The sequence below is a fragment of the Peromyscus leucopus genome, chromosome 9 (genome assembly GCF_004664715.2).
Source record: "Peromyscus leucopus breed LL Stock chromosome 9, UCI_PerLeu_2.1, whole genome shotgun sequence".
In the NCBI taxonomy this organism is placed as follows: domain Eukaryota; kingdom Metazoa; phylum Chordata; class Mammalia; order Rodentia; family Cricetidae; genus Peromyscus; species Peromyscus leucopus.
In genome coordinates, this window is record NC_051070.1 from 59,981,540 (window position 1) to 60,124,912 (window position 143,373).

Here is a 143,373-nt window from a genome sequence, read left to right on the forward strand (position 1 = left end):
ACCAGCCTGGAGAGCACCCAGCTTCGACCCTCCTCTCTGTACCTGGCTTTGCGACTCTTGCCCAGCTTTAAATTTTGGAACTGGAGGATCTGGGCTGAGGGGTTAGGTAGGTGGGAGGAAGAGGGGAGCTTCTCACACCTTTAGAGTGAGCTTGGGCTCACTTCAAAGACGCAGGCCCAGCTATTACAACCCCATCACCATGCAATAGTAGAAAATGAAGCTCAGAGAGGTGAGTGGCCCCAGCCAGAGGGAGCCAGATCCAGGCCTCCCGATCTCCAGTCCAGTCCCTTTGTCTTGAAGACCAACATAAACCAGAAGTTGTCTTATTTTCAGTTGATCCCCTAGAAAGACCCGGAGTCCAAGAAGGCAGAGCAGTGGGTGTGGGTCCTGGCTGGGGAGGCCTGGAACTGGGACCAGACATTTGCTGTCTGTGCCTCTTTTTTTTTTTTTTTTTCCACCTGACTCTGACCGATACCGACCCACTTTGGTGTATGACAGGGAAGGGGACTAGAGAGATAAATCTTGAAGCTTCCTTTTTGAGGCCCATCAAGTTCCTCACTCTACACACAGACACTGGCATCAATGAGATCCACCTTGGGGAAGAGATGCTCTGTTGACAGTGTCCAGGTCATTCATGCTGTACCCTGGGGTCCCTCTCTGTTTGGCTCCCATCTGTTCCTGTGAGCGGTCTGGATACCCAGAGACAGTGCCAAGACTGGCCTGAGGGATCACATGAGACCATTCTGGCATAGCCCTGCTAGACACAAAACACTTCCTTTCTGTCTATGTTGTAGTCCGCTTCCCGCCGAGTAGGCCTCTCCTGTGCCAACTGCCAGACTACCACCACCACACTGTGGCGCCGCAATGCCGAGGGTGAACCTGTGTGCAATGCCTGCGGCCTCTACATGAAGCTCCACGGGGTGAGTGGATGCCCTGCTCTGCCCTGCCTATGCCCTCTCATGCCCTCTCATGCCCTCAGCTCTGCCTGATGGGAGTCTCCTCCATTTCCATTCTGCAGGTCTCGTTGGTTATTTTTGCTCTTTTGGGAGGCCCGCCACCCAGCTCCCAAATAAATCATACATAGAGGCTTATTCTTAATTATAAATGCCTGGCCTTAGCTTGGCTTGTTTCTAGCTAGCTTTCCTTAATTGTAAACAATCCTGTCTATTTTTGGCCTTGGAGCTTTTATCTTTCCCTATTCCTGTATATCTTTTTACTTCTTACTCCATGTCTGGCTGTGTAGCTGGATGGCTGGATGGCTGGATAGCTGGATGGATGGCTGCTGAAGTCCTCCTCCTTTCTCTCTGGTTCTTTGGTCTTCCTTCTCCCGCCCCCAGATGTCTCCTTCTATTTATCCTCTCTGCACACCAGCCCCACCTATCCTTTCTCCTGCCTTGCTATTGGCCATTCAGCTCTTTATTAGACTATCAGGTAGTTTAGACAGGCAAAGTAACACAGCTTCACAGAGTTAAATGCAACATAAAAGAATACAACACATCTTTACATCATTAAACAAATGTTTCATAGCATAAATGAATGCAACACATCTTAAAATAATAATCAACAACAAGGTCTCATTTGTCTTCCCTCAAGAATAGAATCTACATGCTGCTTCTTTTACAGACCTTCATTTAGTGTGTGTGTGTGTGTGAGCGTGTGCGTGTGCATGTATGTGTGTGTATGTGTGTGTGTGTGTGTGTGTGTGTGTGTGTGTGTGTGTAAGAGAGAGAGAAGAGGGAGGGAGGGAGGGAGGGAGGAAAGGAAGGAAGGAGGGAGGGAGGGAACGAAGGAGAGAGTTTCAATACCATAGCAGACATCTGCAAATGGAAATTCATATATTAACTTCCACCCTTTCAGGTACCCAGGCCTCTTGCAATGCGGAAGGAGGGAATTCAAACCAGAAAACGAAAGCCCAAGAACCTGAATAAATCTAAGACAACAGCAGGTGAGGAATAGGTCTGTGTGTGAGTACGTGAATAAGTCAAGCGTTCCCAGAGCATTTGAGAACCATGTCTGCTCTGGTAGGCTGCCAGGGTAGGGTGGTAACCTCCTCCTCCAACCTCTTCTCTCAGAACAGAAAGATAACCCAGCAAAGAAGGCAGTACCTTACAATAGGCTGGTTGGACCAGTGTGGAGCCTGAGAGAGTAATGTTGCTCATTGGCCCCCATCTTTGATGCTGTGATCAAATCAGACAAGTTCCCATTAACCACGCTCCTGACAGATTGATCTGCAATCGGGGAACATTAATGTCACATAGTGCTCTGAACCTGCACACATTCCTTCAGGGATCTCCTCAAGACCCCACAGAAGCAGTCTGTTAGTCTGACTTCCTAATAAACAAACTGGGGCTCAAGTGTAATGACTTAAAATCACATCGCTATTAACTGGGATCTTGAATGTTCACTCCGGGTTCAATAGTCTGTTCAATATGCTGTTCTGTCTTCTTAGTTTCTATGTGACTCAGAGTAACCTTGAACTCATGACCTTCCTGCTTCAGCCTCCTAAGTGCCAGGATTATAGATAGGCATGAGCCAACACACCTGGCAATGCCTTCTTAACTTCTAGATTAATGAGAGTGTTGCAAGGCTGGAGAGGTGGCTCAGTGGGAAAGAGTACCACTCACTGGCTGCTCTTCCAGAGGACCCGGGTTCAATTCCCAGCACCCACATGGTGGCTCACACCTGTCTGTAACTCCAGTTCCAGGGCTTCTGATACCCTCACACAGACATACATGCAGGCAAAACACCAATGCACATAAAATGAAAATAAATTAACATATATATGTATGTATATATATGCATATATATATATACATATATGAGAGAGAGAGAGTCACTAATGTCCCCCTACCCAGAGCCTTCTGTGTTCCGCACTACCAAACTAGGATGTGACTGGCTTCAGCAGAGGAAATGAATTGGCTCATGTGATATGGACAGTTCACCTTCTCCCCGGTGCCAAGCAGGCAGCTTCACAAAGTTGCCCATTTTCACCACCAAAGGCATGGCCAGCATTCTAGGTTCCTACATTAAACAGGGGCTTCTGGAAGAAGTAGTTCCTACCTGGACCTTCTGCCACTCCCCAGGGGTCCTGTCCTACCCTCTTCTGCCTCCGGGACTGTGGCTGCAGCAGAGCCCCTGGGTTCAGGGGTGTAGACCTCTACCTCTAAGTCGGAATCCAGGAAAGATAAACTCTGTAGCAGGACCTGTTCTGGAGTGGCCCAGGCCACTTGTAATCTCCACTTATCCCAAGCAGTGTGGCTGTTCACATTTTTGCTACAGAGAAATTAATATAGTTCATTATAGGTTGTTGTCCGAGAACCCTCTGGCAGTATCCTGAAATAGACAGTATTTACATTTAAAAACAACACTGAGAGTGTGGAACCCCCAAACAGAATGTGGTCTCTGGAGCTTATGGATCTAGAGCCATGAGTCTTCTGAAAAAGTTCCCTTAGGGCTGGGGATGTGGCTCAGTGAGTACTTAGCACACACGAAGCCCCTGGCTTCAATCTCCGGCACTCCATAAACTGGCCTGTAATCCCAGCACTCAGGAGGTGGAGGCAGGAAAAACAGTGCAATGGCACCCTTGGCTACATAGTGAGTTTGAGACCAGCCTGGACTACATCAGACACTGTTTCAAGTAGGTAAAATAGTCTCCTCGGAATGTGGATGCTTCTGTGCCATTCTGAGAACCGCTGTTCTTCACCGTAAGGCTCCTTGCTTTTGTCCCCAGCAAACGTAAATAGGGGCTCTGTCCCTGCAGCTAGCTGGACTGGGTCTCCTGACTCTGCCTCCTTGCAGGTCCTCCTGGTGAGAGCCTCCCTCCCACCAGCAGCGCCTCCAGCAACTCCAACAACGCCGCCACCAGCAGCAGCAGTAGCAGCAGCGAAGAGATGCGCCCCATCAAGACAGAACCTGGGCTGTCATCTCCCTATGGGCACAACAGTACCTCCATATCCCAGGTGGGTGTGTGACCCGGCTAATGGAGAACAGACTCTAGATGCCTAGTGGCCAGGTCAGCCTTGGGAGGTGAGCTGTCGCCTGACCCTGAGCTGCTGAGCCCCAAAGAGCCCAGCCTCGGAGTCCTTGGTATCTCTTGTCCCTCAGCGGTGATGATTTGGACACAGAGAATACCACGTGGTTAGCATCGTCCCTGTGCTGTGGCCCTTGGGAAGAAGAAGGACACAGGGACTGCACCCAGGATGCATGTGTACAACTACTCCCTAACTCAGACTTGGGTGTTGGGGTTGGAAGCCAACTTGGACCCTAGAGCTCGAAGTGTGTTGACCTCGGCCTTGAAGGCTTTTCAGAGGAGAAGCCAGGAGGACCCTGTTAGCAGGGCACAGGCTTGGGAACCACAGAGGGCAGGGTGGGTGAGTGGTGGGCAGGAAGCTATTTTCATGAGCTCCAGCTTCCTGAGAGCCTTCTGGAATGGCACAGCAGGGGACCATGCCCTCTTGAAGGGATGATGGTGCCGTTCCTCTGCCTCTCTGGGGATAAGGAAGTCACAGTTTCTTTTTTTCCAGCCCCACTACCTCTAATTGTGAGAGGCTGTTTGGGCATTCTACCATCAGAGCGAACCAGAGAGAGCCTGGTTCCACAGAAGCAAAAGTGCCAGGACCCTTTCAGGATGGAGAGGATGACCTCAATCTGACCAGGAAGACCTCTGTTTGACCTGGAAGTGGTGATGAGAGTGTCTCCTTCGGCTGTCAGAGCCTTTAAAAAAAAAAAAAAAAAAAAAAGACACAGCAGCACACAACTCCTGGGTGATGACTGTGCTTACACTGTGCTCAGGAGCCACTGTGGAAGCACACGAACCCCTGTAGCTGGGTCCTAGGGCCTAGGGGAGCCGCTGAGTGCTTACTCCCTCATCCTCTCCCAAGCCCTGGTCCTTGGTCCCCCAGGAGCATCCTACTAACTCACTGTGCTTTCTGCCTTCCAGGCATTCTCTGTCAGTACTGTGTCCGGCCACGGGCCCTCCATCCATCCAGTGCTGTCGGCTCTGAAGCTCTCCCCACAAGGCTATGCATCTCCTGTCACTCAGACATCACAGGCCAGCTCCAAGCAGGACTCTTGGAACAGCCTGGTCCTGGCTGACAGTCATGGGGACATAATTACCGCGTAATCATCCCCTCTCCCTCTTCAAATTCCTGCTCGGACTTGGGACCTGGGGGCCAGCAAAGTCTGCGGCTGGGGCGCGTTGGCCAGCCCCTTTGTCTGGGAACAACTCCCGAAGAACAACTGGGTAGAACTTGAAGTTGTTGGCAATCGCTTAGGGATGTGGGTGCTGGGTTTCTTCAGACACCCTTTCCAGGTGGAGCGCTGGAGAGAGCCTGCATTCTTAGAGACGGAGCCCACCTTCATTGTGAGCGCAGCACAATGAGGCTCTTCCATGTAGCAGGAGACTTCTTTCTCATTCTCCACCTGCCTGTCCAGGACAGAGACATAATCTCCTTCACCCAACCCTTCACCCCAGGGGTTCTAGGTAGTGGGTTTTTCCTTGTGCTCCTAGGGTGGCTGTAGGGGCCCCGGGGCTTCCAGACACCGTCTACAGCCTGAGCAGGGTGTCTACCTGATGTGGACTGGATGCGGCAGCCCTGCCCTTGTCCAACACTCCCCTTGAGGCATGGCGTGTCCCTGCATGCCCCATACCAGATCTGACTCCAAAAGTGCTGGCTGCGATGCAGATGTTACCGAGTGCTCCCTGGGGAGATGGTGGAGAAGGCCCATCACACAGGATGTTCATCCAATCACAGCCCAGCAGTGGTGCCTTCCCTTCTTCCTCCCAGGACCTCCAACATTAAACCCCTTGCTTTCCAGCCTGAACATCTCCCACCCCCTGCAAAGCTAGAGCTCAGTTGTGTAGCAGGCTACTGCCACCTGGTGCTGCTCCCACGCGCAGGGGTTCCACGGAGGGACAAAGCCGGCCACCAAAGCAGGCTGGTGACTGCACTCATCTGCACCTTGGGTCCCTCTGGAGGTTGTGTCTACCGCACAATCCTGTTCCCAGGACTCCAGCTTGCTTGCTCTGAGCCTGCCAAGCCATCCATGGCCTCTCAAGTCAGTTACCTGGATCTGGGCCTTTCTCCAGCACAGATCCTTTGTCTAGGAAATACAGAGTGTTTGCAACATAAATTCAAAGCAGAAAACAACAAAGCGAAATTTGTGAAAGGACAAAGGTGACGGATGGAAGATGTCTCGGAGCCTGATGGGATTGCCATGCTTATAGCTGTCCTAGAATTGGCCTTCTCCCTCTCCCATTACTGGGGCCCCCAAAGATTCTTCCTTGTCCTCCTCACCCACAGAGCTGTAGCCAACTATGGCATTACCCCCTTGTTCCCCCAAACTCCCAGCCCCCACCCCTAAACCCTGCCGGCCGTAGCAGAGAATAGCTTTGAACCCAGATTCTGTTGTAATCATCATTTACACTGTGTTCTTCCTCAAGGCTGCCCTCCATGCCTCCCCGCCTCCACAACCTGTTAACATTGTCTTAAGGTGAAATGGCTGTAAAATCAGTATTTAACTAATAAATTTATCTGTATTCCTCTTCCCCTCAGAATTCTTTTCTAGAGGGACTGATGCTCATTCTCTTTTGAGTGGACCAAAGGCTGCCTCTACCCATGAGGTTTCCCCTTCATGGTTTTGGTAGGCGGCACCTTGGAGTTGGTGGTGGAGGCTGGTGAGAGAATGGTAGTGGAAAATCTCAGGACAGGTTTAGCTTCCTGGAGAGGACCGGAGCAGCCTTAGCTGAAGTTCCTGTCCCCATCTTCTCACATAGATGTCACCCTGTGAGCGGGGACATTTTTAGAGCATTTACCTGAGTGCTTGTGGCTCCATTTAACTGGATGGTTCCTGATCTCTCCTGTCTCCTGGTGTAGGACACATCCTGAATGGCCCCCAGGGGACAAATACTTACCCCAGTGAGAGGAAGACAAAACTGTCTCCTTGCTCTCTTTTGGCTTCACCTTCTCAGGCCATACCTGCCTATCTGCTTCACCTCAGAAGTATGAGGAGTGCGGAGCAATCACTGGTCCTAAAGCCATGTCTCATTTGGTCCCCCTGGCATTGGCTGGGTTTGCATATCACCCACCTTCAGGACCAGCTTACGCCAAATCTACCAGGCATCTAGGGCCTCAGATCTCATGACATCCTGGTTATTTTCTAGTAGTAATAACACACAGAGAGACTCATCTTCTATGTAAAACCAGAAAACCCTTTAAAAATGTTTTCAAAGTTATTTAGTTAATTGTGTGAAGGGGCACACATGCCATAGCACACTGGTGGAGATCGTCTGGGAGTCGGGTCTCTCTTTTCCACCTCCACATGGGTTCCAGGGATCAAATTCAGGTTGTCAGGCTTGTGGGGCAAGTGCTGTGCTCAAGCAGCCCATCTTACTGGCCCAAGAAAGACTTCTCAACTCTTAAAAGAATAGCCAAACCCATTAAACCGAGAGCTACCGTCGGTCACGGAAGGTGAGTCCTTGTGAGACGAGAGATTCCAAACTGTTAGCCAGAGGAGGTTCAGGGTTTTTGGCTAGGGCGTTTTTGTTTAAAACATTTACATCACTTCTCTTTAGAAATGGATTTTAGAACAAAATGCTACATGGTCTCGGTAGATGCCTCTTTCTGCATCCGATCACAACTGGTACCCTCTCCAGTTAAGATAACTTGGCCTCCTTGATCATCAGACTTGTTGCTTCCCCCAATCAAGCAATCCTTAAGGAATCCCGAGTCACTGTTTCCAAAAGACAATAAAAGATGCGGCCAAGCCTGGTGGTGAACACTGTCTCAGTCATCAGCAGCAACCACAATGATGCATTTCCAAATTGTTAGGACATCGCTGGGAGGAGGGAGAAGTGAGGGAGGGTACAAAATGATGTCACTGGGATAAATCACTTTCTCTAGGGACAAGTCTACGTGAGAAATCACATTTCTGACTGAAGAAACCGTTTGGAGCCCAGGTTAAGTCCATATGCAGTCGGCTATGTGTGGGCCCCAGCTTCTGAGCGGGAGGCAGCTTAGCTGTGACTGTGTTGGGGTGGGCTGATGGTAATGGCCGCAAGTTTCTCGTCACTGAATATGCACCAAATGGGGCTGGAGGATTTAGGAGGAAACCCTGACCCCAAAGCTTGGTATGCTGACCATGTTTGTCACCTTTCTCTTGCCATAACAAGACACCTTGAGATAATTAACTTAAACGAGAAAGGTTTAGGCTGGGGATTTCCCTTCATTAGTAAAGTGCATGCGTAGCATGCATGAAGCCCTGGGTTCGATCCTCAGCACTGCATAACCCAGGTGTGGTGTACACCTGTTACCCCAGCACTCACGAGGTGGAGGCAGGAGGATCACAAGTTCAAGACCAGCCTGAGTTCTGAGCCTCTGGTATAGTCTGGGCTTGGAAGGCTGTCAGATTAACCATTTCAAGTCTGTCTAGGGTGCCCTAGCACTTGGTGGGACAAATGGAGCCCGAGGAAAGCCTTATTTAGCTTAATAGGGTTGGATAATTTCTGCTAGTCCCTCCATCCCTTCCTGGAGGTACAAGCCTATGAGAGTTTAGTGGAGTTACAGGGGTTCAGTTGTTTAGAATGTGGAAACTTAGTGTCTCAATGGTCTCCAACAGCTGGCCTGGAAGACCGGAGAATGAAGACAATCTAGCTATGAAAAAGGAAACTCAGACCATAGAGGTCGCAGAGATCATCCGAAGATCCAAATCCTTTAGTGCTGCCATCCAGAGAACTTCCTTACCATAGCTGGTGGAAGACCACAAGTACTTAACCTCCCTCCCTAGGATTGAATACCCAGGAAGCACTGTGCTTGCAGTTCACACATTCACCACGTGGGGGCGCAGGCATTCTCTTTTTCCATATCCATTATTGTTGGTTCTCCAGCTATAATCAGTTTATAATTATTTATAGTTTATAATCAGTTTATAATCCAGATTATAATCAGTTAATTTGAGATTATCCTCAACCAAATTGTGCTACTCAAAAGCATTATTGCTTATTGAGCCTTACTACCTGCTAGACTCTGATAGTTTTAGCTTCAGGAAAACATTGGTACATCTTTGCAATCATGATTTGTACACAAAGATACAGATTTCAAGTCACTCATTAAAAGCCACAGAACTACTATAGAACCAACATATAAAACTTGACTTCTGGATTCCAGAATCCCACTCCCATAGAACAAGAAACTTACAGGCTGGGGTGCCCCTGCGCAGCCTGAGCTAAGCAATCTTTAGCTTGTGAGCATAACCAGTATCTCAAGCATTCCCTCAATGAACGGGACCTCCTAGCACCACTCTGCAAGCCAGAAGTGTGTGTGCTCCCTGGGCAAGCAGCGTCAGTGGGGGGCTTGTCAGAAAGGCACATTTCTAGCCCGGCTACAGATTCCTCATAATCTACCCTTAAACGTTTCCAAGTGACTCAGATACATATCAGGGTTTATGAAATATAGCTTTATGTCTATAACGCAGATGTCCCATATTGTGGGAGCCCATTTTCAGGTTCCTCATGGCTTCACCCAGCAGGTCTGCATAGAAAGGATGATTGGACCACGGGCCTGAGTGCAGGTGTCTGAGATGGTCTGCACTTGGCTGTGCTGGGGGGAGGTCTTTTGCTCCCTAGGGCAGAGACAGTCAGGGCCCAATTGGAAGAGGTTCCAGGCCCTCTCGAGGCTATCCTGTATTTTCTATCTGTTTATCTCCAATCTCTAAATAGTATTTCCTGCTGTTCTCACTCAAGAAAACTGTGGGGAACTGTGGGGTTGGTGGGTGGCCGTCCCGCACCATATAAAGACTAGATTTGGGTGTTGTGGCTGGCTTCTTTTCCCACAGCTAACAACGAGGCAGTCTAGGTAAAGATTTTCCAGAGTGTCTTACACATAGCATGTGCTCAGCAAACTAAACTCGTGATGTGAAGTGACGGCAGCAAGCTGGGAACCATTCATTTTCTCAGCGCCAGCGTTCCTTGATGCGATTCTCGGAGGAGGCCAGATGCAGAGTGGGAAAGCATACTCCAGCACTTATCCATAAAGGAGGGACCCCCTCCTGCAAATCCAAGTCCTCAAGCTCACCCTCTGCCTCTAGGGGACCTTCGCCCCTCAGACTTCAGAGGCCTCTTCTTCTGCTCTCACCCTGTAACAGGCGCTATGGTGGAAGGTTAGCTGAAGTGCTACCCAAGGTAGGGCTGTTTCCCTGTGCTGGCCAAGTCCTCCTGTAGGCCTGCTCAGAATTGGCCAAAGGTCTCTTAACTTCCTGGAAAGTGCTGGCTCCCATGCTCCTTGGAGTCCTAGCTATCTTTGAACAACCTGCTACCGTCTTTATTCTTCCAAGTAAAAATTTCAGTACGCAATAAAAACATTTTTTAAAGCGTATAGTAAAAATTCAAACACTATTAAAAACAAATCTCACTCTTCAAAAGCTTTTCAGGCCGGGCATGTTAGTTGTGTTTAAAATTCCGGCACTTTAAAGACTAAAACTGGAGGATCATCCAGGTGTTCAAGGGTAGCCAAGGTTGCACAGTGAGCTCCAAGCCAGCCCGCATTATACTGTGAGACTTTGTCTCAAAGAACCAAAAGCTTCGCGAAGAGTGCGGAACACCTGAAACGTCTGTCTTGGCCTGAATGACGCAAGGCCACTGGATTGTGAGCGGTACCACTGGATAGGTACCAGTCCACTCTCCTAGACCCTAAGGAGTTGGCAAGCTTGCGGGGAGTCGGAGGTACGGAGGGGCTGGGGAGGGGGTAGGTATGGGGCGGGGAAGCTGGGGGGTCGGGCGAATATGCTCCCAGGGCTCCTCGAGCGAGGGCAAGAGCTTGCACCTTGGCCCAGGGAAGGGAGCCTCCTGTGGTCACCGCAGGGAGGAGGTCGCAGCATCCCTCCCACCTGTGGGAGGAGCCTGAGTAGAAGACCCTGCCGTCCCCCTCCCGCGGCGAACCGCATCTCAACACCTCCAGAAGAGAAACCCGCAGCTCTCCATCTCCGGATGCACCCCACCTCCAGGGGAAAAGCTTGTAGCTCCTCCATCGCGGAGGGTCCCCATCTCCAGAGCTCCAGGAGAGAAGCCCGCAGCTCCGCATCCACCTCTAGGACGAGCTCGGTCCCTGGGAGGAGCCCTGGAGTCCCGGAAGCAGCTTCCCGCCTACCCCCGCAGGAGCTCTTCGGCTCCCGCCACCCCGCCTCCCGTGCTCACGCAGGCTGAACCTGTCGCGCCCACACCACCACCACGCGCCCTCCCCCCAGGTCTGGAACTGGAAGGCGCGGGCGGATTGCGGTCCTGCTGCGGCCGCGGGGACCGGATCCTGGAGTGTACGGTTCTGTGGGACCCGCCAGGGCGCCTCGGCCTCCTCCCCACCCTCCCGGGGCCACACACAAGTGCACGTTGTCAACACTTTTTTTTTTTTCTTTTTAATCTTTGGTGAAAAGTCAATTACAGAAAAACTAAAGCAGCGTTTCTTCCGGACACGCGCAGCTGGATCGTGCGTTTGTTTTTGTTGATCACGTTGCCTTCCACCTTCCCGAGCCCTCGTGACCTGTTCACTCCCCCTTCAAACGCACTGAAGAGTTGAGAAACCGCAGCCTCCTAAGACTGCCTGGCCGCTGGAGAACAGGGACCGCGTCCTGCATAGCCTGGCCATCTCGCTCTAGCAACGAAGCCCAAGGTTCTCATTTTCTCATCTCATTCCTTTCCTGACCATCAAAGCATGCCCACGAGTTTTGTTTGTTTGGAGACAAGATCTCAGATGTAGCCAGGGTTCAAAATGTAGATCAGGCTGGCCTGCAGTTCCCGGAAATCCTCCTGCCTCTGCCTCTGGGGGGTGCTGGGATTAAAGGCTTATGCCACCACATGGGGGCTGTAGAGATTTAAGATGATGGTGCATTGGACAGGCGGGCTTTTCCAGAACTTTCTCTGACGGAGGCCGGGGGACTCTGAACTGAGAGGTGGTCACGGTGCCAGTGACTGGCAAGCCGCCTTCCGGCCCAGCAGTTAACCCTGAAGGTCTGAGTAGATGAACTGTTTACCCATTTCCAAGAATGTGGGTGGGCATCCAAGTGTGGAGGAATTTAATTTACGTAAGCATTATTGAAGCCTGGGATTTAGCACAGTTGAAAGGGGGGTAGCCTAGCTTGCAAGGTGCCCTGGGTTTGTGCATAAACCAGGAGTGGTAACTCAGCCCTGTAATAACAGTGATACTATGAGAGTGGAGGCCATCCATACAAGGGCTACAGGCCAGCTTGGCATCTGGAATATAGGCAAACCTGTCTTAAGACGAAAAACAGCATTATTGAATGTGTTGCTTACGAAGCTATGAAAATTCATGGGGTGGCTAGGTATCCCAAGTCTTCCATTAAAATGTAAGTTTTAAGTGTCTTAGTAGAGAGGGAGTTGTATGTGGCTCACACTTATAATTCCAGTACTCACACTTGGGGGACTCAGGCAGGAGGACTCTGTTGTTCAGAGTTCAAGACCAGCCTGGGTTACAGAGTGAGACTTAAAAAACACTACCACCACCAAAAACAAAACAAAACCAACACCAACCAACCCTGCTTTTAGAAACACTGAAATACTCACTACCAGCCATGTGCCTTTGTTAGTTTTCACCTTAGTTCATGGAGCCTGGTGCTGGTGAGTGGTCGATAAAGTTAGGTGGCCCCTTGCCGGGTGGGGCACTCAGGCTCTCTCACTCATCCTGGTGGCTCTCAGTGACCTTGGATGATTGAGAACAGGGAGGGGAGGGGTGACAGACAGTCCTGCCTTGCTTTTACTGCGGCCTCTCATCCATCAGGCATGTTATCAGGAGTTAAGCGGCTTGGTGGCCTCCTTGCCTGGCTGGTGTCTACTTGTCACAGTTCTGAGCTCTGCCAGCCAGCACTGTGGTCAGAGCTGGAGAACCACTTTTGGAGATCTCATAACTAGTGCATGTCCCCCTTCCCTGAGGTGGCCCTGAGAGAGCCAGATCCAAGTATAGATAAGTGAGCAGAGGATAATCGGAATGATTGCTTTGGGGGTGGCATTGGGAAGGAGGACAGAGAAAGAAAGCATGGAGATGAGTTAGAGGTCTAATATACCCAGCAAAAAGTAAGAAGGAGGTGTTGCAACGCCTGTCGTCCCAGCCTGAAGGAGCCTGAGGGAGCCTGAGGCACGGGGAGAGCTGTTGAGTCTTGAGGACAGCTAGAAATACATAGTACTGGCTCCCCGATAGCGACACACCAGAACTCTGTCTCAAGAAACCAAGCAAATGAGTGGCTGACCACTGAGGCGGCAGTTCCATTGAAGTAGACAGTAGGCCAGCACACTATGTTGATTACATCTGCTGCGTGGATAAGAGTGAGAGACCCGCAAGAGAAACCATTGCTGAGAGCTGGCCCTTACCCTGCCCCAGCTCTGTCTTTCCTGAGATCTGATTCCCCCACCTCAGTCAGGCTCCGTTTGGGGCACATATACTCTTAAAGTGGGTGATCCGGACTGGCTCCCTGGGGTACCACTCCATCAGACGTGCTAGGGAGGACCGAGCTAAGTCAGTGTGGTCTCCTTTGCCACTTTCTACCTGCAGAGATGCCGGAAGGGCCATCTGTGAGGAAGTTTCACCACCTTGTCTCCCCTTTCGTGGGCCAGAAGGTAGTCAAGACAGGGGGCAGCAGTAAGAAGCTCCACCCTGCCTCCTTCCAGGCTCTGTGGCTCCAGGATGCCCAGGTGAGTTTTGCTTTCCCCAGGGCTTAAGTGTGCTGGCCCCGCCCACCTCCCCTGAAGACATCTAGCCAGGATGTCTTGTGACATCTTTTCTTTTTCTTTCTTTCTTTCTTTTCTTGTTTTTGTTTTTTGTTTTTGTTTTTTTGAGACAGGGTCTCTCTGTAGCTTTTTGGAGCCTGTCCTGGACTAGCTCTGTAGACCAGGCTGGCCTTGAACTCAAAGAGATCCACCTGCCTCTGCCTCCCGAGTGCTGGGATTACAGGCGTGTGCCACTACCGACTGACGACGATGGCATCTTTTCTTTAAGCTTTGGACAGCCATGCTAGGAGTGCATGTGGCCCTGTTCTTTCAGTGTGGCGTTTCCTGTCCCAGTGGTCTGGGAACTATGAAGAACCCATACAAAAAAGACCTGAAGACCTCCATGCATCATCTAGAGAACTTTTCCTTGTCTTCCTTGCATCTTTGGTTTAGTGGCACCGGCCCTCATAGGCCAGCTGCAAAGTAAGGAATGAGCACTTTTGAAGCTCTGGATTCAGACCTTCTCATCCTGAGTGGGAGTCAGAATTCCTTCAGTGGGCTCAGGGACTCCCCGTGGACTGACCCCTCCATGTCTGTCTCTCTGGCCTTTGCACCTAGCCCCAAGTCATTCTTTGCTCATATTAGCTACCTGCAGCTCAGTTAGTTTGTGCCCACAGTGTAGACATGTTTCCCCCTGCTTGAGCACATCTTCCTTCTTTTTTTTTTTTCTCGACTGTTTCCACGCCCATGTTTACCTTCAGTTTACCATTGTAGTTTTAGTCTCTCTTCATATTCCACTTGGCTATGCTATCCTGTCTGCTTTGCCAAGCTGAGAAATCATCCCTCCATCCCTCTGGGATACCCTCTACTTCCTCCTGTTACACTCTTACGCCTCATGTGTTCTTCATGGTGTGTAGTGAGACCGAAACAGGGCAAGGGCTGTATTCTCATCAGTCTTAGATTCTTCTCGCTTAGTTATGAGCATCTGAACATAGGACATGGGGGTGGATTTTGTACAGTAACACTTGGGCTCTACTGCTGCTTAGCTATGTGAGCTGAAACAAGTTCTCGGTTTCTTTGCTCTAATTTCTTCAACTGGATATGGGCATAAAACACTTTGTGGTGGTTAAATGAGAAGAATCCCCATAGGCTCAGATATTTAAATATTTCATCGTCAGAGAATAGAACTCTTGGGAAAGATTAGGAATTGTGGCCTTGTTGGAGATGAGGGCTTTGAGGTTTCAAAAGCCCATGCCAGGCCCAGTCTTTCTCTCTCTCTCTGCCTACTGCCTGTCAATCAGGATCTAAAGCTCTCCAATACTGCTCCAGTACCATGCCTGCCTGCTTCCTGCCATGATGATTATAGATTAACTATAAGCAGGCGCCCAGTTAAATGCATTCTTTTCTAAAAGTTGCCTTGGTCAGTATGTCTCTTCACAGCACTAGAACATGGACAAAGACACACTTACTTGTTAAAACTCTTGAAGGAATAGACCTTATACCCAACACAAGAAGGTCTCTGTGCTGGGGCAAACTTTGGGTGAGGAAAAGGAGCCAGACTGTTGGCAGCCAGCTGTTTATGAAGCTTTGGCCCTGTATAGGGCTCTAAGGATCAATACATGTTCATTGTTGTTATCATTTTGTTTTGCTAGGTACATGGGAAAAAATTATTCCTTCAGTTTGATCCCGATGAGGAGATGGAGCTACTTGGCAGCGGCCCACAGCCTGGACAAGGAGTGCAGCAGAAGGAGGCCATGGACCCAGAGCTGGCCCTGGGGCCCAATGCTCAGGAAACGTCTGCAGGCCCCTCTGGATCTGAGGAGCCTGTTCCTAGTGGATCTGATGTCCCTATGGTCTTAGGGACACAGCCTTTTAGCAGTTGCCCAGAGGTGGCTAGAGGTCAGGTTTGGTTTATTTGGCAGTATCTGGGTGAATGACTTCTCCAGAGCAAAGAAAGCTAACAAGAGAGGTGACTGGAAAGACCCTGTGCCCAGGTAATGTGTGACATGTACGGGGGTCCTGGTAGGGTCTGCAGTGTTCATGTGGTTCTCTCTGTGGCAAGGCATGGCTGAACAGTCACACTTGGGAATGACCAGACCTTGCTATCCTGGAGGCAGAAAGTGTAGGTGGAGTTTTCCTGTCCTGACTGCCAGCTCCCATATAACCACTCAGCATCTTTTTTTTTTTTTTTTGGTTTTTTCGAGACAGGGCTTCTCTGTGTAGCTTTGCGCCTTTCCTGGAACTCACTTGGCAGCCCAGGCTGGCCTGGAACTCACAGAGATCCACCTGGCTCTGCCTCCTAAGTGCTGGGATTAAAGGCATGCGCCACCACTGCCTGGCTACCACTCAGCATCTTATTTACAATTGTCTGGCCGATAGCTCATGCTTATGACTAACCAGCTCTTACCACTAAAATTAACCCATTTCTATTAATCTATATCTTGCTTACTCTCTGTCTGGCTGGTGACTCCTCTCTTTCTGCCTTTCTTCATCCCAGCATCCTTAGTTTTGGGTGTCCTACCTGTACTTCCTGCCTGACTACTGGCCAGTCAGCTTTTTATTAAACCAATTCGAGTGACAAATCTTTAGAGGGTCCAAAGGGTTATTCCACAGCAAGAAAGAGGTGCATGTTTACCCATAAGAACTGGACTTTGGTCTGCACTCCAGAAGATTGTAACTGCCTGGGTCACTGAGAAAACAGAGTGAGGTTTCCAGCCAACATGACACTTGAGAGTGAACTGTCTCAGAAGAAAAGCGTATGTCTAGACTCTTGTGCTCTGAATTTAGGGACATGGTTTTCCTTCTTACTCAGTTTGTGAGCACTAAGAACAATCTAGGATTATTTCCTCAGTCAGTTCCCAGTTGCTTCTGGAAGGGAATGAAAGTACTTATGGCTGGATTTGGTCAATTCTTACCTGCACTGGGTTATTAGTATACACGCTAGCAATGAAAAGTATGTATTTCATTATTATTGCATGAGTTTGTGCATGCATGCAACCCTGTGTGGAGGTCAGAGGACAATTTCCGGGAGTTGATTCTCTCCATTCACTGTGGATCCTGGAGGTCAAACTCAGGTCAGGGGTTCTTCTCTCTCTCTCTCTCTCTCTCTCTCTCTCTCTCTCTCTCTCTCTCTCTCTCTCTCTCTCTCTCTCTTCCCCTCCCTCCTTCTTTCCCCAGAGCTGAGGACTGAACCCAGGACCTTGTGCTTGCTAGGCAAGCACTCTACCACTGAGCTAAATCCCCAACCCTTCAGGTCAGGGTTTCATAGCAAGCCTGCTAGGTCAACTCAGCAGCCTCATGCTGATGTATTTTAGGATTTGGTAACCTGTGTTGTCAGGATTGTTTCCAGGCTAGTGTGCATCCTTTGAGTGTGTTTATAAAGCATTTTGGCCATTTTGGGTTTTTAAGGTTTTTTTGTTGTGGTCAATGGTCATGTGTGACTTTCCCTTTTAGCAAAGGAGTCTCCTTCTAGCGAAATGACACAGGTACTCTGTAAGTTTGATAGATTGTTTTGTGGTGCTATGCATTGTTGCTAAGCAAATCCTCTGAGCCTCACCTACAGTTCTTGAGAAAATATTTTTTACTATATTTATTCAGTGTGTGTGTGTGTGTGTGTGTGTGTGTGTGTGTGTATGGGTATACACCATGGCACATATGTTGAGATCAGGGGACAACTCGCAGCAGGTTGGTTCTGTGAGTTCTGGAGCATGTGGTCCTGGAGATCAAAGTCATCAGGGTTGATGGAAAGCACCTTTACCCTCTGAGCCATCTGTAGGCTCTGACAATTAAAAACAAGAAATATTGCTGGGTTATCTTATGACAAGAGTCTTCCTGTATAGCCTAGGCTAGTCTCAAATTCATAATCCTCCTGTCTCAGTCTGACTGCTGGGATTACAGGCATGCACCACAGTACCCAGCTCTTAGCTTTCTGAAGTTGCCTCTGCCCTTCCCAAGAACACTAACTAGGTCAGACATGGACTCGGGTTCTCCTACTTCTGATGTGGAGGCTGCTTTGATTGGATTAGCTATCCCTACAAAGTTTTATCCCTACGTTATTTCCTCACCAAAGTGTGTCCTAACACTTTCTGTCCTAACATCCAAAAGGCTCAGGGACCTATATGTGTAGGAACAAACACACACATATATATAGGTGAATCCAGCCTGGCACTGGAAGTGGTGCCATCTTTGCCACCATTTCCCAGTGAGCCTGCCCACTTCTGTTCAGTTGCCGCTAACCTGGATTGAGACTTACAGCTTTTCATGTTTCTGTCTGTCACATGTATTGCTACAATGTAATTAGAAAACAATGTATATGTACAGCTTTTCATGTTTTTAACTGTCAACATGTATTGCTACAATGTAATTAGAAAACAATGTATACATATGTTTTGTAGCTGGAGAATTTCTCTCCAGCCCCAACCAAGTCTGGCCAGTCCCGGTCCTGGAGCCCACTTATAAAATAAACACACAGACACTTATATTATTTACAAAATGTATGGCCGTAGCAGCTTGTGCTAACTGTTTTTATATCTTAAATTAACCCATTTCTATAAATCTATACCTTGCCACATTGCTCGGGGCTCACCGGCATCTTCACATGCTGCTTGTCATGGTGGGCAGTTGGCAGTGTCTCTCTGACTCAGCCTTCCACTTCCAGAATTCTCCTCTCTCCTTGTCCCGCCTATACTTCCTGCCTGGCACTAGCCAATCAGTGTTTTATTTATAAAGTACAATATCCACAGCAATGTTTTATTTTATTCCACCTAGCCTGAGATGTTTATGATTTGTCCCAGTTTATCCAGACTAGTATAGAAGCTTAATGCACAGTCTACCTGTAGAGTAGAAACTGTGTGTATGTGTTATCTTTCCAATGGTAACTGTGTACAAATGTGAGCTACATAGTAGTCATTGTATGCTCATGTGCATAATTATTCAGTGGTAACTATATTGTGATGTACATTGATAGTTGTATGTGTGAGCTAATTATGTTGTGGTAACTATATGTACATGTAAACTTACTCTACAGGGGTCTGTTTATGTATTATGAATTGACTGTACATTGGTGGATGGAATGTATGACCTCATTGTATTTGAAAATGCTGTATGTGTGATCTCTTCTGTCTTCTCAGCTTGTACTCCATTTTGATGGTGGTGGCTTCCTGGCATTTTATAATTGCCAGATGTCATGGAGTCCTCCCCCAGTGGTTGAGCCCGCCTGCGACATCTTGTCTGAAAAGTTCCATCGAGGACAAGCATTGGAAGCTCTAAGCAGGCTCAGCCTGTGTGCTATACGCTATTGGACCAGAGATACTTTTCAGGATTAGGTATGCCTCATGTGATAGGGTGGAATCCCACAGAGTTGATTAATGGAAAGTCACACATCTGTAGGGCAGTTAGAACTTGAGGACTCCTAACCCAGTTGTGCCAACATTCCTGGTTTGGAGGTTGGCTTAGCATCCCTGATTTTAGACTCAGAGGTTAGGTTAGGCAGGTCCTCACTTCTCTGTCTGGTGCGGCACTCACGTCATGATAGTGTTTATCACTCTAGAGGCCGTGTGGGACCTGGGAAAATGGAGCCCATAAATGAGCAGACTAAAGTCTCATGCCGTAGCCAACTTTATTCAGAGCATCAAGACAATTTATACACCGGGGGTTGAGAGAGGTCACCCAAGTAAAGTTCTCATGAGTTCAAGCTGTATCCAGCCACAAGACAAGCCATAGATGCCAAAACCATGTTTTTTCCACAGAGGCATAAACAAGGAACAACAGCCAGTTGTAATGAACAATGAAGTAACCACACTCCTATTCACTGCACCTGGGGAAGCACAAGAACACATTCCAAGAACCATTCTGTTTTGAAGAAACAGAGGCCGCAAGACCCTTGTCTTTCTTCTTTTCCTTTTTTTTTTCCTCAAGCACTCAGAATTCTCCCATATTCTTCTTCAGCTGTGTCCTGACATGATAGGACTGTCAGTTGTGAGCCTCCTGATGGTGTATTAGTGTGACCACCTAACAGAGGGATAGATAATGTCTTGCGCCTGGCACCCTCTAAAGCCTGGTGACCTACGGAGCATATAGAAGGTTCTGGGTCATGACATGCTGTGAATGGTTGTCCTGAAGGCTATTAGAAGAGAGGAAGGTGTGTTCCTACACTAGGTCGTGCTCTTGGCAGTGGAGATGCCTGCTGCCAAAACAGAGGCAGGCATCAGATCAGCTCCAGGCTCCCAGAAGCCATGAGAAAGAAGGAGGTTTCTGCTCTGGAGAACTTGTACCTGAAGTCCCCAAAGACCATCAAGAGACCAAATCCTATGCAAAAGCAGAGTCTTTTTATTGCGAGTTAACTTGGGCCTCTCCGTCTGTCTGATGCAGCAGCAGAGCAGGCAAGACCCTGAGTAGCAAGGGCAGGGTAAATAAAGTAAGGGAGTCTTGGAGTTTTCAGACTACATAGGAACAGAATGAGGATTGTTTATGTGAGTGGCAATCATGTTAGTAACTTTGAATTGGCTAGGGTTAGTTAGGGGTTACAGTTACCCATTTTGGGGCAGGCCTGGGCAAGTCCCAGGCTTTGTCCTTGAGCTGCTGTGAAGGCTGGCTGGCCTAGCACGTACTGACTGTGGGGGCTGGCTCAGTGGCCCCGGCTTGGTGTGTCCTATCTCCCTGTCCCTGCTCCCAGGGGCACCAGTGATTAATTGTCTTTTGTTCATGCCTCCCAGAAACTGTTTGCTCAAGTCAGGAAACTGAAATTGAGGCCTGATCTCTGAGAGAAGACTGAGCAACCTATTATAGCATCTGCTTGTCCTTTCAAACTGAGTGGTGAAACTGTGAGCATTTCTAGATGAGACAAGGAGTGTGTGTAGTTCTTAGTACCAGAGAGGGCAACTTTCTTTTTCTTTCTTTCTTTCTTTTTTTTTTTCATTTTTTATTTATCTATTTTTCTATTATCAGCTTGATACAGTACAAATTCTTATCCTAATAGTGAAATTAATTCACTCAATTACTTGCCAGTAATTGAGTAAAACCAAAACTTATAAGTCAGAGTCATCCTAGGGTCCCCCTGCTATATAGCCTCCCTGGTTCTGTGGGTTGCAGTCTGATTGTTCTTTGCTTTATATCTAGTATTCACTAATAAGTGAGTACATACCATGTTTGTCCTTCTGGGTTTGGGTTACCTCACTCAGGATGATATTTTCTAGTTCATCCATTTGCCTGCAAATTTCATGCTGTCATTGTTTTTCCTGCTGGGTAGTACTCCATTGTGTATATGTACCACATTTTCTTAACCCATTCTTCCGTTGATGGGCATCTAGGTTGTTTCCAGGTTCTGGCTATTACGAATAGTGCTGCTATGAACATAGTTGAGCATGTATCTTTGTGTATGATTGAGCATTCCTTGGGTATATGCCCAAGAGTGTATGGCTGGGTCTTGAGTAGATCGATTCCCAATTTTCTGAGAAACCGCCATACTGATTTCCACAGTGGCAGCTTTCTTGCTACCCACAGGAGAGTGGTAAGTGCACCACAGCTGGCCATTATAGCCGTTGTATTAGCAAAGCTGAGTCCTTATAGAAAGTGTGACTTTGCCTATAGCATGGCTCACTCTAGGAAGTGGGAAAGCCTTGTACTTTCATAAGAGAACCAATGGAGTCTGCTTCTGTGCACAAGGCTTCCAGAAGCAGCTTTTGAATGTATACAGAGATCTGACTGCACATTGATACCGTGACAGCCAGAGTGACTTACATGACTTCAGTGACCCAGGCACACGGTCCTGTCCTCTACTGCTCCAGGATAATCACTTGTTAGCTTTCCCTTCTATTCAGGTGAGGAAACTAAAGTGTAGATGAAATTCTAAACAGTCTTATTAAATAAGAAACACAGAGCCAAATAAAGAATTAAAAGCCCAAGAGTCAGAGCATTAGCGAATAGCCTTTAGCTTACCAGCTGCGCCATCCTTCCCCTGAGAAAAGAGACCTACTCCTGTGTGTCTGTTTTTTGTTGCCTTTCTGTTCTGCTTTCTCATTGGCTCTAAACCCAACCACATGACTACCTCATCACTGCCTGTCTATACAGACCTCCAGGCGTGTGTCACCATGCTGGCTACGTCCTTGAAACACACAGACACTGTCTGCCATGTGATCAGATTAAGGGCATGTGCTAACACTGCCAGACTTCTGCTAAATGGCTTGCTATTAGCTCTGACCCTCAGGCAATTTTATTAACATACAAATAAAATCACATTTCAGCACAAATAAAAATATCACCATACTAAAGCAAAGGCACCTTGCTGGTGAGGGTGCAGCTGAGTCCAGGTAGCCTGCCCTCAAGTTTGCAGAGAACCTGTAACTGGAAGTGCAATTATGAAACTCTTGGGGAAAAAAAAACACAATTATTTCATCTATCGCTACCATGTGTCATCTAGCTTACTCTCCTCTCCTTAGCAAGGTCATGGCTCAGTGGCCCAGCAAGCCGACCCCACTCATCCTAACTTAAGATGGATTGCCAGCCAGCGTGGTGCACATACGTAACTCAACACTTGGAAGATCGAGGCAGGAAGACCAGGAGGCTAGCCTGGCCCCATAGCGAGGGTGAGGTTATGTAGACAGTGTTTCCTACCCTCATGTCTGTCTCTGTTTTCAGGAACATTATAAAGAATGAAGCCTTGTACAGAGCAGGATCCATCCCCTCTCTCTCGGCTCGCTCCTGAGTTCTTCCTCTCTGGAGGCCTCGTGGATCATGTGGTGGAGTTCAGTTCAGACTGGCTTCGGGACAAATTCCAAGGCAAGAAACAGCACACACAGATCTACCAGAAGCAGCAGTGCCCTTCCGGTCACCAGGTCATGAAGGAGACCTTTGGCCCCCCGGAGGATTCCAGAGGCTCACCTGGTGTGCCCTCAGTGCCAGCCACAGCTGTCATCTGAGGGCCATAGAAGCTGCTGTCCTCCTAAAACACTTGGTCTTCTTCACGGAACTTGTAGCCTTGAAGATTCAGATACCATGTCTCCCGAGAGAAGGGTGTAGCAGGAATTGTATGACAGATCGGGAAATGGTCCAGAGGGTCACTATTGTTGTTGTTTCATTGGATTATGCCTCAGCCGTGGCTTTCATAGGATAGTGTTTTCCTTTTCTGGTTAATTCTATGTAATCCCACCACACTGTCAAAATCCTGACAGGGTTGGAGAAGCTGCCTGGAATAGCATTGAGTCTGACAAATGGGGGTACAGCTGGGGGGGGGGGCAGCTGTTGGGACAGCTGAGGATACTATACTCCCAGACTACTTTGCTAATGGTGGTTGTACTGTGTTTTGGGAACTGGTTGATTTTGAGTCCCTCCATTTTTCTTTCTTCTTCCCTTGGAGGGTCAGGATGAGGCAAAGCCACAGCAGGTACTGCTGGTCAGTCTGCCTGGTGCCTTCCCGTGCCTGGAGACTCCAGGTAGCAGGGAGGTGTGCCCCAAGGACTGTGAGAAAAATGCTGGTTTATTATGGCATTTGTGACGGTGGATGTTTGAACATCCCGTGTCCAGGATGTAGAGAAACAACCCATCAGGTTGTTAGCAACAGCTTCATGAACTGGGTAGCAACTGAAAATAAAAGTGTGATGTTTTCTATGTTGTCTTCATTAGGCAGAAATTGTTTGTGTGTGGGGTTTTTATTTTGCTTTGTTTTGTGGTGCTGAGTTGAAACCTGGGGTTTCACTTATACTAAGCACGGACTGTACCACTGAGCTCTGTTCAGCTCTCACCCTGTGTGAAGGTGGCTTCCTCCCAGGCTTGCGGGTTGCCTAATGAATCCACTTAGGGCAGGATGGAAGGAAAAGTACATATCTGCCCTTCTGCCTCGGAGAACTAGAAGGACCTTGTGTAGCACGAATCTTAACAGGTCTTATTAATAAAATCAAACCTGGAGCTGGTATTGAGTGAATGCTGGAAGATCAGAGAAGCAGAACAAACCACAGCCACCTCACCTTGCCATTTCCTCAGCCAATCCTGTTTATTCAGACTGGAAGCCTCTGATTCCTCATCCAAATGGATCTCAGCTGAACTGCTGCTCAAAAGCCTAAAAGCTTAACCAGCTCTAGTTCCTGGTCCTCATGCCTTAAACACCTTTCTGCTTCCTGCCATCACTTCCTGGGATTAAAGCGTGTGTCACTATGCCTGTTTCCAGTGTGGCTTTGAACTCAGAGATCCAGACAGATCTCTGCCTTTGGAATGCTAGGATTAAAGGTGTGTGTGCACCATTTCTGGCCTCTATATCTAGTGGCTGTTCTGTTATCTGACCCCAGATAAGTTTATTAGGGTGCATAATATTTTGGGAAACACAATATCACCACACCTTGACTTCTGTTGATCTCTGGAGGGAGGGAGGAGGGTGTGTGTGTGTGTGTGTGTGTGTGTGGTGTGTGTGTGTGTGTGTGTGTGTGTGTTATGTGGACAGGAGTCCATTGTCCTTAGAAGCCAGAAAAGGATGTGGGAATTTCCTGGATTTAGATTCACAGGCAGTTTTGACCTGCTCTTGTGAGTGCTGGGAATTGTATTAAAAGCCTCTGGAAGAACAGCTCTTAACCACTAAGCTGCATTTCCAGCTCTGGCATACCTTGTACGCCTATACCAGGCACTCACCACTTAGGTCTTGTTCAGAATCTACAGGATAATCCATGGAGATGGTTAAACCATGAAAATGTTTTACCATTTAAAAAATGCTCTATTTTCACCAGGCAGTGGTGACTCACACCTTTAATTCCAGCACTCAGGAGGCAGAGCAGGCAGATCTCTGTGAGTTCGAGGCCAGCCTGGTCTACAAAGTGATTCTTTTTTAAAGATTTTATGTTTAATAATGTGTGTGTCTTATGTGGGGGTTATATGCCCAATAGTGCAGTGCCAAGGAGGTCAGTCCCCTGAAGCTGGAGTTACAGGCTTATAAGCCACCTGATTGGGTGCTGGTGGGTGCTGGGAACTAAACTTGGGCCCTCTGGAACAGTGTGCACTCTTGATCAATGAGCCATTTCCTCAGTACTGAGCCCTTATTCTTGCTGTCCTCCCTTTATGTGTGAAGTAAAGAGAAGTCTGGGTGGTTATGGAACTTAAGACCGCCCAGTTCAACCGAGTGAGTGTGGTGCACACGCCTGTCATCGGAGCTCCTTAGGAGGCTGAGGCAGCAGGACCCAGTGTTGAGGCCAACCTGGACTTGCAGACTCTGCCTCAAAGAGAAAACAAACAGTAAACAAGGCTCACAGCCACGTTCAGACTTAAGGACACCTTAGGAAAAGGTGCCAGCGATGCCCTAGCTGTGCCCCTAGGGTGACCGAGTGGAGGCAGTCACAAGGGCGGTAACAGAGGCCTCTGACGTCAAGCTCTCAGAGACTTGGAGCACTGAGAATGTGCAAATCGGTGACAGTTCCCTGCAGGATTGCATCCCAGCTGAGAAACCCAGCAGGCACCCAGGCTGCTGTGCCTGGTGTTGCCCACCAAGTGCTTCTACAAAGCTCACACCACACCTTACTGTGGAGCACCTCGCCTTACTGTGGAGCACCTCCCTATAGCCCAACAGTGTGCATGTTCATCAAGCATGCCTTTGAGATCATCCACCTGCTCACTGGTGAGAACTCTCTACAGGCTTGGTTGTCATGATCAACAGTGGCCTCCCAGAGACTTAGCATGCACTGGGAGAGTGCCACAGTAGGCAAGCTGTGGGTATGGCCCCACTGCACCCAGTGAATAAGCCCTCTGGCTGCTGCCGGACATAGGTACCTGTAAGGAACACATGTAAGGCCTAGGTGAACAACCCTGGTCAGGAGTGATAAGCAACAGAATGATGTAAGTAAACCACAAATGGAATAGTGATAAGCTATGTGTGGAAGTAGGGATAAGACTAGAAACTCAGCCGGGCGGTGGTGGCGCACGCCTTTAATCCCAGCACTCGGGAGGCAGAGCCAGGCGGATCTCTGTGAGTTCGAGGCCAGCCTGGGCTACCAAGTGAGTTCCAGGAAAGGCGCAAAGCTACACAGAGAAACCCTGTCTCGAAAAAACCAAAAAAAAAAAAAAAAAAAAAAAAAAGACTAGAAACTCACCGGGCAGCGGTGGCGCACGCCTTTAATCCCAGCACTCAGAGGCAGAGCAGGTGGATCTCTGTGAGTTCGAGGCCAGCCTGGTCTACAAAAAAAAAAAAAAAAAAAAAAAAAAAAAAAAAAAAAAAAAAAAAAGACTAGAAACCCAGCCAGGAAAGAATATAAAAGATGAAGCCTCAGACCCGATCAACAGAGCTTTTCAGGCCCTCTCCTCCACCAGAGATGTGAGATCCTGTCCCCAGTGCAGATGTGGCTGACCTGAGGAAGGCTGACCCAAGATCCAGAGGAACAGACGTGGCGAGTCTGGACCTGAACACCCAGAGAGGTACTCCTGCTTCCATTTGGAAGACAGGATGAATATTGCTTGTAATCTTACTGTGTGAATAAATGAGTGTTATACCAAGTCTGAATCAAGAGTGATTATTCCTGCCCCATAACCAGGGTATGTGCTTGCTACAATTATGTTTTGAATGGAAATTAAAAAAAAAAAAATCAAGCCGGGTGGTAGTGGCACATGCCTTTAATCCCAGCACTTGGGAGGCAGAGGCAGGCGGATCTCTGTGAGTTCAAGGCCAGCCTGGTCTACAGAGCGAGATCCAGGGAAGGCACAAAGCTACACAGAAACCCTGTCTCAAAAAACCAAAGTAAATAAATAAATAAATAAATAAAATCAAAGACTGAGTGACTGGGTAATCTCACTTCTCTTAGTTCTGCAAGATGGAAATCTAAAACCAAGACAGCATTCAGTTATCTGATGAAAATCCCTCTTCTGGATTACGGATGGCACGTTCTAGAACACTGTTACCTCACAGTGTGTATGTGTGTGGTGTGGGGCTCTTCTAATATTTTTCTCTTGCAGTAAGGACACCAACACCATGGGAATCATATTAAGATCTACCCTTATGACCTTGTTTATATACCATCCCTCCCAAGCTTCCATTTCTGAAGTTCCCCACTTTAGACTAAAGCCTCAACATGGGAGTTTTGGAGAGGCACAAGCATTCAGAACCAAACAGGCACATACTTTAGAACAAGTGTCTTTCTTAATATATTCACCATATATAATAATGGGTTTCATTATGACATTTTCATAATGTATATAATGCATTTTAGTCATCTTCACCCCTATTTTCTCTTGTCCCCCTCCATGTTCTTCCTCTTTGAGACTGTCATTTTTCCTCTTGACCAATCAATGGATTTAATTAGGGATACTAACAGAAGCATGGGCAACTTACTAGTGGTCAGACCACTGAAGAAAATCTGTCTCTCATTAGTTCACACAGGGCACCACCAAACCTGATGGCCGAGTTCTATTCCCAGGACTCACACGGAGGAAGGCGAGAAACTGACATGGCGTGTGTGTGATCATACTTATGCCCACATCAAAATATAATAAAAAGGATTGTCATGAGTGGGAGCTACATGAGGATTAAAGGGGAATATTATAGATGAAATTCTAAACGGTCTTATTAAATAAGAAACAGAGCCAAATAAAGAGTTAAAAGTCCAGAAATGGAGCAGTAGCCAAGAGCTAAGACCACCTTATCTTACCATTCACACTCACTGCCGTCCTTCCCCTGAGAGACCTTCGTCCTGTGTCCTGTCATTTTATTGCCTTTGTGTTCTGCCTTCTCATTGGCTCTAAACCCAACCACAGGACTTCCTCATCACTGCCTGTCTATACAGACCTCCAGGCCTCTATGGTTGGTACCGAGATTAAAGGCATGTGTCACACAGAGATTCTGCCTGCCCTGTGATCGGATTAAGGGCATGTGCTACCACTACCAGACTTCTGCTTAATGGCTTGCTCTTAGCTCTGATCCCCAGGCAACTTTATTAACATACAGATAAAACCACATTACAGCACAAATAAAATATCACCAGAATATAAGCAAAATACACTATATACATACATGTATGAAGAGTCCATAATAAAACTCGTGTATCGTTTATGCTAATAACTTTTATATTTTTGGTTGTGAGCCTAGCCTCCAACGGCTGAGCCATCCCTCCAGCTAATAACTATTTTAAAAAAGTTATTCCACTAGCAACCATTAACCACATACAGATCTTAAGGGAAGGAGCCCTTCCCGACCCTTGCAACCCTTAACTGGAGGGTGGTTGGCTGTCCCTCTCACCCCAAACGGGGTCCAATCTTGTGCAGATTTTGAAAGCACCACATAAATCCTGGTTCACATTAACCAGACCATGAGAGGTATGTCCATCAACAGCCCAGTTCCCTTTGTTTTAGCAGCTTTGAAAATACGACCCAAGAACCATCACCATGATGTCTCACAAATGAGGGACGGGGGAAGCCTGAGAAATACTGTACGCTGTCCCACTAGGAGCTCAGGAAAGCCGCAGGAAAGCAAGACGCGATCCGCCACGGCTTACCTGCAAGCCGCCAGCCGCGTTTCCAGTCCCCGCCCCCTCCCAGTGTGACAACCGCCCGGCTAGCCCATCCCTTAGGCGTCTCCAGAGGTAAATGCTAACTGGGGGCGGTGGCACGCAGGAGCCAGCGAACCTCTCCTCCCAGCACCCGGGAACGCGCGGATCCGGACTGTCCCGAACGCCCACCCACCCACCCACGGCGCTCGCTCCTCACCTCCGACACGCTGCCCGCAAACAAAGGCCCTCTTCGGTGCACCAATCGCGTTCGCTGGCCTCTTTCTAGCCCTCCAATCAGACTCTAGGGTGTGGTCATCGCGCCAGACTCCGCCGGCCTCCGATTGGCCGGCGTCTTCCTGGTGCGAGAGGCTCTGCCCAATCAGCGCCCGTCAGTCCACAGCGCTCGCCCTAGGCCGGCTTCGCGAGCGGCGCAGCCGGTTGAGGAGGGCGGGAGGTGGGCGGAGCGTCCAGCGCTGGCCCCGCCTCCTCGCCCTCGCTGGTCCCCAGTATCTTAGACACCGCTGGGAGCTGGAGATCCAGACAGGTGAGCCCCGCGTCCGGCAGCCGCCAGGATGGAGTTCGTCAAGTGCCTAGGCCACCCGGAGGAGTTCTACAACCTGCTGCGATTCCGCATGGGAGGCCAGCGGAAGTTCATACCCAAGATGGACCAGGTAGGCCGAGCATCCCTGTACCCTCGCGGTTCTGGGGCCCATACGGGAGGACGGCCCCGGACGCCCCGGGTCCGTGGAAGGAGGGGTCCCGGCCTGGGTCGCGCATCCCGGCTGGACCCCGTCCTCTTGACAGGCCCCGCCCTACCCCCCACCTGATTTCAAAGGTTTCTGCCTGTTCCAGCCATTGCTTTACCTGTGCGCACTTTGGCTGCGCACTTTATTTTCCCGAACTTGGGGTTTATTTTCACTCCAACGGCCGCGTTCCAGAATTGAGATTAGATAGAACAGGGTTGGGGAAAATTTTGTGAACATAAGGAACCCTGTAGGAATGATTATATGCCTATCTCTTCTGGAATGAAAACTTAATTCCACATCCACCCACTCCTTTCAGTTTTCAGACACATCACCTCCCTCATATCCTCACCTTCCTGCAGCCACTGTTTTCTTTCTATTTTTTTTTTTGTTGTGCGCACATAATCCCCAAAACTTGCTTGTATTTCATCGCACTGTACCCTTTGTTAAATGCGTGCTTTTATGATGCCTAATAAATGTATGTAACTGTTGCTTGAATTAATGGGTTACATCAAAAATTTAAAAAATTTCCCCTCCATTGGAAACATCACAGACTCTGTATTTTATTTAAAGAGATTCTTGATTGGTGTCTTTTGTTAAAACGCTTTGATATTCTCGTAACGCAGAATCCTCAGTTTTTAAGATTAGCTCTGGCTGGGCAGGTGGCCCACGCCTTTAATCCCAGCACTGGGAGGCAGAGCCATGGGGAACCCTGTGAGTTCGAGGCCAGCCTGGGCTACATAGTGAGTTCCAGGAGAGGTGCAAAGCTACCTGTCTTGAACCTCTCCCCCCCTCCCAAAAAGATTTAGCTCAGACAAGTGCCACCTTGCTGCCATTCTGCAGACACTTACTTAGGGGACACCTGCACTGTGATAAGTAGGTGCTGTGTTGGGTAAAGCATGGATGGCAGTGTAGTAAAGAGCATAGACAGAAGACCATTGAAGAAATAAATACAAAGAGAGGATGCACAGTTGTTAGATTCTTGCAATGATAAGTGACCAAAAGCAAAGCTTCTCTGCTTTGTCACACACACATTTGGTCTGTGACAGCTCCAGTGACAGGCTGTTCACTTCTGCCTTCTCCAGTCACTGCCAGTTCCATCTTGTCAGGACCCTTATAAAGTGTCACACATTGTTTTGTATTGTAGAAATCTGAAGAAGGAGTTCTGACATGTGAGGTTCGCTTCCCTGCTGTCTCTAGTACTGTTTAACTCTTCAACTCCTGTAGTCTAGCAGTCAGCTCTCAAACTCACTTTCAGATGTAAGAGTCTATATTTTAGCCTCGTTCGGATGTAAGATTCTCTCTTTGATCTACAGGGTGTCACTGTGTAGCTGTTGCTGCCTTGGAACTTACTGTGTAGACCAGGCTGGCCTTGTAGTCACAGGGATCTGGAACCTAAGATAAAGACTGTCTGCTTACAGTCCAGGTTGTTTGGTCTGCTGACACCTCTGGTGATGGTAATTCACCCTCTGGGGAGGTGTATTCACTGTCTCCTCCCATTCCAGGAAGTTCAAGTGTTAGAAAGTCTTGGGCTGAACTTCTACCCTTTGCTCTGCTTTTAGAGCCAAAGGGAGATTCATATTTGATTTTGCATACAGACCTTAAAGTATTAAACTCTCATGGTCTCTAAGAATACTGATTCATAGGCAGGGGTGGTGGTGCACACGCCTTTAATCCAACCATAAAGGAAGAAGATGAAGGTGGATCTCTAGGAGTTCACGGTCAGCCTGATCTACATATCGAGTTCTGAGGCTAGCCGTGGATACATAGTGAGAGCGTTTGGAACAACAGACCAAAAAATATTGTTACAAAGCTATGTGCATTTAGTTACTTGTATGATGGTACTCTTCCCAGGCCATGTCCCGGATCTTCCTTTTCCCTTAAAGTTCAGTTTCCATGATTACAAGGTACTTGGGCAGTTTTGGTCTGGCTGCTTCAGAACTTTACATTTCTTTCTTATTGATACCATTATTTCTAGTTCCCATACCTTAAGATGGCATTAACTGATAACACTCTGGGCGTTTTGTTTTTTGAGACAGGGTGTAAGCTGATCTGGAACTCAATCAGGCTGGCTTTGAACTCTGAGCCTCCTGAGTGCTGGGATTGCAGGTGTTAGCCTCCAAGCCCAATTAAAAATTTGTTTTCATTACAAGATAGTTCATGCAAAAAAAAAATCAAAAGATATAATATAACAAACTGTACCTGAGGTTCAGTATGTATTCTTTTTGTCATATTTACTTCGTTCTCTTCATTTATTTTTATTAAGAAATTAAATATTCAGAAACAACTACAGCAGTAGCCTGTCCAGATCTAGTTCAGAGCTGAACACACTTGTTGATGTCAGGAAGTGGACCATACCTGCAGACAAGGCGCTTCTGCGCCTGATCTTGACCTGCTCGGCCCTCGCCAGTGTTCACCTGCTTTTTCAGGCAGTCTCCTCACGCTGTGGGCTTACAACTGTGGGCACCCCAGATCTGTAATGACACATGTCTGGCACTTTTTCCTCCATCCTGTACCTTGCTGAAAGACTTTTGAAACTGAAATGTGTTCCTTTTAGTTAGTTTATTTAGCTCTTGGTATGTGCCAAACACTATTTTACATACCTCCCATCTGTTGTTACATAAACATCCAGCCTCCCTTTGCGGATCTACTGTTTTCCTGTTCTGTAGATGGGGCTCAGAGAGCTTAGTAAGTTAGCTGAGGTCCTGTAGCTATGGCGTGGAAGCTGGGTTTTGACTCTCAGTCTGAGCACAGAGCTTGTTCACTCTCTTAAAAAAGATTCACTTTTATTTTTTTTTTAATTGTGTGTGTGTGACAGTGTCTGTGTGACTTTGTGGAGGTGAGTACAGTACCTGTGGAGTCCAGAAGAGAGCATCAGATTCCCCTGGAGCTAGAGTCAGGGGTGGTTGTGAACTGTCTGATACCAATTCTGGGAACCGAATTCCAGTCCTCTGCAAGAGCAGTACTTGCTCTTAACCACCGAGTCGTCTCTCCATCCCCTCCAGAGCTCTCTTTATCCAGATATGCTTAGGGTAATGAAGCCCAGAGGTACACTAAGCAGCTAAGAGGTGGACACACCAGCTTGTTGCACACAAATGCCTGTCCTCAGTGGTTCAGAGGCTTTGAACAGCAAAGGAACTTAGGAACTAAGTAGCCTGACTGGCAGGCAAAGTAGCACGGCCATCAAACCTAACAACCGGAGTTCAACTCCCCAGACCCACACTGTAGAAGCGGACAGAGCACAGCTCTGACCCCCACATACCTGCTGTGGCACACACTGCCCTCTGTCTACAAAAATAAGTAAGTAAATAAATAGTAAAAGGTTTTTTTGTTTTTTTTCTTTCTGACAAGACTTCAATCCCACTGGGCGGTGGTGGCACACACCTTTAATCCAACACTGGGAGGCAGAGGCAGGCAGATTTCTATGAGTTCAAGGCTAGCATGGTCTACAAAGTAAGTTTCAGGACAGGCTCCAAAGCTAAGAGAAACCCTGTCTCCAAAAAAAAAAAAAAAAAAAAAGACTTTAATCCCAGCACTTGGGAGGTAGAGGCAGGTGGATTTCTGTGAGTTCTAGCACATGCCACTGCACACACACACGGCAGTCCTAGGACAACTTTGTGGAGTTGGTTCTCTCCACCGTCTTTCTTTACGTGGGTTCCAGGAATTGAACTCAGGTGGCCAGTCTTGTTCAGCAAGCATACTGATCCTCTGAGACATCTTGCCAGCTTCTCATTTAACTTTTGCTTAGGGCTGGGATTGTAGAAACATGTGCTGCTTCCTAATGCTAGTGAACGACTAAAAGATGGCTTAGTGTAAAATATGCTATGTGTATATTTGTCCTAATTTTAGGAAACCAACCTTAGTGGTTTAAAGGAACAACTGTTACTTAGTTCTTCACAGTTGTCTGGGACAGCTGGGTTCATTTCTCCATGGCCTGCTCAGCTGACAGGCAGCTTGTGGCTGGATGAAGGGGTGGATAGCAGGGTACAGCCAGGATAGGGGAGACACCCATCTCACCAGGCTGCAGGCTTGTCCTGGGACTCCTGGACACTGGAAGGGAGCAGACCACAATGCCCACACACTTTTCAGACTTCTGCATGTGTCACATCTGTTACTGTCCAGTTGGACCCCAAATGTCACCAGAGGAGCCAGGTATGAGGGAGGAGAAAAAGAATCCCTCATGATGGGAAGAGTCACAGACTTTTGTGGCCATGTTTACAATTTAGTGCACTTTGTCACTCTTAATAATCTGAAAGGGACAAATACTGTTGTTGCTGCCATTTTGCAGATTACAGGTGTCTCTGGGAAGCTCACCAGGCCTGGTCACACATGCACACTGTGCTTCTTTCTAGCTTGGAGGCTAGTCAGCTTAAAAAGCTCAGGTGTTGCATGAACCCAGTTAGCAGGCCAGAGTGGTATATGTAATTTAAAAACAAAACAAAAAAACCTAGGCAGAGACTTGGCTTTTGTCAAACGTGTTCTATTGGGAGAGGGAGGTAAGACAAATAACCAGAGTTTCAAGCAGAAATTACCAAAAAGCAAGTCACAAGAGGTCGGAGGGGTGAGGTCAGGGGATGGCAGATTTTAGGGTTGTGATCTGGAGCAGGGGACTGTTTCTCTCTCTCCTCTATAAAAGGAGAATTTTACTTAAATATGCTGATTAGTAAGTATTGTTTTTCACTAATATATGTTATTGGAAATGGCAATAAAATGAAAGTCAGGATTATATATCTTTTTTTTTTCTTTAAAAGAAAGCCTTACTCTTTGGACAAAATAATGTGTATCCATGTTAGGAAATGTAGGAAATACAAATAAAGGACATAGCTCACAGGACCCACCAGGGTCCAAGGTCCTCTAACATTCCAGTGCAACTGTGGATTGCCTTCTAGCAGATATGCTGTATTTCAGAAAGGACTCCCTCGTTAGGTAACTGTGTTTCCCATTTCTTAGAATGAGTGGAGAGATTGTGTGCAAGGGGCACGGGGGAATTCTGTACCTTCAGCTCGGTTTTCCTGCTCATAAAACGTTCATATAAAACACACACACAGGGCATGGGGAAATTCTGTACCTTCTTCAGCTCGGTTTTCCTGCTCATAAAACGTTCATATAGAACACACACAGTACAAAACGGCAGTTTTGTGTTGGCGTTTGTAAGACATCTTCCAAACCTCTAGTTCTTTGCAAAGTGTTTTTCGTCCTTCCATGTTTTTCTTTGCGAAGACCAGCTCACTGCACATCGCTGCGCTTCTAAGAGCAGCGATTGTAGGGTTTCTGGCGGTCTTAACTGGGCTAGGGACAGGAAAGCAGTGCCGCAGTCGCGGAAAGCCAGATTCTCTTCAGAAGAAAACGATTGCAGTGGGGGTAAAGAAGCCTCGGGGTAGAAATGGGCTCACTCCTGATTATAAGAGAAACTTCGGAGGGTATGGGGTTATTGTTTAGGTGGGCCAGTGTGGTCACTTGTTTAGGTTGGGCATTTTCAGCTGAAATTGGGCTGTGCAAAGACAGACACATTGCTGGGTGTGGTGGTCCACACGTGTAATCCCAGCACTCATTCGGGGGGGGGGTAGAATGGTTGTACAGTCAAGTTCGAGGCCAGCCTGGTCTACATAGTGATTTCTGAGCCAACCAGAGCTGGGTCGTAAGAGACTGGCCTCAAACACAAAACAAACATAGAGCACTTCAGTTTACCAAGGGCCAGCCTAGTTAAGAAGATTCAGAGCAGCCTGTCTTGATAGTTTTGTCTAGGAAAAACCCCATCACAGGGAGGGAGAGCAAGGGGTTCCTGCCGGTGGGGGCGTGGCCAGGGGCGGTAGTGGGCGTGGCCAGGACCTGCACGTGTCGTGTGGTGTTGTTCAGTGAGGCTCCTCCACTCTGGCCAGAGCCAGCCCTGAGGTGGGCCTATGGAGGAAGGGCTCCACGCCACACTCCTCATGGCAGTCACCGGCAGCACCAAGGCCATGGCCCTGGTCAAGCGCACCTTGGTACTTAGCCCGGTCGCCGCGCCCAGGACTCCCGGCTCGCCCCCACGGGGCTGCTCCTGGCCCCCGACCTCCTGGCCTTGCAAGGATTGGTCCCGGGCACGGAGCCCAGCTGCCAGCTGCCTGCCCCAGCCCACTCCTGCTCCACGTCTGCCACCACGGTGTGTCTTCTCTGCCCACAGGACTCCCTCAGCAGCAGCTTGAAGACCTGCTACAAGTATCTGAATCAAACCAGTCGCAGCTTCGCCGCCGTCATCCAGGCGCTGGATGGGGAAATGCGGTTAGTGGAGAACCCTGACTGGGGGAGGTCCGCTTTTCCAGGGGACTTTGAGTCACTGCAGCCACGTTGACTTGCCACCTAGAATTATGGGCTCCTTGTTGTGGCTTAGGCAGGACTAACCCCCTCCGCTACGCCCACGTGTTTACTTGCAAATGCCCTTCCAGGCACCTGGCCATCTACCAGCGTCCTTTCAGGCCAGCCCTTCCCGAGAAGGGGGTGGGGCAGCCATGTTTATTACTTTCGCTTAGTCCTGGCACCTGCATCTGTCAGTGAGCAGGCCCGGCGTTTTTCTTGGCCTGCTTGTCACCTGACATTTTAAGCATACTGAGCCTTCAGAAGCCTCCTCATGTGCACATTACACACAAGTTTACACACGTTACTGTGACAGCATTCATGCTGAAAAGTTAAATACTCATTCCCTCTAAACAGTTGCCTGTTGGTCTCAGACATGCATTGGTTAAACATTAAGCATTCTAGGAGTGGTATGGCATCCACTTGCTCAGCATTTCATTTTACTTTTTTATAAATAGACTGTAGAGTTCATTACTCCCATTGAGACGGCAACGGATCTAAGTGCTAAATATGCTAGGCTTTGGATAGCACTTTCTAGCCCTGCAGAGCTACTGGTGAGACACCTTAGAAATGGCCTGGAACAAGTTAAATGACAGTTATTGAAGTAGGGTCTCACTTTGTAGCCCTGGTTGTCCTGAACTCAAGAGCCTCCTGTCTCAGGCTCCCCAGAGCTGAGATTACAGGCATGAAGCGCTATTCTGCTTTAAATGTTATTTAAAAATAAATGTTTTCAAAAAGAGGCTGATGAAATAGTTTAGCAGGTAAAGGCACCTGCTGCCAAGCCTGGTGACCTGAGTTGAGTCCCCAGAACTCACATGGTGCTAAGGAAAGACTGATTCCCAGAAGCTGTGTCCCACATGTGCTGGGGTACATTTATGCTCACACACACACACACATCAGACACATCCACACACACACAATAGATAAATAAATGTTGAAAAGCACATGCTTGTTGCCATGCTAACAGCCTTCCCTTTTTTACAGCCACGCAGTATGTGTGTTTTACCTGGTTCTCCGAGCTCTGGACACTGTGGAGGATGACATGACCATCAGTGTGGAGAAGAAGATCCCAATGCTGCGCAACTTTCACACTTTCCTCTACGAACCAGAGTGGCGCTTCACAGAGAGCAAGGAGAAGGACCGCCAAGTGCTGGAGGACTTCCCCACGGTAGTGGACTCTCCTCTGGGTACCTATGGTGATAATTAGTAGGACAGTTGGAGGGCAGCCAGATGTGATGGCTAAGAACTCTGGCAGCTGAGAGTCCAGAGCCAGACCTTTCTGGTTAGAATCCCAGCTTACTAAGTGGTAATGAGATATATACCTCCTCCCTACCTTGGTTTCTCTCTATATGGTAGAGACGATAACAGCTCCCCAGTTCTATACTATAAGTCCCTAGTCTGTTCTTACAGAAAGATACATTCACATTTCAGGCTTCTAAAAGATAGACTCTCAAAATATAAAAAAAAAAAAAAAAAATGGATTTCCAGACTGGCTCACACAGACTTGTTGCCTGTAGTGAGGCTGGCAGTCTGAGATTGTTGTTCAGCATGGATCACACCTGTGGGTGGGGTATGGGCTCCTGCAGCAGTCAGGTGAGATCCTTGGAACTTTCCCTTAGTTGTGACTCAGTATTTCAATCTGCATGGGTAGAGCTGCAAGAGTTGGGTAGTTTCTTAGGTATAAAGTTCTTAGGCGTGCCTGATGCATACTAAGTGTTCTGTAGGTGTTAGCTCTTGAGGTGGATTAGAGTTAAAGCCCTAAGCTTTAGGAGTCCTCCTCAAGTTCATGTTGTCCATGGACCTCACTTCTTTTTCTAGAATTTGCGTGTTTAGCAAAGTCATGTGGTTCCTGATACTCCACAGAGTGCATTTGTTTTGTGCATATTTGCTAGAGTTTTGGAGAACGTCCTTATATGACTTTGACAGTGAAGGAATCTAGTCTGTACCTTTGAGTGGGAGAGAGTCAGGTGAATAGAGAGGAGTCCAGCCAGGTTTGAGAAAGACTTCTTTTGGGAAAGGTCTGTTTCCACTTGCTGAGATCATGTTCTTAGGGCCAAAGCCCAAAATACGGTGTGCTGTACTCTGACTCTGAGAAAGTCTGGAGAAATGAGTGAGCTGTTAGAGCTCTGACGTAGGGAAGGACCTGGGGCATTGGTGTCCTTCAGGTACCCGACAGCCAGTGAATGTGTTTGCTCTGAAACTCACTGTGAGCCTTTGAGCCCTGCTAACGGAGATGAAATGCTGTGAGCCACCTGGTTGCACCTTTTTAGTAATAGAAATGGATTTTGTTTGTCTCTTCCATACTAGGTATGGAACCCAGGACCCTACGATCACTAGCTACTCTTATTTAATACTACTCTAGATTCTCAGCCTACCCTCCCCCCTTTTTTTCTCTCAGATAGTTTCTCAGTAATTTGCCCAGGCTGACTATGAACTCACTTTGTGTTTTAAGCTGCCCTTGAACTTGTAACCCTCCTACCCCAGCCTCATGAGGAACACCAGACTTGCCTCCCAAAATACATTTCGCTTTGTTTTTTACTGTGTTGCCTTGGCTGGCCTAGAGCTGGCTGTAGACTAGGCTGGTTTGGAACTCACAGAGACCTACCTGCCAATGTTTCCCTGGTGCTGGGATTAAGGGCTACCACACCCGTCCAAAACTACTTTTCATGCTGGGACATTATAACCTTTAAATGCTTTCTGGTTGTGGGATAATTTTCTTATATGGATCATACAAATTTAATATAGCCTCATCTGCCCAGCAGAAAGAATACAAAAATGTGAGAATGTTAGTTAAAATAATTTGGGGGAGATAGATAATTTTCAGATCCTCATCTAGTACATTTGGAAAGTCCAGTGTCTTCTTTGATGTTTGTGGCAGTCCTATGGGAAGGGAATGTTTGGCTTTGGAAGGCTTCAAAGGTGAGCAGCAAATTGATCTTTTCCTGTTTGAACAGGAAGGTTAGGAAATAGCGAATTGTCCCAGGTAGAGAAAAAGGGAGCTGAAAGTATAGGCCAGAAAGAAAGAAGAAAAGCCACTTGTGATTGTGAGCCGTTGATAATCCTGATAGAGGGGAAGCATCGAGAAGCCGTGTTTTTATCTGAATGAGAGATCCTCTCATCTCTGGGAATCAGCTTAAGATAGGAAGATGTGGCAAAGATGTGTTCAGAAGGGCTGTAGAGGAAGTCTGGCCCTGGGACACCTTTCTTTAGGAGTAAAGGTGCTGTCCTAGTGCTGGACAGAGCTGTGGCAGGAAGGGAAAGGAGCGGAGTGGGGTGTTGGGTTTGAAAAACCTGTAAGGTATCAGGCATTTTAAATTCAAATCTAAAAGATTCTAGTCCTTATAAAATATGCTTATCAAGGCAGGGTAGATAGAATGTACTTTAAAGGTCAATTTCTTAGCTCAGTTGATAAATTTAAAAGTTTTGCCACATATGATGTGCAGACCTCCACTTGCATGCATTCTTGTTCTGCGAATAAGCCAAGCAAACGCTCTTTACTTGATACACATTCTGTGTATGAGCATGCTGCCTCATGTTTGTCTGCCTCAGCCTTTAGGGTTTTTTGTTTGGTTGGTTGGTTTTGTTTTTTCAAGACAGGGTTTTTCTGTGTAGTCTTGGCTGTTCTGGAACTCGCTGTATAGACCAGGCTGACCTCGAACTTAGAGAGATCTGCCTGCCTCTGTATCTCCAGTGTCATGGGAGTGTACTACCACCACCATATTTGCCTTGGCCTTTGGAATGTGCCACCACCCCTGGCTTATACTTATACCATCTGTGGTGTATCTGTCCTTTCTACATTTTTGCATATGAGGAAACTGAGGTATGGAGAAATTAAAGTCCCTTGCCTAACAGGGGAGTCAAGATTGGAACCCAGGGTGCCCGGCCCCAGAAACCCTGTGCTGACTCTGCATCTTTTCTGCTGCCTCTTCATAGCTGGGTGAGGTAAGGCAGTGGAGGCAGAAGGATTTAGGAGCTCAAGGCTAGCCTCGGCTACATAGTGAGTTTGAGGCCAGAATATATGTAAACTTGTCTGAAAAAGAACAAAAAACCCACATGACAAGAAGAGGTTAAAACAGCCAGGCACGTCTGCACACATCAGTAATTCCAGAGAAGCCAAGGTAGGGGGACCAAGAGTTTAAGTCAGTTCTGAATATCATCATGAGAACCTGTCTCAGAAGGAGGGTGGGGCTTAGGACAACAAATCGGCCAGTGTTTTAATGTAATCTGTCCAAGGCCTGTCCAGTCTATAAGGGGAGGAGTTTCTCTTTGAAAGTTAATGAAATCTGCCTCTGGCCCTGTTTGGGATTTGCCTTTATTGTCCCAAGAGACTTATCACCATAATGTGCCTTCATGTCCTTGGAATGGCCAGCAAGTGATACTGGGACCTGGGAGTGTGCCATAGCTGTGACTCGGTTCCCTAAGGGTGGGAGAAGCCCTCCTGGCTTGTGTCCCACAGTAGAGCCTGAAGAAAAATGCAGACCTTCCCTCAGGGTTCCAGAAAGACAGAATTCTTCCTTGTTTCACTGGATACTTTTTGTTTTCATTTGCTTGAATTAAAGACACTAGCTTCAAGAAAAAGTACTTGGGGAACCTGACTGATGAGGGAAGTGGCTGTCTGGTCTGGCTTGTCAGCTCTACGGGGTTGTGCCTTTCTGTTTGGTAGCACGAAGTGTGTAATCTTGTGTTTTGTTTTTTTATGGCCTCCATTTCAGATCTCCCTGGAGTTTAGAAATTTGGCTGAGAAATATCAAACAGTGATTGCTGACATCTGCCAGAAAATGGGATGTGGGATGGCAGAATTTGTGGACAAGCGTGTGACCTCCAAACAGGACTGGGACAAGGTCAGTGTCTCTGTAAGCAGGGTCCACCTCTGCTGAGTTAGACAGCCAGCTGTCACCATGGTGAAGCTCAGAGCAAGGACAGCAGAGCCTCCAGATCTGGGTTTTCTGGGTTAACCAACATCTGTTGCAGTTGACCGTGTCCTCATACCCACTTAGCCTAAAGTTGAATCCTCTTGTCAGTGACAGTGCATACCCCAGAGGGCTTACTGTTGCCAGAGTGAATTGTGACGTTATCCCTGAGGTGCTGTGAAAGACTAGGTAAATGGCCAAATCATTTTCGATAATGCAGAAATAACAGTGCTTTTCAGATTTTAAAAACAATGCTTGTTGTTATTTTCTCTTCCATTATGGAATACTGTGCATGTACATACTTTAGTGTGTGAGTCACCAGACGAGTTATTTCTTCTTTTGCTTTTAGAGTAACTCAGTGGTAGAGTGCTTGTCCAGCAAGCCTCAGGCCCTGGGTTTTTGATCCCCAGTGATGCCAAAAAAAGACAAAGAATAATTAGTAGATGTATACAAGTTTTTCATGCCTTCTTTCTCAATGCCTGGGAAGTTAAGCCGTATCTAGAGAGGACTTTCTTGCAGTTCTCACTGTAACATGTCCAGAGAGATGGAGAGCGCAGCAGAGCATTAGATGAAGTCCCAGCCTGAAGCCCATTTGTAACTTGCACTAATCCACTTATGAGGATGGAGCCTTCAAGGCCTTCATCTCCACGAGGGAGGCATCTCCGCCTCTGCACTGTTGCACTGGAGACTTCCCAGCATGTGCTTTTAGAGAAACTGAATCCATAGCAACTGCTGACGAGAGAAGAGCTGTCCCTGTGGGCGTGTGCATCTTCTTCCTGTGGGCATGTGCATCTTCCTGGGGAGATGAAGGATGAAGCAAACACAGTAGTAGCTGGTCTGGCCAGAGTTTCTTCCCTACCAGCAGTGTGGGATATAGGCCAGGCTAGGACTTGGTAGGCTACGATTGACTTAGGAGTGCTTGCTTGCTCACTTATGTGTTGACCTCACATAAAGAGTTTATGTGATTGTATTTGTCACAGTGCTTAGGTTCAGATCTTGAAATAGACTGACATATTCATTGATTCAGTGTGGGTTCAGGGGATGTAATCAGACCCTGGGCTCTGAGCAAAACAAAAACAAAATGCCAAACTTGGCTAGGCATGGTGGCCTGTGCCTTTTATCCCTGCACTCAGGAAACAGAGTGCCTGTGAGTTTGAGGTTAGCCTGGTCTCCATGAGTTCCAGGACAGTGAGGGGCTACACAGCGAGACCTTGACTAACAAAACAAAACAAAGCCCTTAGACTTAGTGGAAATATCTTCAGAACTGCTGCTTATACCCTCCAAGTTAGGACATGTGTGATTGGTGTTAGACCAGTTTCTAATTCCAATGCAGAGTTCAAAGTCCTGGCCAACTCTTGGCATGGCTCATTCAGGACTAACCCCTTTTCATCTGTGTTGAATGGGAGTTCTGATCAGATATAACTGAATGCTTTATGAATTATTTTCCCTTCAGCTTTGAAGGCAGATAAATTATAGGTCTCTGTTCTAGAGGTATTTCTACCCAAGAGCTATTATCTTGAAACGCAGTTTTCTTAGCACTGTAGATGCAGGAATATTTTTCAATATCTAGTCTGGATTTTGTGTTACTGTGAACAGTACATATATCCCTTTTTGAGTTGATGGGGGGGGGCAGAGCAAGCACTTTCAGGGGGAAGAAATTCTTTGGCAGTTAAACATTACATTTGCCAAAAATCTTGCTAAGACCTTTTGAGAAATGTTGGTTAGGCCGGATTCATAGTTCTAACCCTAAAAGCCAGCAACTCTGGATGCTGAAGTGGGAGGGTCACAAGATTGAGGCCTTCCTGGTCTACAGAATAGGGCAAAAATAAAGGGAGTAAGATCCTGCCTAGTGTACGCCTTTAATCCCAGCACTCGGGAGGCAGAGGCAGGCGGATCTCTGAGTTTGAAGCCAGCCTGGTCTACAGAGTGAGTTCCAGGACAGCTAGAGCTACATAGAGAAACCCTGTCTCAGAAAAACAAAACAAAAAGCAAAGCTCTGCAGTTCAAACCCTAATATAAAAAGAGAAGAAATAAAATAAAAATAAACACCTCTGGGTTGTGGCCCTAGGCTTTGCAGATGAGTGACCACGGCAAGGTAACTGACCTGTTTGTCAGTTTTGTCATCTGTGCAGTGGGGGGCTGACAGTAGGCCTTGTGTGTTTGTGGATTGAAGGCATGCAGTGCTCACAGGGAGTCAGGAACACGGTGTAGTTACATCTTGATTGTATTTTCATGTGCTTGGGTTTTACTCAAAAGGACAGCTCAGATATTGTGTTCTGGACTCCCTCTGTTGTGGCTAGTGATGCCTGGTAAGACCTTTCTGTGTCATTATTAAAGGTGTTACACTGGAATCTTTTGCAGTATTGCCACTACGTTGCTGGACTGGTAGGAATTGGCCTTTCTCGTCTGTTCTCGGCCTCGGAGTTTGAAGACCCCTTAGTTGGTGAGGACACAGAGTGTGCCAACTCAATGGGTCTATTCCTGCAGAAAACAAATATCATTCGTGATTATCTGGAAGACCAACTTGAAGGAAGAGAGTTTTGGCCTCAAGAGGTAACTGATATGGGATGCTTAGGGGAAAACAGTTTTAGACTCTGAAAAATGAATCATTGAACCCAATGATTGCAAGTGACTAAGTCAAAATAACCCTGGCAGCATCAGAATGGATAAAGTCCATTAATTAAGTCATTTGCTTTGGCTAGACTGGCTGCATCCAGGGAACTCAGGCTTTGTGAATGAATACCTTTTCTGTCTCTGGCAGACTTCCTCCAAATCATAGGTAAATCCTGGGCAAACCAACTTGAGCTCTCAGGGCTGGGACTTTTCCCTGAATGTACTCCTGTAGCCACAGCCTGAGCTCTCTGACTGCAACCCTCAGTAGGTTTGCCAACACAAGTGGGATGGGTTGGATCCCGCGGGTGCTTGGGCGAAAACTGCAGAATGTCCACTATACGCGACCTGATTTAATTAAACCTTGAACAAAAGCTTGAAAATTCAGTGACTATTTATTGAGATCCCTCCAGGATTTTCTTCTTACTTTTCATAAAATGTTCTAAAGCCAAGTGCTTTTAGAATAAGAATAAAAGGATAAGTCACAAAGTGAGGAAAATAGATTTGCAATGCATATAACAGATGCAAAAATTTATATTCTAATATAAAAGGAACTATTTTATTAAAAATCTCAAAGTCTAAAGTTTGGGTATTTGCCTTGGCTAGCCTTGAACTCAGGATTTTCCAGCCCAGCCTTGAGGGTGCTGGGACTGCAACAAAGAGACCAGCCATCTTGTGGAAAAATGAGCATGTAGGGTCACTTACTTCCAGGTGACTTAGGCAGACAGACTTGAGGAAGGTTCCTGCCTAGCTCTACCCTTTGGTTATAGATGAAATTCTAAACTGTCTTATTAAATAAGAAACACAGAGCCAAATGCAGAGTTAAAAGCCCAGAGATCAGAGCAGTAGCCAAGAGCTAAGACCACTTTATCTTATCACTTGCTGCCCTGAGAGACCTTCTTCCTGTGTCCTGTCTTTTTATTGCCTTTCTGTTCTATATATATTGTATATAGTTTTTCTTATTAGTTATAACTTTTTTCCTTTTTATTATAATAGAAAGGGGAAATATGGTAATATTTTATTTGTGCTGAAATGTGATTTTATTTGTATGTTAATAAATAAAGTTGCCTGGGGGGTCAGAGCTAAAAGCAAGCCATTTAGTGGAAGTCCAGCGGTGATGGCACACGCCATTAATCCGATCACATGGCAGGCAGAGTCTCTGTGTGTTCAAGGATACAGCCAAGCAGTGACCCGAACCTTTAATCCCAGTACCAACCATAGAGACCTGGAGGTCTATATAGACAGGCAGTGACAAGGAAATCATGTGGTCGAGTTTAAAGCCAATGAGAAGGTAGAACAGAAAGGCAATAAAAAGACGGGTCACACAGGAGAAGGTCTCTCTGAGGGGAAGGACATCAGGAGTGTTAAGATAAGGTGGTCTCAGCTCTTGGCTACTGCTCTGATCTCTGGGCTTTTAACTCTGCATTTGCCTCTTGTTTCTTATTTAATAAGACTGTTTAGAATTACATCTACATTTGTTTTGTTATATGTAATTTTACTATTTTACTATGTAAAAGTTAAAACCTTCCCTTTTGAAAAAAGATAAGGGGAAGTGCTGTGGGATGTTCTCTATGCTGTGAATGTGTTGCTCTGATTGGTTAATAAATAAAATGCTGATTGGCCAGTAGCCAGGAAGGAAGTATAGGCAGGACAAAGAGAAGGGAGAATTCTGGGAAGTGGAAAGCTGAGGCAGAGGAGACACTGCCAGCCACCACCACGGGAAACATGATGTAAGATACCGATAAGCCACAAGCCATGTGGCAAGATACAGATTTATAGAAATGGGTTCATTTAAGATATAAGAACAGATATCAAGAAGCCTGCCCTGGGCCCCCACCCATTGCATGCTAAATGGTCTATGCTGATCCCCCTCCAACCCCTGAGGAAACCTCATAATACATGTAAATTCTCCACCTGTGCCCCTGTTGACTTGTCTGTATTTCTTGACTGATCAGGTGTGGGGCAGATACGTTAAGAAGCTGGAAGACTTTGCTAAGCCAGAAAACATAGATGTGGCCGTGCAGTGCTTGAATGAACTCATAACCAACTCCCTGTACCATATCCCCCACGTCATCACCTACCTGTCAAGGCTCCGGAACCAAAGTGTGTTTAACTTCTGTGCCATTCCACAGGTATGGAGTGTCGTGCTTGGGCTGGGTAGAAGACAGTTTCTGTCTTGCTCTGCTGTATTCAGGGTCATGGTTTCTTAAAAAAGTGACTCTGGTGGATTTTCTTTTGCTCAGGAGCAGTGAGTTACAGCATTCAAGAACTAAGTCAACTTTTCCAGAACCTACCTTCTATCTAGATTTACCCTTTTTCCATCATCTATTCTAAACTAGCTAGATCATTATGTTAATAAGTAAAGCTTGGCCTCGGCCTGCATGGCCAGCATGCTGTTAAAACCAGGTAAGGCTATTACATGAGGCATCTTAGCAAGTCATGGCTCGTGCCACTGAGTAACCACCTGAGTTAGATTCCTAGCATTCCACATTGCCTACATACATGAAATGAATAAATAAATGGATTAACTTCTTCACTAAATACCTAAGTATTTTTATCCTTTTCTGTACTCAAGATAGCAATATAGATCTAGCCTCTGTATATATTTTTAAACTTATTTTTATTTATGTGCATTGGTGTTTTGCTGAATGTATGTCTGTGTGAGGGTACCAGAACCCCTGGAACTGGAGTTACAGACAGTTGTGAGCTGCCATGTGGGTGCTGGGAATTGAACCCAGGTCCTCTGGAAGAGCAGCTAGTGCTCTTAACTATTGAGCCATCTGTCCAGCCCTGCTTCTATATTCTTACACTTATTAACTTCTTTTACCAGTTATTTCTGTAATTAACTCCCTCAGAAGTTTGGTTTTATGTGGTACTGACAGCTCTGAATGGTGCTCAGCTAAATCTGTATACCCAGCTTAGGTTTCCATCAGGATAAGAATCATTCACTTTTGATCACAGACCACTCCCCTTGTTTTCATCTCACAATTTTTACTGGATAATGGTTATATTCATAATAGGATAAACTAGAAAATTCTTTCCAGATATTATTTTGAAATATATTTCTGTTATAGTAACTCTCTGAGTGCATACAGCACCTTTTGTTACATCTTCATGAACTGAGATTCCTCCCTCTCCTGTTACCTGTAGGTAATGGCCATCGCTACACTGGCTGCCTGTTACAACAATCAGCAGGTTTTCAAAGGGGTCGTGAAGATTCGGAAGGGGCAAGCGGTTACCCTCATGATGGATGCCACCAACATGCCAGCTGTCAAAGCTATCATACACCAGTATATAGAAGAGGTGGGTTTTTAGTTAGTTTTCTGGGCAATTTGTAGCTGTTTTTATGCATTAAATCATGTCACCGATGAACCAGATCATGTTTAGATAGTAGATGGTCCTCACTACTTAGTGTTATAGCCTAAAGAGAGTAGTTGGTATCCCTTACTAGAAAACACACGCACAGAGCCCTGCAGGCCCTATGATGACATGGAAGAAGCAAGGCTGTACTCTGAAGTCTCCTGAGCTGTGAGACGATGTTAGAGACCAGCCAAGCTTGTTTGATGGGTGAAGGATATGAGGCGGAAGCTAATGCAGAGCATGGCTGAGTGAATTTATGTTTGAAATGCTCAGTGTAGTATGTTCTATCATATCATGGATCTTACTTGAAAACCTCCAGTAGGAGATGTAGACAAAGTAAGGCTGTTACTTGCAATCAGTTCTTAAGTGTGTTTGTTTGTTTGTTTGTGCAACTCTCATTTCAAATGCCAAACCCACTTTATTCAGCAGATCATACCTCCCCAGGCTGTGCCAGCATGCATAGCAGGTAATATGTGACTGGAGCATAGTGTCTGCTCAGGCTGGCCTTGAACTCACTCTGACCCCTCCCTCCTCAACTCCCCAAGTGCTGGGACTACAGGCCTGATTTGGGAATTACCTGGTTCACTGATGACTAATTTTAGAAAATCATTTTTGAAAACTTTCATGGACACTAAAATTCATTTTTTTATTTTATTTGTGCTTTTCTTGACTATTAGGATTCAGTACTGCTGGTGGGTTGAGTCTGTGGCCGAAGGGGGCACGGTTGCCTTTGTGAAAGCCACAGCTGTAACTCAGCCACTGCGTTCCCTCCTCTGTAACTCAGCCACTGCGTTCCCTCCTGGTTGGCTGCTTTTGCAACTTCAGGGCAGAGTTGAGTAGTTACAACAGAGGAGTCCAGATAGCTAAAAATAGCTCTGGGCCTTTAACAGAAAGCTTGCTGACCTCTAATCTAGGTTTTCTAATTTTCTTTAAAGTTACTCCAATGATGCAAAGTAAAGTTTGTATTAGTATTTAAGTTGATTTGATGCAGAAAAAAATTTAAATTGTAAAGTTCAGACATTAAAATCTGAGCTTTTATGTCAGCCTTATGGAAAATTTCCCAATGATGTTTTTATAATGAAGATGTGCAGCCTGGAAATATAACACAGCAGGTAGTGTTGGCCAAGCATGCACAAAGCCCTAGGTTTGATCCTCAGCACCCACCATATCAAGTGGCCATGGTGGAACATGGCTATAATCTCAGAACTGGGGAGGTGGAGGCAGGAGGATCAGGTGTTCAAGGTCATCCTCACCTGCATCACAGGTTTGAGGCCAGCCTGAGCTACAAGAGACTGTCTCAAAATCAGTCAGTCAGACCTGCTGGTGTCTAGATGCCAGCTGCAGCCGATCCTGTTTCTCCTCAGATCGCTTCTGCCCTTGTAGGAAGGAAGGCGTGTCTCTTCTGCTGTCTGTCTCCTCAGTTGTACTGAGAATGTACCAGGAAAAGGCTTCCCAGAGGCCACTAATGCCTACAGAGAGGTGCAGTGATGGCCCATGTCCTCTGGAGCAGGTGGACAGATAGATCAGAAGTAGCCAGAACAGCCTGGCTCAGAGCAGCCTGCGAACCTGTCAGCCAGGGAACTCTTCCTGCTGTTTTGGGATAGAAGTAATGTGTAGGCAAACACCTGGAAACTTCCATCTCCTACTCTGACAACTGAATTCCTTGGCAAGGGCCATTGTTTTCAAGTTTCTGTGCCTCCATGTGGCTGCTCTGGGGGCCTTCTTAACTGTACAGATTAGCACTTGGGTGTGTATAACCTAGAAGAGGAAGAAATGATTTGATGGCCTTTGATAAACTGGAAAACCAGTGTGTTTTAAATCCTGCTCTCCCCCCCACCCCCCAGAGTCACACAATGACTCTTTTCTCTTTGGAACTGGTTGCTTTCCTGTCTTCAGAGATGCTTGTCTCCTGTTTGACCCCTCCTCTTCCTGCTCCTGAGCCTTTCTGCCTTTTCTGCTTATCCTTTAGATGTTGAATTGCTTTGCAGTCTGTCTTGATTTTGTTTATTTTCCTATCATGTAGATGTTTCATGGCTATTACCCAGCTAATGCCTTGGACATGAACTCTAGTTGTTAATGACATTGCCATCTACCTTAATCATGGAATCCCTGGGACATCATAGAGCCCTCACATGCCGAGATCGACCACCTTCTCGGGTCTCCATGGGCACTGCACACACACGGTACACAGACATACATGTAAGCAAAACACCCATGCATATAAAATAAAAATAAATAGGACTGGGGCTGCAGAGATGACTAAGTGGTTAAAAGCACTTGTTGCTATTAAGGGGACCCAGATTTGATTCCCAGCACCTAAGTGGTGGCTCACAACCATCTGTAACACCAATTCCAGGGGATCCAACAGGCACATACATGGTGCATATACATGCACGTAGGCAAAGCATTAATATACATAAAGCAAAATAAATCCTTAAAATTTAATAATAATTGTAATAATAATTATAATAAATAAGTAGATAGGACGAGAGAAATAGGTTGGTGGATATAAAGCACCTCTCACCGAGCCTGATGACCTGAGTCTGGTCCCCAGAACCCACTTGATGGAACGAGATAATCAACACTTGTGCAATGGCATGTATGTGTTCACACACATAAATATGTAATCAATAAAACAGCAATAGTAATAATAATTTTATCTCCAAGTTTTCATTATACAGTGGATTTTTTTTCACAAAAGTATCTGATATTCTTACCCCGCACCCAAAAGAAACCCAAATAGAATTAATATAGGGAAATAACAGAAAATCGGAAAGAGGCGATACTAAATTTTTTAGTATCTTTAGTTCTTTTTTTTCTTTAAAGCCAAGGCTTTGTTTTGCTGCCCAGGCTGGCCTTGAACGCCTGATCTTTTTACCTGAGCCTCCCACATGCTGGGATTACATGTATACAATACTGCACTTTTTTTTTTTAAAGATTTATTTTTTATGTCTATGAACGTTTTGCCTGTATGTATGTGCACCATGTGTGTACCTGATGTCTGTGGAGGTCAGAGGGGGCATTTTGAATCCCCGAGTCCTGGAATTAGAGATGGTTGTGAGCTGCTATGTGAGTGCTGGGAACTAAACCCAGGTCCTCTGGAAGAGCAAATGTACTTAACTGCTCAGCCATCTCCCCAGGCCCTATCTATTATTTTTAAAGTTAAGTGTAGGGGCTTAGTGGTTAAGAATGTTTGCGGCTTATGAAGAGAGCTGGGGGTTCAGTCCCCTGCATCTCACACCAAGAGGCTCACAGCCACCTGTGATTCCAGCTCCAGGGGGATCAAACACTCACTTCTGTCCTTTGCAGGCACCTGCATTCACATGTCATACACTCACACAGATAAACACACATTTGCAAAAAATAATTTAAAACTTATTTTAGATTAAAAAAAATTCTGCTTATAACAGCACTAGAAAACATGAGTGAAAACCCCACATGCTCTACTTCTCACCCACAGGCTGGGGCCGGTCCTTCTAGGTCTCTCCCCCTGCCCATAAAGGCCAGGACATGGAGTGTATGGCAAGGATATGCTTTGAAGAAGACAGGGCCGGTCTCTTCATTTTACTCCCTAGTTCTGGATATACAGGGTTTACATCACTATGGACTTGCATGGTGTGTTGCCCTGCCACAGGCTCCAAATAGTGGTGTGGTCAGTCATGGGCTAGAACCTCCAACACTCAGCCAAAGTAACCCATTCTCTTTGAAAGTTAATTTGGATAGTCCATTATAGTGATGGAAAGCTGCTATGTCCGTCAATGACATGTCAAAACAAAATGGTACAACCGGCCTTCACCCTTCATGTATTCTGGCTTCTTCTGTAGAATGAAGTCCTGCATTACTGGGTTAGAGGTAATCCTGCATTACCAGGAACTCTGGAACTGGGGTTGCAGGTGGCTGTGAGCCTCCATGTGAATGATGTGAACGGATCTCTTAACTGCTGAGCCATCGCTCCAGCCCTGGGTCCTGTTTATTTTTAAATGATCTCACTCTATAGCCCAGGCTGTGCTCAACTCACATCCTCCTGGGTGCTTAAATGATGAAATGGACACCATGCGCCTGGCTAAACATCTGTACAATGCCTGTTCCATCATCTCTACCTCATGCCCCAGTTCTGGCTCAGTTTGTCATCCCTCCTGCCAGTAAGCTGGCAGTCTGATTCAGTTGAGACTTGGGGGATAGGCAAGAGACTGGTGACGGTACCTGGAGGTGCACTGTGGAGGGTGTAGTGGGGAAGGAGAAGAAGTGGCAGTGGCCTTGCTTGTGTGAAGAGAGGCACCCAGGGGCCTGTGCAGTTGGAGAAGGTATGGCCCAAGTCACTTCACGTCCACAGCAAGGAGCTGCAGGTAATGGGGAGGGCACGGGAGTTACTGAAAACAGGTTGTCCATCTCTGTTGACCTTTGAACAGATGAGTGGATCTGGGGCTCAGATGTGAGTCACTAAGGGCATGACTCAGGGCAGTGGCGGCATGGCTGTGGAAGGAGAACAGGACTCTGCAGATGTGCAGGAGGTTCCTGTAAGGAGCAGCCCTGAGGAGGTCCCGGAAGGACTGCATGGCGTTCCCTGCAGTTCCTGCTACGTTAGGCCCATTCACCTGAGCTACTTTTGCCCAGCTGCTGGGATTGGAGTCTCCCCATCCAGCCCATGCCTTTGGTCAGCTTAACTGCATCATGCCAACATGCCCCGGGCACCGTGAGGTATGCGGATCTGGAGTGGTGCACTTAGTGCTCCTTGTTGGGGTGTGCACTGACTGGCTTCCTCGTCAACAGGACACACCTAGGTGGCACTTCTGCTTTCTCAGAGTAGCAAGTCACTGCTGTTCTCCAAACTCAGCTTTCTCCTTGGTGACATGAGAACAGGTAGAACCAACCAGGGAAAATGTCTGCAAGTGGCGTACTCGAGACCGTGCTAAGTAGCTTTTCTTCTTTCCCTAACAGATTTATCACCGGATCCCCAACACAGACCCGTCTTCTAGCGAAACCAAGCAGATCATCTCCACCATCCGGACACAGAACCTTCCCAACTGTCAGCTCATCTCCCGAAGCCACTACTCCCCCATCTACCTGTCGTTTGTCATGCTCTTGGCTGCCCTGAGCTGGCAGTGCCTGAGCACCCTGTCCCAGGTCACAGAAGACTATGTGCAGACAGGAGAACACTGATTGGATCTGGCCGGAAGCCGAAGTTCACATGAATGGGTTTATTTACCTTTCCTCCGGGTGGATTTTGACTTCCCTTTCGTTTTCCCTACTTTTCTCTCGGAGAACTGTGTGTGGGACCTTTAGAAACTGCAGAGGAAAGGACACCTTGCCGTCAGCAGCCTGGTGCTTGTTGGGTCGTGCGGGATTCCTCTGCCTCTTGTAGCCATTGGCAGCCTGCTCACTGACTGCTGCGCTTTAGAAGGGGTGGCCATATGGGATGGCCACGAGATCCTAGTGAACCTGGCTAGAGCGATAACTGAACTTATTTAATTTGAAACAGCCTTTGAATACCTATCATAATAGAAAATGAGGTGACTTTTCCTTCTGTCTGCTTCCTGCTTTTCTCATCGGTTTGACAGTGGAATGCGTTAATCGTCATCATTTCTAGGTGATACTGCCAAGCCTCCCAAGAGTGCAGGTGTGTCTGTCTCACTCAAAGGGAGCTGAAGTATTCATTGGTACCTTTGGTCCCTTGTCAGGAGCGTGGCCTCCAGTAAAAGCTTTTGACCTTGAGGTTTTATAATAGCTTGTAAGGGCTGGAATGTAACTCCGGTGGTCGAACATGTGCCTAATACGCACAAGGCTTGTTTTAGTTGGGGCTTCTGTTGCTATGAAGAGGCACCATGACCACAGCAACTCTTATAAAGGGAAACATTCAATTGAGGCAGCTGCGTACAGTTCAGAGGTTCAGTTCATTATCATGACAGGGAGCATGGCGGCAGACAGGCAGACATGGTGCTGGCTACATCTTGATCAGAAGGCAACAGAAAGTGGACTGTGTCACACTGAGTGAAGCTAGAGCAGGAGAGACCTCAAAACCCACCCCACCCCAGGGACACGCTTCCTCCACCAAGGCCACACCTCCTAGTGCCACTCCCTTTGGGATGAGGGGGCCAGTTACATTCAAACTACATAAAGGCCCTAGATTTGACCCCCAGCACCACAAGGCAACAAACTTAAAAATCCCTTGTAATGACTGAATTTGTCAAGAGCAGTTCACCTGAAAGCCAGGCAGATGGTATAGTGATCCCAAGACTCGGTCATCTGTCACCGCAACAAAGCCAGTTAGTAAGGACTGGGAAAGGCTCGATGGCTGCCTGGTGCTGCTGCTGGTGGAGAGCAGCAGGCAGCGGCACCACCGTGGCGTTCGCCCTACCAGCCACCTCGATAGTCATTTGTTCTGGTTTCCCCTCCCCCATTTTTATACTGGTATCTCAAGACAAAGGACGAAGGGCAGGAAGATGGGTTCTCCTCTGTTGGTAATTCTAGCATGGCTAGTCTGCTACACTGTCACGATGGCCCCTGGCTACCGGGTATCTGAAAGCCAGCGTTTGGGCACGACAGTGGCGAGGCTCTAGGCAACACACTGATGTTCCCATTATAACACGATACCTGAGGCCAACTGCTTTACCAAGAAAGGTTTATTTCTTTCACAGCCTAGGCGGATGAAGACCTGAGATGGTGGCCCCCGTCTTTAGCCTCCGCAGGGCCTCATGGGTAATGACAGCACACTGGTAGAACATGCAGGAGTGAGCACATGTGACAGGAAGCAAGAGAGTTAAAACTCAAGCATGCTGACAGTCTTAAACTAGCCCAGGCTGGCCTGGGCGTCTGTGTAGCCTGGCGATCCCCCTGCCTCAGCCTTCTGAGTGCAAGAGTTGAACTAACTCTGGAAGACAAGCATTGACCTCCTTTGAGGACAGTGCCTCCAAAACCTAATCACCTTGCACTGGGCCTCAGCCACCTCACTGCCAACTGTGGCCCAAGCTTCCAGCGTATGATCCTTTGAGGGCCACTCAAAACCACACTGAGACATGCATGTATAGTGCAGTCTGCTCCCCTGTTTAGCCTGCTGGGTATGAACTGAGGAACTTCAGCCAGCATTGTATGTAAGCAGAGATTGCCTTACTGTGACTACCAGGGACCACTTGGGGCATGGAGCCTTCATTTAATTGATCATTTGCAGCTCAACCATGGATAAATATCACCCTGTTGAAACCAGTCAAAAGTAACGTGTTACATGGTTAACTTCTGTTCTCACGGAAGCACAAAGATGTTAATGCTCATCCTTTCCAGAAGCTATGATTCTTACGTTAATCCCAGCAACTGTGAGGATGCCCCCAGGTCCTTCTCTTAATTTAGCCATCTCCACTGGCTCTAGGGGGTAGGAATGGAGTTTGCAGGTGGGCATGTGGAGGAGGGGAACTATTTGATATAGTTTAGGGACAAGAGATGCCTTGCAGTACTGAAGCCCCAGTACCCAAGCCAGGTTGACTTAGCCTCTGAGTTATATCTCCAGCACTCACCAGGCTTTAAAAGAGCTTGATAGAGTTCTGATTCCATCTTACGGGAAGGCAAGCTTCCTCAGCTTCTAGAAGGAACCAGCCCCTCCCATTTGGCAGGAAGGAAAGTAATAGATCAATAGGATACTTTTTTATAAATGAATCTCTTGACCAGCCATGTAATTCAGTGACCAAGAAAACTTAAGACACAGTACACAAGCTTTGGCTCCACCCAAGGGAGATGTGGCCCTCTAGGAAGGTAACAGCCTCCTCTCATATGAAATACACACAGGCATACGGGACTGGTTAATGTGCAGCTCCCTTATCTCTGAGCAGGAAGAGTCTCCCCGAGCCTGAGCACAGTCGTGGAAACGGCTTAGAGAAGGGTTTCAGGACACTGAGGAGAGAGGCACTACAGAGGGCTTGAAAATGCAGCATGGGATTGATTGTTCACCCTGCCTCCAGGAGGCCATGAGAGCAGACATCGAGCAGAGGGAGAATCGGTTTATTGGCACAGTCATTCCTTGATAAACTAACAGGGTGAAGTGGTGTCTACAACGTAAAAGAGGCTTTTCCCAGACTAGCTTCACTGTGGTGTCTGAGGTCAGTAAGTCACCCAGCAAACCAGGACCACTTGGCTTGTTTTAAGCCATACACTTAGGAGACAATCTGTAAAACCAGTACAGATCTTCAACTAATTAGACCTGTTCATTTCACATATTCAGCTGAGGTGCACAAAAAAGAAAAAAAAAACCAAAAACATTGAAAAAGCATCGGCTGAGGACAAGACCAGGCAGGGCTTGCCACATTACCAAGGGCGATGGATGTAGGTACCTTGGAAAAAGGTAGCTTTCTCCAGAGAACTGCATTGGGCCATCAATGCCTGCCACAGACTTAGGGAGTGGCTGGCTTCAAGGTGCAGCTGACAGGTGGCTTATGTCCTCATCATGAAGTTGGTGTTCCATTCTTTTGGAAAACCTGCAGCCAAAGCCCTTGGGTCTCTCCTGCTCTGGAGATGTGGGGGTGGCAGGCAGAGCCGCAGCAGCAGACACTACAGACCACTAGTCTAGGGGAGGCGAGGATGCAGGCTGTGATCACTGCTGGAACAGGCTAGGAGGGAGCCAGGTAAGGAGAAAATGGAGGACAGCTCTGACGGCAGGCAGCTCTGGTCCGGTCACTCAAGCCTTGCTGAATGCTTCGTGTATCTTAGGTGAATTCAGAGAATCAAACTTTCCTGTCTGCCTGATTCCCAGCCTGGGTAGCTAAATTTAGGGAAAAACTCCCTAAGGACTGGCCAACCAGGCCACAGCACATTAGAACTTCCCCCAGTACTGGTCAGTGCGAGGGATGCCAGCCACAATTTCTGATTCGATTCCACAGTGGTCCTCTCCTCTGACGATTTTAAAGAGGCCTGAGAAGAAAAAGAAAAAGTAAGGTTCTTTCAAAGTATGCTCTGGGTTTGGTTCCACTCTGTAACCAAGGCTGGCCACCAACTTCAGCCTCCACCCTTCAGCCTCAGCATCCTGAGTGCTACAGCTCCAGGAGTGCAGGGATTAGAGCCGCCATGTCCAGAGGCCTTCAGCCTTGAACCTTGATGGTATACCCAGATTCATCCAAACCTAATGTAAGTCATGGGACCCCCAGCATCATCTGAGACAGTTCCCTTCACATGCTGCCCATGCAATGGGAACTGTATACACAACCATGTGGAGTTCTAGGGCTCAGATGGCTCTAGACCAAAGTATCTATACACTGAGGCAGCCAGGACCACGCCTCAGGCCACAGTGGAACAAAGGGGCCATGATGCTCTGGCTCATCGCTCCTTATGCAATCTGAGGAAGGGGACGGCTACTCACCATTGTCACCCCAGTCAACGTTCCAAGAGTTGGCTACCAGCCAGTAGGGGACTTCGTTCTCTACTCCCCAGCCCAGGATGCGGATGGCGTGACCACCCATCATGTCACCGGCCTCATGCTTGTATACGCCTGAGGAAAAAAAAAAAGGCAGTTCGGACTGGACACAGGCCACTGCCTGCCCACAGAGTCCCCTAAGACAGCCAGCCACCCAGTCAGAAGCAACAGGCTGACAGGAACCAACTACTCTCCTACACAAAAATCTCTAGAAGGCTAGAGAGGGGCTCAGGATGAGCACTCGTCAGCACGGCAAGGCCATGGAATACCAGGGAATGGCACTATCTGAAGGGATGAGAAGGATGGGCGTGTGGCCTTGTGTGTCAGTAGGGATGGGGGCTGAGGTGTCAAAAGCCAGGCCTAGTGTCTGTCTGTCTCCAGCCTGTCCCACACTCTCACTCCACCCTGTCTGCCTGTGGACCAAGATGTAGCTCTCAGCTCTCAGCTCCCGCTCCAGCGTGTGCGCCCCCATGCTCCCTGCCTGCCATAACAATGGACAAAGCCTCCAAAGCTGTAAGCAAGCTCCCGTTCAATGCTTTCTTTCCTAAGGAAAGGAGAGTCTTCACAGTAGTAGAACAGTGCCTATGACGAGGGGGAGCCACAGTGTTAGGAGATTATCTAACTATACACATGTGTATGTATGTGGATATATGTATGGAAGTGTGAGTACGTGCGTGCGCATGTGTGTTTGAGAAAGGGTCTTAATAAATAGCCCTAGCTGGCTTGAAACCCACTATGTAGACCAAGCTAGTCTCAAACTCAGAGGTCTGCCTGTCTCTGCCTTCTGAGTGCTGGAATTAATAACATGCCTGGCACTGTAAAAATACTTTTGGAAGCCCACCACACTTAAGTATTTAATACTTAAGTGATTAAATATTAAAGTGGGGTCCTACAAAAATATTGTTTAGTTGACTTTAAAATAAAGGTTCTGATAAACTCTAAGTTAGGAAGCAAACTTAAAGTCTGAGGGACAGTTATCTGTTTTACACCCTGAGACTCCATGTCAGGGTTCATCTGTCAAGCTTTACAAGGCTTGCAAAGTTCTCAGGCTGCTGCTCTGGAGTCCACTGGGGGACGTGAGGGAGAGAAGGATGGCCGCCACTGTTGCCTGGCGACCGAGACACTGCGCAGGTGTTCAGAGAGCTGGTCACCCAGGCCTTCCACTTGAGGGTGACTCCTTTCTCAAACTGAAATGTATCCTCAAGTGATGTGGGTACAAGTGCTGTGGTGGCTACTCTTGGTTGTCAACTTGACTACATCTGGAATCAAACCCAAAGGCTAGGCACACCTGTGAAGGCTATTTTCTTAATTAAATCATGGAAGTGGGAAGATCCACCTCTACTCTGGATCTTTGAAGTGGGAAGACAGACCTTTAATTCTGATCTTCTGAAGTGGGAAGATCCACCTTTAATCTGGGCCACACCATCTGCTAGCAGCCTTTATAAAGGACATGGAAAAAGAAAGCGCACTTGCTCTCTGTCTCTCTCTTCTCTTCTCTTCTCTTCTCTTCTCTTCTCTCTGTCTGTCTGTCTGTCTGTCTGTCTCTGTCTCTCTCTGCCAGCTTGCTCTCAATAACAAGTCCATTCCTTCATGCATTACAACCTACTTCTTCGGGAGTTGGTGAATACTAAGACCAACTGAGACATCCAGCCTTGTGGACTAAACAACTACTGGATTCTTGGACCTTCCATTGACAGGTAGCCATTGTTGGACTATGTAGACCACAGCCTATAAGCCATTCTAATAAATCCTAGATAGATAGATAGATAGATAGATAGATAGATAGATAGATAGATAGATAGATAGATAGATAGATAGATAGATAGATGGATGATGGATGGATGATAGGTAGGTAGGTAGATAGATAGACAGATTTATTCATTCTTTTAAGTTCTGTTCCTCTGGAGCAGTGGTCCTCAACCTTCCTAATGCTGCAATCCTTTAATACAGTTCCTCATGTTGTGGAGACCCCCAACCATAAAATTATTATTTGTTTCTACTTCATAAGTGTAATTTTGCTGATAAATATCTGATATGTAGGATGCATTTCCATTGTTACAAACTGACCCAAAGGGGTCATGACCCACATTGAGAACCACTGCTCTACCAGACGCCTGACTACACAGATACTATGAGCTGCTAACCACAAGTCACATCTGTGATCCCAGCTAAGTGGAAGGCTGAGGTGATCCAGGCCTTTGTAAAGATAAAGAAGAACTACCATTGTCAAATGTGGATGAGAGACAAAGACAGGGAGGGTGATTGCTAAGGAAGAAAAATCAGTAGAGTAGGGAGCTGAGCTGGGTTGGCAGGGATGAAAAGGGACCCCTAGAGAGGCTCTGTGGAGACCACGCTGAGAGCGAGCCAGTGAGCAGAGCAGGTGGGAAGCTGTGACCACCGGACCAGCACCACAGGCTGACTATCTGCCCAGAGGAGAGAGTAGGGAAGGAGGCCGAGTCCCAGTGCTCTGCTCTCCAAAGCCTCTGCCTTCCTCCCAGTGAGACCTGCTGCTGGCTTATGCGGACCCTGGCCCTTGAGCTCTGACTTTCCAACCCTGGCTGCCATTGGAGTCAATAGGTACCTGATTTGTAAGTCAAGAAGTCTGAAAACACAGTGAAGGCACCCTCCACTGGGCCATTTTTGTAGATTTCCGCCATGATCTCCTTCTCGTTGTTAGACACGCTGTAGGAAGTGTACCCTGCAGAAAGAACAAAGCCGGGCAGGGTGAGAAGGTGCCTCCAGAAGAGGCCAAGGAAGGCTTCCCTAAGTAAGAAGTGAGCAGAGCTACAGTCCTAGAAGAGGCCAAGACGACCCTAAGGTTTAAAACCAGGTTCTAACCCCTTGCAAAACAATGGTCTGTCTGGTCCCCTGGAGCCCAAATGGGCTGAGGCAGGACAGAGTGTGGACCAGACAGAGCATGGAGTGTGCAGCTCCGTCCAGTGAGACAGGTAGGAATTACTCAGCTTCCCCCCTCTTCTTCCTGGGGCTCCTGGGTTTCTCTGTGTAGTTCTGGCCGTCCTGGAACTCTGTCTATACACCAGGCTGGCCTTGGACTCATAAAATCCACCTGCCTCTGTCTCCCAAGTGTTGGGATTGAAAGGTACACTACCACCACCCGGCGCTGGACTCTCAACACTCAAGGGCATTGGCTTCTTCCTCCCTCAGCAGGCCCCAGCTTACCGTAGTGCTTATCTTTTTGGTAGGATGGGGAATAGCCAGGCTCGCAGCTCTTGGTACACTTGGGAGTGTCTCCCTCTCCACTGCACTGGGGTCGGGAGCCATTGACATGGTGTTCGCAGGGAGGTATGGTGTACGGTAAGCAGCCTGACAGATGGAGGGGACAAGATGGCATCAGCCTACGACCCTCCATGCAAGACATCCCACCCCCCGCCCAGACAGGTAGAGCTGGAATGCAGCCAGACTCTGTCTACTTCCTGTGGGGGCTGCCCCTGTACCGAAGGTGGACAGCTGGCTCTACCGTTGACCTTTCCCTTTACAATAGAAAAGGAAGCCACCAATACTTGCCATGAAACCCACCTGAGAGACAGGGCTTGTAGGCACACACTCACCTACGTGGGAATTGGTAGAGCCCACCAGACACCAGGCCTTTCTTAACCCAGAAGTTCCAGGCTCCGGAGGGATAGCCACCGTTACAGCTGGAAAAACACTTCTATCAATGTGGAGCTAACCCCATCTGTTCCCACACATCACTGCAAATACCAAGGTCGCCCCCGGGGATACACCGTCCTCACAAGAATCCTCCCATAATCCAATATCCCAGTTCATCCTCTCCCCACTGTCACCCCACAGGGGCTCAACCCAGCTCCATCTCTGTCCACAAGGACCCTCCAAGCCACAAGGACTCTTTTTCATGTCCACATCAAACTGACCTTGAAAGCCCCCCTCTTTCTGGAACAGTGGTCCTCAACTGCACAGTATGTTATAAACCCTGAGTAGAGTAGCCCCCCTCCCTTAACTGTAGGGGGGCTTTCTTCTCTTTTTTTTTTTGAGATAGTGTCTCTCTATGTAGTCCTGGCACTCATTCTGTAGATCAGGCTAAGATTCCTCTTCCTGAGTGCTGAGACTAAAGACATGCACCACCACACCTGGGTAGTTTGATTTCTGAGGTTTTAGTTACACCATTAACTAAGGTCCAAACACGTTAAATAGAAAATTCCAGAATGAATTCCTCAACTTTAAATTGTATACTGTTCTGAGTAGCAAGATGAACTCTCACACTCTCTGCTCCATTCAGCATAGAACATAATCATCTCTGTCCAGAGTACCCATGCTGTATACGCTACTATCTCTAGTCAACTGAGAGTCATCTTGGTCATCAAATCCACAGCTATGTGTTGTGGAATATTAGTTGAAGATATGTTACATGTTTATGCTGTGGAATACTTGTTTAATGATGCAAAGATGTGCTGCATTCTCTTACGCTGCATTTGTTTAACTCTGTGAAACTGTGCCTGCCTAACACACCCGACTGGTCTAATAAAGAGCTGAACGGCCAATAAGTAGGCAGGAGAGAAAGGATAGACAGGGCTGCCAGGCAGAGAATGAATAGCAAGAGCAAGAAAAAGAGAAGACGCCAGGACCAGCTACCCAGCAACACAGCCAGCCACGGAGTAAGAAGGAAAGAAAGACAGAATAAAGAAAGGTAAAAGCCCAGAGGCAAAAGGTAGATGGGGTAATTTAAGTTAGCAAAGCTGATTAGAAACAAGCCAAGCTAAGGCCAGGCATTCATAAGGATGAATAAGTCTCTGTGTATTTATTTGGGAGCTAGGTGGCGGGCCCCGAAAGAGTGAAGAGTAAAAAGTCAACAACAGCTGTGATGCTGCAGTGTGGGTTCCACTAATCCTTGATGGCTAACTCTAAGAGCGGTAATGCTGGCAGCTCAGACGTGCCAAACGGAAGCTGTAAGTGCCTTCTTCATGTGAAAAGGCACAAAGTTCTGGACTTAATGAGAAGAAAAAAAGTCATAAACTGAGGTTGCTAAGATCTACGGTAAGAATGACTCTTCTACACCTTAAATTATGAAGAAAGGGGATTCAGGTTGGCTTCGCTGCCACCCACTGGACTCTATACAGTTATGGCCACAGTGAATATGGAACGCTGTGAGTGGAACGAATGCAGGTTATGCCCCTGGTTTAAGGCATCCCCTGGGGGAGGGGAGCTGTACTTAGCAGAACCCCTTGTAATTGTAAAATGAGGTGCGGTGCAGCTCCAATTCACTAGGCAGAATATGGCAGTGTGGGGCTCTACCTGGGGCAAGGTGGGAAGTACCTTTCTCCTCCCTTCCTGCCGCTCCTACGCTCCTGGTGTGAGACCACAACATTTCTTCTGTAACTCTCAGGCATGTCTAACCTGCACCACTGTAATAGACCAAGGGCCAGGTGACCCTGGTGAGCACCTGAGTTACAGACTGAGTTTAGTGTGACCCCTCCCCCACCCAAGTTGGGATCTGTCATCCTTATAGAGCAGACAGTGTATTTTCCCTGAGTTGGGGGTGGGGGTGAGAAGTGACAGGGGACAAGTGGGGTAAAAGCCAGGCAGAGAACAGAAAGTAAGCAAAACTTTTGGAGACCATGTTCTACCAAGACTCTATCCCCACTGAGCTGAGGCCATCCTGGTCCCGAGCAGTTCAACAGCAGCAGCTACAACAGAGTCAGTTTCCTACAGACTCCCATGCCGCTCTGTCTCAACCATGAAAACAGCTTTCCCCTCCCTGGGGAGCCTGAGTTACTAAGTACAAAGGAGGAAGGGCCAGGGTCTCCAGGAAGAGGTGTCCAACACTCACCCATCCCCACACTGGAAACCACAGCAGGTAAGCAGGTCCTCAGCAGACACCTCCACATTGACGTGGCATGGGTGTGGATGCAGAGCCGGTCAGACATGGCTTCTGCTGCTCCAAATGCCTGTAGGAATAGTAAGTCCCACTGGGGTGAGGAGCCTACCTTATCTGAAGCAGGGAGGGCCCTGAACCTTCTAAATGGGTAGACCCTTTCAATGGCAGGTGAAGCTTCTGGGCTCATACTTAGCATTAAAGAGACCAATCCAAGCTTCTACCTAGGGCCTTAGCTCACAAGGAGCAAATTCCAAGGCAGAGAGCAGATGGGAGCCACCATGGGCAGAGGAGAGCCACAAGGAGTCAGTGTGACTGAAGTGGTTCATCTGGGGGAGAGGAAAGGACTGTGTGGACGGGCTGTAGGACTGGCCGCCCAGGAACATACTTAATGCCACTGGACTATACACTTAGTTTAAGATCCTCTGCAAGAGCAACAAATTCTCTCATTAGACCTGCATTCTCCGTCATTCGTATTTTGCCACAATTCAAAAACCACAGAACAGCTCACTAACAGACACAGAACGCTCCTGAAGCTGTGTCGTATTAGAGTCGCTGTGTTTACTGAGGAATATGGCTCCACAGCCTATACATGGACCTTGATCTGTATGTCCGTCATCCACGTCATCCTTGCAGCAATTCCCAACCACGAGGATCACACACTGTCATGACGGAAAGAAACGACTCCAAACATTCCCTCATTTGCCTTGTCCCTCCGGTCAATCCCTAGACACTCCGATCACATCCCAACCAGACTTCTTCAGGAAGCCCTCCCCACCAGCAAGGTCTTACCCAACAAGAGCCGCAGGACCCCTGGTCTCTAATCTGTTTGATGGTTGGGCAGTTGGCCACTGTTCCCGTGCATCAAAAGTTTCAGGTAGATCCATGTCCTCAGCGAACCCAACCCTGAGCGAAAGGACTCTGTTACAAACTACAGTTCACTCCCCCAGCCCGAAGAGGGTTGGTAAAGAGCAGCTGGCTCTGGACTGGGTTGTACTTCCTAGAGAGGTGGTGAGACCCAGGCAGGAGGTGTCCTTTACCGCTTTACACTGTTCAGTGAGATTGATTCAGCACTGCATACACCCCCCCACCCATGCTTATTTAATGGGTATATTTTTCAAACATTCTTCACATGGCATACAGGTTGTTTTGTTTTGTTTGTTGTTGTTGTTGCCCCCACCACAGATACCTGCCCTAGCACCTCAAAAGAAAAGTCAGACAGTCTTTTTTCTTTTTTGTTTTAGACAGGGTCTGACTATGTAGCCCTGGAACTCTTCATCCTATCTTGACCAAGTCCTTAGTGAATGCTGGAGTTACCAGCATACCCCATCATGTCTCATTCAAACTACTTAAACAACAATAATCCTTCGGGTTTATTTTTAGGTTGGTGTAGTGGATATGCAGGAGAGCATCTGTGATTCAGTCTTTTCTTTTAGATTTATTTAGTGTACGACTGGTTTGCCTGCATGTATGTCTGTGCATTCCAGGTGCCCATGCATGCCTGGTGCTCTCAGAGGTCAGAAGCATCAGATCCCCTAGAACTGGAGTTACGGATGCATTTGAGCCACCATATGGATGCTAGGAACTGAACCAGATCCTCTGCAAGACCAACAAGTATTCTTAACTGCCAAGCCATCGACAGCCCTGAGATTCAGCCCTGGGACTTCATTTCATTTTCCTTGAAGAGACATTTAACAATGCACTACAGCCATCTACAGAAAACATTCAAATTCTCTCACTAAATCTGCAGATGTAGCTCAGCAGCTGAGCACCTGTCAAGCACGTGTAAGTCCTCAGCTTGATGCCCAGGACTGGTGTGGGGGCTGGATATAGAGGTGCTCATCTGCAGAAAGATCATGAGTTCAAGGCCACAGCAAGACCTCAGGGCACAGTGTTATCGAGGATCACACTGTGGGGCTGTCTGTCGTCAGAAGAGAGCAAGCACAGTCCTGCAGTGTGGGCTTCGATCCTGTATGTATCTTGCCCTGATTCTAAACCAATGCTTTTCATGCTTTCCCGCCTTTCTGACTTGGAATTTTAACAATATTAAACTGTGCCTTGCCTACAGCCTGACTTGAGTCAGATGACATCATCCCATCATGTATCAACACTGATTACCTCATCCTTGGACAGACATCCCTAATCCTTGCTAAGAACAATTTCCGCATGAGTATGTCCACGGCAGTTTTACAGAAAAATAAAACATTAATGGCAGCTCCTGTGGACTTGCCCTGAATTGTTCAGAGCTGAGTGTAGCCAGACCTCAACTTCCAAGCCTGGGACCTCACCTGAGGATGAGGCACCTTGGAGACAAAATAGTAAATTCAGTATCTGAGGCAGTCTCTGCAGCCTGGAAGAGCACAGGTGGGGAAATCCAGAGGGCTTCCTCTACCTCTACCTACACCCCAACACTAGCACTACTGCTCACAAGCAATATTTGGGGGCAGTCTACTCTGGGTCTGTCACTCACCTTTCAGGCAGCTTGGGTCCACCCAGGATGGTACCACACAGCCTCTTCAGATAGCTTACGTCAACATTGTAGAAGTTTCGTCCAGCCTGGAAGAGAGTCACAGCAGGACAGTCACCCACTGACCAAGAGGTTTCCCAGGATAGGGATGGGTAGGCCAAGGGTCCTGCCCAATTCTAGGTAGGAGCTAGGGGAACAGGCAGAGGGATTCAGGTCAGAGCACAGTTCTCAGACCATCGTGCATCCTCTGGTCTGCTGCCAGTTGTTAGCAGGAGACCTGCCCGGACATGGAGGAAATGATGGCGGCAAGAAGCACTAAGGACCCACCTCACCTTCCATGGCAGTTTTCCTAGGGTCCACCTGGTGTTGGAGCTCACTTACCCTCCACACAGCTCCATGTTCAAGTGTTCACACATATGTGCACTCCCATGCACACAATGTGGAGATCAGAGGGAAAGCTGGTGTGGTTCATAAGCTTCAACTTCCAGAAAGGAATGTCCTATGGCTAGTCAGTCACCTCAAAAGCAGTGTGCCCAAGGTGACTCAAAGCAGGGACCCACAAAGACAGACAGACGGACGGACGGACGACAGGAAACAGCAGCACGGCCCACCTGCCATGTCGTATTCTGCTTGTTGATATAGTTGATCAGGTCATCTGACAGTGGATGGAAGGAAGGTTTGCTGTGGGCACTCGCCAGTGCCAGCAGGCAAGACAGAGGGACCAAGGACCACCACATTCTGGAAGCTGGATCCTGCACCCACCTAGAAAGCACAGAGGTGGCATCAAAACAATTTGCACACAAGGACACTGCTCGGGCTCCTGGCTGCCTTTATGGCCCCAATATGAAGGCTGGTTTGATGGGACCCTGTAACACACGCATGACAGTAGGCATGTCTCCTCCCGGCTATTTTTAAAACCTTATGTACCTGATGGACTAGGTTTAAGAGATTCAATCAGGGTTCTAGAAGGACAGCTAGCCTGAAGCTGGATGTGTGTAAACCCTGCACTGGGGAAGTCAGGAGTGTCAGGAGTTCAGTCTGACCATGTAGCTCCAACCTGCCTCAAAAAACAAAAAACAAAACCCAGTCAATCTGTGTATGTCCTGATGGACGAGGAAACTAAAAGAAGTAACGTTCATAAGCCTCACTTAAAACATTTTCAGCTGGGTGGTGGTGCACGCCTTTAATCCCAGCTCTAGGGAGGGAGGCAGAGGAAGGTGGATCTCTGTGAGTTCGAGGCCAGCCTGGTCTACAGAGTGAGTTCCAGGAAAGGTACCAAAGCGACACAGAGAAACCCTGTCTCAAAAAAACAAAAACAAAAAAAACCCAAAAACAAACAAACAAACAAAACTTTTCAATTGTTTTGTTTGTACATATGTGCGACCATGTGCAGGTCCGAGGACAACTTCCGGGAGCCAGTCCTTTCCTCCTACTTTAGGCCTGAGTCATCTCCCCAGTCCTGCCAGCTCCATCCCCGGCACATTTCAAGCCAACAGAAGCTGGGCTGGTGTCACTTGCTGAGAACTAAGGAACCACACTGAAGGCGCCTGGGGCACCAGGCTCCCAGGAGCCCCTCTGGTTTTTCCTGTCAACCAAGGGCTTTGCTTCCGCCTTCTGAGAAGGAAAACTATTACATCAATACCTTGGCCTCCAGACCTTGTGAAACTGGCTCCAGAGTCAGGAGACCAGTCATTTCCAGCTCAACCCATGAGTCACCCTCCTGGCCAAGTAACTAATAAAGGCCAGGTCTGTCCTTAGGTGCTGACAATTGGGACTGGGCCTAGTAGGAACAGCAGTATGTGTGCATAGAGCTGGGACCCTGTCTTGACTGTAGGACTTAGGAAGCAAGTGTACTACATCAGGGTCAAAGGGACACTAGAACCCAGACTTACATTCCTAGAGAACTTTTTGGTGGAGTGGGAAGTTGAGACGGGATCTCATCTAGCCAGGCTGGCCTCAAACTCCTGCCTCTGCTTCCTGAGTGCTAGATCACAGGCATAAAAGCATACTGAAGGAAAACTAAAAATTCTCATTTAAGTTCAAGCAACAGAGTTGTGTTCTCAAAGAGTTAGAATGATGGTAAGTCTGGTGTGTGTGTGTGTGTGTGTGTGTGTGTGTGTGTGTGTGTGATGGGCATGCGGGAGGGGGTTTGAGCAGCAACTCAACTATGACCTCCTCGTCACTGCCTGTCTATACAGACCTCCAGGTCTTCTATGGTTGGTATTGAGAGTAAAGGCGTGTGTCTCCATGCTGGCTGTATCCTTGAACACACAGAGATCCGCCTGTCATGTGATCGGGATTAAAGGTGTGGGCCACCACCACCCGACAGGCTTCTGCTATGGCTTCCTCTTAGCTCTGACCCCCAGGCAACTTTATTTATTAACATACAAATAAAATCACATTTTAGCACAAATAAAATATCACCATACAGAAAGACTATTCTGGAAAAGCTCCAGGGAGACCTTCTGGAACATCATAATGTATTATAAAATGCGTGATGATACTGGCTCAGAAAGTTCCATTTAAAAAAAAAAGTCAGACCACGCAAAACCCATCTTGGGTATGGGAAAAGTGGGGGGCGGGACAGGGAAAGAGGAAGTGACACACTCCTGCAGATGTGCTTGCACAGCTGGCTGCCCGCCCTGGGAAGACAGAGGGCCAACTCTGCACACCTGGCTCCCCCACGCAAAAGTGCTTCATGGAGGCAGACCTCAAAACCACACAAGTCTGAGCAGGTTGTGAGGCACGGCTGTCACCCTAGGGCTCAAGGCTAGCCTGGGCTACACTACGATACACAAAACAAGTGAAAAGCTCCAAACAAAACTCCCTCCCTGGAAAGCCTAAAACTGGCATAAAACAAAAACCTGTTAGGCATCACATTAAAATCAGTCTTACATTGGTGGGATGGCTCTGTAAATAAAGGGGCTTGCTGCCAACCCAGGAACCTAAGTTCAATCCCCTCCTGATGTTGTCCTCTGACCTCCACATGCGCACACACAATAAACAAGTCTTCATACTAAAAACAGCAACCAAGATGGAAAAATGCTCCATTAAGAGCTGTGTGTCCTCGATCAAACAAGACTCGAAAGTCAGAGGACTTGGGCTGAAATGCAGCTCAGTAGAACACAGGCTTAGCATACATGAGACCCTGGATTTGAACCCCAGCACCACACACACGCTCGGAAACATGGGGAGAGCAGGGTGGGAAGGTGGGTACAGTGACTACAGAAAAGGGCAAATGGCCAGTGCAGATCGGAATGTGTTCAGCCTCAGAGAGGCGCAGGTAACATGGAGAAGCTTCAGTCCCGGAGGCCAAAGCAGTGTGCTTCTTCTCAGAGCGATAAGAGAAGGGAGAGGGGCCTTGGAACCACAGAGGCCAGCCTAGACCTGTCAACTGAAACCTACCCACATGGGGTCTGCATCTGGACACTAGACATGTACCCCCATAGAGAATGACCCCGAAACACAATGACACAAGCACACAATGTCCACCGAACATTCTGCATGAACACAAGCCCCTAAGTGAGACAACTGTCCAGTGGCACAGTAACTGATAAATCAATGCAAGGGCTCAACAGAGTTCAAAACAGCCAGCAAAGATGAACGAGCTGAAGGACCTGGCCCTGCAGAAATGAAGTAAAACACCCCCGTGCCACAGGTAAGTGGAAAAGCAGCAGACAGCCGAGGAACACAGGGGCTGTGTCTACCAAGCAGGCAAGCCAGGCACACAGACGCAGTCTTGTCGTAGGGAGAACACACAAAGGCGGTGACCGCACCTTGAAGACGCCTTCTCGGTCTTCTATGGCTATGATGCATCAGAGTGTCCTGCAAAGGTTATGTGCAGCGAGCACTCGGTTCTCAGTTGAAACAGGTGGGCTTTCGAGGCTGGGCTTGGTGGGAGGTCTCGGTGTGCCTCCACCTCATTTTTGTTTTCCCTTCTAGCTACGCAGGGGCTCCCCCATCACAGGCATCTCCGCCGTGGCACCGGCATGATGGTGTGCTCCAAGGTGAGGGGCCCTGGACAGAAGCCAAATCTGTGGACTGCCTGGTCTTGCGCTTTCAGCCTCCCAGACACTGAGCTATATAATCAACCCCTTCTTTACAGTGCCCAGCTTTGAGAATCTCACTACAATAGTGAAAAATGGACTGCCACGCATATATATGTATAACTTATCCAACACTTACTGCCCCCATTTCCAGTGACTCATGGGAAGCCTGTTTCACATGACCATGCGTCAGCCGTCACATGGCCTCCAAACCACCCTGACTTGTACTTGGCATCTTAACCTTTCTGTGCGTTTCTGTGTGCATGCATGTTCAAGTGTACGCAAGTACAATATATGCCCACGACTCTGGACACCAGGGCAACCCCAGGTGTTGTGGCTCAGGTGGCATCCAGCTTATTTCCAAACAAGGTCTCTCAATGCTTGGACCTTACCAAAAGGCAGGGCTGGCTGCCCAAACCTCTGCCTTCCCAGTGCTGGGTTACAAGTGCACACCGACAAGCCTGGCTTCTTTTACGTGGTTCTGGAGATGACTCAGGTCCTGGGAATCAAACTCAGACCCTCGTGCAAACCCTTTACCAACTAAGTCATCTCCAAAGCCCGGCATCTGAACCTTTCTTCCAAGACAGGAGACCCCAATACAGAAACACTGGCGTGCCCACTCCCTAGGGTCGGAGTCTGGACTAAGGAAGGGGCTGTAAGTATCTTAGGATCTCCTATGTTAAAGGTCTGACCCCTTGGGATCTCACCATACTGTATGTGGAGAATAGGAGTGTCCCCAGATACCCTCAGGGACTTGGCGTCTGTTGAATATAAGCTGAGTAGAGAGGCGCATTTCCATGGCAACTTGAAATTTTAAACAAGAGGTCTTTGATTTCTGTTGTGGCAGGTCCTCTCACGCCCCCCCAAGGGCTCCCAGGTCCCTCGGCCCACAGCCCCTGGCCACTGCAGGTACAGGACACTTTCCAGGAAACTCAGTTTCCACCCCTGACCATCTGACTTGACTCTCCCACCATCAGGGCTCTGCCCAGCTGCAAACAAACCAGGAACTGGGGTACAGTGGCCCCGCTGTACCCGCCCAGTGTCTAACCCCACTTATACCAAGATGAACCCCCAAATCCCTAGATTCCCCATTCCTCACCTGGCCACTAACTGCTGAGGAGGCCAGGTTCTGCAGGAGACTGACACCAATGTCTAGACCCTGGTCCCGCCACTGTTACCCGTGGACACTGCCCCGCACTGAGGCTCAGATCCTGTACCTCTGCGGTGGTGATAAGCACCATGTTTCCAGGGGATGTGAGGAGCAGCGGAGGTTAGGGACACCCCGCATCAGTGCACACACCCCACCCTCTCCCCCGGCAAGTCTCCCTTCCAGCTTGTGCTGGCTAGTTCCAGTTGTTCCAAACACAACTCTCAAAGCCTGCCCGTGGTAAGAGTCTGAAGTAAAAACAAGCTTCCACCCTCAGGAAACCCACAAGCCTCGTCAAGAGGAATTCCACAATGAGGGTCCAAAGACCGTCACCACCTAGTGCACTGACTCCTCGAGGATGTCACTCTTCCCAGAGATCACACACGCAGGCCCGTGGGTGACACAGCCAAGAGTGACACGATAAGCTAAGCTAAGCTGTCTGGAACCCTGTCACGGGTTCCATGTCTCTCTGCCTGAAAGAGCCCCTGGTTTTCACTTCCCCTACTTGGGCAAGCACTTCCCTTTATTTCCCAATTCTGTCGTTTTTATTTTTAGTTAACAGAAAGTCTTTATTTCACAAAAGAAGGGGGCTGGAACAGACAAGTACATTCACCGCTAACCAGACTTCTCTTCCAGGTGGAGAAGTACAGCGCAGTTGTGGGCAGAATTTATTTCTAGCTCAGGTCGGCTGGTCCTGGGTTCCATCCTCTTCCTTTTCAAACCTACATAGCCGTTGATGTCTCAACATCCTGCGATTGCTGTCTCTCTACACAACACTGTCGCGTGCACAGAATTGGGTGGGGAACTGGTGATCCCATCAACAGCAAAACCACCTCCCAAACTAGCTGGATGCCCTTCCTTGGACAAATATAGTCCCTGGGACTCTAGGAGAAAATGGAAAATCCAAGAAGTCGTTGATGCCAGGGTGAAGGAAGCATCATGTAATGACACCCTTAAAAATGGGGGAGCCAGGTGGTGGTGGTGCATGCCTATAATCCCAGCACTCAGGAGGCAGGGCCAGGCAGATCTCTGTGAGTTCGAGGCAGGCCTGGTCTACAGAGCAAGATCCAAGACAGGCACCAAAACTACAGAGAAACCCTGTCTCGAAAAACCAAAAAAGAAGGGATGTGGGGGGACGATAAGCTTGACAAAGAATGCTTTCCTGGGTAGGCAATGCCTCAGGTAGACTAGAGTCTACGTCATATTCTAAAGGCTGTACGGAGACAGAATAGGTAGACCCGAAAGTCCTTCAGGCCACCTGCCACGTCCTGGCACAGGCTAAGTGCACACACATCCAAACAGTCTGTATCTCCTGCTCTCCTGACAGTGGTCCAGGAACACGGGGCTGACCTCTCACACATCAGCTCTAAACTCTCAGAAGCATGAAATGTCTTCATTTGCCAATAGCCACAAACTGTGACCGTCCATCACAGATGTGCAAGGGGGGGGGGGGCTTTACGCTAGGAAGGTGGGAAAACAGGATGGGGAGACCAGCAGGGACCTCAACACTGTACTTACGAGTTTCTCTTCCATAAAAACAAACTTGTCTCAGCTTTACCTGTCATTAAGGGCACCTGCTCCTCCAGTTTTGACCACTTCAGTCCACCCACAGAACAAGACCGTGCGAGCTTCACTTCCTTTTGACTGGTTTGCCCAGTCGTTCCCCATGCTGGGGCAGGTATAGTGGAAGCTGATATCCTATCTCAAAGGAGTGCAGAGCAGACCCGGAGGAGGCCGGAGACTCCCCCTTTTGCTAGGTCTGAATCACAGCCTTGATGTGGACTTCCAGACTACACATCTTTGGTCCTGGTAGGAAAGTGTGTAATTGATTCATGGCTGATCCTTAAGAACAAAAAACAGCTTGGGGCTATCCACAGCTACCTTCTACCCAAGGCACATCTGGAAGGGAGGCTACAGATATAATTTCAGAGGCAGAACACTTACCAGTGCAACTGAGAAAATGCCTCCATAAAACCAGACTGTGGGCAGACCTATAGGGCATTTTCTTAATTAGTGATTGATGGGGGAGGGCCCAGTCCATTGTGGGGGGTGCCACCCCTGGCTGGTGGTCCTGGGTTCTATAAGAAAGCAGGCAGAGCAAGCCAGGAGGAGCAAAGCCAGTAAGCAGCACCCTCCATGGCCCCTGCATCTGCTCCTGTTTGAGTTCCTGTCCTGACTTCTTTAATGATGACTACAATGTGGAAACGTAAGCCAAACAAACCCTGTCCTCCCCAGCTTGCTTTTGGTCATGGTGTTTCATCACAGCAATAGCGACCCTAACTAGGGTAGGCCCCCAGAGGAAACACATTTAATTGTTGATAGAAAATACGACAATTTGACTTGACAGTCAACATTCCCAGAAGCTTTTTGTTCTCTAGCTCTGTTCAAGGCCTGCAGAAGCCCTTCCCAGATGCATGGGGTAGTACATTCCCCAAGTCTGCTCCTAAAATATACACAGTACAAGGCTTTTTAAAGATCTTGAGATGTAAATGTGTTTCATGTTCCATGCTTCTCAGCTTGCTCCTTAATTCGACTGCAGGATAAATTAAGTTCCAGGCTGCTCAGGGTGAGGCCTAGGCAGACATGTAATCAAGCAACAGAAACACTGTGTCTGTGAGCTGAGCATCTTCTCCTTCCTTAGGGCCCCAGGAAGAAAGAGTCCCTCTAACGGCTAACAGAAATGATAGACAGAGGTACTCTTTAGGAAAGTGCCTCCCTGTACCAGGCAGGGGGGGGGGGCAGCCACCAGCAGGCAGAGCCATCAGATACAAACTCCGGGGTCTGCAAACCGACCATATAGCTCTCTATGCACACAGCAGTCAACACTCACTATCCTGGGGGGTAATTTATCTTGATCTTTAAAAATATCCCAGTTTGAGACCAGGAATATGCTTAAGCTGGCAGAGTGCTTGCCCAGCATCGTGGGTTCAGTCCCCAGCAGCACATTAAACCAGAGGTAATGGTATGTGCCCATAACACCAGCTCATCAAGAGGCAGGAGGAGGAGTTCAATGCCATCCTTGGCTATACTGTGAATCCAGGCCAGCCTCGAATATGAGACTGTCTCACAACACCTATTCTCCTTAATTGCTCTCCTAATTGGGGTAAAAAATTATGACCATCATGCAATTTATAATAAAGCCTCACATGCTGGTACATACTCTACCATGCGATTATCAAAACCAAGTATAGCCCAAAACCCAGAGGGGATCAATAAGTCGAGAATGAGTGGCAGGCTGCTTGAATCCTGATACGGTTTTTCACTGGCACAAGCCAGCCAGCACCATCTGCCTTAGGCAAGCCAGAAGGACATGTGACTCCTGTGGATGAGGACCTCCTGCCTGGGCCAGATCAGCGGGTCAGCGGGCAGAGAGCAGCCAACTCTGCTGTGAGAGCATATTATCTAAGTGTTCTCTAGTGTTCTGTGGAGACTAACTTGGCATTTATCAGCCCCATTCTCTTCCACCCTGCCTGCTCGAAAGCTGTATTATCTTGACCAGACTACAGAGTTATTGACCCAGTAAAAACAGGTTAACAGTTGAGATCACAGATCACAGGTCCTTCCCAGACTTCAGCTTTTATAAAACACCTGTTCTGGAAAGGGCCCTCCTGTCTTGTAGAAGGCTTCTATTTCACAGGTGAGGGAAACTAAGGCATGAAAGGAGACCATAGGCAAGCCCCGAATGGAGACACCTGAGTAGGCATCAATAACCTTCTGGAGACCAAATTCCAGGTCAGTTTCCACCATCATTACCTAAGTGACTCTAACCATGTTACAGACTTGCAGGTGACTTCACTTTCTCATCTCTAGAGTCCCCCAACCTCACATACCTCCTGAATTTACAAAATTAGAAACTAGGGCTTGGAGAGGATGGTTCAGGGGGGAAAGTATTGCTGTGCAGTCATGATGACCTGGGGTTGAATTCCTAATACCAAGTAAACGCTATGAGGACTTGGTGGCCTACATTTGTAATCCCAGCATTTGGGAGTCGGAGAAAAGATTCCTGGGGCAAGCTGGCTAGCTAGGCTAGCCATATCAGTGAGCTCTGGGGATAAGTAGCCCTGCCTCATGAAGTGGAGAGCAATTGAGGATAATGCTCAATATCAACCTCTGTCCCCCACAGACACATAAACACACACACACACACACACACACACACACACACACACACACACACACACAACTATTTAGAATCTACATCTAACTGTAGCTAAGTTCAGCTACCCAGGTTTGTGACCTAAAGAACTCAGACAATTGTAGATGTATGGTGGCATACAAGTATGTATTTATTTCTTCTGTCTATTCTTAGAACCTGAAAGGCTGAGCATAGAAATAAAAATTTATGTTCAAGGTCATCCTTGGCTACATATCAAGTTTGAAGCTAACCTGGGCTATATGAGAGCCTGTCTCAAAAACAAAACCCAAACCTAACTCAAACTTTTTTTTTTTTTTTTTTAAGATAGCCATGTAGCCCTGGCTGACCTAGAACTCACTATGTAGACCAGGTTGGCCTTGAACTCAGAGAGTGCTGAGATTAAAGTAGTGTACTATCATGCTGAGCTAAAAACCTAATATTTAGTGCCGGGCGGTGGTGGTGCACGCCTTTAATCCCAGCACTTGGGAGGCAGAGCCAGGCGGATCTTTGTGAGTTCGAGGCCAGCCTGGGCTACCAAGTGAGTTCCAGGAAAGGCGCAAAGCTACACAGAGAAACCCTGTCTTGAAAAACCAAAAAAAAAAAAACCTAATATTTAAAACAACAACAAAAACCACAAACAACAACAACAAAATGAACGTTAGCACAAGCGCTCCTTGTGACCAACCGCAAAACCAGGGAGCATTTCACTAATGAAGGCTTTCCTTCGCCCAGGAATTGAACTCGAATTTCTACTCCTAGCAAATGGAGGCACGGGGACCATCTGAACCCATCACACTGACAATTAATTAGGGTCTGGTAAGATCTAGTGTTGGAACTGCAAAGAGAAGGTGACCCAGCCACAGAGGAAAGAGGACGTCATCGTTATGGAGCAGAACAGAAGGTGTGCGGGTCTACGTTGAGCAATTGATCCTGTCTCCTCTGCTTTGCCCAAGAGAAGGCACTGTGCCACTATGAGCAAGAGTGAAGAGGTAGGAGGAAAAAAATGGAAGGAGGAAGTTTTGATTGTCCCTCAGGTCAACACATTCAAAACCAGGCGCGGTGGCCCACGCCTATAATCTCAGCACTCGGGAGGCAGAGGCAGGTGGTCTGTGAGTCCAAGGCCAGCCTGGTTTACACTGTAAGTTTCAGGACCGCCAGGACTACACAGAAAGACCTTGTCTCAAACAATTAAAAAAAAAAAAAAAGACTAATAACCTAAACTTCCTGGGCATGACAGGGTGCGTGTACACCTGGGATCTCAGCACTTGGGAGGTAGGCAGGGGGATCAGGTGTTCAAACTAATCCTCACCTACCTGGTGAGTGTGAGCTGGGCTACCTGTCAGACACATTAAATCTGAGGGCATCAACATCAGCAAATCTCAAACTGGGTGAACAAGACACATAGTATAGTAAGTGACATAAAACAATACTTACAGATTGAAACATTGTATCAAGCACCGAAGCAGGAAAGAATGGTAAGGAGGGAACAGCTGCCTAAGTCCTTGTGAAAGACAAAGCAAGCCGAGGAGCCAAACTGACCACAATGAAACATGTCCCCTCAGAGCCACCCACCTCCATCCCAAACCTGAGCCCAGGGGGCATCAGGTCTGCAGAAAGGGAAGTCCAGACTTGAAGCTAAAAATGAAGGGACCTCTGGGTATGGTGGTCTATATACCTTTGATTTCAGCACTGGTGAGGCAGAGGCAGGTTTATCTCTGAGAGTTTGTGTACTCAGTCAAGCTTGGGCCATCCTGGTCTACATACCTAGTTCCAAGCTAGCCTGGACTACACAGTGAGTGATGAGACCCATTTGTGGTGGTATTGTGTTCCCCAAACTATTGTGCACCCTAACAAACTTATCTGGGGTCAGAGAACAGAACAGCCACTAGATACAGAGGCTAGAAAATGGTGGCACTCACGCCTTTAATCCTAGCATTCCAGAGGCAGAAATCCGTCTGGATCTCTGTGAGTTCAAGGCCACATTGGAAACAGCCAGGTATGGTGACACACACCTTTAATCCCAGAAAGTGAGCCTTTAATCCCAGGAAGTGAGGGCAGAAAGCAGAAAGGTATATAAGGTGTGAAAACCAGGAACTAGGCTGGTTAAGCATTCAGGCTTTCTAGAAGCAGTTCAGCTGAGATTCGTTTAGAAAGCTGAGTAGGATGGCGAGGGGAGGAGACTAAAGCTGGCTGGGTATGGTATAGTCCGGGGCAGAGCGCACGATTAGCGTGCACAGGGGGGCCCTGGGTTGGATTTCAGCACCACAGATAAACCAGACACTTCCAGCGTGCAGCAGGGATACATCCAAAGCTCAATGTAGGGCGGAATATAAACTATGGCAACGAAAGGACTCCAAACGGATCCTCTACCCTTTCTTGGGCAGCTCCCGGAGAATACTGAGAGGACGGGACCAGGGATATGGACTGTTAACTGAGCAAAGACAACACAGGCGTTTATACACCCACCTCACCCTGGCCAGTCCCACCACCTCCCGTCATAGCAATCACACTCAAGTCCCTGGCTTCCTTTCTGACTTTCAAAAGTTCCATTGCATCTAGTTCAAACTCACACGTCTCTCATATTTTCCTTTCAACAGACCATCAAAAGTCAGTTGGCCAACCTGAGACTCTGACACCTGAAGGTTTCCACCCATACATACCACAAAGGGCCTCAGCCTAGACTGCTGAATCAGCACCTCCACGGGGCAGTTCCAACCTGGAGCCAAGAGCTCCGACCCTCCACTGCCTGACTAGTCTGAAATAGGGTTGACTTGAACCCACACCAAGAGGAGTGCCGGAAGAACCCTCAGAGGCCACCTGGGCTGGTGAAGCACAAACATGAGCCCACCCTCTACCCCCAAGCCCCAGCAGTCCCTACAGGCCCGGGACACAGGCTTTTAAAGGAGCAGAGGTCAGTTTCCTCCAGGGTGCCGCCTTTTTTCAAGCATGTCCTTTTTTTTGGGAGGAAGGAAGGTTTGGAGATGAAACTGTCTCACTCTAGTCAGACTGCCCCGGAATTCATTACGTAGCCCAGGCTAGTTTCTAATGCACAGTGATCCTCCTGCCTCAGCCTTCCAAGTGTTGTGATTGCCTGGCTCTGGGAGCCCTGGAGCTTTAGGCCACCATGGCCAGAACTTAGGAGAAGCAATTCTCCCCTGAAGGGCTGGCTGCGAGGGAGGATGAGAGCACCTTCAACAACGTTCTCCATATGCTACCCTTCTGACTCTGGAGACTGAAGATGGACATACCTCCTCGGCACTCCCTTCCAGAGGAGACACCTCGTGTTAAGCTTCCCTTTGAACCCCACAATTTACTTCCCTTCCCAACGGGTGAGGGGATCTGGTCAGGTGGAGGCAAGGTGAGGGTGGGCTTAGTCATTTACTCCAGGCTCCTAGGGGACCAAGTCCAATTCACCTATCTCCTGGTCCGCATGACCAACACCCTGCCCGTGCAGACCGACCCCACACCTCTTCCGGGCCAGCAGGGTCCTGACTGAAGGAGATTGTCCTACATTTACCTCTCCCCCTCCACAATCCCATCATCTTGGCCATCCCCCTCCAGAGAAAGGGAGTGCAGCGCCAAGCACCCCTATCCTCCACTCCACTCTGCTTCTCTTCCTGTTTTTCGGTTTAACTCTCCACGCAGGTTCCACCCCAGCCACCCACTACCAGGTTTCTGTTTTCAATAGGACCGGTCTTTTAGGGTGCCAGGCACTGCGTGGGCTTGTGTGTGGCAAGTTGCCGGGGCAGATTCTTTAGAATAAGCCACAAACCTGCACTAGACGCAGGTCGATACTCGCCCTGAGCACCATTGAGACCCGGAGCCTGCGGGCTGGCAGGAGGGCCAGGGCCGAACCCTTCCCTGCAGGCTCCTCCCTCCGAGCTCCCCGAAGTCGCAGCTCCGCCCTTGGAGTGCGCCAAGGCCACCGGAGGGAAGCCGACCCGCGCGGGGTCACTAGGTCCCGCCGTAAGGTCGGGCAGGCCGCCCGTGCTGCTCTCCTGCAGTGCCCGAGCTCAGGAATCCTCTACCCGCGGATCGCGACCACTCACGGTACAGCAGCATCCAGGGCCGCGGAGGAACCGCGCCTGCGCCCTGGGCGAGCTAGGGGCCTGTCGCCGCCACCCGCGAGCCGCCCGCTTCCCGACCCCAGCCAAGGTGACTTCGAGGAGTCACTGCGCCCCGGGCGCACTCACCGAGCGCAGCGCTACGGCCTGGGCCTGCAGCTGCCGAGCCGAACCGAGCCGCACCTGGCCTCTCGGGCGCACCACTAAGTACCCGCGCAGCTCCGCCCACAACTGGGCTGATTCGCCACGTGACCCGTCGGCCGCGCCCCCGCCCCCGCGCCGTCGCTGGCTCCGCCCCTTCGTCCCGGGACTCCCCAAGCTGCTTATCCTAGGTCTGTACCGCGCAACTGGGGTAATCCCGGAAGAAGTCGATAGTCTGTCTGATCTCTCCACTGGAGCAGAGATGCTCTCCGGGGACCCCTGCTGCAGCCCAGCACCGGGAAGAAGTGACATTGCCGCCTACCGTATTCCTCGGAAAGGCCCCGCGGGATCGGGGACCTGGAAATGGCTGGCGTCCGAGTGGAGCCTCCTGGCCTCATAATTCTGAAGCTCGGAGCATCCTGGCTTAGTGCTTAGGCTTAGGAATACTCAGACCAAGGAAGGTAATTAAAACTAGAACTGGGCTGGGGCTGTAGCCCAGTGGTAGAACTCTATCCTACCAAAACCAAAGCCCTGGGTTCAATTCCAAGTAAAAAACAACAACAACAAAAAAAACCTTGAATTCTTTTGTTTGTTTGTTTTGTTTTGTTTTTTCAAGACAGGGTTTCTCTGTGTAGCTTTGCGCCTTTCCTGGATCTCGCTCTGTAGATTAGGCTTGCCTTGAACTCACAAAGATCCGCCTGCCTCTGCCTCCCGAGTGCTGGGATTAAAAGGGTGCGCCACCACCGCCCGGCTGAAAACCCTTGAATTCTTGTCCAAGGTTATGAAGTTCCAAACACCCGCCAGGCCATCAGTCCCATGTAGGAACCTCCTCCATCTCCCTGTGGAGTAAGCTAGCCAATAAAGAAATTGGCCTATTCTGTCTGACAGGTCATAGCATCGCCCCACCCCCACCCCAGGGTCTCCTTCAAGCACCTTCAGATCTCTTAGGTCTACCTTGTAATTTAGGAATGGCCCCATGACATCATGGTATTTCATAGCCAGGCTGTGACTATAAGAAAGTTATGGCTCTAGTAGATTCCAGGGCCCTGCTGGTAGGCTCCAAGTGAAGGAGGGGAGTGGAAGTGTGGTCACTGAACCCCAGTTGAGTGGAATGCCCAGGAACTCAGGAAACTTGTGGGAGAGGCAAGTCCAAGGCCAGCTGTCCCAGCTGCTGATAACAGGTGAAAACTAGCTAGGCAGTTTAGTTTTGGTAAAGAGCCTGAATAAAAAAAAGTCTTTCTTGGCTAAAAGCCAAAACGTCCTTGGGCATGTCCACAGCCTTGTACTTGCCAGAGGCGAGAGATTCTTGAAGTGTCTAAGCCAAAAATGTCTCTGGTTTTACCATGGCCAGAGGCTGGAGATGCCAAGAAGGGTCTCTCCATCTTTTTTCCCCCAAAGCAGTGCCCCTTTCTTGGAAGCCATACTGAGGATGGACATGACCCAAACTGCCGTGACCTCAACACCTGAAATGAGAACTGGATTGACCAGCTCATCCCCTCCCTTCTCCATCCACTAAAGCCCCATTAACTCCCAGGCAGCGAAGCTCAATGCAATTCCACTCCCTCCCACAGACCCCTCCACTGCCCAGGAGCTGGCCTTCTTCTCCCTCAGCTCCCTGCTTGTACCTACCCCCCTCTAAAGCTCACCTTCTGTGGTCCATGAATTTCATTTTTTAAAGTTGAGAGACAAGAACCCAAAGGCCTCTGGCTGGGGGGACCTTGCTGGAGCTGGAAAAGCTTCCATTGCTGTCAGAACGTTAAGGTATCCCCATGTTACTGCTGCCTGCTCACCCGGGTCTGTCCTGAGAACTGAGGATGCCAGACTGCAAGCCAGTGTTTTGATATGTCATCCTTCACGTGGGCACAAACGGGAGGCCACACAGACCATAGCAGGTCCTTCCTCTGTCGTGGTACTTCAGATGTGCCCAGGGCTGTGTGCGCGTTATCACAGGGTGTTAGTCGAGAAGTTGCTTTTGAAGCAAAACAATAACAAATAGTCAAATATGATATAAGCCTGTAATGCCAGCACTTGGAAAGTTGACAGGCTGGAGAGGGTCAAGTATTTAAGGTCAGTGTGAACTATACTGCACATTCAAAGCCAGCCTGAGCTGCATGAGATCCGGTCTCAAATGACCAATCCACAGGGCTGTGAATATAGTTCAGTTGGTAGAGTCCTTGACTAATTAATTTCTATGAGGTCCTGGGTTCCATCCCTAGCCCCAGATAAGCCTGGCATAGTGGCACACACTCTCCGAGGTGGAAGCAGAAAGGTCAGAAATTCAAGGCCACACAGCACCAGTTAAATGGTTCCGCAGGTAAAAGTGCTTCCTACACAGCCTGGTGACCTCAGTTTGACCCCTGCAACCTACAGTGGAAGGAGAGAACACATTCCAAAAAGTTGACCTCTGACCTCCACACTCGTGCCATAACACACACACACACTTTAATAATAATAATTTTAGAAGTTCAAAGCTCCATAGTGATTTGTGGCCAGCATGGGTTGCAAGAGACCATGTTTCAAACAAATAACCAAATACATAAGTGAATACTACCAGAGAGGAGTTTGGCCCTTCTTGGGAGGCTGTGGGGAGCTTCAGGGAGGAAGTTGTACCAGCGTATTTAATTCCCTTATTTCCCACATTGAATCTTCAGCCTTCTAAAGGATAAGCGTGTTCTCAAGAATGAAGTGGGCCTTCAAGGGGGAGTAGTTTCAGCTTCCCCGCCATGTCTGGGCTCAGGATTTGTTCTCTGAATGTTCAGAGGGATCTTGGCCTGAGTCTGTAAAAGTCTCTTCCTGCTGAACAGGTGGACAGAAAACTAGACACACACCCTGAAGAAATGCAAACACAGGTCCTCATATAAACATTACCAAACGTGCACAGCAGCATTGTTCACAGGAGCCTGGAGGTGGAGGACGCAGCTCGTGGTCATCAACTGATGCCTGGATAAACAGATGTCAGGTAATGGCAAAGCAGGGACTTACTCAACCCTGACAGAATGAAGTGCTACTACATGCACCATGGATAAACCTCCAAAGACTGCTAAGTGAGGGGAAGGACCACGTTTGTATCTTCCCACTTACAGCAAGTGTCCGGAGAAAGCCAGTATACAGATAGATTAGCAAGTGGACCAGTAGTGCCTCAGCCTTGGGAGAAGAAATCTGAGTCTGGAAAGGGACCCTAGTGCAATTATAAAAATTCTCTAAGACCCTGGTGAGGGCTGCACAACCTTGTGAAAGTGTTGAGAACTATAGACCCATACACTTCATTTTTTTTCAGTATTTTTGGGATTGTTTGTTTGTGTGTTGTTTCTGAGACAAGGCTCTCTATGTAGTGCTGGCTGTCCTGGTGCACTATGTAGACTTCAACTCACAGAGATCTGCCTGCTCCTGCCTCCCTACTGCTGAGATTAAAGGCGTGTGCCACCACACCCAATTGAACTGTGTGGTGCACACCTTTAGTGCCAACACCTGGAAGGCAGAGGCAGATGGATCTCTGTGAATTTGAAGCTAGCCTAATCTACATAGCAGGTTCCAGGCAGGCCACTGCTGCAAAGTGAGATCCTGTCTCAAAACAAAACAAAACAAACAAACAAACAAGGCTATTCCATAGATTGACAGTGGCATCTGATGGCTTTAGCTTTGGCCAGTTTTATCTCACAGGTATGAACTCTACAAGGTGACTCCTTATGATAAGAGGAATCTCAGCACTCAGGAGACTGAGGCAGGAGGATCTCAGACTTGGGGCCAGCATAATCCCAACAATAAAAATAGCTAGTTGTGGTGGCGCATGCTTGTAATCTCAGCACTGAGGAGCCTGAGGCAGAAATTCAAGGCCAAACTTGGTTACATAGTGAATTCAAAGCCAGCCTAGGCTATTATGAGACCCTGTCTCTATTAAAAGAAGAGATGGAGAAGAGGAAGAGAAAGCTCCAGAGGTGAGGCTATAGATCTTTGAAAGAACATCTGCCCAGTCTGTATGAGGCCCTGGGTTTAACCCCCAATACAACAAATAATAATAATCACAATAATGATAATTGTTTCTCTGCCTTTTAGCAAAGAGTGGGTGTAGTGATGACGATAATATTAATAATGATGAGGTGACAGCCACAAGACAAAAAAAAAAGGGGCAACAGCACAGGTGACAGGGAAAGACTGTCACCATCCCCCGAAAGACGACAACATTAACACCAGTGAAGTCCCAGGAAGTCACCACTCAGCAGTCACTGGTGTGAAACTGGGGCTCTTGCAGTCTCCTGTCTCTCTCCTCACATCATCTCGTCTGTCCTCCCTCATCCTGTAGATGTTTGGGCTTAGGCAAACAGACAACACACAACAGACAAACTGTTTCTTGTGTGTGACGGTCCATTTTACAACGTGGGGTAGATGTGTATCTTCATAATGCACAATTTGAAGTGCCCCCATCTGTCCCTTCTGCGCTGAAGAGAGACATCAAGGCCAGCCCTGAGACCTAGTGGGACCCAACTGCAAAATAAAAAGTAAAGTGAGGGATGGAAATACAGCTTAGTAGTGGAGAAGTCTCAGCCTGCCTGAGGTTCTGGGTTGATCCTCAGGACCACAAGAAAAGAGATGAACAAACTGTTGTGGGGTCTCCACCAGAGAAGACTGCTCAGACATGGGTTAAGCCAATAGAAAGTCTTTATGAACCAGCCGGTGACTACAGGGGGTGTTTGGAATCCCTTCTCAGGGTCCATGTCCTGGGTCAACATATTTCAGTTAAGAAGAACAGTTAGCCAGAAGCAGAACTACAGAAGCCAAAAGGCAAGGTTAGTACATTTAGAGACTTTCCCGGAACTATGGACTTTGATGGATTAGGTCTCTGTTTTCATTTTGGCAGGTGGCACTGTCTACATGCTGAGTTTTATGGCCTGCGTGGTACTTCCATCATGGAGTCAGTTGTGCTAAGGTCTGGGGGCCCGTTACACAAACATCCAAGCAAATAGCCTAGAAAAGTAGCACAGGGTCCCCCTGCTAAGAATTTATCTGTCCATTTGCTTGTGGGCCTTTTGTTCTCAGTGTCCTCTTCAGGGGCTCTGTGTTAGGACTGCTTCAAAGACTCACATTCCAACCAGACCTACGGATGTCACATCCCATTTTAGAAAAGGTCTGCGGGGTAAAGCAAGGCTGCCCCATTGAAAATATAGCTGTATCTGGATTCTCACAGGAAAGCATCCTGTGAGATGAAAAATGCTGAATACCAGGCTCCAAGTAGCCCCCATGGCCTTGGGTCAGTTTTCTCCACCAAGAGCTGGGTAACGCTTAGAGCCCCTGGCTGGCCTGGAGCTCACTATGTATACTGGACTGGCCTCGAACTTCCAGAGATCTGCCTACTTCTGACACCAAGCCCTACTCTTCACATTTCTTTTCTTTTTTTTTTTTTGTTTTGTTTTGTTTTGTTTTGTTTTCTTTTTTGAGACAGGGTTTCCCTGTGTAGCTTTGCGCCTTCCCTGGAACTCACTTGGTAGCCCAGGCTGGCCTCGAACTCACAGAGATCTGCCTGGCTCTGCCTCCCGAGTGCTGGGATTAAAGGCGTGCGCCACCACCGCCCGGCCACATTTCTTCCTTACTTCCTTTTATTTGCTGTTTGGCTGTTAGCTCATTCATGGTACAGGATGGCCTTGAACATTGGGCCCAGGGTTTCCTGAATACTAGGCAGCACTCTACAAACTGAGCTAGGCCAGGCTCATTTGTTTCTTGTGCTGTTGTGTGATACTTTGTGCTCTGACAAATAAAGCTTGCCTGGAGATCAGAGGGCAGAGCTAGCTGCGAGTTAACCATAGAGGCCAGGTGGTGGTGGCACACACCTTCAATCCCAGCACAATCGGGGGCGCGGGGGGGGGGGTAGAGACAGGAATATAAGGCAGGTGGAGATGGGATCTTGGGCTCATTCAGTCTGAGGATTCGTAGAGGTAAGAAGTCTCTGATGGCTGCCTCTCTGCTTCTCTGATCTCTCAGGTTACCACCCCCCAATATCTGACTCCTGGTTTTTATTAATAAGACTAATTAGGATCACACTTCGTTATACTGCATTGGTCCTCACGTGAGAACCAAAGCAATGGGTGTTCAGCCTGTAGACAGAACCACCTGCCAAAATGAAAACAGAGACCTAATCCATCAAAGTCCATAGTTCTGGGCAAGTCTCCAAGTGTTCTAATCTTGCCTTTTGGCTTCTGTAGTTCTGCCTCTGGCTAACTGTTCTTCTTAACTGAAATATGTCAACCCAGGACATGGTTTTTGTACTTAAAAGCTCTCCCTGAGAAATGTTCAGGACTACACTGGGATCCCGAACACCCCGCGTGGTCACCAGCTGACTCATGAAGACTTTCTATTGGCTTAACCCACGTCTGAGCAGTCTTCTCTGGTGGGTTCCCCACAACAAGGTTCCATATCACCAAGCTGAAACAAAGCTGTTGAACTGGCCTGAGACGTTTCTCAAAGGGCCAGTTTAATTGAACTGATAATGAAGTTGACCCTGCCTTAACCCCTCCACAGAAGGGTAACCTGAGCTAGCCAGCTCTCAACCTGCCATTGTTAACCTATTGTTCAGTTTGCCTGATCTGGCCTCACCAGGAGTCATCTTTTTTGGTTTCTGCTCAACTCATTGGAACACACTCCATTTTATGAAATGAAGTGCTGCCCGATTCTAAAGTACAGAATAAAGCCAGCTGAAGCATCCTCTACCTGTAATCTCAGAGCCAGAGGCTGAGGCAGGAAGATCAGAAGTTCAAGGCCTGCCTGGACTACAAAGAGACACCCTGACCCAAAACAAAACAGCAAAACAAAAGCAAAGACACCAAAAACCAAACCAAACCAAACCAACAAAAAACAATTCTAAGATTTTTAAGCTGTTCTCTCTCTCTTTCTTTCTTTTCTCTTTTTTTTTGTCCTTGGCACTCCTTTATCTCATCTCCTAACTCATTCACACCCACTTGTCAAAAACTCCAGATCTTGTATGAACCACCATCCCCATAACCTACACTCTGAAGACTATTCTGTACCACTCCCTCACACAGGGGCCTCCCTTCCCAGGATTCTCCAAACAGGGTGGGGTGGGGGGAATCTCACAACAACCAACCACCCAACAAAAAGCACGGAGCCAGAAAAACTGACTTTGAATCCTACTTCTGCAGTTTCTCCGCCCCCCCCCCCCCCATCCCCAGTGTCTGAACAGGGTGTGTAAGGAAAACCTACAGCTAGACACCTAAGGCCAGGCATGGGCCAGAACCCCATACGAAGCAGAGCAAAGCCAGGGCCCTGGGAATCCTGTTCAAATAAAACACTGAAGACAGGGCCTGGAGAGAGACTCTGCAGTTAAGAGCGCTTGCTGCTCTTGAAGAGGCCAGGAGTTCAGTTCCCAGCACTCGAGTCTGGTAGGTCACAACTGCCTGCAACTCCAGCTCCAGAGGATCTGACACCTCTTCTGGCCTCCGAGGGTACTCACTCATGTGTTGATACATACATGCAGACACATATAAACATATAAAGAATAATATAACTCTCTAAAGAACTGGGGAAAAAAACATTCAGGCACCAAATGTTGACTGAGATGGGAGCTGTGGGGCTCTTGCAGATTGTTGTTGGGACAGTCACTGTGTCTTACGACGCTTTGCATCCTTAGCTGGGGAGCTACTGGCTGATGATGGCGAGCCAACGTCAGGAGAGTCCCTTTGGGAGTGTGTGGCTGCTAGGAGATTTTCCAGGCCCCAGTAGCTAGAATAACCGCATTTGCACAGGATCAGCTTTAACTAAACTCCAAGCACTATCGACAAACAACAAAAAGAGAATATGAAGTGGGGAGGGAGGGAGTTGGTAGGTTCAGAGGAGAGTTGGAGGTCCTGAGGACAGATGGATAAAACCAAACTACACGGAATCCATGCTACACTTTCAAAGAATAAATACAAATGTTGTTTTTAAGAAGATGACATACACATATCTACTTCCCTCAGAGACACCACAATTTAATAATGAAAATTAGTCTTTCCTGAGAACTACAGTTTTTTTAAAAAAAGCAAAGAAATACTCTACCAATTAAATTTAAAACACACACACACACACACACACACACACACACACACACACACACACACACACACACTGACCGGGCTGGCAGAAAGCCTCAGTTGGTAAAAGCACTTGCCATCAAGCATATAACCTGAGTTCAATCCCAGGGACCCACATGGTGGAAAAGAACTGACTCGCGCAAGTTGTCCTCTGCCCTCCTTATGTACACACACACACACACACACGTCTGTGCTGAACACATATTGAACATTTCCATGTCAGTGTTCTGATAACAACGCAATATGACAAATACGTACATAGCATTACATCATTAGGTATAACAAGCAGTTCAGAGATGATTTAACACATAGGGAAGGAAGTATGTAGGCTCTATGAAAACACCACACAAGGGACTTTTGGAAGATTCATGTATCCTTGGGGAAGATGGTATCTTGGGACCAGTTTTCCATGAATACAAAGGGACATTATTTGGAAGAATTGCATAATAACGTATCAGAATAATGGTCTCATCTTACAAGCATGTGACACAAAAACATTCTAAAATAAAACCTGGGTAGGGATGCAGATCAGCTGATAGAGTTCTTGCTTAGCATGCATGAGACCCTGGCATTGACCCACAGGACCACATAAACAAGACGTGCTGGCATGTATGTAACCCTAGCATCTGGAAGATAAAGGCAGGAAGATCAGAGGATCGAGGCCATTTGGGGCTATATCATGAGTTCCAGGCCTAGATGAGATCCTGTTTCAAAAAAAAAAAAAAAATAACAATAATAATAAAATAAAATACTCATGGAAATCCTCCTGCCTCAGCCTTCCAAATGCTGGGGTCAAGAGCATGAACTAGTGTATTTGGCGTGTTTGTTTTTTACCACTATTGACACCCCCCATCCCCCCTCCTCACACACACTTTTTTCCCTCACTACAGGCTGGAGATTGAACTCAGGGTCAGCACGTGCTAGATAGAAGTGTTCCTACAAAAACTACTCTTGAGATGGGTAGGCTTTAATTTCTCTTTTCCCAAAAGCTTTACCCAGCCAGTTATCTAATAGTTACTCCCGCCCCTGCACTCCTGATGGACTAGCCTTCCAATTACACAGTGACAGGCACTTGTTAGGGGCCCGTGGCCCGTTTGTCATCCATACTATCACGATTACTAGTGTTTATCACACCCTCCATCTTGTTCCTCAGTACCCTATAAGATGTCTGAGAGCAGGGCCCCGCCTCCTCAGCACCTCCTCTCAGGGTGTGGCTCTAATTTCTGTGACCATGCTGGAGCCCTGCCATTTGTAGATAAGTGATAGCCACACAGAGTGGCTCGGCTCCCATCAGCTAAATGTGGTTAGGCCCAGTACCTTTCCTCGTACTGGGACACGGCACCTTCCTGTCTCCATTTGCTCACGAGAGGCTGTATTACTGCCTTATAAATGTGCTTGCTCTTCATAGTGTCCTTTGAATGAGCTGCAATGCTTTCTGATTTTTATATTAATAATTTTGGGGGAGGGTGAGACAGGGTCCCATGTAGTCCAGGCTGTTCTTAGATTCACTGTAGGGCTTTCAAAGGATGATTTGAACTCCTGATTACACATATACACTGCCATGCATGGCTTTAAAAAATTCTACTTTTGAGACAGTTATCTAGACTAGTCTTGAACTTCTGGACTCAAGCAATCCTCCTGCTTCAGCTTTCTCAGTACTGGGACTATAGGCAAAGGCCAGCATGCCTATCTTACACATTGATAAATTAAAACATTTCATACTTGTATATGAGAAACAAGATTTTTTTTTGACAGATTCTCAATATTCAACCTAGGATGGTCTGAAACTTGTCATGTACCATAGGTCAGCCAGAAACTCATGGCAGCCTTCCCACCTCAGCCTCTCAAGTGGTGGGATTATAGACCTGAACTGCTGTGCGTGGCAATGTCTTTTTTTTAAGATCGGTTGATTCCCTGCTCCCCCATTTCCCTCCTCCCCTATAGGGCTGAGGATTGAACTCAGGCCTCTGCATGACAGGCATGTGTGCTACAAAGAAGGTGTGTTGTGGAATATTAGCTGAAGATGTGTTACATTCATTTATGCTGTGGAACATTTGTTTTAATGATGCAAAGATATGGTGCATTCTTTTATGCTGCTTTTGTTTAATTCTGTGAAGCTGTGTTACTTTGCCTGCCTAAAACACCTGATGGTCTAATAAAGAGCTGAATGGCCAATAGCAAGGCAGGAGAGGGGTAGGTGGGGCTGCCAGGTAGAGAGAATGAATAGCAGAAAGAGAGAAGAGAGGGAATGAAAAAAGGAGAAGAGGAGGATGCCAGGGGCCAACCACTCAGCCACCCAGCCAGCCACAGAGTAAGAAGGAAAGAAAAAATACACAGGCATAGAAAAAGGTAAAAGCCCAGAGGCAAAAGGTAAATGGGATAATTTAAGAAAGGCTGACTCAAAATAAGCCAAGCTAAGGCTGGGCATTTATAAGCAATGAGTTTTTTGTATTTATTTGGGAGCTGAATGGCGGGGGCCCCAAAAAAAGAAAAACAAAAAAAAACTACAGTGGTGTCTCTATGAACACCTTGCTTTACTCTGTGAAAGATTATATTTGAACACCCCATCCAGACTCACCTGTAATATTTAACTAATTTGAGTATTTATCTATCTATCTATCTATCTATTTATTTATTTATTCATTTATTTATTTTGGTTTTTCGAGACAGGATTTCTCTGTGTAGCTTTGTGCCTTTCCTGGAACTCACTTGGTAGCCCAGGCTGGCCTCGAACTCACAGAGATCCGCCTGGCTCTGCCTCCCGAGTGCTAGGATTAAAGGCGTGCGCCACCACCGCCCTACTGAGTATTTATTTTTATTTTATGTCTATGAGTGTTTTGCCTGCATGTGTGTCTGTGCACCACATGCGCACAGTGCCAGAGGAGGCCAGAAGAGGAGGTCAGGCCGCCAGAACTGGAGTTACAGATGGTTTTGAGCTCTCATGTGGGCTTTGAGAATCAAACCATTGCTCTCTCCTGGGTGTGGTGTAGTGGTGTATGTATGAGAACCTTCACTTCCTGGGTACCTCCAGTAGGACAATAGGTACACAGTACCACACCCAGCCTGGTCTGCACAGGAAGTTCCAGGCTAGTCAGGACTACAGAGTGAGACTGTGTGTTAAACAAACGGGACAATAAGAAACAACACAGCTTTGGGTGACTCTTGGAGGCCTGCCGGCTTTTAGAAGTTCCTAGTCTGTAAGTGGAATTGTGTAGCACTGAAGTCACAAGGTTAGGCTTCTGCATGGACAGGAGGTCCCCAAGGCTGGTGGGCTGGAGTGCGATGGTCTATCCTGAATTGAACTAAGAGGAGACTGCTCAGGGGCTAGGCCCCCAGCCTTCTCCACTGAGAAGATAGGCTGTGTTGGTATATGGTGTGCATCTCAAAGTTTGCCCAGTCACAGAGTCACCCCCTGTGATCCAGAGTGTCCTCAAGCTGATGAATCCATCTCTGGGGAACTCTTTCCAGTGGCCATGAACTGACCCAATAAAGGATGCCCTAAGCACAGTATAACAGAATAAGGATCACGTTGTTTCAGGAAGGCTCGGGGGCTCTGGCTTTGTTCTTAGAGGATGGGCATGTCACTCCGGCTAGTCCATTACCCTGGATGACAGGTAATGGATCTTGGGGCTCACTAGCTCACAATCTGACTAAAACAGCAAGTTTCTGGGTCAGTGAAGAGATCCTGCCAAAGAAAGAGGGGAGGACATCCTAATGTCAACCTCTGGTCTCCATAGATCCCTTCCCTCCCCTTAGCACTGGGAAGCACACACACATGCATGCATGTGCATAACACACACTCTCATGCATGCATGCAGGCTGTGTTGTGTTTTGCTATCTCAGCAGCTCATCTGTTTTTTCTGCAAATTCGAGTCATTGGCATACTTCTCCTGGCTAGTCACAGCACAGGCAAACATGCACCCAGTATTCTTGGGGCTCTGGGGGAGTCTTCCTTCCACACTCAGGTACAGCACTTTGGGGGCAGTGTTTGGAAAGATGCTTCTCTGGGAGTGTGGTGGAGGCACATTTGCTCATCAGGGCTTGCAGAGGGTCATCTGGGCCCCCAAATGAACTGTGAAGCAAGCCTGACGACTGTATTAATCCACTCAGGCTATCACAGCAAGATTAGCATAAACTGCAGGGTAGAAACAACCCAATTCATTATGTCAAAGTTCAGAAGGCCGGAAGGCCGGAAGGCCCAGAGTCAGGTGCTGGTAGGAGCGGCTGCTTCCAAGGGAGACCTCTCCCCTTGGCTTGTGGGTGGGGCCTTTTCTACTTGTGGGTCCCTGAGGTGTCACAGCATCTGGACTGTTTCTCCCCGCTCCTTCCTTTGTGGTACTGGGGATTAAACACAGGGTTTTGTACAAGCTAAGCAGGCCCTCTACCCAGGCTGGCCTGGAGTTTGTTTTCCAGGCCAGATGGACGTTGAATTTGCTGTCTTCTTGCCTCTGGATCTGGAGGAGATCTGACATTAAAGACTAGAGCCACCAGTCCTAGCTTGAATTTCCTCTCTGTATTAAGATACCAGCCGGGGGGCTGGGGATGTAGCTCAGTCAGCAGGGTGCTTGCCTAACACACACAAAGCCCTGGTTCGATCCCCAAAGCCGCGTAAACTGAGCATGGTGGCTCACATCTGTAATCCAGCACCCAGGAGATAGATACAAGAGAATCAGAAGCTCAAGATCGTCCTTAGATAACCAAGGAGTTTGAGGCCAACCCGGGCTACGTGAGACACTGTCTCACAATAATAAAATAAACCAGAAGGACGCCTGTTGCATCAGATCGGAGCCCACTGGACCGACCTCATTTCGTTTTAACCACCTCTTCAGGGTCCCCATCTCCAGGTGAAGTCACATTCTGAGGTGCCGGGGGCCAGGCTTTGCCATCTGAATTTGAGAGGGGTCATAGCTGAATCTATAACACCAAACCAGAAAGGGTGGCTGCCCGAGACTTTGGAAAGCCCAGAGAGAAAACGGCATCAACGGTGCTCCTGGTTGCAAACATCTCACTACAGCAGGGAGGAGAACAAAGGGGGCAAAGGCCTGCTAGTCCTTCAACAAATAGTTACTGAGCATCCACCACGTGACATGCGCGCGCTACCCTGGGTACCGGCGCTCAGGAGAGAACTTGGCTGCAGCTCACACGTGATTAGGCCTTAGACATCAAAGCGAGTCTCCTGGAGGAAATCGGCAGCTGCCAGTGTCTTTCCTGCAGGCTCTGCAGGTGCTGCTGTGTTGTTCCTGGGTTTATCACTAGAGAGGATATGCGGGGTTTCTATAGCGAGGATGTCCTTTGGCTCCCTGTTTGACACTGATGTCTAAAGCTGACTTCACACTCCTACGACACACCCCGGTACATGGTGCCCGTGGCTCTTGTCAAGAGAGGGCTCAATAGTCCCTGTGAAGGGCGATGAGCATGTGTAACAAACGAGCCCGAGAGAGAGAGAGAGAGAGAGAGAGAGAGAGAGAGAGAGAGAGAGAGAGAGAGAGAGAGAGAGAGAGAGAGAGAGGCGGGCTAGGGTCTAAACTCAGGGCCATTTACACACAAGGCAAATGTTCTACCACTGAGATTGCTTGTACGTCTCTCCTCTCTCTGTTTCCGGTCTCTTTGTCTCTCTCTGTCTCTGCTGGAGTCAGGGCCTTGCATATACTAGTCAACTAACACTGACTAGCACTATAACGCTGACCTATACCCTTAGCTTCTTTTCTTTTCTTTTCTTTTCTTTTCTTTTCTTTTCTTTTCTTTTCTTTTCTCTTCTTTTCTTTTCTTTTCTTTTCTTCACTTTTTCTTTTGAGGCAGGGCTCACTAAGTTTCCTGGACTGCCTTGGACTTGTGATCCTTCGGCATTAACCTTTCTAGTAGCTGTGATGATAGGCCTGCTGAACCAATCCCTCCCTTCCTTCCCTCTCTTGCTCTCTTGCTTTCTCTGCTACAGATAAACCCTAGTGCCTCTCACACGCAGGGCAAGTGCTGTGCCTCTGAGCTGCACCCTTAACCTCACAACAGGTAATTGCTCGTTCACCTGAAGACCTGTGAGCCCGCAGATGCTCGGCTCTGCTATGTCCATGAGGGACTCAGGCTGCTTTCCCAGCTCTTGCCATACATCCATCTACAGGGTCTAAACCAGTAGCAGAGGGTGGGTAGGAAAGCATCCTGCCCTATCATCTGCTCTGGACTGCAGACGGAATCTACAAAGCTCCTGCTACGTTCCATTGTTGGAATCTGTTTGGATGTTACAGGGCAAGGGAACAAGGCTTCGATACAGGCTTAGGAAAAAAGGCGTGGCTTCCGGACCCCTAGCTGGCCTGTCCCTCAGGCTTATGATCCTGATCACATCACCTTCCGCTTGGACAAATTTATGAAATTCGGGCCTCTTAGGGAAGTTGTCAACTGTTTTCCCTTAATTTTTTTAAAGATTTATTTATTTATTTATTTATTTATTTTTATTTTATGTGTTTTACTTGCATGTATGTCTGTGTGCCATATGTATACGGTACCTGAAAAGGCCAGGGAAGGGTCTCAGGTCCCTTGGAACTGGAGTTACTGACAGTTGTGAGCTGCCATGTGGGTGCTAGGAATTGAACCCAGGTCCTCTGGAAGAGCAGTCAGTGCTCTTAACCTCTGAGCCACCCCCACCCCCCCTTTTTTTTTCTTTTCTTGAGACAGGGTCTCCTATAGGCCACAGTTGGGCAGGAATTCCTTATCTTTCTGCCTGTGACTCCCAATAACTGCAGTCACAAGAATGTGCCATGGTGATCAGTAGGATATGGTTGGTTGGTTTAGAGGAATTTTTGAGGTTCTGGGGATGGACAGAAAGACTCTGAGGATGCAGTCCAACACTCAAGCACCAAGTTAGAGCCTAGACCCAGGGACTGGATGCCCATAGAGCACTCAGTGCCTCTGCCTGGCACAGGCCAAGCACAGTGACCGTGACCTTCCTCCCTGTGTTTCCCGTTCTGGGAACGGAACTCGGTTTTGTGGTTGCAAGGCAAATGCTCTGTCACTGAGACATGTCCCCAGCTCCTCCCAGAGACTTGAAACCAGTTCTAGATGACTAGAGCCCACTGTACATGCTGTCAGTGGTCTCTGTTCTGTATTCTCCAGGGATAGAGCTGGGTTTGTTTGACTTTCCTTCTTCTTTTCTTCCTTCCTTCCTTCCTTCCTTCCTTCCTTCCTTCCTTCCTTCCTTCCTTTCTTTCTTGGGTCTCATAGCTGAGGCTAGTCTTGAACTCCTGATCTCACTGCCTCCACCCCCGAGTGCTGGGATTATAGGTGTATACTATAGTGTCTGACTTACAGTATACAGGTCCCTCCTTTCTTCTCTCCCATCTCTTCTTCCTTCCCTCCCTGCTTTTCTCCTTTCCTTCTTTCCTTCTTCTTTCTTTTAAAGACAGGGTCATATGAAGCCCAGGCTGGCCTTGAACATGATATCCTCCTGTTGTAGCTTGCAAGTGCTGAGGCATGCATACTCAGCTTTTTAGAATGTTTCCATCGGTGGTGAGTTGAATCTGCAGGTTGGAGCCTGTGGATACTGAGGGCTGCCCATCCTGAAAGCTCCTCAAGAGAATGCTTACATTCAGGCGACTCCTTGATGTTTACAACACATTGTCATCTTCATAATCAGTTTAATTTGCGCTCCTTAGCATCCCCGGGAGGTAGGTACTTTACAGATGAGAAAACCCGAAGAGAGAGGTTGCCAGTCACGAGGCTCTTAGCAGCCAGGGCTGCTGATTCAGCCTGGCTCTTCTGTCTTCTGCTGAGGTCACAGTCAGCACCTTACCATGATGTGCTCTTTGGACACTCTCCAAGGCCTCGGAGAAGCTGGCAGGGAAGTTTTGAGTTACAGGAACTGAGCTGGTTTCTTTGGTCCTCTAGCTGGAGCTCATATAGAATGTTCCAGAGTGTTTTTGTCCTGGGTTGTAATTTCCCTTTGGGACAGATCTATTGACTTAGCTCTCTGAAAAACAGCTTTGTACTTTCAGCAACTTCTTTGACGAGAGAGGATGACAAGAGGGGACTACCCACTGTGGTTTCTTGTCATTTTGGACCAGCTCACAGGCTAGATGGGGGAGAAGTTTCTTGGTTACAGGCCAGCAGAAATGGTTTGACTGAGTTCCACCTTGTTTAGGGAAGGTGAGATGTTAACTGGCCCATTTCAAAACCTAGCTATGGTGGTGCACCCCTACAGTGCCAGCACTGGGGAGGTGGAGGCAGGAAGATTAGGAGTTCAAGGTCATCATCAGTGAGTTTGAGACCAGTCAGGGGTGTTTCAAGATCTCAAAGCAAAACAAAACTGAAACAATAAGAAAAAGTGGTCCCCATTTTATTGTGTAGTATTTCTTCTGGCACCTACACCCTTGGTCTTGAAGAATGTTCTGAGTACTGTATCCATTTTAGAAACACAGACAGGCATGCGGAAGATGGCCAATAAGTAATTTTCAATAATTTATTGGTTTTAAGGAAATGGGTTTGTAGACCATCAGTAAAGCTCATGCCCCGAGCTCTATTCTCAGGACAACAGCAAAAACAAATTATTTTACTGGTCTTTTATTATTTATGAACTGCGGCATTAGGATGGATATGTTTGGATTTTAGAAGTCTATGTGGAGACATGAAATCATTTGTTTCGCCAGCTGTTTGCCTGCTGGGAGCCTTCCCTCCTTGTTTGTTTATCTAAAGCGCTGTGTAGGCAAGATGATTTCCGCTAATTGCAATGTCTGTGACTGCACATATAAAGCATTTTCCTGTTGTTAACCATCTCACTTGGGTCTGTGTAGGGCGTAGTGGATCAGTCATCGGGACACGTCAGAAACTGGTGGATTTCGAAATAGAAGTTGGGCAGGGCTTGGATGGCAGATGGGTGCAGGAAATGTCCTTCACATCAGCCTTTCACTTTGTGTTCTGTTCTACTAGTCAGTCATCTGGGAGTTCTACTAGTCAGTCATCTGGGAGTTCTACTAGTCAATCACCTAGGTGAGCTCTCCAGAGCCCACAGGAGTACAGGGAAGGTTGGTTAGGGTTGTAGGCAGGTAAACCCTTCAAATTTGTCTCCAGTAACAGAGGCAAGGAGCTCTGGAAAGGTTCTAGCATGCCCTGGTGTCGAGTCCCAGCTAGTGGAGCTGGGCTGGTGTAAGTTATGGAGGCAGAGGCAGGAGGCAGCTGACTTGGCATAGACACAGACCTGTGGTAATTCGCTTGAGACTAGGCCTTCTTCTAGGTGAAAGGGGCAGAAGCCGTCCATTTGCAAGGCTTCTAATTTTTCATTTATTTTTAAAAGATTTATTCATTTAGTTACAAAACGCATGTGTGTGTGTGTGTGTGTGTGTGTGTGTGTGTGTGTGTGTGTGTGTTTGTGCTTGAGTACATGCACAGAAGAGGGCCACAGATCCCCTAGAGTTGGAGCTACAGACAGTATGAGCCGTCCAGTGTGGGTGGGAGCTAAACTCGGGAGGAGCAGCAAATGCCTTTAGCTGCTGAGCCATTTCTCTAGCCCGTATTTATTTATTTTTTAAGCATCACCGTTGTCGTCATCATTAACAAAGCCTCATATACCCCAGGCCGACCTTGAACTTATTCTATAGCTAAGGATTATCTAGAAGCCCTCCTGATCATCCTGCCTCTGCCTCCCAAGGCGCTGAGATTACAGATATGCACCACCACACTCAGCTTGCCTTTGATACTCTAATGTTTTAAAAGCCATACTTTATGTACAACGACACAATCTACATATTAAATAAGACTATGACAGATTGTTTGGGTGTAGTTTTAAGCAGAAAAGAAAAGGGAAAACTTTCAGGTTCTAGAGCCCTTCCCCTCAGAAGCCATGATTGCCTTTCTAACCCCTTTTCTAAGTGGGTCAGTGGGACAGAGGTCAGCAGGGACTAGCCATGGTGGTTCCTATTCCCTCAATGGTCAACGGAATTAAAAAGAAAGCCTGATCGATTGGCCCAGCCACTAACTCAAGGGAAAGGGGGCGAAATCGTTCTTGCTGCTTCGCTGCACAGAAGTTGAGTCACAGATCCTCCCCACACACAAACTATGGTGGAATCCAAACTAGAAAAAGTCAGCTTTCTGTCCTCTTTCACTGGGGCCGAAGAGGGAGCTCAGCAGGCAAGGGTGCCAGCCCTGAGCGTGCAGTCAACAGGAGGAAAGAGAGAACTGACGCCTGAAAGCTGTTCTCTGACTGCTACACGTACACTGTGATACATGATCACACACACACACACACACACACACACACACACACACACACACACACACACACAAAAGATGTTTGCAAACCTTGTGACAGAAGGAGCACCTTGGTCCGATGGAACAAGCCGTGGGTGTCTTTGAATCCTGGCTTCTGAGCCTTGGGCACACTTTAATCTGGCCATAAAAACTTGGTCCCTTTCTTGATTTCCACACACATCTGAATCATGGCACGCTAAATAAACTCTGGAGTTTATAGGTAGAAATGGCCATGCAATGGAACAGGAATAAATATATCCATAACATAGGGTTTAGGGTTCTCTCTCTCTCTCTCTCTCTCTCTCTCTCTCTCTCTCTCTCTCACACACACACACACACACACACACAGGTTCTCATTCTGTAGCCCAGGTTGGCCTTGAGCTCATGGCAATCCCCCTGCCTCAGCTTCCTAAGCCCTGGGGTTGCAAGTGTGCACCACCACTCCCAAATCCATCTGGATTCCACCCCCCCATCTGGAATTTACTAAGCCCTGATCCCTCCATGTTTTCCCCTTCTCCTCTCCACCTTCACACATCTCCCTTTCTGTTCTGTACAGCTCTTTCCTCCACTATCCCTGTACCAGGAAGACCTGCCATTCTCTGAAGGCTCACACTGAAAGGCCCGGCATTGGCACAAGACATCCTTAGACCAAGTTCTCGGCACCAAGGAGATTTATTTGCCCCAGAGGGACAGAGGGCAGGGAGTAAGAGACAAGGACAGGAGACAGAGGAAGAGGGAGAAGGAGAAAGGAACGAGGGAGAGGGGGAAGGGATATTTGTCCCAGAGGGACAGAGGACTGCTTCTGGATGGAGAGGAGACAGGAAGGACCCGCAGGCAAATGGCAGTTTATAAAGGGAAAAGGGGAAATCCCCGTGTGAGGATGAGGTGTTCAGTTTTGATTGGACAGGTTCATTAAGGTAGCCAAAGGGGGCTTTTGATTGCTGGACTTCAATACTTTGGTAACTGGACTTTGGTGGTCAGCCTCAGGAGGAGGAAGTGGCCACATAAGGGAATAGACCTTGGTGGCTTGCTTTAGGAATGGAATCTAATGGGTTTTGTTTTGTTTTGTTTTGTTTTGTTTTAGCAAGGAAGGGGGAACTGAAGGGCAAGGCCTGCCAGAGCCATGTTTGCCATGCTCAGGCCTACTAGAGTCCCTTCACAGCCCTTTTGGACTTTGAACCCTCAACAGCTGACTCACCTACCCCAGCCCGGTCTGTCTGGTTAGAGTTCCCTCACATTGGAGTTCTGGCGTCAGTAGGACTCCTGTTTGCACTTACTGGGTTCAGCTGAGGGGGTCAGAGAGGGTGGGGGGCACCAGCTGTCTGTGCTAGAGATCTGAGCTGTGTTCCCGCTCACCCAGCCTAGCAGCTGGTAAGGGACAGGCAGGGTTCTCCAGCTCCTCCCGAGGGAGGCCATGTCTGAAAGAGGTATCTACCTGAAAGGAAAGCACACTTGCCCCACAGATTTCATCTTTAAAACCTAAGAAAGAAGATGGCACGAAGTGAGAGGGGGGAGAAGCAGAGTGAGGGTCTGGGCAAAGTGGAGCAGGAGATTCTGCCTGTCTATGGTTAAGATACACTGTATACAAGTATGAGATTCTAAATCAACAATTACAACCAAAACAGGAGTAAACACTGGGATGGGGCTTGGCCCAGTGCTTGCCTGGTAGGCACAAAGCCCTGGGTTCAGTCCTCAGCACTAGGTAAACGGTTCCTGGAGCCTCACTCACTCCAGTAATCTCAGCATTGGTACAATGGTGCTCTAAGGTGCTGTGGATGGTGAGGACAGAGAAATAGGACCCAACCATGGCCATGGAAACCTGGAGAATTCCATCTTGGACTTCTTGCTGTATGTGTGAAAATATATATATATATATGAATAATTTAACTTATACTCTATAATACTATATCCATGTTTATATCAGTACAAAAATGATGTCCAACCAGGCATAGTGGTGCACACCTTTAATTCCAGCACTCAAGAGGCAGAAGAAGACTGATCTCTATGAGTTCAAGGCCAGCAGGGCTATGTAGAGAGACCCCCATCTCAAAAAAGAAAAAAATGATGTCCTTCTCTAGGCTTGCAATGTTTCTGTCTTCCTCTGGTCTGCTCTTTGCAAGGCGCCATTCTGGGCAAGTGGGGACTGAGTGGCAAGCCTGTCTGGATTGGAATCTAGGGTCCAGTGGGAAGGCAGAGTCTCATCTAACAACCAGAGGCCAAGTCAACCATGGTGGCTTTAATTTTTTTGTTTGATTGTTGTTAAATTATATATATATATATATATACATGAGTGTGGGTGCCCATGGAGGCCAAAGGAGGGCATCCCTGGAGCTGGAATTACAAGAGTTTGTGAGTGCCTGGTGTGGGTGCTAGGAACTGAACTTGGGTCCTTGGCAAGAGCGTGCACTTGCCGGCTGAGCCACCTCTCCAGCCTTTTTTACTTTTTAAGAATACAGTCTAAGGAGAGATGATTTGAATGGCTGTCAGGCAAGGTTAAAGCTGACATTCTAAGATTACAGTCTACTGCAGGGCTGACAGGCATGGGTAATTAGTGTTCCTTTCCTCCCTTCCTTCCCTCAGCCACATACCAGTGAACAAAGCATTGAGTCAGCTTGTGGTCCAGGCTAGCCCAGGCTGGGGTGTAGCACAGCACGCACACCATGAGCTGAGCCTTGGCTTGGTTTCTACCAGGTACCATGGTGGGAAGCTGGTGATTAACGGCAGTCTTGAAGCTAGCAGGACACTAGTCCACAAGCCAAGTACCATGCTTGGAGCTGATGGCAGCAGCAGCAGCAGCAATGACATCCTTGGGAACCCCATCACTAAGGTACAGTAAGCAGAAAGCCATGTATTTACCATGGTCATATTTCACTCAGGTTGGCCAGCTCAAAGGAGGCATTGGCACCTCTCCTACAGAGAGCTAGCTGCTCATGGCAAGCTGTAGTGATCCATTTTTTTTTTTTCTGAAAATATCTCTTGTCTTCAAAGAGACTGAACCTTTGCTGGACTTTGGGGCCAAGTTAATAATATGCCTTGAGATCATTTAAGAGTATGTACTTAACGTGATGTCCTACTGTGTACTCAGCCTGTTTAAGTTTAACCTGCCTTTAAGAGAACAATGAAACCAAACCTTACCATGCCTTGGCTTTTCCAGGCAATCAGCTTTACAATCTAAGCTAAATACATAGTTTTAATCTTAAACTATGCACTTTTCCAGCTCCTAACACAGAATAATGTATGTGTGTATCGTAATCATTTGCTGAAAGCACTCAACGGGTTGAAAACAACCTTAAACAAAACAACCTATAGATGCTGGAAGCAATATGGGGATACAGGTTGCTAAGGTCTGTTCGCAGTTTTGAGCGCTACTGTGGGTCAGTTGGAGTCAGTAGGGTAACTTGTCCCCTTGGAGAACTTTGTTAAAGATTTTTGTAAAAAATGTATTCCTCGTTGCTTTCCTATATCCCTTTAATGTGCTGTTCAGTAAATACATAGCAAAGCCCTTTGTTAGGGACAGGCACAACAGGACAGACAGTCAACAGGGACAGATCTCAGACACACACAGCAGACAGACTACAGACAGGCCAGTAATCACAGACTATAGATAGATGGAAGATACATGGAAAGAAGTGGTAAATTAAAATGTAGGCTCTCACCGAGCGGTGGTGGTGCACACCTTTAATCCCAGCACTCGGGAGGCAGAGGCAGGCGGATCTCTGTGAGTTCGAGGCCAGCCTGGTCTACAAAGTGAGTTCCAGGAAAGGCTCCAAAGCTACACAGAGAAACCCTGTCTTGAAAAACCAAAAAAAAAAAAAAAAAAAAAAAAATCTGAGGTGAGTGGTGATGGAAGATTTGATCTGGCTAACAAAGAAGTTGAGGTTAGTACAGTTTGGGCATTTGGTATCTTGGTTTCTACGCTAGATGCCATAGCCTCTTTGTCTACCATGAAAGCACAATCTGAGGGCTCTGAGGGTGTGGGTGACGAGGATGGACTCAGCAATACCTGTAGAAACCTGGAGATGGTGAATGGAGAACTCCAACTTGGCTTTTTTGTTTTTTTGGTTTTTGTTTGTTTGTTTTTCGAGACACCGTGTCTCTCTGTAGCTTTGTGCCTTTCCTGGAACTCACTTTGGAGACCACACTGGCCTCGAACTCACAGAGATCTGCTTGCCTCTGCCTCCCGAGTGCTGGGATTAAAGGCGTGCACCATCTCCGCCAGGCCAGCCTGGCTTCTTGCTGTGGTCACCAGCAGGCAGGTGAACCAGAGTCAGTTGCCCCATGCACTGGTCGGCCGGCCAGCTTGTGAATTCCATCTGGGATGAGGTTAGTGACCTTTGTGCTGATGTGTAGTGTGGCCACAGGCAAAGCTATTAGCAGCACCCTTGCTATGATGAACTGCCACCTTGGGTGGAAGAGCTAGTGTAGGAGCGCGAGCTTCATCACTGACCTCGGCACGTTTGCCAGCGCTTGTCTCCTTGAAGAAGATGCTGGGGAGTCATCTCCTGGGTGGTCTTGTCACTTGGCATCTGGTTATTCTAGGTAGAAGAGCTCCTGGCTGGTATTGCCAGTCTGGACCCTAGCCTGGGGCTTGGGTAGTAGCCCACACCGGTTCTGTGATGTTAGCCCTGTTGACGCCGGCCCAAGTGACACAGAAGAAGATGATCCCAATAAGGTGAATGCCTGGGTCACAGCCATGTGGGTGTGCCTCTCCGGGCAGGCAGCCTGGGGCAGGGGGTTCAGAGCCACCGCCACCGCCCTTAGTCAGGGGTCTGGGTTCTACTTGGTCCTTGTTCAAGTGGCCTGTGTGTGTCATGTAATGTAAAAAATATTGAATTATTTGTGTGTGTGTGCATGTTTGCATGCACACGCTATGGCACACACATGGAGGTCAGAGAACAATTTTTGGAAACTGGTTTTTTCCTTTCACTATGTGGGTCCTGGGAATTGAACTCAGGCTGTTAGGCTTGGCAGTAAGTGCCTTTACCCACTGAACCATCTCTAGCCCTCTATGTAAAAATTTCCACCTAATTCTTTTCAACTCTCCCATATGGGTGGTTCTAAATGATTCTGAAGAATGTTATAGGGCCTGTGTTATTGGGATCCAGTTTTTGGATTTTAAAGCTAACTGGAGTGGGTATGTCAAGCTCCTCCCTGAGAAGTGGGTTTGAATGTCATAATTCACTTATTTACTTTTCTTTCTGTCACTTGGCCAATGTCTGATTATTGTTGTTGTGAGCTAAGTATCAGAATAGCTACAGAAAGTACTTGAATATGAGTAAGACAGCACCCGACAGGGGCATGGGTCCCCAGTGAGGCTGAGGCAGAGCTGGGTGCTATGGTGTGGGAGCCCACAGAGGTTTCCTAAGGAGATCTGAGCTTGCTTACCCAGCAGGACTGCATAGGATGATTGGATCACAGGCCCGGGGTACCAGATGTTTGGAAGACTCTACACTTGGTTGTATCTAGCAAGGGGGAGGTCTTTTGCCCTGTCCCTTGGCACTGTAATAAAAAGCCATTTTGAATAAAGTTCTGGGCCGGTGGGTAAGGATCTAGGCACTCATGAGGCTATCCTGTGTTTCTGTTTCTCTCCTCTCTATCCTTCTACCTAAATCTTTTATCCCTCACTCCTTGAGAGTACCCAGGTAAAAGGTGGGGGCAGGTGCCCCACACATGGCCAGGATATGGTAGGTGCACATCTTTGGTCTTTTTCCTAGATGGGTGCTTTTTTGTAGTTCTTTGGTTTTGTTTGAGACAGTCCTTCTATGTAGTCTTGGTGGTCCTGGAACTCACTATGTAGACCAGAGCTGTCCTCGAGATTCACAGAAATCCTCCTGCCTCTGCCTCCCTAGTGCTGGGATTAAAGGCATGGGGTGGGGGGGTGAGGCTATTTATGACATGAGCACATCTGGTCCTCTCTATGGCATTAGCAAGAAAATGCCTTTCTGGGGATATCCTCCAGTGGTTGATCCAGGACTGTCTGGGTCCCACAGTGTCTTCATTGAGAGCATCACTTTACTGGCATCAAAAGGCAGAATCACAACAATGTCTTTAAAAGTTTTAAATGGAGGCTGACAGGATGACTCAGTGGGTAGAGGTGTTTGCCACCGAGCCTGAAGATCTGAGTTTGATCCCTCGGACTTGCATGGTAGGAGGCAAGAATTAACTCCTACAAATTGTCCTCTGACTTCTACAGGCATGCCATGGCACCCACCCACCCCTACCTAACAATAAAGAAACAAATCATCAAATAAATAAGTAAAAGGTCTTAATTAGCTTTATTTTTTTATTCTAGCACCGAGCAACACTTTACTGAACAAACTGAAGTGTTCCAGGAAGCCAGACAGAAGAGGTCGGTTTCAAGAAAAGGACTTGAAGAGCCGGGCGGTGGTGGCACACGCCTTTAATCCCAGCACTCGGGAGGCAGAGGCAGGCGGATCTCTGTGAGTTTGAGGCCAGCCTGGGCTACCAAGTGAGTTCCCGGAAAGGCACAAAGCTACACACAGAGAAACCCTGTCTTTAAAAACAAACAAACAAAAAAAAGGACTTGAAGAAGCCGGGAGCAAACACAAGTTGCTTTCCTTGCACCCGTGGGTCCGGAGGTTGAACAATAGACGAGCTGTTTGATTGGTAAGGGTGACTCCAGGTGACTACCTTCCTGGTTTAATGATTAAGGCAGTGGAAACTGATTAAGCTGGACTCTTAGAGAAAACCAGCCTTCGTTTCTCTTACTTTGGAGCAGGTGGGGTGGAACATCATAGTTGACTCTGTGTAGGTTGTTCGTATGGGTGATACCCGCCAAACAGTAGAAGCTTTCTGAAATTATTTAACACAAGGCACTTTTTTTGCCTTTCTGTCCTTTCCTTCCATTTCCTTTGACAGCCTCTCATGTAGCAGACTAGTCTTGAGCTTGATATACAACAGAGGATAACCTTAAACTTTGGTCCTTGTGCCTGCACCTCCCAAATTCTGGTATTACAGGCATGTGTTTATGCAGTGCTGGTTTATGCAGTTCTGGGGCCTCACGCATGCTAGGTAAGCTCTCTGCCAACATCCCCAAAGTCCACTTTGTGAGCTAGGTCTCCTGTGGTCCAGCATGTGTACCCACACGGATGTAGAGATCAGAGGACAACCTTGTGGAGCTGGCTCTAGCCTTCCAACTTTTCCTGGGATTTAGGGATTGAACTCAAGTTGCCAGATTTGCATGACAAGCCCCTTTATCTGCTGAGACATTCTGCTGGCCCAATTCCCTTCTCTCTTTTCTCCTCTCCTCCCCTCTCCCCTCCTTTCTCTTCTATTTTTTTTTTTTCTCTTGACACAGGGCTTCACACTATAGCTCAGTTTGGCCAGCAGTTTATTATGCAGTCCAGGCTGGCCTTGAACTCATGGCACTCCTCCTAAATTCTGGAGTTATGAGCACATATTATCACACTTAGCTCTGGAATATTTTTCTTGAGTCAGTATTGCTAAGAACTTGTTTCTTGGTTTTGAAATGAGCAAGAATCTGTTGCAACTGAGTAAAAACCATGGTTATAACTCAGATTCTATGCCTTTTGCAATGATCTATTTGCTGTGCCAGCAAAGACAGGCTGTTCTTTCCTACATGGTAGGAAGAGAACCAATGAACTGACATTGTCTTCTACTGTATTCTTAGCACTGAGACCAATCAGGCACAGACCCTTTGTCTGGGGACGAGCTGCCTACCTAACTCAGTTACAGGGAAGAAAAGATTCACAAACACTCCAAGAATAAAAAAACACCATTTCCAACAGAGGTTGACATTCTTTATGCCATGATATAAAAGTGTCTGCCATGGGAAGAGAAAGCTAGAAACTCAGCCAGAGACACTCAGCCATGGGGAGGAAAAAAAAATCTCAGTTGGAAATACCAGTTGACTGCCAGTCAATTTCTATAAATGTGTTTGGTGCCCAATTTGATGATATCTGTCTGCCTGCCTATCTATCTATCTATCTATCTATCTATCTATCTATCTATCTATCTATCTAACTTTCAATCATTTCTTGCTATTTATTCTTTAACTTGCTATATACTTAATAAATAGCCAAAAATATGGCTATTATAAATCATTATCCGGACCGTATAAAGCATGACCATATACCTGGAGTTATCAGCAGGACCCACAGGTGGAAGGCTCAGTTCCCAAGGCTGACCACTCCTTTTAGATGTCAACTAAAGTTTGCGATCTGTGCTTCTGACAAGCCTGCTATAAATAAGGGTTCCTATGGCACCTTCTTGAGCTCAAGAATTTGCAAGTGTGGCTGACAGAACTTGGGAAATGTTACTTACTTTAACTGGCTCGTTAGAAAGACTGTTACAGGGGATAAGAATGGACACTCCTCTTCCTGCTCTTCCTCATTTCACTCTCCTCCCCCTCCTCCCCCTCCTCCCCCTCCTCCCCTTCCTCTTGATTTTTCAAGACAGGGTTTCTCTGTGTAACAGCCCCAGCTGTCCTAGAACTTGCTTTGTTGACCAAGCTAACCTCAGACTCACAGAGATCCACCTGCTTCTGCCCCACAAGTGCTGGGTTAAAAGTGAATGCTGCTCTGCCTGGCCAGAGACATTTTCTGAATTGAGGTTCCCTCCTCTCAGATAACTATAGTTTGTGTCAAGTTGACATAAAACAAGCACTCTGGAGGCAGAGGCAGGTGGATCTCTGAGTTTGAGGCCAGCCTGGTCTACATACAGAGTGAGATCTAGGACAGGCACCAAAACTACACAGAGAAACCCTGTCTCAAAGAAAAAAACAAAAAAACAAAAACAAAAAAACAAAAAAACAAAAAAAAAAAAAAGAAAAGAAAGAAAGAAAAAGAACAAACCAAGCACACTAGGGCACTGGATCATGCAGATACCCATCTTCCTCATCTCTATTATCTATCACTCTATTATCTATCATCTGTCTACCATCAATCTACCATCTATCTACTATGTATCAACTTATTATCTATCAATCATCTATATGTCTGTCATTTATCTACCATCTCTCTACTACTATCTATGAACCTATTATCTATACACACACACACACACACACACACACACACACACACACACACACACACACACAGAGTACTCCTAACACGCAATGAACAAAACAACAGGAGAATGAATCAAATATAGAAGAAAACACTACAACCATGTTGTGTGGTAAACTCAAGATGCATGAGGCTGCTGCTGGGTAACATCACACTGTGTCACAGTGCACACACACACACACACACACACACAGAGTATAAAATGCTCACAGTAGCTGGGCATACAGCTCAGTAGCAGAGCATTGTGTGAGGCTCCAGGTTCAATCCCCAACATAAACAAAACATTCTGGGCATGGTGGTGCACGCCCAGTACACAAGAGGCAGAGACAGGTGGATCTCTGTGAGTTCGAGGCCAGCCTGATCTGCATAGTGAGTTCCAGGCTAGCCAAGGCTACATAGTGAGACCCTGTCTAAACAAACAAACAACCCCCAAGCAGTAAACAAGATAAAAAAACAATAAAACAGCCGGGCGGTGGTGGCACACGCCTTTAATCCCAGTGCTTGGGAGGCAGAGCCAGGAGGATCTCTGTGAGTTCGAGGTCAGCCTGGGCTACCAAGTGAGTTCCAGAAAGACACAAAGCTACACAGAGAAACCCTGTCTCAAAAAACCAAAACCAAAACCAAACAAACAATAAAACCTAAAAAAAAAAAAAAAAAAAAAAAAAAACACCCCTAAACATGATAAAAGCATAGAGAGACAAATATACAAACCTGCATCAGTTTGTTCTGATTGTCAAGTCTTGGATATTGTGTACAACTGTGCACTGCATTTTGATTCCACCAGGACACTGCAAGTGTGTCTAGAGGACACTGGTAACACACCTTAGTGTGGAATTTGTTTCTATATTGGGCCCAAACAGTGTACCAGGTTCATCACTGACTAAGTCTTATGATAGGAGTTTTTCTGGCACGAAGGTTTCTCTCAGCAGCTTTGCTTGTGTATTTAGTTATTTGGCTTTTTGGAGGCAGAGTCTCATGTAGTTCAGGCTGGCCTTGAATTCACTGTGTAGCTGAAGTTGGCCTTGAACTCCTGATTTTTCTGCTCTCACCTCCCAAGTGCCAGAATTACAGAGATGAGCCATCACAACAGGCATTATTGTTTAGCTATTACAGTCCTTGAAAGATGCAATCATTGTAAGATTGAAAGGCACCTCAAGCATGCTTTTTATGTGCTGGCACTTTCCCAGATGCTGAGGACACAGAGTCTGATGGGTTCCTGTCCCCAGGAAGTGTAACCTCTAACACCATCTCACAGAATCCATTTCTGAAAGGCTGTAAGCTCAGCAATGCTTTCTTTTTGTAACTGAAACTCTGGCCACTGACCACTTAACTGTGGGGTGCTCAACACCTCCCAAGGCTTTTCTGACTTCTGACTTTCCTGATAGGGAGTGTATCCCAGCCCTTGCCATCAGCTCTCCTCTGGCGTCCAGTGCCACTCCCCATCCAGATGAGCCAAATGGCTTAGACCTATCTGTCCATGCTCTTAGGATCAGTGCCCAGATCTCATATCATCCTGACTACTTAGCATGTAACGATGCCTTCCTGAAAGCGTGGCCTGATGAGAGCAGGGTGTGGAGACACTTAGGTACTGCTCCCTGGAGAATGACTGGAGCTCATCAATGCTAGCAAGAAAATGATCTTTTCCTCCAATTTCTGGTGTTTACACCCATCTGTAAGCTGTTTGTTGTCTCCCTGTCCACATCTGGTAGCATACTATAGTACTCTAGCTCATAGTCTAGTCTACCCCCAACCCATCTCTCTCTCTCTCTCTCTCTCTCTCTCTCTCTCTCTCTCTCTCTCTCTCTCTCTCTCTCTCTCTCTCTCACACACACACACACACACACACACACACACTGTCTCATGGAGCCTAGACCTAGACTGACACCAGACTTGCTATGTAGCCAAAGATGACCTTAAACTTCCCATTCTTCTGCTTGCATTTCCCCAGCGCTGGGACTACAGGTGTGCACCACTATATCTGGTTTCATACAGTTCCGGGGATCGAATCCAGAGCTTTGCGCATGCTAGGCAAGCAAGCACTCTATCCACTCTACACCCTAGCCCTGCTCTCTGTCTCTTAGCATCCAGAAACTTTTTCTTTATTTAGCAGAAAGAATCAAGATGGGGTCTTGTCCAGGAAACAGTCAAACCCATGTCTGGAGTCTTCCAACAACCCCAGGCCAGGTAATATAGATTGCACAAGGATTCCCAGGGGCCTCCTGTGTTCACTCTGCCCGTGTATTGTAAAATGAAAGCAGATGAGGGTTAAATACATTCTTTTTCTTCTGTGGTCTGCCACTACAACCCCAATCTCTCTTCCCTTTCCTCCTTTCTTCAGGGAAGTTAAAAGGGCTGTGTTGGCCATAGTCTGCCCCGCTCCCCGATTCACTCAAGTCTGGGCCACAGGCAATATTTCTTGTGCCTGTAGAAAGCCCTGCTCAGCTGTGGAAACTGCTTATTGTGCCGCTCTTGGGACACCATTCACATATGCCATGGAGTGAGTTTCACGGGAGGAGCCCTCCCCACACGGTTCATTAGAATTCGTCAGAGGCTCCCCTGGGTGGTAGGCACTGGGCTCCTTTTCCCACACTTGAGAATCAAGTACACAGACATTTCTATTATAAGAGAAGAGGTAAGGGTTGTGACAAATGGTAATAGTGGCCTCAGAGTTGGGGAGAAGCTAAGGGGGTGGGGGAGCAATACAATATGAAGCCCTTGCATAGAGAGGGGGGACTGCTTTCCTGATGAGGGGGGAGCCGTGCTGGAAAGCGCTTGCCTGGCATGCACTAGGCTCTGGATTCAATCCAGGCACCACAACGTGAAACAAAACAAGGCTTCCACCCAGGCAGGTTCCCTCTCTTCCGGAAAGCCAAAAGAGTATTGTTGTCTTTTGGGCTATTGGGTGGTAGGAGAACTCTGCACGTGACTGATGACTGTCCAAAAGAACCGTTATTCTTTCCTTTTTATTCAACTTTGTTTTTGAGACAGCATCTCGGGTATCACAGGTATCAGTAAGAGCCTGCGCTCTGGTTCCTCTGACTTCTACCTCCCAGGGCCAGGGCGATGGCCGCACACCAACACATCTTGGCAACCTCTGTTCTTTTTGTCCATCTCCTCTTCTGCTTTCGTGCCAGCTGCCTCCAGAGCAGGTGCTTTCTAGGCTGGAGTCTTCTGACCTTTGCAGGAAGCTGTGCTTTCTGGGCCACAGCTATCTTGCCTGCAGCGATTGCCCTTTTTTTTTGGCCAGGATTTTAACTTCAGCAGTCACAAAGCCAGTTGCAGCCTCAGGAACAGATGCATTGTGGGAGAAGCCTTTAGGACAGCTGCTTTTTAGTTTTATCTGTCTGTCTATTTGTCTACCTATCTATCTATCTACTATCTATCTATCTATCTATCTATCTATCTATCTATCTATCTATCTATCTATCTATCTATCGAAATAGGCCTTGTGTAGCTCTGGATGGCCTTGAATTTTTGGTGTATCACTGAGTGATCTTCCTGCTTCATCTTTCAAGTGCTGGGATTACAGGCATGTGTTGGGTTTTATATGGTGCTGGGGATCGATCCCTGGACCATGCCTGTTAGGCAAAGACTCTACTAACTGAGCTACATCCTTACCCCTGTCCCTAAACCTCCTTTTTGTTTACTCTGTCCCTGTTTCCTTCGAGTTCATGACTTTGAAATGGTCAAACTCTGTCATCGTGGTTGTGGTCATTACTTTTCTGTTGCTGTGACAAGCCCACAGCAGAGCGCAACTCAAGAGTTTATTTTGGCTTAGGGTTCCAGAGGGAGAGTCCATATTGGTGGGTTTGGCATGGCAGCAAGCTGCCAAGGCAGGATCACTTCTTTGGTCATGAATCAGAGAGCAGACAGGGAGATCCGGAAGTCCTGTGAGGACACAAGCTCTCAAAGTCCAACCCCATGATACACTTCCTCATCAAGGGGCGCCACCTCCCAAGCTCTGCCACCAACTGCAGACCGAGTGTTCAAACACCGGTGCCTATGGGGGGACATTTCTCACTCAAACCACCATAGTGGCTCTCCTTTCTCTGGCCTGGCCTTAATCTCACTGGCTCCTCCCCATCTTTCCCATGCTTTAACAAATAGTCGAGTAAGAAATGATTCAAAGGTTTATTTTATGCTTTTCATTAGTGTTTATCAATTTTGCAAATAGTGGATTTCACGATGGCATTTTGTACATGTATGTAAGTTCTTTGGTAATATTTACTCTCTAACCACACTGAAAAAAATATTTTGGGGCTGCCACCAATCCTGACTACGTGAGTTTTGCAAGTTGTCCTCTGATGTATATATACATGCACATTAAATAAATAAATAAATGTAATAAAAATCTTGCCTGTTTTTACCATCACTATTTTTAGCTTATAAAGATTAGGCTTTATTATGAGTTTTAACATAAAATTTCTTTCTGTTGTTTCTCCCCTTTCGTCACTCCCCTCCTCCCTTCCTCATGCCCTCCCACCCCAGAAACCTCCTTCCTCTCACATGTTTCACACCCTTCCCCTTCTCAGCACCGCTCGTTCCCTTCTCATGGTCTCATAACCCCTTATTTGCATAAATGCAAATATTAAAAGTTAGGATCTGCATATGAGAAAGAACACATGGTGTTTTTATGATGCTGGGGCACCTCCCTTAATAGAATACTTCCCTATATAGCAAATAATTGTTTCAAAATAAATTTTCCTTATGATTTATTTAAAAAATTTATATATATATTACTTCCCAGTTCCATCATGTTCTTACAAATTTCATCATCATTTTTTTCTTAACAGCAAATAAAATTCCATCCTGGATATATCCTGCATTTTCTTTTTTTATTAAAGATTTTCATTATTTTAAATTATGTCTAGAGTGTGTGTCTGTGGGAATGAGTGCAGGTGCCTGCTATGGCCAGAGACTTTGGGTATTCCTGGAGCTATAGTTGAAGGCAGTTGTGAGCTGCCCCAGTGTGGGAGCTGAGAACTGAACATTGGTCCTCTGCAAGAGCTAATAAGCATGCCTAACCACCGGTCTCTCCAGCCCCATATGTGGTACCTTTTCATATGTGGCTCTCTATAGAAGAAGGTCTTCTGCCATGCTCGTCCTGTAGTCACGGTGTGGGACTTCAGGATGGATTCAGTGAGCTGCATGCATATGAAAGACATAGTCTGTCTTCTACATCACAACCCAACAACCAAAGCCCTGTTTTATTCAACATTACAATCTTGACCAGCTTTCTTGTGTGAGGCAGGAAGGAGAGGTGGGCCACCTATTCAGCTTCCTTCAAGTACTGCCACACCCTGACAGCAGTACTCAGTGGGAGGGAGTGACATGCCTCATCATGACTCCTGCTTTATTTTGCTTTTAAAGATTTGTTTTATTTAAAAAATACATGCATGCTAGTTGTTATATACTCATGGGTGCAGGTGCCCATCCAGGCCAGATGTATCAGATCGCATGGAGCTAGTGTTATAAATGGTTGTAAGCCACCCAAAGTGGGTGCTGGGAACTGAACTTGGGGCCATTGGAAGTGCATTATGTGTTCTTAACCACTGAGCTATTCTCCAGCTCGCTTCCTACTTTTAAGATGTTGGTTTCATGGGCTGGCAAGATGGCTCACGGGGTAAAGGCACTTGCTGCCAAGCCTGATGGACTACCTGAGATCGAACTTCAGGACCCACATCGTCAAAAAGAGAACTAACTCCCATAAGTTGTCACCTGACCTTCACACATGTCAATAATAAATAAATCTAATTTAAAAAAACTTTTAAAAGAAGACATTGGGTGCTGGAGAGATGGTTCCATGGTTAAGAGCACTGGCTGCTCTTCCAGAGGACACGAGTTCAATTCCCAGCACCCACATGGTGGCTCACAACTATCTGTGCCCTCTTCTGGCATGTAGGCATACATGCAGGCAGAACACTGTATGCATAATAAATAAATCTTAGAAGAAGAAGAAGAAGAAGAAGAAGAAGAAGAAGAAGAAGAAGAAGAAGAAGAAGAAGAAGAAGAAGAAGAAGAAGAAGAATCCAGAGTTATGGGAGGATGGGGCAGTGTAAAGTGATTGCTGTACATGTCTGAGGACCTGAGCTGGGATCCCCATAAAAATCTGGGAGTGGTGGCGCAGACCTGTAATCCTAGAACTGGGGAGGCTGAGAAGAAAAGTCCCTGGAGACCGCTGGCCGGCAGGTCCCATTGAATCAGTGAGCTCCAAGTTCAATGAGAGACTCTGCCTCAAAAAATAAATGGATGGTGATAGAGAAGACACCTGATGCTGACCTCTCTATCCCCCTCCCTCAGCCCCCCCCCCCCGCCTGCCACACACAAAGAACACAAAGTTGTGGGTTCTTTCAAAAACAAAACAAAACATTGATTTCGATGAAAAACGTGAACCATCGTAGAGAAAAAACGTCATCGGAGGTTGTGCTTTGGGCAAATGGGACTCTGGGGTACACTTTTCTGTTTTGAAGACTTTCTGGCCAGCGAGCCCCTTTCAGCATTTGGGGAGATGGTGGACTTCCTCACAGTGACAGTCTCTTTCCATCTGTCCCTGGTAGAACCTGTTCACAGCTTCCTGAAGAACTTCTAGGCCTGGGATCCTCTTTGTCCCACCCCAGGTCCCCTTGTTCTGATGGCTCTGCCTCCTGGCCCACCATCTTAGTACCACAGTCTTCCTGATATGGCCCAGGTCAATACACTCTCAATCTCCTGATAGCAAGGCTAGATGGTTTTGTCTCCAGGGTGACTGATCATCTTGGATGCAGGGATGCTGAACCCTTCCATAGCTGTAGAGAATCCTCTGCCCATATCCCAAGCCCTACGGAAACCCAAAATCTAGGGTCCAGGTCTAACACTTCAGGGAGCCTCCAGGTGCTTGTTGGCATCTCAGTACTTTATGGTGTCTATTTGGGGGAGATAAAGGAAATCTAGGGACTTCCTCAGTTTTGTCCATGACTGAACCATCCACTCAGGTCTAAATTCAGGTCACTTTTTGTGAGGGAACGTGCACCTTAGACATGTTGGGTTTTTTAAAGACCAAACAGAAGCCGGGCGGCGGCGGCGCACGCCTTTAATCCCAGCACTCGGGAGGCAGAGCCAGGCGGATCTCTGTGAGTTCGAGGCCAGCCTGGGCTACCAAGTGAGTTCCAGGAAAGGCACAAAGCTACACAGAGAAACCCTGTCTCAGAAAAGAAAAAAAAAAAAAAAAAAAAAAAAAAAGAATCGCTTTAAAGACCAAACAGGTCCCTGGGTGCTCACTCAAGGTGAGAGAAGGAAACACACAGGAAAGAGCCTGTGAGCACACAAGAGGGGCACCAGGAGGGCGGGGACATGGCTGACACATGGCTCTGGAGGCTCCTGCCCTTTTTCCTGTGCCTCAGGGCAGGTGTGGAGCAGGCTGGGGGCCTGCCGCTTGTGAAAGCTGCTGGAGGGAGCCCAGCCTGGAGTTGCCAAATCACCACAGGCAGCCAAGAAGTAGATGTTTAATTTTATTTTACTTTCCCTGTTCTGGGATTAAACCCAAGGCCTTACTCAGGCTGAGCAAATGCCCCACCACTGAGTTCAGTTTTTTATTCTTATTTTGAAGCAGGGTATCAACAAGTTACCCAGCTGGCCGTGAGATCCTCCTGCCTCAGCTTCCCAGGGAGCTAGAATTATAGGCCTGTGCCCTCAGGTCCAGCTTATTATAAGTTTCTTGGAGACAAGTTTTTGCTACATAATCCGGGCTGGCCTTGAACTTCCAATCCTTCCATTTCAGCCTCCCTAGTGCTGGTGTTTTTTGTTTGTTTGTTTATTTGTTTGTTTGTTTTATTGCTAATTACAGTTTTTTTTTTAGAAAGACCATAATTTTATTTTTTCATGTATTCATAAAATCTTGAGTTTAAAAAATACTGTCACTTGGCGGTGGTGGCACACACCTTTAGTCCCAGCACTCGGGAGGCAGAGACAGGCGGATCATTGAGAATTGGAGGCTAGCCTGGTCTACAGATTGAGCTCCAGGACAGGCTCCAAAGCTACAGAGAAACCCTGTTTCAAATCCTCCCCTCCCCCTAAATATTGTTCAAAGTCACAGTAAATAGCAACTCGGTATTTATGGAGTGACTACGATTTGCTAGCTGTCTTTCTGGGAGCGAGGGGTGTATTCAGAGCAGAAACAAATCTCAGATCCACAGAACCTGGAGTGCATAGTCAGAAATGGACAACAAGACAAGTAAACAATAGCCTGTCCCATCAGATGGTAATAAGCAATGGAGAAAATGAAAGCGGAGGGTGGGTGGGAGTCCCAAAGGAGGGCAGGCGGCTTACACTTTCATTCTTTCATTTCCCCCTTACAACTTTAATATGCATGGAAAGTTTCCTAGGTGAGGAGGTGGGCAGCTGAGCAGCATCCGGTTTGGAGGAAGAACATTTTGGGTCGAGTATTAGTGAGATGAAGGGCAGAAGCCCTGATGCCTACTGCGTTTGAAGAACATGACGGAGGCTGTATGGCTGCCCGCAAGGGAGAGGGTTGGGAGAGACAGGAAGAAGGTGGCCTCAGAAAAACATGAGGGTCCCATGAGAAGATGGCAGGACACTCAGGAGGCTGCCTGTCTGGCTATGATGCTGGGAGCAGCCCCCTGACTGTCTAGACATCTCAGCAAGGAGCTTGGGGTGGCTTGTAGGTCAAAGCTATCCAAGAACTGAGACCCTTGGTCCAGCCTCCTAAAAGGAAGTGACTGTCAGCAGCCACACAGGAGAGCTTGGAGGTGGACCCCTTCACTGTGGTCACCACCATGATGGGGCCTTGTGAAGGATAAAGGGACAGCCCCACCGGTTCTGGTCCAGATTTCTGACCCCAGGAGCAGATCACAGGCTTGTGTCATATCCAGGCACAAAGCTCATACTCAGCTGTGACTCAGCAGTGAGAAAACAGCAGTCCTATACCCTGGAGATATAGCATACTCCAGATCCCAGCAGTCCTACACCCTGGAGATATAGCATACTCCAGATCCCAGCTAGCCTTGGTGTGAGAGGAAGCCCTGGCCACTGTCCCCCTTCCAAGTGCCTCGCTGCTGAAGCAGGAAGGACAGTTCTCCACGATCTTTCAGTGGAATCTTCCCACCCTCTCCCTGTCCCTGGGAATTGAACCTAGTGTCTCACACATGCTAGGCAAAGTGCTGTATCTCCGAGCCATACTCTCAGCCCATGAAGCAAATTTCCTGCAATATGGCCTGGGGTCGCAGTCGATCAACCTGGAATCCTTGCCTGTGGGAGCCCATCCATGTCTCCTTTTAAAAACCAGCTCTTGGTATTTCCAATGGCTGCATCAAAGTTGTGGGTTCAACAGGGTAGAACACAGTCTGTGTCCACTGCAGCTTCCGAGAGTGACTGCAGATTCAACTGTGATCATGGTGGGTTAGGGTGGACCCTAAATCTAGTCACTGTGTGTCCTTAACAGAAGACGAGAGAACACAGAGGTTTTTTTTGTTTGTTTGTTTGTTTTTTGTTTTTTGAGACAGGGTTTCTCTGCGTAGCTTTGCGCCTTTCCTGGAGCTCACTTGGTAGCCCAGGCTGGCCTCGAATTCACAGCGATCCGCCTGCCTCTGCCTCCCCAGTGCTGGGATTAAAGGTGTGCGCCACCACTCCCCTCTCTCCTCTCCCTGCTTCCTTCCCTCTTCTTTCCTCTCTTCATTTTTTTGGTAACAGGGTCTCACTGTGTAGCCTAGTCTATTCTCAAACCAGTCATGGACCCATCTCACCCTTTCAAGTGCTGGGATTACAGGTTTGTGCCCACCCAACTCCAGTTAAATTTCCTTTTATAGGATTTTTTTTTCCCCTCACAAGATCTTGTTAGGTAGCCCAGGCTGGCCTCAAACTCACAATCCCACCCCTATGTGCTAGGACTACAGGTGTGCACATCCAGTGCTTTTCTCTCCCAAATATGAGATAACCCTAATTTTGTGGCGTGTGTTAGGTGTGGTGTGCTCTACCACAGAGCTGCGTCTTCACTTTCTGCTTTTATTTCTTGATTTCTCTGTTTTCTGTTTTGTTTTTAGACACAGGATTTCTCTGTGTAGCTCTGGCTGTCTTAAAACTCGCTTTGTAGACCAGGCTGGCCTTGAACTCACAGAGATCTGTCTGCCTCTGCCTCCCAAGTCCTGGGATTAAAGGCGTGCACCACCACTGCCTAGTTTTTGGGTTGTTTGTTTGTTTGCTTTTTACATATTTGTGTAATGGAAAGTATTGTAGGAAAATTGGATTTAACCACTCAGATTTTGAAGTAGAATTTCACAGACCCAAACTTATGTTAATAGCAACTTTTCAGCATCCTTTGATGAGGCCACAGTCATTTCCTCTCCTCTTCCTGTCCCCAGTTTGCAGAGGCCCTTATTGGACATCAGGGAGTGATTTAAGAGGGTCACTTGCTTAATCTGACCAGAGCCACCTCACAGGCCAACCCCCAAGCCACAGGGACTCTGGGGCAGACAAAGGGGAAAGGGAGATCAGCCTGGAACTGTGGACTCAGGGCTGCTCTGCCCTCAGCCCCAGGAAGGGGGGTGGACACACAGATTTCCCAGCACAGCAGAGCTCAGCGTATTTCTTCAAGCGTCATCACTAAAGACCTTTTACTCTGGGTTTTTTTCTTCCTTTCTAGAACACCCCCAGTGAGTTCAGCATCTCCTGACTGTTGGATCACATGCCTTATCTGCTTTGGAGTTTGAGTTTTCCAGTAGCTCAGCTTTGTGGCTACGGATGGTCCTTGGGGTGGGGAGCAGGCTTCCTGCTGCTTTCCACCCACAGCCCTGTGATACCAGTGGCAAAATAGAACCCTAGTAAACCCTGCTGTTAATCTCCAACAGAGGAAGTCATGCTGGCAGAGTCCTCAGATGCTAACTCCAGCGTGATCACAAAGTCCTTCGGCGGCGTCTACAAGCCTGCTGACTGTTGACACAGATTTCCACGAGGCTCTCACAGCAGCCCTAAGGGAGGATAGAAAGACCCATCCCACGGTGAGCGAGTGATAGCAAGAAGTGTGTGCTTGGCAGGATCAGTGCTGGTCCCTTCCCTGGGCCTAGTGCTGTGGCAGGTTCGAGTTTGTTTGGTCCCATAAGTCTACGTGTGAGGCAAATAGCACGTTCATGCCTCCACCACACACACCAAGCGTACACTTTAGTGCTGAGCTATGCCCCCAGCTCTGTTTTGTTTTTTTAAAGGGCAATTGAGATTCAAAGACAGAAAATGACACAGCAGTCATGGTGGAGCAGGAACAGAAACTCAGTTCTTCAGCTTGTGTCTGCTCTGCGTGCGCGCCTCTGTGTGTGTGTGTGTGTGTGTGTGTGTGTGTGCTCATTCATACACACATGTGCACACGCACACACGCTACTGTTGATGTATGTGGAGGCCTAAGGTTGACGCTGGGTGTCTTCCTTGATCTCTCTCTGATTTCTCCATGTAGGCAGGGGCTCATGATGGACCTGGGGCTGTGGGCAGAGCAGTCCTGAGTCCACAGTTCCAGGCTGATCTCCCTTTCCCCTTTTGTCTGCCCCAGAGTCCCTGTGGCTTGGGGGTTGGCCTGTGAGGTGGTTCTGGTCAGATTAAGCAAGGGACCCTCTTAAATCACTCCCTGATGTTCAATAAGGGCCTCTGCAAACTGGGGACAGGAAGAGGAGAGGAAATGACTGTGGCCTCATGAAAGGACGCTGAAAAGTTGCTATTAACATAAGTTTGGATCTGTGAAATTCTACTTCAAAATCTGAGTGGTTAAATCCAATTTTCCTACAATACTTTCCATTACACAAATATGTAAAAAGCAAACAAACAAACAAACCAACCAAAAACCAGGCAGTGGTGGTACACGCCTTTAATCCCAGGACTTGGGAGGCAGAGGCAGACAGATCTCTGTGAGTTCAAGGCCAGCCTGGTTTACAGAGCAAGATCCAGGACAGGCAGCAAAGCTACACAGAGAAACCCTGTCAAAAAAAAAAAAAAAAAAAAAAGGAAGGGCACAAACCTGTAACTAGTCGATTCGCTCCAGGAATCCCCTGTCTTGGCTAACAAGGCTCTGGGATTGCAGGTGCTCATTGCTCATTTGGGGTTTTACTTTGTTTTACTTTGGCTTTGGTTTTTGAGACAGAGTTTCCCTACATAGCCCTGGCTGACCTCGAGCTCACAGTTCTGCCTGCCTCTGTTACCTAAATGCTAGGATCGAAAGTAGGATGCCTACCTGGCTTTTACTTGGGTTCTGGGGACTCTGAACTCTAGTCATGCTACATGGCAAACACTCCATCTGCTGAATTATGATGAGCAACAGCTTCCTCCCAAAGGTAACTTCAACTATCAATTAATCATTTAAGACCGCATTAGTTACTTTTCTCACAGAAGCAACTCAAGGCTCACAGTTTAGGGCACTGGGGTTCATCGTGATGATTAAACCATGACAGCTAGAGAGGCTGGAGCCTGAGGCTGAGCTTCGCAAGTGGTGACTGAACCAGGAAACAGGGACCGTATGCTGCAAGGGAGACTAAGCTTCAGGCCATCAGCAGCCCCATGTCCAGAAGTTTCCACAGCCTTACTGCCGGATGGAGCCCAGGTTTTCAAATCCACGTGCCTGTGGAGGACATTTTCTACTCAAACTGGATCAGTGATGGAGCAGTTCTGCAGAGTCTAGAGTCTGGGGCTGGGGGGCAGGCTGCTGTGGCTCAGGGTCTGCAGGAATCCCATCACACTGCCTCTTCTGCGGGAGAGCCAGTGCCCAACTAGGGCTGGAGATCTGCTTCCGAGGTGGCTCACTGCATGCATGGCTAGCAACTGGAGCTGGCCGCTGGCAGGTATCCTCAGCTTCTCCACAACAAGGTGGCTGACTTCTCCACAGTGAGTGACCTAAGAGAAAGCAAGACGATGTCCTTAGGACCTGGTCTGTGAAATCACACCATCATTTCTGTGACCGGTTTTGCCAGCAGCCATGTGCAACAGAGGCCACCGAATAACTGACTTCAGGAGGCAGGGGCCATTGAAGACTCTCTTGCACGTGTTATAACACTGCCCACGCTGCCCAGCAAAAAAAGCGTTCAGCAGAGAGACAGCCTTTTCATAGTGTCAGCTGGGCTCTAGAGCCGAGCAACATGAAGGTTTAAGCTTTCCAGATTAAACCCCACCTGCCCTTCTTTTCTTCAGTGTGGGGGTGCCAGGGAGGACTTCACAGTGACAGTTACCCCAGAGCTACACCCCTCAACCTCCCTGGTTTTGATTGCTTCTGTTTTTGCTTTGTTATTTGGTTCTTTGACATAAGACCAAACATAGTCCAGGTGGGCCTTGAACTTGCTACGTAGCCAAGGATGACCTTGAACTCCTGATCTTGCTTCTGCCTCTCCACTGCTGAGATTAGGGCCATACACCACCCCGCCCAACCTCTTTGATTTTGTAATAAAAGTTGCACTCAGGAATTTTTGCCACCAATAGTGTGAAAACTAGGGAGGATTAGTGTAAACACAGATAATTGTGGTTTGTTTTGGGGGATGTCTTAGGAAAAATTAAAAAGAATAATTTCTGAGAAAATAGATGTGTTTAATGTGATTTAAACATTATAGAATGTGCATATGCATCAAAACATCACACAGTGCTTCCTTAATATGTACAACTGTATGTCTTTATGTATCAGTTAAAAATATTAAGCAGGGCTGGAGAGATAGCTCAGTTGGTAAATCGATGATGATGTTGCACAAACATGAAGACCTGAGTTTGATCCTCAGAGCTCAAATGGAAAAGCTGAATATGATGGCAGGGATTATAATCCCAGCCCTGGCAAAGTGGAGTAAAATTTGCTGGAGGTTGTTGGCTGGCCATCTACTCACTCTGCCAAACTTGAGGCCAATGAGAACCCTTGCCTCAAAATAACAAGGTGGGCTGGGTGATGGTGGCACACGCCTTTAATCCCAGCACTCGGGAGGCAGAGCCAGTCGGATCTCTGTGAGTTCGAGGCCAGCCTGGACTACCAAGTGAGTTCCAGGAAAGGCACAAAGCTACACAGAGAAACCCTGTCTCAAAAAATGAAAAAAAGAAAAACAAAACAAAAAAGGTGGGTGGCTCCTGAAAACACACACACACACTCTCTCTCTCTTAACAATCTTAGAAAAATACTTGTATTTTATACCTCTTTGTGAGTGCAGTTCCCAAGGAGGCCAGAAGAGGGCATCAGGTGCCCCTGTAGTTGGAGTTACAGGTGACTGTGAGCACCTGACTGGGTGTTGATGACTAAACTCAGATCCTGTGCAAGAGCAGTGAGTACTCTCAACCCCTGGGTCTGTTTTCTCTTCAGCCCTGGGCCTCTACATGCTGGGCAAGTAATCTACCACAGCCTTAAAACTCCAGTCCTTTGGCTCGTGTGGTAGTTTGAATGGAATTGACCCCATAAATTCATAGAGAGCAGCACTGTTGAGAGGTATGGCCTTGTTGAAGGAAGTATGCCACTGTAGGGCCACTCTTTGGAGTCTCTTTTTTTTTAAGCTTCACTCAGTGTCACAGTCCACAAACCAGCACCACGTCTGCCTGCCTGCCGCCACATACTCCCTGCCATGATGATAAAGGACTGAACCTCTGAAACTCTAAGCGGCCACCTCAATTAAATGTTTTCCTTTATAAGAGTTGCCATGGTCATGGTGTCTCTCCACAGCAATAGAAACCCCAACTAAGGCAGCGGGGCATGATGGTGCACAGCTTTAATCCCAGCACTCAGGAGGCAGAGACAGTCAGATCTCTATGAGTTCGTGGCCAGCCTGGTCTGCAGAGTGAGTTCCAGGGCTGCATAGAGACACCCCGTCTCAAAAACAATGAATCTATCGAATTCCTTTTTGAACCCTATAGTCTATTTTTGTCATCTATAGTCACCCTACTGTGCCAATGTCCCCATGTAACAGGCACAGGGTTCTGAGAGGATGGAGGAAACCCATGCCTCAGTCAAGGCCTTGACCTTGAGCTCTTCCTCACACTCTCTGCTTCACTCTTTTGAACTGTAGGTTTCCCAGCTCTGGGGTCACTTAGCGAGTCTTCCTCTTCCTCACTCCCGGAGGTCTCTTGGGGACAGCTTGAGTTCACCAGTTCCCTGTAGACTCCCTCCCCCCATATTGTTTACGGCACACATATGCCCTTTCCTAGTCAAACAGCAGTGAGTCAAGGAAAGCGGAGTAGGTCCCATAACCTCAAGGGCCCCGTTTCCTGGCCGTGAGACAGACGGTCCTCATTCCTGTTCCGTCTGCCTCCTGGTGTCTCATTTGTTTCTAGCTGGAGCCTGGATGTAGGCTGGGATCCTTAAACTGCCACTGAGCCTTTTCCCCAAGTCAAGGCTCTGGTCTTTGCAACCGGCTGGTTGACTGCCATGTTCTCCTTTCATGCTCACAGCGCCACCAAGTGTCCAATCTGGTGCAGGAAGGGTCAACTGAGTGAATGGACCCTTCCCAGTAGGCGCTTTCTTCTCACAGGAATGCCAGTGTTCCTGCTAGAACATTCCAGTGCTGTCCGCCCTGACTTCTTTTGCCATGACTTTGGTGTTCCTCCTTTCCCGTTTCTGTGGGGACAAGGTCTGTAGACCGGGATGTGTTTGGAGAGTGAGAAATCCTCTTGTGAAGTCAGTCTAATGACCTCTAGTTTGTATGGGCCTGCAGCACATTCGAAGGCAAGTGCCTGGTTTCCATGCCCTCCCCTCCCCCTGCCCATCAGCTGAGCTCCTCTGTTGCCTGCTCCTCCACCTCCAGCTGCACCTGTGCCCTTCCTGGTACCCCACAGCCAGCCCCTGCCCATCCTCCACTCCATCTGCACCTACCACACAGCTCTACCTTCATCTCCTCCTGCACCCCGCCTCTGTCTCCTGCATCAGCCCTTCCATGCCGCATGCCTTCCACAGTCCTGCCCTCACACCAGCTCCGGAACCTGTACCTTGCCAAACTCTAGGTGTCTGGACCCCTGGGTCCTTTAGCCCCAGACTGAACCAGGGTCGGGTGACTTGGAGCTAGACCCCACTGTGTTTATTCTGAATGTCTTGCCACCTGTGAAAAGAGATAGAGTGATATCAACGCTGAGAAGAGGGCCTCCTTGCTTAACTAGTGCTCCGAAGGCCCCAAGGCTGTAGATTAGGGGCCCCAAGCTTCACCAGCCTTGCAACTTCAGGGCCAAGAATCTCCCAGTCTTAATTCAAACTACTCTGTACCCAGACAGGTGGGTTCTCCCTGTCCCCCCACAAACACTCCCATGCTTTCCCACCTCCACACTGTGGGGGTATATTCCCTTGGCCTGGAAACACGTTCATCAGCTGCTCATCCTGAAACCCACACGCTCTTCTGTGGGTGTGGGGATGAGGCCTGTCACTACCTCCACAGTTTCTAACCGTCAAGATGATGTGGATCTGCTTCTGTACAAAACAGCTCGCAGAAAAAGTAAGGATCGACATATTGCACTACCCTGGAGCACACTCGATTTTCAATTAATATATCCAGGTGATTTTTCCTGTGAAAATACACACACTCATGCGCATGTGCACACACATACACACTCCAAATGAAAAATGAAGAAAAAAGTCAGTTGCTCTAGATGTCAAGGATCTTGTACATTGACAATCTTTTTTTTTTTTTTCCCCAGAGCTGAGGACCGAACCCAGGGCCTTGCGCTTGCTAGGCAAGTGCTCTACCACTGAGCTAGATCCCCAACCCCTAAGTTGAAGGACACCTGGTTTATTTTTTTTTATTTTTTATTTTTTTGTTTTTTTGAGACAGGGTTTCTCTGTGTAGCTTTGCACCTTTCCTGGAACTTGCTTTGTAGACCAGGCTGGCCTTGAACTCACAGAGATCTGCCTGCCTCTGCCTCCCTAGTGTTGGGATTAAAGGTGTGCACTACACCACCTGGCCATTGACGATCTTTGAAGATGGAATTATTTTCTGCCTCTAATTCCTGAGCTTGTAGAAGTACAAACTCTCATGATCCTTCAAGTCTAGGCCACATGACTCCTTCCTGCAGGACCCTGTGACTTGTACAGGCTGAAGTATCTGTCCATGCCTTTTTGCTAAGAAAATATTCTATTTATTCTTTGACAATTTCATACATATATGCAATGTATCTTGATCATATCCACCTCCAACCCCCACGGCGCCCCCACCTCGAGACATTTCCATCATATTCTCCCTCCCATTGCCCCCCTCCCCCCCAATTCCAGTAAGTGCTGCCTGTTGGCGTGCCAACCAATCTTGTTGGTTTGATCCTGTGCGGTAACCACACCTACAGTGAATCCAAGTGTCACTGTGTCACATCCAGAAGACATTCCACAGAATTCACCCCAGTCCCTCAGCTCTCACGGTCTTTCCATCTCCTCCCCTACCATGTCCCCGAGCCTTGGGGTGGGGAGTTGATACAGACGACCCAGTCAGGGTTGAAAACTCAATGGTCTCTTGTTCTCGGCACTTTGATCAGTGGTGAGTGAGGGTGTAAAGGTAAGTATTCAGTGGGCAGTTGGACAGCATTCGATCACACTTTTGTTGCACTCCTGTGGTCTTGTATTTGCTTATTGATCTGTGCATCTGAATTCCTCACTGAATGGAACTCTGAAGTCAGGGCTCCTGTCTAATTGAATGCTGGATTCCTGTTAAAGAGAAGTTCTCCTTTTGACAGTTGTCTAAACATCAGGAGTCAGTTTAAGACTAGTTCAGTGAGTTGAGACTATCGGGTTCCAACTCCTACTATGACAAGGCCAGGAGGGAGCATTTGTAGGCAAGGACAGGGTGAGGAAGCCAGTGGATTGAACATTATTAAAGGGTCTTGAGGGCAGAGGGATTCTGGCTGAAGGCAGGTCGAAGACTCAAAGAATGAGGAATGGGGAACTTGATCACATCTGGAGACGGAGGGTGGTATCAACACTCAGGGATTGTGATTAAACTGACCTGATGGGATTCTTCCCAAGACAAGGTGGGCAAAGCTGAGACAGGACAGAGCAGGAGGGCTGAGGAGCCTGGCTGAAGCTGGGTCACCACACATAGTGGCTGTGTGTCTACGCTGATGTGGGCATTCTGCACAGGACTGTAAAGCACCACGAGCACACTATCCTCACTGTCTCCCAGGGAGCAGAGCTCAGTGGGTCCTTGATGGGTTTTGTCCATTCCGAAGGAGTCTTGCCTCACTCACCTTGTGACCTTCCTGTCAGAGCTCTCTAAAACAAGGGAGCTTTAGGCACACACATCTTTCCCTCCCCGGCTTCTCTCCCGGGACCTGGGAACTACCCAGTCCATTATCCCTTCTCCAAGTACTTGTGGAGCTCCAACTGTATGCCAGATTCTGTTAGGAGCATAAATAACCTAAGAATGTGTCAGTAAACAAAGTGCAAAATCCTCATCTGCGTGGGGGCGTGCAACAGGCTCTTTTTTGAGGTCAGCAGTTTACTCAGCTTTAAGGGCAGGTCTAGGAAGTTAGGGAACTTTGAAAGCAGGTAGCGTGGGGTGAGCTGGGGGAGTAGCTCTCTAATTCTAAACAGCATGATGCTGTAAAGCGTTGTTGAGAAGGTGACATGAGGAATGGACGGCCGCAGAAACTTAACTCCAGGCAGAGGAAAAAAATCAAATACAAAGGTTGGATGCAGCAGTGCACCTGGAATGTTCAGGAAACATAAGCCCCGGGGACAGGCCAGACGTGCATGCGTGCACATACAGCCACAGCCCCTTAACAACGGCCTTATTGAATGAGGGAGGGACCAGCCTCCTAGAGGAATCCCAGCAGCACACGGACACATCTTCCTCTGTGATCCTGTGAATGAATGATGCTGTTTCCGGGACAGCTCTGCTCTGAGCCAGATGACCAGGAACCACTGTTCCGCAGCTCAGGACTTCCCTAAACTTCACTGTTTTTAAAAATAGGACCCTCAAGGCTCCCCCCTTATCACCTCCACCTTCCTGTTTTCATCACCCGGTCACCTTTTGCACCCTCCGTCACCCCACAGTCTTCCCAGGAGTCTGCCTGCGTGTCCATTAGCCCTGGCCTGGGAATTCCTCCGAGGCACCAGTACGGATATGGCCGCAGACACTGAGCCCAGGCAGCCAGCTCACAGGCTGTGGGGATGGGACTGGAAACGAGCAGAGAGCTCAAGCCGGAGGAAGAAGGATTCAGGGGTCAACTGAGGGGAAGGTGGGAGTTACAGAGATAAGAAGAAAGAACTCTCTGGAAAAGAGCCCTGGAGAAAGCGCCAAGACACCCGGGGTTTCCCCTGACACAGAGCAGAGCGGGTTCTGGGCTGCTGTTCCGAGCACATCCGGGTGGGGGCGCTGCTGCGGCCCCTGGATGAGTCTGTAATGGGGGAGAAGGTACCGCAGCAGGAGCTAAGGTAAGCGGTGGTATTGCACAGCTAGGAAGCAGAGAGCGATGAATGTGGATGGATGCTCACCTCACGGTTTGTGCCCTTTTATGCATCTGGGGATCCCACCCCGTTGACTGGTGCTGCTCCAGGTATAGGGAGGGGCATCTTCTCACCTCAGTTATCCCAGCCTAGAACCCCCCTCACAGACAGGTCCAGAGGGTTGTCTCCTCAGTGACTCTCAAGTTGACAATCCATACTAACCCCTCCTCTGTCATGATTACGGAGACAGCGCTGCTCTTTCCCACCTCCCCTTGCATAGGCATCTCTTCTCTCATACCCGCCCTCCTCTCTGCAGCCAGACCATTCATTACCTGTGTGTATTGGAGACTCAGCCACGGTGTCTCCTTCCCTGGGAAGCCTTCAGGGAGGTAGGTAGGGCACCCTGACCCAATTTCTACAGTCCTCCCACGTCTTTGTTTCGAAGGTTGTTGCCCTGGCCACTCCTGGTTCATGAGCTGACTTTCCTCTCTTGGTGGCCCAGGTCAAGAGCCGAGCACAGGATGACATGCAGAGCTGGAGGCTGAGGGTTGTTTTAACAGGTGGGTGGGAAAGATATGAAAAAAAGCTCTGGAAGTTTAGTATGTCCTCGTAGGCATCCAGTAGTAGAGGGGACAATCACTGGAGTGATGTGGGGACAGGATTTAGATTTGAGCAGAGTTCTTAGATAGTCTCACACCCGCTGCTTTGGTGAGCAGGGAGGGGCCAGAGCCAGGCAAGCGAGACTTAATCCAAGTTTGGAAAATGCTTTAGGAAACACACTGTCAAGCTTGCCACCTACCAGGACTACCAGTTGGTCTACCGGGAGGGGAGGCAGGGAAAGGAAGGGAGAGATGTCCACCAGAGATGAAGGAACAGGGTCAGACACGTGACTTGGCCCAGCTAAGCTGGTCATATCAAACTCTGGATCAGGGTGGGTCAGGCTCCTGCACCCTTAGCCAGGGCTCTGTCACACCCTCTCTGGGCACCCTACCTCTCTACATAGCCTCCTCTAGTGTGGAGCCTGGAGCTGTGTGTCAACCAGTTCCCCCGAACCGTGTGCCTGGCTTCTGTGTGACTGGTGCTGTTTACCAAAGGAGAGGTTTGGATCAGGTACCACCTGGGGCTTCTAGTAGCTCAGAGGCTAAAGCTTCCTGCTGTGGAAACATCTTCACCAAAGCGTCTCCTTAGGAGGGTCCTGGGAAAGGTGATGGAGTTGGCAACTCTCCCCATCTTTAGTTTGGGGATCTGTCTGTGAACACTAGTCCCAACTAGCTCTGCAGTCTCATACCTGCATCGCTGTTGTGGAATGCTGCACCCAAGCACATCATCTCTTACGACCTTAATCAGAGTAGCTGTGGTTACCCACAAAAGACCCTCCATGTTGGGTCTGCGGACGGTCCCTCGTAGAAGGAGGCGGTGAGGAGGGTCATAAGATCTTCACCTGAGATTCCAGCAACTCCATACACCCCAGAGGTTAAGAGCACTGGCTGCTGTTCCAGAGGGCCTGAGTTCAGTTCCCGGCTCCCACATGGTGGCTCACAGCCATCTGTAACTCCAGTTTAAGGGAATTCCATGCTCTCTTCTGACTTCCACAGGTACCCGGCATGCGCCTGGTACACAGATGTACATGCGGGCAAAATGCCCACACACATAAAATAAAATGAAAATGAAAAATGTTTCAAAATAATAGCTTGTATTTGTTGAATATGCAGCAATTAAGGTCTCTATAAACACAAACTCGTTTGATCTCTACAGACACCGTAAGAGAGGGCACAGATGGGGAACCAGGGCCACAAGAGGCCAGAGCAGGAAGGAGACATATGTGGAATTCAGGCTGGCTAGTGACTCTAGAGTCTAGACTGTCTTTGCAGCCAGAAGGACCCACATGTGGAGAAGCTGAAGAGCCTTATCCCAGTCATGTAGCTCATGGCTGCTGCGCTGGAAGAAACCAGGCGGGCAGGTCCAGCACCTCGGGGCAGCAGGGGAACACCTGGGCACAGGCTCTTCCAAAGCAAACCCAAATCCTTCTCAGTTCATTGTGCTGTGTGCCATTCTAATAACCAGACTACATGGTATCGAAGTGGATGGCCTGGTGGTTCATGCTTGGCGAGAGGTGCTCTCTAAGCAATGACGTGACCTGCCTTGGGCCACTGCTGACTAGAACTGAAGAGGCTAGATCGGCTCATTCTGGGCTTCTCCTGTTAATGGAGTCACACGGTGAGAAGACTGAGGAGCCTCCTCTCCATGTTTTGTTTTGTTTTTTTCCCTCAAAATTTTTTGTGGTGATGCTTGTAGTCTTAGCATTGGGAAGGTGGATAATGAATTATAGGCCATCCCTAACTAAATAACAAGTTCAAAACTAGCCTGGGCTACTCCTATCTTAAAAAAAAAAACAAAGACAACTATAGAAGTTTCTCCATGAGGGTGTGGCCATGTGGTATAGTGTGTAGTGTGTAGTGTGTGCACAGCCGGTGCAAGACTGAGTTCAGTGCTGGCAAATGTCTCTCACACACACACACACACACACACACACACACACACAAAAGCACACATACAAACGCACACACACACTCGCCATTTTTAGAGTGTAATCAGCAAAGTGAATTTGCTGTATATTGAATGTTGTCTTGGATGCTTGAACATCTATGCTCAACACTATGTTCACTGATGTTATTTGAGACATTCAGGATGGGCCTTGTGCTGCAAGGTGGGGTGACTCAGGTCTTCAGAGGAGCCCCAGCTCCAGCTGACAGTTTGTCACGTTGTGGGAGACCCCAAAGAGAGGACCCAGCTTGTCACTCCTGGACCCCTAGCCCACAGAAATGGTGACAGTGAGTATGTGTCATCGGCAGCGTTTTGTTACATTAACTTGCCAACATGCCGTTTTTGGACATTATCCCCACAGCTGATGGAGAGTGTGGAGTTCAGGGGGGATCCGGGGGCAGGGATTAAGACTCAGGATGGCCAAGGGACATCCAGGAGGCTGGAGAAACTAGGATTTTGCCAAGCAATCTGTAAATATTTCAGTACTGTAATAGCATAAGGGCTGTGATGGTGCATGAGCTTTGCGGGGGGTGGGGGGTGGGGGGTAGGGTGGGGGTGGGTGGGTGAGTGGGTAGGGGTGGGGGGGTTATTCATTATTCTAGTTTAAAGACCAGCATACAAAGGTTCAGGGAGGTAATTTGCTGAACGCAAATCAATGGTTTTGACTCTTGTGCATAAAGGCTTTGAAACGCAGCATCCTCTAGACAGAGGAGGTGTCCCACAGAACACTTTCAGGTCTAGGTTGATGATGTCCACGCCTAAGAGCCTCTCCAGGGATGGCTGTGCGACCAGTTTCTGAGTGTCTCTGGGAGTCCTAGCTGTCTGGTATTCCCGACCTGTGAATTCCCACGGTAGCTGGCTTCTGGTTAATTTAGTAACAGCCACAAGAGGGGTGTCACTTGTGTGATTAGACCCCAGGAGTCTGACTTTGGTCTTGCTGTCAGACTGTCCCTTGATGGTTTTGACAAGATAAGATTTGGGGACCACATGGCAAGCACAGGAGAGTCACTGGCCCGTAGCCAACTGGGAGCTGAGCCATCATGTCACCATCCCCAAAGGAACCCCCTCCCCACACACAACAGTCAGTGGTGGTGACTCAGAAGCCCCTCCCTCCCTCCCTAACCAAGCCTTCAGAGGAGGCCCTTGTGGGAGACTGTGAGCACAAATTTTAGACTAAGAATATCCTCGCAAATATTTGATTACAGTCATTAACATGGACCAAATCAGACCCAAACCCCAGTCTCAACAGGTCCCTAGAGATACCAGTAGAGTCTAGAAGCCACTTCTGCCTGGAGGACATTTGTCATTCCTAGCCAACTGGAGTTTTGTTTTGAGAGCCTTTCAGAGGATGAAAGACAGAAATAAATCTGAGCCCAGATCAGTCAAAAGACTGAACAGAAAAATTTCCCCACACTGTGCAGGTGTCCTGAAGAGCTACACCCCCAAAGTCAGGTTAAACCAGATGTATGCCAGTTTCCCAGGGGTGGGAATCACATGGTGTGGGTGGTCCAAGGAGCGGTAAGCTTTGAACTTGGTCTATGGCAGTTCTGGAGAAGCATTAACAAAGAATTCTCTTTGAAGGAAAGTGGTTTCTTGGGTCCGAAATAATTTCAGTAGGTAGTTTTTCAAGTAGAATGGGCCTGACCCAGGAAAGGTAACTTTGTACCCAAAGAGATGAAATTGCCAGGAAGAGAACAGCTTTATGATTGTTTTGGATACTACAGGGGATTTCCTCAACATGCTCCGTGGACTATCTCCCACTCCTGGGCTCTCTTTACCTCACCAATCCAGGCAAGATCATCTCACCAGCATCTTTAGTGCATGGGGGAGGGCATCCAAAAGCATTTTTTTCTGCCTGAGGAAAAGCATCCTTTAGCCTGGGTTCTGCAGGGCTGTGGAGGTACCATCTTCACATTGCTATGTCGGGAAACGGACTCAACCTGTATGCTCGTGTCCATCCCAGGAGGGGCTGCACCAAGGCAGAGGGAGGAGGGAGAAGTGCTTTTCTGAATGGAGATTCGTCAATGTACTTCTGTCTGCTGCAGTTATCAGTGTTGCTATTTCAGTGAGGAATAGTGGAGCCTTCACCAGGCTCATGCCAGACGCCCGGGGGTGGGGTTGGGGGGGATGTCTGCGCAGTGATAGGGTAGGGACCCTCTCTGTCGTCAGAAAGCATGAGCTCATGCCAAGGTTTCCGTGGGTCGCTGAGATAGGGCCCGGCTCTCTGGAGACAGGAATGACCTCGGGCGGGCCCCTCGTCATTGAACTAAGAGGGCTCGGTGTCAGCCTGAACTTACTGCTGATAAGGGCCTGATAATGGTAGCCAAACTCCCACGGCCTCTCCAGGCCTTCTCAGGCCCGGAGGCCAGAGAGAGGGCAGGTCAGGGAGGGGCCGGGAGAGGAGGTGGTGCGGGGTGGCCACGTCTCTAAGCCTCTGGGGTAGCTGTTGGGAACCCGAGATTTCCACAAACCCCAGGGTCTGCTTGTGGGTCCTTGAGCCCGGACACCAGGACCCGGGGATATGTAATGGTAGACAATGGCCACCAGAAGTCCTGGAGGGTCATCAGAGTGGCTGCTCCATTTCCTCAGTTTTACTGTATCTGTTGGCTCTTTTCGTGGGTAGGGTTAGGAGTGGATGCCTGTGTCCTGGCTGCCATGGATTTGGGGGCCAGGGCTAATCTTCAGGAGAAGTCAGACTTGATCATAGCCCACACAGCGCTGGGAGAGTTCCAGTGTCTGCGCTCTGACTTTGAGTCTTCGGCCTAACGCCTCACCTTACTACGCCTTCCATTCATTGCAGCTAAATCTGTGTGTGCCCAAAGGGAAAGATGCTCAAAACCTTGGGCTTGTAAGTCTATCCCGCACATCAAGAGGGCAGGAGGTGGATTCCAAACTGGAGACTTCTAGAACCATCTCCTGTCTGTCTGCTCAGAACCATCGTCTGGAGGGAGCCACTGCCATGTGCCAGGGATCAGAGGTGCTATGCGGTGCTGCTTTGTCCCTTAGCCAGCCTGTCTTTGGACCAGGGCCTCAAGTTCACAGTTTGACTCAAGCATCTTGAACTACAGCACAGCAGTCCCATACTTCTCTGCTCAGGGCCCTCTGTCCACGGAGCCATCCGTCTAGGGAAAGAATCGGAAGAAATGATTCCAGGTTATTGTTTCCAAAACAGAAAACGGAAAGCTTTGTGTTCTGCAGGTAGTTGTCTTCAATCTGCAAAGCATAGCTAACTACTAATGAAAAAAATAAAGAAAAATTAAAAAAAAAAAATCCTCACTGATAGAAACTCTAGTGCCACCTACTGGAGTGTGCAGGCACTGCATAGGTGCCTGTAACACGCCAATGCGATGGAACTTAAGTGAAAAAATGTGAGCTTGTGTCGCTCTGTCTGCTATTTATAAGTATATGCTCAGAAATAGCTCACAACGTGGCTGTAAATGATGAACAGAGCCTCCAGCTGGCAGGCTCATCTGTCCGGGCTGGAATAGAGGTTCTGACCAAGGTCTCCGCTGTACTGCTGATGCTTGGCTTTTTTTCTGCAGGTGTCTAAAGCCGATGTGGCAAAGTATTAACATCCATTAAAACGCACAGGTGCTCATATTGGGACCCGGTCTCATGTACTTGTCTTTGTGTTTAAAATAGCCTGCCATATTAGCAGCAATGATCAGGTTATATAGCATAACCCTCTTTATTATGCTATATGAGATTCTGAGTCACCACATGTTGTTTATCTACATTCATAGAAGGGTAATAAATAGCAACGATGTAGAGGGCTGGAGAGACGACTCAGCAGTTAAAAAGTGCCTTCTGCTCTCGCAGAAGACCTTGGTTCAATTCCCAGCCCTTACACGATAGCTCACAACTGTCTGTAACTCCAGTTCCAGGGGATCAGACATCTTCTCCTGACCGCTCTAGGCATCAGGCACACACATAACACACATGCATACACACAGGCACTCACACATAAAAAATGAAGTAAACCTTAAAAACCAAAACCAACGTCAAACATGTAAAATGTGTAGCCTGGACCCCTGCAGCAACTGGGTTAATAGCAGGAGTACTTCCTGCTTGTTGACAGCTTCTGTCAATTCCTAGGCTTCCTGGAGTGGACCCGAGGAACTGCGCAGCCACCAGACTCACGTGTGGCCAGGAGGAGAATGGTGCCCTTCAGCAGAGGTGACAATACAGGGACATGTGTGACAGATTCATTTACCTGCTGTCACAAACCACGCTCCTTTCCCCGGGAGGATTCTGCAGGAACCATCTGAACATCAACAGCGTGGGATCTGGACTCTGCAAGGAAGAACTCACGTGGGGCAGAAGGAAGTTGCTGAGATGATCGCATCATGTCAAGGTTATGGCTGTAGACACAGTCACACACCTCCCACTCCACTGTGTGGCCTCAGTTCAGAGACACCTTGCAAAGCCAGCAGCAGTGGTTGACAATTCTGGTACAAGTTCATAATATCTTTAAAAAAAATTCCAGGCACATCCTGCACTTTTATTTACATCATATCTGTATTTAATTAAGGTTGTTTCTATATATTTAAAAATATAATCCCAGGACTCAGGAGGCAGAGACAGGCAGATCTCTGTGAGTTGGAGGCCAGCCTGGTCTCCAGAGTGAGATCCAGGACAGGCACCAAAACTACAGAGAAACCCTGTCTCGAAAAACCAAACAACAGCAACAACAAACAAAATAATCAAACACAACAACAATTAGAAAAAAGCCCCTATGCTAGTGATTGTTTTGAATTATGTCTTGGGATTTAAAAAAAAAAAGTCTTTATGTCTTCAATTGCTTTCTTCAAAGCAAGATAAGAATCCTGAGGTTCCAGACATGGAGAGGGAATTGAAAGACTCTATTAAGTATGAGCTGGTTTGGGTGGCTGGAGTTTGGACTGGACAGGTATTGAGCACCAGGAAGCAGACTCTGTTGACTGGGAAGTAGCTATCCTGTTGACCAGGAAGTAGATCCTGTTATCCAGATGCCTGGGTGTTGCATCTCACAGTGTGTGTGTGGTGGGGTGACGAGTTCTGAGGTCTGTAAAGAATAGCAGGATCCAAGGGCCCTCGTAAATTAGGGTTCTTGAAAGGCAGAATGCTCAGTGGATGGAGCCTCCTTGAAAAAACCCACCTGTAGGTGAGGGGGACTTTGTCTAGGGCTCTAAATGTCACAAACATCTCCCATGTTAAACACTGGTCCCAAGCAACCCAGAGTCTACCCAGGAATAAACTCACAGACAAATAATGTAATAGATAACAGACAAAAAACGTGATAGATATGTAACATTAAATATTACTTTGCCTTGAAAAGTAGGAAACTGGGGTTGGGGAGACAGCTCGGCAGGTAAAGGGCTGGCTGTACAAGCGTGAGGACCTGAGTTCAGATCCCCAGAGCTCGTTTGAAGAGCCAAGCATGTGCATGTGTCTGCAGCCTCAGCGCTGCCGTGGCCGGAGAAGGAAGGATGGCTGGAGCTCACTGGCCACGGGCCTGGCTTCAGGCTCCGTGGAGACCCTGTCTCAGGTGACTAGAGTGGAGAAAAAGAACAAAACAAGAGGTTAGCCTGAATTAGACTCTTTTCTGGATTTGCCTCTGCTGGGGCTGTTGCTTTCCAGTGAAGCCCTCTCTACCAGGTGTGGGAGGCAGACCTGGTGTCACGTGACTCAGAGCCTTCGCCACCTCATGTCTGCGCTTGCCTCCTTTTCAACCCCCAGCACGCATTTGCCACTGAAAGCAAGGTCTTGAAGAAACTTTTTTTTTTTTTCCTGATTGTATTTGGATCATCAGATCTAAAGCTGGTGAATTACAATCCTGTGATTTCTTTTCCACAAGTAATAGAGACACTTATTTCTCTTCTAGAACAACTCAGATCACAGGTCTAATGCAAAAGACCCTTTTCCGCCTTCATTCCAGTGCTGGCTTTGAGAGAGGCAGCCACCACTGTCATTTTTGCTGTGGGAACCTTCCAGATCCTTCTCTATTCCCCGACACTTTGGGGGCCTTATATGGTGTCATCGTTGGCTTTAATTATCAACTTGACCCAGCCTAGTGTCATCTGAGGAGGGAGTCTCTGTTGAGGGGTGGCTGAGATCAGACTGGCCTGTGAGCATGCTGTGGGAGGGTGTGTATTAATTGTTGACTGATGTGGGAGAGTCCAGCCCACTGTGGGTGGCACCATTCCTTGGGCAAGTGGTCCTGGGCTACATAAGAAAGCTAGCTAAACATAAACCCAAATAAGCCAGCAAGCAGCATTCCTTCATGGTTTCTGGTTCAAGTTCCTGCTTGAATTCCTCCCCTAACTTTCTTCTATGAAAGACTGAGACCTGGAAGTATAAGCCGAATAAATTCTTTCTTTTGCCAGCTTGCTTTTGGTCCAAGTGTTTTACCACGGCAGCAGAAAGGAAACTAAATGATAGGCATAATCCACAATGATATGCAAAATCCACAATGATATACAAAATCCATAATGATATACATAATCCATAATGATATACATAAGCCATAATGATATGTATAATCCATATGAGTTAGGGAATCTTCCTTTGTGTATAAAGGAGCTTCTTGTTTCTGACTGATACACAGTAACCCACAGGCCTGGTTTACAATACTTTAGGACATTGTGTCACACTCTGCCAAGTGACATCTGGCTTGTTTGTAACTTTTGCTGCTATGAACAATTCTGTAATGAAATTCTCACGCTTATTTCTTGTATATACACAAAGATTTTTTGTCTTGGGGAAACAGAGAAGGGAGGCTTACCAGTGATGAGAAGAATTATTTAGCTTTGTGATGTTTTAGTATCTAGAATTGGCTCTCCAAGAAGACCAGGCTCACACACACTTTCATGACCAATGAATGAAATGACCCAGGTTTTTCATCCTCTCAACCAGAATTGGTTAGCTCTTTTAAAAGGCTCGCCCTCTGATTACTGTTTTCTTTCTTTAGTGGGGCCAAGATGCATGGAATCAAGCATGCTCCCCCCATCCCTTTCCCTCTACCCCCTGCTTTCCATCTACTTCTCTATAATAAATCCCACAGGCACACTTCATACGCTTAACACTCTGTATCCAAGTTATACAGCGTCTCAGACATACATCTACATGGTCAGAAGTCCTAGGATGAAAAGCACTCAGGAGAGAGAGACCCGGGAGTTTGTAAGCTCACACCCACATGTCACTACACACAAAGAGCATCCTTTCCAGCGGAGATAAGAATATTAATGGGAAAAGTGCTGTTGGACTATCTCATTTCCCCATGTGGGCGGCCTAGATAAGTGGCAGCCGAGATCTGGACAATAACACCCAGGCTGACAGCCTCTGGGAAGCTTCCCCCATCCTGGGACTTCCACATCAGGGACACAAACTGGAGCAGGCCAGGGGAGTGGACAGTGGCAGCCACGGTGGAGGGGTTAAACCCCCAGGTAGGAAGGGGGACCTTGGGGCTCACAGCTGCCTTGACCCATCAGGAGGAGACAGCAGGAGGTTAGAGTCTCTAGTGCAGTGCTTCTCAGCCTTCCTCGGTGGAAGACGACAAGGGACTCAACTCTGAGCAGATGGAACACAGACTCACAAGCCCCCTTCCTTTCTTTATCCCGTTCCCAAAGAATGGGAAGGATGAAGCCTGCTTCTCTCTCCCCACTCCCTTTCCCGTACCTCACCGGCTTTATGATCTGTATCCTTCCACAATTTAGCGAGAGCTGCATCTGATACCGCAGTCTGAATATCACGTATCTAGGCCACTCTTGATACCCACTCTTGATCCCTTACACGTGTCAGTTCAAAGTGTGGGGAAGGTACACTGGAGACCAGTGGTTGTGAGTAGAGCGCTGCTTTCTGAAGCTGGTAGCCAGTTTCAGCCTGAGCAGAGGCTTCTCATCTCTGTAGTCAGGGCTAGAGAGATGGTCAGGGCCTGAAGGACTCCCTGTAGACAGGAAGCTGAAGGCTCAAGCATGGCCGGGAACGGAAGCTTTCAGGTACTTCAACTTGAGAGCTGGTGTGATGGCTAATCTTGGTTGTCAACCTGACATGCTCGGGAAGAGGGAACCTCGACTGAGGAACTGACTCCATCAAATTGGCCAGGGGGTATGCCTGTGGGGGCATTTTCTTGACTGCCAATTGACATAGAAGGCCACAGTCCTTAGTGGACACTACCACTTCTAGGACTGGGCTGGGCTGTATTAGACAGCTAGCTGGGCATGAGCCTGGGAGTCAGCCAGTGAGTAACATCCTTCATGGCCCCTGCTTCCGGTCCTGCTTGAGTTCCCGCCCTGATTTCCCTCAATGATGGGCTGTGACAAGGAAATGTAAGATGTAACAAACCTTTCCCTCCCTACATTGCTTTTGATCTTGGTGTTTATCACCACAACAGAAAGCAAACTAGAGTAGCTGGTGTCCTGGCCACAGGCCACACTCATGGGAACCTGTTAAGAGTGATTCCCCAAGGCAGTGCTCTGGGTGGAGATGGCCAGGTGCTTGAGAGTGAGTGTGTGCGTGCATGTGTGCATGCATGTGGTGGTAGTGGTGGTGGTGATGGTGGTGGTGGTGGTGGTAAGTGGTGTGTGTAGCTGGTGTCGTGGCAACCAGATTCTGGGGTACACCTAGAGAGGCATGGACACAGAGAGTTGCATTCCTATAGCCCCCATGCTCTCTGCTCCCTTTCTCTGGGAACACTCTGAGATTTTTGCTCTCCAGTTCAATGTAGACCTCAGACCAGTTTTTTCTTTCTTTCTTTCTTTTTTTTTCTTTATTTTTTTTTTTGGTTTTTCGAGACAGGGTTTCTCTGTGTAGCTTTGCGCCTTTCCTGGAACTCACTTGGTAGCCCAGGCTGGCCTCGAACTCACAGAGATCCATCTGCCTCTGCCTCCCGAGTGCTGGGATTAAAGGCATGTGCCACCACCGCCCGTCCAGTTTTACTTTCTTACTGAAAACTTCCTTCCGAAAAGAAGTGAAAGCCTGGTCCCTGTCACCTTGTGCTCAGTCACCAGGAGCTGTACCTGATGATGATACATAGTAGAGAATGATGCTCTGTACAAAATACAACAGATTCAAACCGAGGTGTTCCCTTAGCAGGGCTGGAGATTCAGACACTGGTATTTGGAATTTAGGATGCAGTCCTTGTTTTGGGGTGGACCACTGGGTGTTGGGCACAGTCTGTGCTTTTAGCCAGATTTGAATAGAAGAAATGGCCACCCGACTCAGGTAGAGAGAGATAAAGCATTTGGTTTCCCGTGCCACCAAAGTTTTTTTTTTTTTTTTTCAAGACAAGGTTTCTCTGTGTGTAGTCCTGGCTGTTCTGGGACTCACTCTGTAGACCAGGCTGGCCTCCAACTCACAGAGATCCACCTGCCTCTGCCCCCCAAGTGCTGGGATTAAAGCATGTGCCACTATTGCCCAGCTTTGTCTACGATTCTAATACTTAAAAAAAATAATTTATTTAACTTTATTTAATGTGCATTGGTGTGAAGATGTCAGATCCCAGGGAACTGGAGTTACAGACAGTTGTGAGCTGCCATGTGGGTGCTGGGAATTGAACCGAGGTCCTCTGGAAGAAGAGCCAGTGTTCTTAACCGCTGAGCCATCTCTCCAAAGTTTTGCTCCACAGGAAGGGTTGTAATTTCCTGTCACACTCCTTCTTGCTATGGCTGGCAATATCCCTTTCTATGTTACACTTCTCCAACAGTTGAGTAGCACAGTCCACAAGTCCTGAGTTCTGTTGCAACTCTTCTGAAATGTCTGCATTTTGTTGTTGTTTTTCGAGACAGGGTTTCTCTGCGTAGCTTTAGAGCCTGTCCTGGATCTCCCTCTGTAGCCCTGTCTGGCCTCGAACTCACAGAGATCCGCCTGCCTCTGCCTCCTGAGTGCTGGGATTAAAGGCGTGTGCCACCACCGCCCCGGCATGTCTGCATTTTTAAATCATGCCTTCCAGTCACATTTGGTTGCTTTGGAGCAGGAACCTGCCAGCCAGCTGCTGAGCCTCCTGGGGAAAGGGCTGGAGCTGCTCAGGCAGCAGAGGAGAGCTGGTCTACAGAAGCTTGACACATCAGTCATTTTAGTGTGTGTGTGTGTGTGTGTGTGTGTGTGTGTGTGTGTGTGTGTGCTATGCCATGTTGCCATGTGTGGAGGTCAGAGGACTATTTGCTGAGTCTGTTCTCTCCTTCTACCATGTGGGACCCGGGACTCAAACTCAGGCTATCAGTCTTGTTTGCAAATGCCTTCATTCACTGAGCCATCTTGTTGGCTGGATGTGGTGGTTTGGAAGAAAATTAAGCCCACAGGGGGCAGCACTATTTGAAAGGATTAGGACACGTGGCCTTATTAAAGTGGGTGTGGTCTTGTTAGAGGAAGTATGTCACTGGGGGTTCAAATGCTCACGCCAGGCCCAGTGTTTTTTTTTTTCTTCTTGCTGCCTGCGCATCCCGATGTGAAACTCTCAGCTCCTCCAGGACCATGTCTACCTGCATGGTGCCACGCTTTCTGCCGTGCTGATAATGGACTAATCCTCTGAGACTGTAAGCCAGCCCCAATTCAATGCTTGCCTTTATAAGAGTTGTCCTGGTCATGGTGTCTCTTCACAGCAATAGAATGCTGACTAAGACACCCACTATTTTTTTTTTAAATGAGACCCAAGTCAGCAATTGAAATAGCAATTTTGAAAATTTTACATTCTAGCACAGTACTGAGTAACAGTGGGGAAATATTAAGTCTCTGTTTTTCGAAGTCAAACCATTATGTTTCTATAAGAGCAGAAAGCTTAGTTTGCACAGTAGCTGTGTGTCCGTGGATGACTGCTGACCCTCCTCAGCCAGCACCTTTCCCACTCGAGTGTGTGGTGGGAGGTGGTACCTGCTGACGTCAGGATGTAGAAGGAGAGAAGCCTAGCAAAACCCCAGGAAGCTCCTGCAGGCGTTCAGGAGCTGGGTGAGAATGTGGGGTCTGGGGGGGAGCCAGTGAGTCTCCAAGTGCCCTCTGTCTCAGGTTAGTGTCTGACCATCTATCTGTCCCATGGTACAGAGGCCAACCTATGGTGACGCCTGCTGAGAAGAGGTGTCACTGGGTTGGAGTGTCTGCCGGGGCCTAGGAACTGGCCGGAAGACTGGCTGGGGACACTCTTTCCTTGGGGGAGCTTCCAAGGCGGCAGTTTCTTCACCTGCTGCCCTCTGGGGGAAGGGAAGACCTAACAGGTGTTTTCTGATGTTGAACAAAATCCACATCTTGCCTAATGATTACTTCCTCTCCCCTTCTTCTCTTCCCACTTTCCTGGTCTCCATCTCCTCCTTCTTCTTGAGATAAAGCTCATGTATCCCAGGCTGGCCTTGAACTCACTGCGTGGCTAAAAAGAATCTTAGTGTTTTGATCCTCCCACCTCCATCTTCCTGAGCCCTGGGATCACAGGTGAGCACCACTGTAGTCAGTCCTGTAGTCAGGAATGGAACCCAGGGCTTCATGCATGCTAGGCAAGCATTCTACCAACTAAGCTACAACCCCAACCCCAGGCCTCAGCTAATAATTTCTGAAGACATGAGATGCTTGCAATGTACACATAGTCACAATATGTGCTATCCTGGGTAAGGGCAGAAAGGCCAACATGGGTCCTGTGCTCCAGCATACAGGAACCCCAGCTGCCTTTGGGAAGGTCACTGAGTCCCTGTTCACACACTCAACAGGTGGTACCTTCAGATTGATGGGGATAAAGAAGCCAGGTAGAGCTGACCACCTTCCCAGGCCACCACCAGATGGACCCTGATAACAAACATGTTACACATTTATTGACTGCTTCTTCTGTAGTTGGAAATTTCTCAGGTCCCACCCGGTTTCCATGTTTCTCTGGTCCCAGCTGGCCCCATGGTCCTGCGGCTGCTTATAAAATAACCATTCAGAAGCTTATATTAATTATCAACTGTATGGCCTATGGCAGGCTTCTTGCTAGCTAGCTCTTTCATCTTAAATTAACCCATTTCTATTCATCTATGTTTTGCCACGTGGCCATGGCTTTACCTGCATCCTATTACATGTTGATCCTTGGAGGGGGGTTTGGTGTCTCTCCCCACTCTCCTTATCTCACCTGGTTTTCCCGCCTGGCTCCATCCTGCCCTTCCATAGGCCAGTGCAGCTTTATTTACTAACTAATGGGAACAGCATATATTCACAGTGTACAGAAAGACACCCTAGAGCACCCTACAGTTCGTGATGAACATGGAGCACTGATTTAGTTGTTCACTTGATTCTTACAAAAGGGCTTAAAGACAAGAACTGTCACACCCGCTTTGGTAGATTACCCACTGAGATCTAGAAAGGTTATAAAACTTTGCTTAAGGTCACTTACTGTTGAAGGCTCTAAAAACCTGCCCCTGTATGAACAACAGCATGAGCACCATCCTTAAATGCTGGACCAGATTGGAAAAAGACACCAGCATCAAAGCCACCAGGGTAGTCACATCATCTGATGGAGCATGGTTGCCTCCCCATCACTTGCAGGAGCTTTCTCCTGTATTCCCGAAGTACCAGTGTGGGATGCAGGCTAATCACGGAGCAGTTAGAGTCCTAGGCTTCCATTTCTGGGCTGGCTAAAATGACTCTGTAGGACAGACTGAAGGCATGGGGCTGTAGTTCCTGTGGCTGAGGTACCTATGGGACCTTCCAGCAGCAGAGGCTGTTCAAAGGGAGCCTCCTGGGGATGGGGAGGTGGTCAGTCAATAAAGTACCTGCTTTGCAAGCAGTAGGGCCTGAATCAGATACCCAGAATCCATGCAAATGAAAACTCAAAACTCAAACCACAGTAACAACAAAATGTCAGGGTGGTGTGTATGTGTGTATTTCTAGCAACTGGAAGGCTCTCTCTCTCTCTCTCTCTCTCTCTCTCTCTCTCTCACACACACACACACACACACACACACACACACACACACACACACACACACACACACACGGAGCCTCCTGTGTCCTTCTGTGGCCGTGTGTGGTGGTTGTCTTTGGCAGCTGTGTGTGCCCAAGGATAGCACAAAGGAGGGTGACCGAGAGAGGTTCAAGACCCAAGAACAAGGCTGAGGTGCCCCTGATTTGAAGGCTGCAGCTGGTGCTCTACAGAACCAGGTCTGTGCCAAAGTAACCTGTGCCCAGTGCCGCCTCCGCTCCTCCTGCAGAGTGCGCCCTCTACTGACCTGCAGCGACATGGCTGATACGAGTCGGCTCCTCGGATGAGGTCATTTGTTATGGTGTCAGGGGAAGGGTGGCGGTGGGAGCAGGGGCCGTACTGTCTGCTGTCCCCTTGCTGGCGCCACAGGGTGGACAACCTGGGTCTTGTCTGGACAGTGCCTCATGCTGGGAGTGACGAGAAGGGACCGGGACTCCCGGGGTCAGGGAGCTCCAGGAGCCTGTGCTTTGTTGGGAAGTCTGGAAGAGAAATGGGAACTCAGCCGAAAGCCTGAAGCTCCTCTTCTGTGGTTCCCTCTGGGGTCCAGTTGGCTCCGTGTGGACCCTGAACTAGCCTACAACATGCAGAGGGAACCATTATGGCCCCCGGACATCTGAGCTCTGCTTTATTCTGCAACACTTCCGCTATTTGTCATTATCCTAGGAGGCGCTTCATTTTTTTTTAAATTTCTATTTATTTATTTATTTTTGATTCATTCATTCATTCATTTTAGGTTTTCAAAGGCCAGTCAGGAGAGCTTGGCTGTTAGATCCATTTTTTTCTGGACCGATGTGACCCACTTCCCAGTGCTACTTACTGATGTCAACATACGCTGCCCAGATCTTCTATGTGCGCGTGGACTGAGGGGTTCTTAAAAATGCCAGTGTTCATATACATGTTCCCAGAGTGTTTTCAAAACTCATCATCTCCCTCATCACCCACCAGAAACAGCCACTTCCCTGCTGCTGACACAGTGCTGTGCTCTTAAAATCCAAGTGAGTGGCGGCCAGTGGTGCCACTGTCCCGTCTCGCTCTGTTCCTCATTGTTTCTTCGGGGAGGTTGCCCGCCATGCTGTGCTGTTGTGAGTAGCAGAAGTCACTTAGCGTGGGTGTTGGGCTCAGGGGGTCCCCTCTGTCCCACCCTCAGAATCTATGTGCACGAAGATGGAAGGGGAAAAAAACTGTACAAAATTGTCTTCTGACCTCCACACATGGACTATGACACACACACACACATACCCCCAAACACACATGCACATACACACACATACATGCACACACCAAACACACACACACAGTCACATACATACCACACACACATACCCCAAACACACACACATGCATGCACATGCACACACACCTCAAACACATATGCATATGCACAATACACACACACATGCATATACATACTGCACACATATGTATGCACACCCCAAAGACACATTCACATGCATACACATGCATCACACACACCCCAAACACACATACATGCACATACATACCACACACACACACCCCAAACTCACATAGCACATGTCCATGCTCCCCAACACACATGCACATGCACAATAGACACACACATACACACACATGCATATACATACCACACATATGTGTATTCATACCCCAAACACCTGCTCACATGCATACACACACACACCCCAAACCACATGCACATATACACATACATACACACGCATACACACACCACTTACACACATATATACACATACATGTACACCCCAAATACACATTCATATGCACACACATGCAACACACACACACACATCATATCTTCGTAGAAGTAATCTCAAGGGTTTTTTTATTAATATTTGAAAGGTTTTACTCGGAACTATGAACTTGACTTCTAAAATTTTATTATTTGTTGTGTTTCCTGATTATTTTCCTTTTTCATGAAGAAATGATTCTTCTGCTGTAGTCTATGACTTTTTAAATGGCATTTGTGTTTTACTTCAGGTAGAACGATGATAAAGTAATCCTACAGCTCCCTCTTTGTAGCTTGCGATCTCCGCCTCATTTTGAGTTTATTCTAGGGTAATGTGTGCAGGGAGCCTCCAACTTCATGTGCAGAGAGTCGCCAAGTGTCCCTGACCCTAGTTTTTGAGTGATCCTTGACTTTTTCCCACTTGACAATGCATCCGGGCATGTGCTGTTACCTGCTCCCTCCCTTCATTCAGACTGACTCATGGGCTCCAATGTCTAGAAGGGGGCGTGGGCTCACTCCTCATCTTCAGAAGTTCTGATGACAGTCTTATTTAGAAGCTTTCTTCGGGAGCTTGAGGATGAGTCTGTGTGATCGGAAGGTTTCCCAGGATTACACACAATTGCTAAATTGATAGGAAGGGGAGCCGCAGCTGCCGCCGCCGCCTGCCGATGTCTTCAGCTTTCCATCTGTGGACATCTTTTGTGGATTCCGTCGCCAAAGTTTTAAAGCCACCTTCACTGATGCTTGCCTGTTCCTTGTCACGCTTTCTTCCACGTGTGATCTTTTCTTTGTTTACTGTGTGAAGAGGGCTTCTTGTTGTTGCTGTTTGTTTGCTTATTTTTAATCTGTGCAGCTCAACAGAGCATGGAGGGTATTTGGTATTTTTATTTTCCCCACTGCCTTTTAGCTCATGGTTAAGTGATCAAACTCTGAATAAAGGGTATCTGATGATCCAGCTGGGTGTTTTGAAGAAATATTATGCGAATCACTAAGAAATGGACCGAGCTTAGATGCTCATCAGCTGATGAAGATAATGGAAATGTGATACACACACAATGGAATTTTATTCAGCTATAAAAGCAAATGAAATTAACAGGAAAAAAATAATGGATGGAACTGGGAAGCATTACCCTGAATGAGGTAACCCGGGTCCAGAAACACAAATGCTGTATATTCCCCCTCATATGTGGGTCCTGGCTTTGAAGGATTTGTGTGCTTAATTTGGAAGTGTCTGCAGAGCCCAGGAAGCTAGAAAGGGGTCATGAGAGGGAGAAGAGAGGAGGCCTTGAGGGGAGAGGGCAGAGTAGAACAGTGCAGGTGGTGGTGGTGAGGAAAACTGCGAGTTAGACTTAAGCAGGGATGGCAGCGGGAGTAAGGGAGGGGAGGGGAGAGGAGGGAGGAGGGGAGGAGAGGAGGGAGGAGGGGAGGAGAGGAGGGGGAGGGGAGGAGGGGAGGGGAGGGGAGGGGAGGGAGGGAAGGAGGAGTGAGGAGAGGAGAGGAGAGGAGAGGAGAGGAGAGGAGAGGAGAGGAGAGGAGAGAAGAGCAGCCAATGCTAAGGATGTATGAAAAGCCCTGGGAAAGTCCACTACTCCGTAATGTAATTAAACAGATATCTAAAGAACGATTGTGTGAGAAGGCACGCGCATGGGTCTCAGAGGTCATTCTTGCTGACCTCTTATGCAGTAGAATCTAGGACCGGGCCTGAAATGCTCCGGCAGTTCTTATTAGTGGACAGATTCAATCCCACTCAACATCTTTTGCTCATCCGCTTACGTGTGGTCTGTTATGTGGTTATCATTCCCCATTTACAGACAGGCAACTGGAGTTTGGTAAGCACCTTTTCTAATGTCATTCAACAAAGAGTGACAAGGAATTGAGCTCAGACAGATGGCTTCCAAGTCTACATTCATGTGCAATTAAAATAAAACTCCGATCAACACATTACTTTTGCTAAGGGTCTTCATTACCATATACAGCTGGAAATGGATTTTGTCCTCACAGTCAGTATTAGTCAGGCCCCCATCCCCACCCCCATCCCTCTCCTCCCCAGGCCCCAGTGTAAAAGCCCCTGTCTGTGAAGTTTGTATCCAACCTCACACTTTTTCAGCTCTGTTCAGATCTTACAAGTGGGAAGCAGCCCAAAGCCCAT

At 47.9% G+C, this 143,373-nt stretch overlaps 4 protein-coding genes across 4 annotated transcripts in view; 3 read left to right on the forward strand and 1 right to left on the reverse strand.

Moving 5' to 3' along the window:
• Window positions 1-6,547, forward strand: part of LOC114703361 (transcription factor GATA-4) — an 86,055-nt gene extending 79,508 nt beyond the window's left edge. The window contains 4 exon segments of the mRNA XM_037208469.1: window positions 795-920; window positions 1,858-1,945; window positions 3,799-3,959; window positions 4,940-6,547. Coding sequence (XP_037064364.1) covers window positions 795-920; window positions 1,858-1,945; window positions 3,799-3,959; window positions 4,940-5,122 — 558 coding nt within the window. The 3' untranslated portion in view covers window positions 5,123-6,547.
• Window positions 6,548-10,932: 4,385 nt separating this feature from the next.
• Window positions 10,933-28,667, forward strand: Neil2 (nei like DNA glycosylase 2). Its single transcript, XM_028884120.2, is given in 15 exon segments — window positions 10,933-11,657; window positions 13,551-13,690; window positions 15,358-15,584; window positions 15,586-15,706; window positions 18,835-18,970; window positions 18,973-19,048; window positions 22,340-22,374; window positions 22,377-22,421; window positions 22,424-22,558; window positions 22,561-22,584; window positions 22,587-22,611; window positions 25,240-25,295; window positions 28,110-28,245; window positions 28,301-28,385; window positions 28,458-28,667. Coding segments are annotated over 14 exon segments (1,449 nt in total). The 5' UTR covers window positions 10,933-11,657; window positions 13,551-13,552.
• Fdft1 (farnesyl-diphosphate farnesyltransferase 1) lies at window positions 28,594-51,629 on the forward strand. The gene is made up of 8 exons (XM_028884165.2): window positions 28,594-28,823; window positions 35,056-35,153; window positions 36,210-36,393; window positions 39,938-40,066; window positions 42,497-42,688; window positions 44,701-44,877; window positions 45,896-46,048; window positions 51,044-51,629. The coding sequence occupies exons 1-8, from the start codon at window positions 28,725-28,727 to the stop codon at window positions 51,263-51,265; spliced, it is 1,254 nt and encodes a 417-aa protein (XP_028739998.1). The 5' UTR covers window positions 28,594-28,724; the 3' UTR covers window positions 51,266-51,629.
• A 2,446-nt stretch (window positions 51,630-54,075) lies between these two features.
• LOC114703364 (cathepsin B) lies at window positions 54,076-77,417 on the reverse strand. The gene is given in 13 exon segments (XM_028884166.2): window positions 54,076-54,997; window positions 55,443-55,571; window positions 58,078-58,194; window positions 58,677-58,820; window positions 59,066-59,078; window positions 59,080-59,152; window positions 61,300-61,366; window positions 61,369-61,417; window positions 62,137-62,192; window positions 62,195-62,250; window positions 63,815-63,900; window positions 64,423-64,573; window positions 77,333-77,417. Coding segments are annotated over 12 exon segments (1,014 nt in total). The 5' UTR covers window positions 64,549-64,573; window positions 77,333-77,417; the 3' UTR covers window positions 54,076-54,899.
• Window positions 77,418-143,373: the final 65,956 nt, after the last annotated feature.

Coding starts and splice junctions, on each gene's coding strand:
- Fdft1 (XM_028884165.2), top strand. CDS start 28,725: ATGGAGTTCGTCAAGTGCCTAGGCCACCCGGAGGAGTTCTACAACCTG. Junction 28,824..35,055: donor TCATACCCAAGATGGACCAG/GTAGGCCGAGCA, acceptor CTCTGCCCACAG/GACTCCCTCAGCAGCAGCTT. Junction 36,394..39,937: donor TGCTGGAGGACTTCCCCACG/GTAGTGGACTCT, acceptor CCTCCATTTCAG/ATCTCCCTGGAGTTTAGAAA.